Source organism: Argopecten irradians, chromosome 5 (genome assembly GCF_041381155.1).
Source record: "Argopecten irradians isolate NY chromosome 5, Ai_NY, whole genome shotgun sequence".
In the NCBI taxonomy this organism is placed as follows: Eukaryota; Metazoa; Mollusca; class Bivalvia; order Pectinida; family Pectinidae; genus Argopecten; species Argopecten irradians.
Window position 1 is genome coordinate 11,813,544 of NC_091138.1, and position 144,179 is coordinate 11,957,722.

General features: G+C 34.8%; 4 protein-coding genes across 24 annotated transcripts; 3 read left to right on the top strand and 1 right to left on the bottom strand.

The window, feature by feature from the left end:
• Positions 1 to 16,449: 16,449 nt before the first annotated feature.
• Positions 16,450 to 23,363, top strand: LOC138322869 (small ribosomal subunit protein uS4). The gene is made up of 5 exons (XM_069267019.1): positions 16,450 to 16,524; positions 18,719 to 18,946; positions 19,102 to 19,288; positions 22,913 to 23,016; positions 23,259 to 23,363. Exons 2-5 carry the CDS (start codon positions 18,730 to 18,732, stop codon positions 23,321 to 23,323), a joined length of 573 nt encoding a protein of 190 aa, XP_069123120.1. The 5' UTR covers positions 16,450 to 16,524; positions 18,719 to 18,729; the 3' UTR covers positions 23,324 to 23,363.
• Positions 23,364 to 24,020: 657 nt separating this feature from the next.
• On the bottom strand, positions 24,021 to 38,616 carry LOC138322867 (uncharacterized). Of its 2 annotated transcripts, none has more exons than XM_069267015.1 (11): positions 38,490 to 38,616; positions 33,015 to 33,131; positions 32,547 to 32,630; positions 31,974 to 32,103; positions 31,680 to 31,743; positions 30,756 to 30,839; positions 30,436 to 30,584; positions 27,085 to 27,234; positions 26,418 to 26,457; positions 26,052 to 26,239; positions 24,021 to 25,637 (listed from the first exon to the last, which is right to left on the bottom strand). In XM_069267015.1, the coding sequence occupies exons 2-11, from the start codon at positions 33,106 to 33,108 to the stop codon at positions 25,601 to 25,603; spliced, it is 1,020 nt and encodes a 339-aa protein (XP_069123116.1). In that variant the 5' UTR covers positions 33,109 to 33,131; positions 38,490 to 38,616; the 3' UTR covers positions 24,021 to 25,600. The 2 variants fall into 2 exon arrangements, with proteins under 2 accessions (XP_069123116.1, XP_069123115.1); XM_069267014.1 differs by having other exon boundaries at positions 32,547 to 32,633.
• Positions 38,617 to 38,801: 185 nt separating this feature from the next.
• On the top strand, positions 38,802 to 40,298 carry LOC138322868 (rRNA methyltransferase 2, mitochondrial-like). 2 transcript variants are annotated; one of them, XM_069267018.1, is made up of 2 exons: positions 38,802 to 39,211; positions 39,620 to 40,298. In XM_069267018.1, the coding sequence occupies exons 1-2, from the start codon at positions 38,869 to 38,871 to the stop codon at positions 40,081 to 40,083; spliced, it is 807 nt and encodes a 268-aa protein (XP_069123119.1). In that variant the 5' UTR covers positions 38,802 to 38,868; the 3' UTR covers positions 40,084 to 40,298. The 2 variants fall into 2 exon arrangements, with proteins under 2 accessions (XP_069123119.1, XP_069123117.1); XM_069267016.1 differs by having other exon boundaries at positions 38,806 to 39,211; positions 39,590 to 40,293.
• A 1,513-nt stretch (positions 40,299 to 41,811) lies between these two features.
• LOC138322870 (calcium-activated potassium channel slowpoke-like) lies at positions 41,812 to 115,316 on the top strand. Of its 19 annotated transcripts, XM_069267020.1 has the most exons (30): positions 41,812 to 43,060; positions 50,112 to 50,173; positions 57,879 to 57,975; positions 59,475 to 59,586; positions 79,877 to 80,028; positions 80,481 to 80,648; positions 81,251 to 81,342; positions 81,815 to 81,925; positions 82,841 to 82,946; positions 83,709 to 83,861; positions 84,165 to 84,320; positions 84,653 to 84,765; positions 85,150 to 85,308; positions 85,736 to 85,812; positions 86,678 to 86,713; positions 88,980 to 89,003; positions 91,083 to 91,121; positions 92,081 to 92,098; positions 93,539 to 93,674; positions 95,573 to 95,623; positions 98,712 to 98,744; positions 100,926 to 101,100; positions 101,342 to 101,566; positions 102,358 to 102,559; positions 102,719 to 102,817; positions 103,195 to 103,325; positions 103,566 to 103,760; positions 105,202 to 105,372; positions 108,610 to 108,676; positions 111,107 to 115,316. In XM_069267020.1, the coding sequence occupies exons 1-30, from the start codon at positions 42,734 to 42,736 to the stop codon at positions 111,184 to 111,186; spliced, it is 3,567 nt and encodes a 1,188-aa protein (XP_069123121.1). In that variant the 5' UTR covers positions 41,812 to 42,733; the 3' UTR covers positions 111,187 to 115,316. The 19 variants fall into 19 exon arrangements, with proteins under 19 accessions (XP_069123121.1, XP_069123130.1, XP_069123124.1 ...); XM_069267029.1 differs by lacking the exon at positions 108,610 to 108,676; XM_069267023.1 differs by lacking the exon at positions 98,712 to 98,744.
• Positions 115,317 to 144,179: the final 28,863 nt, after the last annotated feature.

The following is a 144,179-nucleotide window of genomic DNA, read 5'->3' on the forward strand; positions in this document are numbered from 1 at the left end:
GCTGTGATCTAGTTGTATACTTCCTTCTTGACCTTGATAGCCTATGATTAGATGACCCTGACATATGGCGGTGTTGTCTACTCGATGTCTTGGTACATCTTGGAGTACATCTTGACATAGGGTCATTACTTGAAGGCGATGACTGGTGATTAGAAGATGGGGGTACACACAGCAAGCTTTTCCTGTCTATATCTTCATATGATGAAGCTGAAGGTCTGTTTGGCGACTCGTCACACCTAGGTGTAGACCTGCGTACCTTGGGAATAGCACCAGCTTGTTTGGGATCAAATATAGGTACATCTGGATATCCCAAAGATATTTCCGGAGATTCTTTGGCTGGTAGTTCTGTCTTAATATGTGTCCAATATATATCCATTTCCTCAAAATCTGTGTTAAAAAAATCATTTTGGGCGTGTTCAGGTGTCCCTGTCACATCATTTGGTGACTCATGTAATGGATTTAACATGAACAGCCATTCTGGAGATGAATTCCCAAGTCCCTGTGCTGCAGTGTTTACATTCTTAGCCGATATGACGCCACTATTGCTACCATCCCAGGATGGTAGCTTTTATAATCGGTCCCTTTGCCTGTCATTTTGTTGGGATCACTTTGATTGGCTGGCCAAAACGATTTACGTGTGTTGATTGGTTACTTGTTGTTGAAGATTTCATGTGTGTAAAGGGGTACCAGTGGGGAAATTATTGCCAAAAAATTATCATTTGATAAACCCAGAGAAGTCCGAATGTTTTTTTTCTGGTTGTCGGACATTATTCTCAGAAATCACACAAGGCGGTGCTACACGTACTGAATAAAATATAAGTTCTCAATCGGATCCCCTCGGAGAAATTGACGGAAATTACTCCGAACAGATGTTGCGATTGTATATGTTACATTGTCGGGAGCGCGTGGAGCATCTATATATAGCCTAACTAGTACTGTTGGCTAGATGATCATGACCTATTTGTAAAAACTGTCCGAAACATTTCAATTTGTGCAACTGTATGCGCTTAAGTAAAGTACAGTTTGAACCGAAATGTTGTGCTTGTTTATATGCGTATATGTATTACACCAACTTGTCAAAGTACATAAAAATGTAACTTACATGTACATGTATATCAGTACAGTGTATATTAGACGGAAAACTAGTTACTTCAGCATTAGGAAAAGGACCACAACACCTTCTGATCAACTTTCTTAAAATAAACAAAACGTTCATTTTCATAACGCAGGTCGTATTATGGTTCCCGACGTCGTCATAATTACAACGCGTTAGTTGACAATTTCTGCGCCAGACGGCAAAACTTCAATTTCTTTGGTGTTGTAACCTCATCTTTGGACATATTATGTTATAATTGTTTTAAAGAAACTTTTTATTTTGTTTTTTGTTTTGGAAAGGTAGCCTAGTGGCCCTTTCATGAATATTATGAAGTTGATTATTTTTACATTGAATTCGAAAGCATTTAAATTATCATTCTTAAACAAGAGGCCGATGGGCCTTAACGGTCACCTGAGTTAGAATATATAATGAAACAAATAATGAAATAAATTAAAGACATATAAACACTATATGCTGGGCCTTGAAGTTGGTCAGTGATTTATAAATTTGACTTTTTAGACTATGAAGAGTATTTGCTTCCATCAACCTGTGAACTTAGAGGTATTTTTTGAAATTTTAATCATTTTGACCCTGTTTGGTCCTGCCCCTCTGGTCCCCCAGGGCGTCATCGAGGACGGATATGGATGTTAAACACCTATATCTTAGGCTAATAATTCTAATCAAGTTTGACTAATTTCCTACGAAAATTGGGCAAATAGTGTTCACAAATATGTTAAATGTGTTTTCCCTATATAAACTATAGTAAACTTGACCCCCTCCCCAGGGGGAAACGTGAGACCCCAGGGTCATATAATTCACAATTTTTGTAAAGGACCTTAAGACCTTTCTATTTATGAAAAGTATTTGATTCTACCATTTCCAGAATTTCAGAAGAAGAATTTTGAAGTTTTAGCCTAATTGACCCTTTTTTAGCCCCACCCCTCTGCCCCCAGGGGGTCAGCCAGGACCAATGTGTATATGATATTAAAATGCTATCTCAGGCTAATATTTCTAACCAAGTTTGACTTGGTTCCAATGAAAATTGAGCAAAACATGCTCATAAATGTGTTTTCCCTATATAAACTATAGTAAACTTGACCCCTTCCCCAGGGCGGAAACGTGAGACCCCAGGGTCATATAATTCACAATTTTTGTAAAGGACCTTAAGACCTTTCTATTTATGAAAAGTATTTGATTCTACCATTTCCAGAATTTCAGAAGAAGATTTTTGAAGTTTTAGCCTATTTGACCCCGCCCCTAAGGCCCCTGGGGGTCAGTCATAGAAAATTTGTTAATAGGATTAAATGGCCTTCTCATACTGATAATTCTGACAACATTTGACTCATTTCCTATTACAAATGACCAAATAATGCACAAAAATGTGTTTTCCTAATATAAACTATAGTAAACTTAACCCCCTCCCCAGGGGGAAACTGGAGACCCCAGGGTCATATAATTCACAATTTTTGTAAAGGACCTTAAGACCTTTCTATCTATGAAGAGTATTTGATTCTACCACATCTGTGAGTAGAGAAGAAGATTTTTGAAATTTTACTCAAGTTTACCCCTTTTGGCCCCTCCCACAGCCCCCTGGGGGGTGGGGACCATATAATTCACAATTTTGATTGGCCTTATGCCTTAGAAGGTTTGTGCAAAATTTCATTGAAATTGCTTCAGCAGTTTTGGAGAAGAAGTCGAAAATGTAAATTGTTTACGGACATACGACGCACGACGCACGACGACGGACAAAAGGCGATTAGAATAGGTCACTTGAGACTTCGTCTCAGGTGACCTAAAATGAATTGTCATAAGAACTATGGCAGCTAACTGTGAACAGAACAATGCGTCAAGCTTTTCTATAATCGCTTCCTAATAAATAATGCTGTATGGTAGCCTTCTTAGCTTTTTGGGAAGCTAATACTTGTGTTTCTTTATAAACAGAGTTGGTAATATAATCAGCATACAAATATAAAACCAAAAATATACTCCTTATCATGAAATAACACAGGAATACATGACTTCAGTAAATTCTGTCCAAAATGATACAAAATTGTCCCTGGTATTATGAAATAACACACAGGAACAGTATCATGAATCCGTGAAACCACGTGACTCGAGCAGAGATGACAAGTCGATAAAATCGCAAATGACACCTCAAAAAATATCAGGAAACTGCGCTAAAGCTGTTAAGATTTAAATTATTATCAATTTCTATCCAATACTTCTGACACTATTAAAGTATTTCTTGGTCTGTAAAATCAATGTTAAGTTACCAGCTACCTTGTGCTGGTTCAACTAGATGGAAGTCTATCACCATACCACCGGCATGTTGTCGTTGGACAAGCAAATGTACAGTTAGTTCAGTAAACATACGAAAAATAGGGGCGTAACCTCCAAATAATTGCAACAGAATTTGTTTTCTGCTTTTTGGGTTGGAAGATCTTAGTATTTTACCATGAAAAAGGTCGCAAAAATCATATGTTCGGAAAGTCGTTTTTTCAACACCCGAAAAATAGGGGGGGAAAAATCACACTTTTGACCACTTTTAAAGTACATTATCTGCTATTTTTGCAATACTAAACCTTAGATAAGTAAAAATAAGTTGAAATAATACAATGATTTCAGTCAATCCAAGAAATAAAGAAGGATGAAAACGGTTCAAAACCTTTGAATTTAGCTAGCAATACCATTTTTGTTCTTTTTAGATGCGAACGTCTATAAAATCTTACCCTGAACAATATCAGTTAATGTTTTATGTCTTAAAGGAATACTTTTTCTTTGATATTAAAACATAATCGATAATACATTAGCTAGAAAAAACTAAATATTAACCTGTCAAGTTGACTGATCGTACCATTTGAAGCGTTTTTATACTTAGATTTTTGGCAAAACTCCCATTTTGGTAGTTAATATTACGGAAAATAAAAAAGCAAATGCTTCCAAATATGTGATATACTTTTTTTGTATATTTTGTACTTGTTATTTTGATCATTTATTGTAAAAACGGTATACATATGCACCTCTTATTTAGTAGTTAAAACTTCCTATCGCGTTAATTTGGCTGAATATCAAAATATGTCTAAGTCCATAAATTTAAATTTGCAATACAAATATCTTAATTTTTCGAATATGCTTTATTCGTTTGTCATAAAATTTTGCCAGTAAATAAATCAGTTCTAACTGTGATGATTTTCAGTTGTAAAATTGAAATTGAACTTTTATTTTATTCCTTTATCTCATTGAAAATTATGTAACCCCAATCCGGTTCCATTATGGAAAAATGAAAAACTGACCTATTCAAATATTTGATCAAAAAGAAACTTCAATTTCACTTTATAAAGAACACTCCATTATGGTGGTAATATCTGCCAAAGGATTTTGCAATCTGATTAGTCACAAAATAGATATTCACATTTTTGATATTTCAACTTAAGGACTTTGCCAATTAGAGAAGTTTTATCAAATTGGCACTAAATGAGGATTTGATCGACCTCACGTCTTTTATTTTGGGGGATATCTTGATATAGTTGTCTCTTTTAGGTGAGTTTAGCCTACATAGAATCTGAAGTAATAACTATCTAAACACTTGAGACGGTACTTACTGAATAATTCTTGAATAAAAAAGACATATTATTCAATTTGGACTTCAAAATATCCTTGGAAAAGGCCAAAATACCAACTTTGAGCGACCATATTATCTCAGGTAGTGAAAGTAAAATGGTTTACTTTTAAAGCCTTTAATCAACAAGTTTTATTTAAAAAGATACCACCAAAATGAGTATCAATGGTATTGTTGATAATAACAATTTTTTATCTGAACAATCCAACAAAAGCATATTTGGCTGTTACAAGGACATAATCATGCAAGACATTCGAGACACTTTTTGTGAGTTGATCTGCTGTTCATCATCGAAGAATTGAGACACCCGCCTAATATTTTGCACTATTTTAAGGTATTCTGTCTGTCTTTCACTATTTCCAGCACCATCACAGGTCTATAAATGAATCCAACAATATGAAACACATAAATACATCTTTATGGACACACTATCTTTTATTTAATCGTATTTTGAAGTTGTAGGATGATCAGATAAAATTGTATAGTCATTTGCATTGTTTTGAAATATTATTTTCAAAATCATGTTCATGAATTTGTTTATCTACATGTTATGAAGACGTCTATGTTAAACATATTTGTAGTTACGAATAATGCCGATATTTGGTGTTTTACCGACCTGTACAGTTCTATGTCTTCTGAACTATACACCTGTATTTTTTGTACACCATGCCTGTATTTACCTAAGTAACGCAGGAAATGTATTTAACCTGTACACCATGCCTGTAACGTCGCAAAAGTGTGATTTTTGGAAAGACTATCCAGTCTATATATTTCTACATTTCGACACAAACAAAATCATTCGTCTATGACTGATTCTTTTTTTAAAGTAGACGAAGTAGGGAGAATTTATTCGAGAGAGATAGAAACACGTGTTACCAGTATGGCGGCCACATGAAAAAGGAGGAAAGGAGGTCTCAACGTGCTTGTCCTAAATTCTTACGCGATGATTTAATATTTTTTACTTGATCTATTCGATTGCAGATGTTTTGAAAATTTGGCAATGAAATATTTTCTGAATTCAAGGTAACTTATTTTAACCAAGATACAAATTAACAATGCAAACTTAGTCTCGTGTAAGGCACTATTTTTTTGTCCGCCACAGCGGAGAAGGGAGGCTACTCATACTTTTTTTTCCGAATGACCGAAAGAATATATGGCAGAATATTGTGCAATACCTCCTGTTCGATAGGAGTTACTTCCCTTCCGTTGATTTAAAAAAGGTGCATGCAGATGGAATATGAATGTTAAATGAAGGATTTATTTATGAGTGAGACTTACTTATAAATCTTTGTTTAAATAAATCAATATCTAAAAAGTTATTAACTGCTGTACAAAAAAAACCACTTTATATAATCCCCTAGGGTCTACAAAGGATTTATAAGCGAGACGTATTTTTCATTCTTACGAATCAATTTATAAGAGCTAAAATTAAACATGTTATTCACCATCAAAAGTTACTAACAATTAAATGTTGTAAAACACATTTCCGTTTTTCCTTATTGCATTTTATGTAATTGTGAAAATAAAACAATAACTCATATTCTGCTCTAGTGCAGAGAAGTACAAACCTTTTAATGTAAACTTTATTTTATTCATTCATTATCAGTCATACAATACAAAAAGGATTCAGAAACAAGTGTTAACACTTATGTTAATCCGTCTCCGTTTTAGACCCATCAGTTCTGCACGGTAATTAAGTGGGAGAATGAATATGAAAGTTAGGTATTAGGAAATGAAGAGATGAAAAGGGGAAGAGAAAAAGATAGATTGCCAATGTCATTGTTCACTATAAATAAATACAACTGTGAAACGATAACTACAGAAATGAATCATGGAATCAATCGAATCTCTTGGAGCTGATAATGAAGTGTTGGACACATGTAAAGATCAAAGAATTTTCGTCAATGGTTAAATCATTGTTGCCAAAAAGTAATAGTTCTGTTATAGTAGGATGATTTAGGACAGCAAAGGAACGATTACGAAGATCGGAAAAAAGTCTACAATGTAATAAAAATTTTCGTTATTTTCATCAACTTGACAGTAGTAGCAAAGCGGACTGTTTATTAGATTCCTACGGAACAAATAACACTTAAGTGAACTGCACTCCATCCTCAGACTCGCATGATGAATATGACCCAATCTAATGCTAATGATAAAGATAAGATAATATCCCAATATAGCAGAATTACGTTGGTCCGACGTCATTTTCAGTCGCATAGGTCGCAGTCGGATTTCTTCCGTTTCGTCGACGTTGGACAAACGTTGACGTTTTCTCTTGAAGATAAAAGTAAATTCACGACGTTTAGCCAACGTTGGTTCAACCAACTTTAATTGTTAAAACGGTCAGATTCAATTATTCAACACTGAGTAACGTTCTGAGAACGGTGAGCCAACGTAATGAATTATAACCGTTAAAACCAACAATTTTTTGACGGGCTACTGATATTAAAGAAGCTCCACCGCTGACAAATGGGTATTTTTTTTTCACTTTTAAAAACAGGAGCAGACGATTATGTATATTTCTTCGGTTACAAAAGTACTTAAATTTACACCATTAACCGCCATATGAAAAGTTTGAGTCTTCAAATTTAACCTTCAAGTTTGAAAATATAAAAAATAATTAATTGCAGTACCGAAAAAAAAAAATCCGTGGTACTATATCATATGGAATGAAGAACTGATTGCCTCATTGTTATAGTTAACATATGTATATACACGATTAAACAACCAATTATTGTTCAAATGATGAATATCATTTATTATCTGTTGGCGGTGGAGCATCTTTAACTTTTATGAAAATCCCTAATGTTTTAGGGACCTTCTAAATCTGTAACTTTCCTTAATTAAATATCTCCAACACATACATATATTCTAGTATATACTTCACAGATACCCCAAAACATTCACAAAGTGTTATCGGATCCTCATGGAAGGGGGCCAGTTTAACGCCACAGTACAGCAAGCGCGGTTATCCGTTATCAATGGTTTTAGAGTGGGTGCGGCCACAGCAACATTTAAATTTCCTGCCGACAGAACAAGACTGCGGGCGACACAGTGCTCATCTGCGACGATCGTGAGTAATTTTGCATGTTGATTTTAGCAGTTTTAATCACTATATCCTTATAATAATTACACTTAATTGTACAGATATGTTTTAGGAATGTAATGTGATAAATAAATTTGGTGATGTTTAAAGATAGATGTTTTATAACCACCTGCTTTACCTGGGTGAGTTTATCAACGTACAATGTGTAACAAAGTCTATGTATTATGCATACCGTAGTATACTCAGTTTAAAATGCTGACTTTTTATATATCGACAACATATGTTTATTTATATACAGAATTCCAAAATGGAGATGTCATTTATATTTACATGTACATGTAATTATGTGTTGCTATACATTTATGTTTTCCAGTTATATATTTACCGTTATTTGGTCATGTGTCTACGATTTGATTATTATTTGGCTCTCGAAATGTTGCATACAACTGTTGTATACAGAAATGACACTTTCCTAAGTTCTAATTATTATAATTATATTGTACTTTTTTATTTTATTTTTTTTTTTCATTTACAGCGGCAGAAACGGATGACAGAAACATTTCTGTGGGACGAGACAGTGACTCGGAGTACAGCAGTGAATGATTGTGGTGATGTATTAAAAGCAGTGAAACTTATTTCGTGGTAAATCAGGTCTATACATATCTGATTAACGTTGGAAAGCCACCGAAAGAAGTTAGCAACGTTATAACGTCGGGATCTGACGTCTGGACAACGTAAATCAGCTGGACAAAAATACGTCGGTGCAATGTCATCATCCGACGTTGGGCCCACCTAGTGTCATGCATTGGGCCAACGTCAGTCCGACGTGTTGGTGCTAGCTGGGATAGAGGGACTTGGAATTTTTGTGCGTTTAAATGAGTTTTAAGTTTTGTTACTGAGGGACTGATTTTGATTTCATCAGAAAGTGCATTCCAAAGATTTGTTACAGACGGAAGAAAGGATTTCATGAAAAGGCTTGTGCGACAGGAAGGTGGACGGAAGTTATTACCTAATCTAGTAATATGATCATGAATATTATTGTTGCGCTGAGGAAGTATTCCTTGAAGATACTGTGGAAGGAAACTATGGACTTTGCTCTAGGAGAAGTCAGCCTGTCTCGATATATAGTTTTACCCTGCTAGTAAGATTAGTTCCACCAGTAACTATCCGTGCATATCTGATTGAGTTTTGGTAAGGTTGTCCCAAATTATGTCGACATATTCAAAAATTGGACGAATCAGGGAAAAATACAGAGATTGAAGGGATGCACGATCTAAAGTGAACTAAAATTTACGTAACACGTTTAGTTTGAGTGAAATTTTAGATTTGAGGAAATTGATGTGAACTGTCCACCTACCATTTCCCGAAAAAAATAAACCAAGATGTTTATGTGAGGTAACAGCAGTAAGTAAGGTATTATTCATAGTTAATGGGGGATAAGCCGGGATATTATTCTTTTTAGATATTGATAAGGTTTCAGTTTTTGCCGGATTGAATTTAACCAATCACTTAGTTGACCATTCATGAATTTTTCTTCGATCGTGATTAAGAATATCTGCAGTATTTCCAACCGTATCAACAATGACGTATAATGAGGTATCGTCTGCAAATAACTTTATATTAGCTCTTATGTCTTCCACAATATCATTTATGAATACCAAAAACAAAAGTGGGCCGAGAATTGAACCCTGGGGTACTCCGGCTTTTACATTTGACCAATTAGAAAACTTGCCATTAATTACTACTCTTTGTTTGCGATGAAGAAGATAATACAAACATTTTAAATTATTTCGCAGCTCTACTTGATACTTTATTTCCTTTCTGTTTCAATAAACAAACTTGTGGGAAAATGGAACTCTGTGCCATCAGAAATAGCAGCAAAAAACAACATTTTCTACTATAAAATTTTCTATCTGTAGTATCAAATATTAATTATGCCACGTACCCCATCCTACGCACACCCTCAACCTTGCACACGTCTTCACCCTTCATTAAGTAAAGAAGTTACTGGTAGAAGTAGAAAAAAAATACATAAAATATTTCTTCCATGTACACAGTGTATGAACGGAAGTGTATAGTATTTTTTAAATTTCGTAGTTGTCTTGGTCACGCTAGAACCCCGCGGCGATCTACATGCCAAGCCACGCAACCGTATTAGTTCTCAGGTAACTTTCTGGGCACGACTTCGCCAATTTTCGTTATGGGTTCGTTGGAATGGCCACGCGTGTGATTTAGGGAGTTGCCGCTGGCGGTAATCGCCAACCTTTGTCCATCATCCGTAAACAGGAGGTTAAAAGAGAAATTAGATACATTGGATTAAATATCCCTCTTGCTAAATAACATTTTTGTGATATATCGATTTTCATTTTTTTATATTATTATATATATATATATATACAATTAACCAGGCAATTCACGCTAAAAATATGTATATAACCAGAAATATACTTCCATAAATGCACACGATACAATATAACACGTAACTCAATATTTTTTTTGCCAATTTTATTCATTCTATACGTTTTTGTTGTAAGCTTCGGTTATGAACGGCGTTATGGATGGAAATTTGAACTACCAGTGACTAATGAAATGTTGCGGGTTGACCAGCATTAACATTCGAGACACTTTTTGTGAGTTGATCTGCTGTTCATCATCGAAGAATTGAGACACCCGCCTAATATTTTGCACTATTTTAAGGTATTCTGTCTGTCTTTCACTATTTCAAGCACCATCACAGGTCTCTAAATGAATCCAACAATATAAAACACATAAATACATCTTTATGGACACAATATCTTTTATTTAATCGTATTTTGAAGTTGTAGGATGATCAGTTAAAATTGTATAGTCATTTGCATTGTTTTGAAATATTATTTTCAAAATCATGTTCATGAATTTGAACATTTTAACAGTGCATAATTAATGGTTACTGAAACATCTGGCTGCGCCCTTTAAGGCCTTGCCTTCAATCATATTACAGGATCCAAATACGTGTCTGGCACAGTACCCTTCCAAAACGTCAGGGATACTGAGAAACTGTCACTACTTTACTAAGTAGATGAAACTGTCTTCGACTGAAAGCCTGGAGATAACGTCTACCATGCATGCTAGCCTACATGGAGAGCGCGTTCGGATAGAACGCGGGGGTTGACAACTACCCGACACGGACTCACGCGACAGGCAAGGTGTCTCTGGTGAAAACAACCCTGTGAAATTAGGCCCTAATCACTGCAGTATAAACACTCTCATCATAGACCGTTTATATAGAGTATATTCAGATTTTTGTGTTATATCTCCATAACATAGAAAATCTTTAAAAATGTACAAAAACAAGGATACACAAACATTTTTCGAGATTGACAGAATCGACATCAATTTTCTAAAGATAATAGAGCTCTACAATTGTACAGGGAGACACGTGCGAGCGCGGTAAGCTAGATAATAACAACAGTCCAGCCTTCAAATCAGCATAAAGCAGTACATTTATTGTTGCACTATTTACATAAGTCTTAGTTTTAATGCCTTTTTATATCTGTCGCGATATCAAGTTAAATATTTATAATAATAGATGTAGGTCATTTATGGATATTTTAATTGTGATATGTGGGCCTATACATCACAGTGTATGAACGGAAGTGTATAGTATAATCATTAGTTGCTTTTTGTATCGTCACTTGTGAGTATCGAACCGGGAATGTAAACAGGCATGGTGTACAGGTCGGTAAAACACCAAATATCGGCATTATTCGTAACTACAAATATGTTTAACATAGACGTCTTCATAACATGTAGATAAACAAATTCATGAACATGATTTTGAAAATAATATTTCAAAACAATGCAAATGACTATACAATTTTAACTGATCATCCTACAACTTCAAAATACGATTAAATAAAAGATATTGTGTCCATAAAGATGTATTTATGTGTTTTATATTGTTGGATTCATTTAGAGACCTGTGATGGTGCTGGAAATAGTGAAAGACAGACAGAATACCTTAAAATAGTGCAAAATATTAGGCGGGTGTCTCAATTCTTCGATGATGAACAGCAGATCAACTCACAAAAAGTGTCTCGAATGTTAATGCTGGTCAACCCGCAACATTTCATTAGTCACTGGTAGTTCAAATTTCCATCCATAACGCCGTTCATAACCGAAGCTTACAACAAAAACGTATAGAATGAATAAAATTGGCAAAAATTATTGCGTTACGTGTTATATTGTATCGTGTGCATTTATGGAAGTATATTTCTGGTTATATACATATTTTTAGCGTGAATTGCCTGGTTAATTGTACATATATATATATATATAATATAAAAAAATGAAAATCGATATATCACAAAAATGTTATTTAGCAAGAGGGATATTTAATCCAATGTATCTAATTTCTCTTTTAACCTCCTGTTTACGGATGATGGACAAAGGTTGGCGATTACCGCCAGCGGCAACTCCCTAAATCACACGCGTGGCCATTCCAACGAACCCATAACGAAAATTGGCGAAGTCGTGCCCAGAAAGTTACCCGAGAACTAATACGGTTGCGTGGCTTGGCATGAAGATCGCCGCGGGGTTCTAGCGTGACCAAGACAACTACGAAATTTAAAAAATACTATACACTTCCGTTCATACACTGTGTACATGGAAGAAATATTTTATGTATTTTTCTACTTCTACCAGTAACTTCTTTACTTAATGAAGGGTGAAGACGTGTGCAAGGTTGACGGTGTGCGTAGGATGGGGTACGTGGCATAATTAATATTTGATACTACAGATAGAAAATTTTGTAGTAGAAAATGTTGTTTTTTGCTGCAATTTCTGATGGCACAGAGTTCCATTTTCCCACAAGTTTGTTTATTGAAACAGAAAGGAAATAAAGTATCAAGTAGAGCTGCGAAATAATTTAAAATGTTTGTATTATCTTCTTCATCGCAAACAAAGAGTAGTAATTAATGGCAAGTTTTCTAATTGGTCAAATGTAAAAGCCGGAGTACCCCAGGGTTCAATTCTCGGCCCACTTTTGTTTTTGGTATTCATAAATGATATTGTGGAAGACATAAGAGCTAATATAAAGTTATTTGCAGACGATACCTCATTATACGTCATTGTTGATACGGTTGGAAATACTGCAGATATTCTTAATCACGATCGAAGAAAAATTCATGAATGGTCAACTAAGTGATTGGTTAAATTCAATCCGGCAAAAACTGAAACCTTATCAATATCTAAAAAGAATAATATCCCGGCTTATCCCCCATTAACTATGAATAATACCTTACTTACTGCTGTTACCTCACATAAACATCTTGGTTTATTTTTTTCGGGAAATGGTAGGTGGACAGTTCACATCAATTTCCTCAAATCTAAAATTTCACTCAAACTAAACGTGTTACGTAAATTTTAGTTCACTTTAGATCGTGCATCCCTTCAATCTCTGTATTTTTCCCTGATTCGTCCAATTTTTGAATATGTCGACATAATTTGGGACAACCTTACCAAAACTCAATCAGATATGCACGGATAGTTACTGGTGGAACTAATCTTACTAGCAGGGTAAAACTATATATCGAGACAGGCTGACTTCTCCTAGAGCAAAGTCCATAGTTTCCTTCCACAGTATCTTCAAGGAATACTTCCTCAGCGCAACAATAATATTCATGATCATATTACTAGATTAGGTAATAACTTCCGTCCACCTTCCTGTCGCACAAGCCTTTTCATGAAATCCTTTCTTCCGTCTGTAATAAATCTTTGGAATGCACTTTCTGATGAAATCAAAATCAGTCCCTCAGTAACAAAACTTAAAACTCATTTAAACGCACAAAAATTCCAAGTCCCTCTATCCCAGCTAGCACCAACACGTCGGACTGACGTTGGCCCAATGCATGACACTAGGTGGGCCCAACGTCGGATGATGACATTGCACCAACTTCTTTCGGCGGCTTTCCAACGTTAATCAGATATGTATAGACCTGATTTACCACGAAATAAGTTTCACTGCTTTTAATATATCACCACAATCATTCACTGCTGTACTCCGAGTCACTGTCTCGTCCCACAGAAATGTTTCTGTCATCCGTTTCTGCCGCTGTAAATGAAAAAAAAAATAATAAAAATAAAAGTACAATATAATTATAATAATTAGAACTTAGGAAAGTGTCATTTCTGTATACAACAGTTGTATGCAACATTTCGAGAGCCAAATAATAATCAAATCGTAGACACATGACCAAATAACGGTAAATATATAACTGGAAAACATAAATGTATAGCAACACATAATTACATGTACATGTAAATATAAATGACATCTCCATTTTGGAATTCTGTATATGAATAAACATATGTTGTCGATATAAAAAGTCAGCATTTTAAACTGAGTATACTACGGTATGCATAATACATAGACTTTGTTACACATTGTACGTTGATAAACTCACCCAGGTAAAGCAGGTGGTTATAAAACATCTATCTTTAAACATCACCAAATTTATTTATCACATTACATTCCTAAAACATATCTGTACAATTAAGTGTAATTATTATAAGGATATAGTGATTAAAACTGCTAAAATCAACATGCAAAAGTACTCACGATCGTCGAAGATGAGCACTGTGTCGCCCGCAGTCTTGTTCTGTCGGCAGGAAATTTAAATGTTGCTGTGGCCGCACCCACTCTAAACCATTGATAACGGATAACCGCGCTTGCTGTACTGTGGCGTTAAACTGGCCCCCTTCCATGAGGATCCGATTATACTAGTATATATGTATGTGTTGGAGATATTTAATTAAGGAAAGTTACAGATTTAGAAGGTCTCTAAAACATTAGGGATTTTCAGAAAAGTTAAAGATGCTCCACCGCCGACAGAGCATAAATGATATTCATCTTTTGAACAATAATTGGTGTTTTATCGTGTATATACATATGTATATGTCTAATTAACACAAAAAAATAATACAAAATAATTTATTTTGCCTTTGGTGCATGAGCAATCAGTACTTCATTCCATATGATATAGTACCACGGATTTTTTTCGGTATGCAATTAATTATTTTTTATATTTTCAACTTGAAGTAAAATTAGAAGCTCAAACTTTTCAATGGCGGTAATGGTGTAAATTAAGTAACTTTTGTAACCGAAGAAATATACTTAATCGTCTGCTCCTGTTTTTAAAAGTGAAAAAAATACCAATTTGTCAGCGGTGGAGCATCTTTAATATCGTAGCCCGTAAAAAATTGTGTTTTAACGGTTATACTTCAAACGTTGCTCCACCGTCTCAGCAACGTTACTAGTGTTGAATAATTTGAAACTGACGTTAACAATTAAAAGTGGTTGAACCAACGTTGGCTAAACGTCGTGAATTTACTTTATCTTCAAGAGAAAACGTCAACGTTTGTCCAACGTCGACGAAACGGAAGAAATCCGACTGCGACCTATGCGACTGAAAATGACGTCGGACCAACGTAATTCTGCTATATTGGGATATTATCTTATCTTTATCATTAGCATTAGATTGGGTCATATTCATCATGCGAGTCTGAGGATGGAGTGCAGTTCACTTAAGTGTTATTTGTTCCGTAGGAATCTAATAAACAGTCCGCTTTGCTACTACTGTCAAGTTGATGAAAATAACGAAAATTTTTATTACATTGTAGACTTTTTTCCGATCTTCGTAATCGTTCCTTTGCTGTCCTAAATCATCCTACTATAACAGAACTATTACTTTTTGGCAACAATGATTTAACCATTGACGAAAATTCTTTGATCTTTACATGTGTCCAACACTTCATTATCAGCTCCAAGAGATTCGATTGATTCCATGATTCATTTCTGTAGTTATCGTTTCACAGTTGTATTTATTTATAGTGAACAATGACATTGGCAATCTATCTTTTTCTCTTCCCCTTTTCATCTCTTCATTTCCTAATACCTAACTTTCATATTCATTCTCCCACTTAATTACCGTGCAGAACTGATGGGTCTAAAACGGAGACGGATTAACATAAGTGTTAACACTTGTTTCTGAATCCTTTTTGTATTGTATGACTGATAATGAATGAATAAAATAAAGTTTACATTAAAAGGTTTGTACTTCTCTGCACTAGAGCAGAATATGAGTTATTGTTTTATTTTCACAATTACATAAAATGCAATAAGGAAAAACGGAAATGTGTTTTACAACATTTAATTGTTAGTAACTTTTGATGGTGAATAACATGTTTAATTTTAGCTCTTATAAATTGATTCGTAAGAATGAAAAATACGTCTCGCTTATAAATCCTTTGTAGACGGATTATATAGTGGTTTTTTTGTGTTAATATATTTTAGATATTGATTTATTTAAACAAAGATTTATAAGTAAGTCTCACTCATAAATAAATCCTTCATTTAACATTCATATTCCATCTGCATGCACCTTTTTTAAATCAACGGAAGGGAAGTAACTCCTATCGAACAGGAGGTATTGCACAATATTCTGCCAATATTCTTTCGGTCTTCGGAATAAAAAGTATGAGTAGCCTCCCTTCTCCGCTGTGGCGGACAAAAAATAGTGCCTTACACGAGACTAAGTTTGCATTGTTAATTTGTATCTGGTTAAAATAAGTACATACCTTGAATTCAGAAAATATTTCATTGCCAAATTTTCAAAACATCTGCAATCGAATAGATCAAGTAAAAAATATTAAATCATCGCGTAAGAATTTAGGACAAGCACGTTGAGACCTCCTTTCCTCCTTTTTCATGTGGCCGCCATACTGGTAACACGTGTTTCTATCTCTCTCGAATAAATTCTCCCTACTTCGTCTACTTTAAAAAAAGAATCAGTCATAGACGAATGATTTTGTTTGTGTCGAAATGTAGAAATATATAGACTGGATAGTCTTTCCAAAAATCACACTTTTGCGACGTTAATTCCTAGTTTGAATCTCCAGTTGCTACCGATCGCGATTTCATATCCTAAAGGCAATTAAATACATTTCCTGCGTTATAATTATAAACCTAAATACATGGGCTTTGTCTACTTTAATTGAACTCTGTAATTTTCAACGTATGAAATATGTTTATTGTTGAAATGACCGTGATTTTAAATTTTAAGGTTCATGTAATGGCTTTAAACAGTGATATTTTGCAAGCCTAAAACGCATTACTGTGCTGCAATTGAACAGAACTAATTTCATTAATTGTTGGTATATACCCTGGCTAACTGTCAGTCTTACTGTTGATATGTAATTTGTGGAGCTGCGTGTAAAATACAGTAAAATATGAGAAAAATGTATAGTTCTGGAGAAGACATAGAACTCGTGTGAATTGCATTGATGGAACCAAATAATCATGCCATCGTGTTCAGTTGTGAATATGCCAGGTACTCCAACAGTTTGTTTGGCAAAATCGGACCAGCATATAGCGCAGGAGCCTAGTGTAGAAAATGCAAATGGCTGCTATAAATGGCGGATCGAAAATATCGCATATAAGAAGCCATCTCAAATGATACAAATGTTTTTATATACACCAAAAGGTACTCTGAACATAACAAGAAGACTCTTCACGAAAAAAATAGTTCAAACAATCTGTTTGGGGCGAAAAATGCAAATTTCCGGAAAGAGCCTCAAAGTCCACATTTTAACTATTTTTTTCGTAAATATTCTTCTTGTCATGTTCAGAGTACCTTATAGTGTATATAAGAGCACTTGTATCAATTAAAATGTCTTTTTATATGCTATATTTGTGATCCGCCATTTAAAGCAGCCATTTGCATTTACAACAATAGGCTCCTGCGCTATTCCCTGGTCCGATTTTGCCAAACAAACTGTTGGAGTACCTGGCATAGTCACTACTGAACACGATAGCATGTTTATTTGGTTCCATCAATGCAATTCACACGAGTTCTATGTCTTCTCCAGAAATATACATTTTTCTCTTATTTTACTGAAATTTACAAGCAGCTTCACAAATTGCTTATCAACAGTAAGACTGACAGTTAGCCAGGGTATATACCAACAATTTATGAAATTAGTTCTGTTCAATTGCAGCACAGTAATGCGTTTTAGGCTTGCAAAATATCACTGGTTAAAGCCATTACATGAACCTTAATGAAACGGCATGGTGCCATCTGTTTGTGTAGTTTATGCTTCCTCCAATGCCTAGTTAAAGAACCGTTGACGGGCAACGTAAAGGTTGAGATCGATGGTTGATTGGTTTCACTTTGATTATGCAGGTCGGATTTTTAAGTCGTAAATAAACTCTTAATGACATCAAATAAAATTCATAAAATATCTGAGCACGAAGCTCAAAGTTCTAGCGTAAAGTTCCGTTTGCAGCCATACAACTACGAATGACTTGCTTACGAAATTAAGAAAGATAATGATATTTGTATAACCAAAGATCAGGATTTATCAGCGAGTTTCGAGATATAATAAAATACTTTTTGTAACCACATGATCTTTACCTTCTGTCAATAATATGTAGCATAAATATATAAAACAAATATCCCCATATACAGCTCCTGTGGTGTAACAAATTGCAGTATTTTATTTCAATTTAATCGCTGCCTCTGCCAGGGGTCAAACTCGGAACCGCTGGATTACTAGTTTGACATCTACTGATCATGAAGCTAAACAGGAATCCTCTCTTATCAAGAATTATATTTTGGTATTTATATTACTACTGAAAATTAAAGTATATAGATATCACTATTAACTACAGTAACCAGGGCCTATTCTCTAGCCTGAAAAAACATGACATGGAATACCTTTTCGAATTGCCAGAATTGGGATTTGTTATATTTCAAAAGTGAAATATTGAGATATTGGTATGCATGCTAAACTTTTTTCAATTATGAAAAAAAAACATGGCTTTGTTTATACCCCAAAATTCACTACAGAATAGACCCCGATAACAAATAAAAACATGGCAAAAGGACTCCATGTTTGAAATTGACTTTAAATTTTTCAGATTAGGCAATCATGCCACGTGTGCCAATTGTAACGAGTAAGACCTACACCACTCCCCGACGTCCCTTTGAGAAGGAACGTTTGGACCAGGAGTTGAAACTTATTGGTGAATATGGTCTCCGAAACAAACGTGAAGTATGGCGAGTAAAGTACACCTTGACCAAAATCAGGAAAGCTGCCCGAGAACTGCTTACCCTTGACGAGAAGGATACCAAACGACTCTTCGAAGGTATGAAATGTTTTGAAATGAAAAGACGTTTGGACTCTTTTGAAATTCAAGCTAGAACTGATCGTGATAGATTTTCAGGGGTGAACGAGTCCACTTATCATTTTGAGACTAAAATTTTAAATTACAGAATTTTCGTACAAATTTCTTTTTACCAGGTAACGCCCTTCTGAGAAGATTGGTTCGTATTGGTGTGTTGGACGAAACCAAAATGAAGCTCGATTATGTGCTGGGTCTTCGTCTTGAAGACTTCTTGGAGCGTCGTCTACAAACACAGGTGTTCAAGCTCGGACTTGCCAAGAGCATCCATCATGCCCGTGTGTTGATCAGGCAAAGACACATCAGGTATTGTTAAATATTTAAGAGTATGATGTACAATAACTTTAGTTATATCAAACAGGAATTGTGAGAACCACCAACTTTTGTATAATACACAAACTAGCCTATCATAGCCCAGTTGAAGTAAGGATTTGTTACTTAAAATAGCCTAAATCACTGAAATCTCAGCTTTTGCTATACTTTTCATAAAATTGCATTAATAGATGCCAAGATTAAGTACACAGGGCTCGACAATTACTTTTAACCTTGTCCGTACCAGTATAAATCTGTCAGACTAGTACATCATGATACACACTTGCCGGCTCGGACAAGTGATTTTTAGTTGGAACTTAATTCTCATAAATGCCAAAAAATATTTAAAACGCCTCTCTTGCAGAAATCAATAGTTGTTCATGCCATTTTTCTTATAAAATGTGACTTCAAAAAGATCGATTTAACTCAAATGGTACCTGGAGGTACGTTACTGGTACTTTAAATGAAAGCCAGATGTGTTCCGATCAAGAAAATCTGGATCACTGTTGCGTTTGTATGTAAGGGTCGCTCAATTGTAAGCGCTGAAATGACATACTGTTTATAATGGAGAATGAGTTTTAACAAAATATGGCTTCAGCTTCGAAGGGAAAAGAAAAATACCTGATATATCTGATAAGAAAGCACTACAGCATTTACTTTTGTAACTTTAGTTATAAGTCACAACTGAAGTTCAATAATCAATGAACAAAACATAAAAATAAAGGTAACTGACACATTTTATTTCAATAGTAAGTAACATGACATTATGTAAACATTTTTTTCTCTGCAAGTTAGTGGTTAAAGTTTGGACAAGTGGATTTAGTTGTCGGACAAGTGGATTTTTAGCCCACCATCATCAGATGGTGGGCTATTCAAATCGCCTTTCGTCCGTGGTCCGTCGTCCGTCCGTCCGTCCGTCCGTCCGTCCGTTAACAATTCTTGTTACCGCTATTTCTCTAAAAGTACTGAAGGGATCTTTCTCAAATTTCATATGTAGGTTCCCCTAGGACCCTAGTTGTGCATATTGTATTTTGGGACTGATTGGTCAACAAGATGGCCGCCAGGCAGCCATCTTGGATTTTGATAGTTAAAGTTTGTTACCGCTATTTCTCAGAAAGTACTGAAGGGATCTTTCTCAAATTTCATATGTAGGTTCCCCTAGGACCCTAGTTGTGCATATTGCATTTTGGGACTGATCGGTCAACAAGATGGCCGACCAGCCGCCATCTTGGATTTTGATAGTTAAAGTTTGTTACGGCTAATTCTCAGAAAGTACTGAAGGGATCTTTCTCAAATTTCATATGTAGGTTCCCCTAGGACCCTAGTTGTGCATATTGTATTTTGGGACTGATCGGTCAACAAGATGGCCGCCAGGCAGCCATCTTGGATTTTGATAGTTAAAGTTTGTTACCGCTATTTCTCATAAAGTATTGAAGTGATCTTTCTCAAATTTCATATGTAGGTTCCCGTAGGACCCTAGTTGTGCATATTGCATTTTGGGACTGATCGGTCAACAAGATGGCCGACCAGCCGCCATCTTGGATTTTGATAGTTAAAGTTTGTTACCGCTAATTCTCAGAAAGTACTGAAGGGATCTTTCTCAAATTTCATATGTAGGTTCCCCTAGGACCCCAGTTGTGCATATTGCATTTTGGGACTGATCGGTCAACAAGATGGCCGACCGGTGGCCATCTTGGATTTTGATAGTTTAAGTTTGTTACCGCTATTTCTCAGAAAGTATTGAAGGGACTGTTCTCAAATTTCATATGTAGGTTCCCCTAGGACCCTAGTAGTGCATATTGCATTTTGGGACTGATCAGTCAACAAGATGGCCGCCAGGTAGCCATCTTGGATTTTGATAGTTAAAGTTTGTTACCGCTATTTCTCAGAAAGCACTGAAGGGATCTTTCTCAAATTTCATATGTAGGTTTCCCTAGGACCCCAGTTGTGCATATTGCATTTTGGGACTGATCAGTCAACAAGATGGCCGCCAGGTAGCCATCTTGGATTTTGATAGTTAAAGTTTGTTACCGCTATTTCTCAGAAAGCACTGAAGGGATCTTTCTCAAATTTCATATGTAGGTTCCCCTAGGACCCCAGTTGTGCATATTGCATTTTGGGACTGATCGGTCAACAAAATGGCCAACCGGTAGCCATCTTGGATTTTGATAGTTAAAGTTTGTTACCGCTATTTCTCAGAAAGTATTGAAGGGATTGTTCTCAAATATCATTTGTAGGTTCCTCTAGGACCCTAGTTCTGCCTATTGCATTTTGCGACCACCATCTTGGATTTTGATAGTTTAAAGTTTGAAAAGCAGAAAAAAAGAAGTGTAAGTTTGAAAAGTAGAGAAAAGATCCCTCTTTCATTTGTCAGACATAGATTAATCTTTGGTGGGCGCCAAGATCCCTCTGGGATCTCTTGTAAAATTACTTGCCCGAATGGACAAGTGTGAAAAAGTGATATTGTGGAGCCCTGGTACAATTTACCGAAATCTGTGCAGTAGAAGTGTTTGTTACTTGGAAAGTTCAAACTGTGAAAAAGTGATATTGTGGAGCCCTGGTACAATTTACCGAAATCTGTGCAGTAGAAGTGTTTGTTACTTGGAAAGTTCAAACTATGCAACTTTTCTCAAAGTATTAAATCTATTTTCAATACTTTCTTACAAATTAAATGCGATTTGTGAAAATGTTTAGGGAAAGTTCATTTTAAAGCATTTTTATCAATTTTTAGCAACAAATCCATACTCCAATTAGGATATAAGGTAAATACTCTAGTTTGCCTATAATACGCAAATTAGTGTTTTCCATTACCTACTAAAGGCCAAGTCAGGTAAAATTGATACTTAAAAAAGATCTTTTTATGTGGTAGTATTACTTAAATGTGTTGTCTCATTAAAATATTGGACTTATTTAAACTTTAGCTGCCACATAAGTTGATTTAGGAAGTGACCTTCTTCCACTCCGATAGGCCACTGATGCACACCGTTGCTTCATGTCTTTCGTGATCAGCTGGCAGTGACCTTGATCTCGACGACAGAAGGCCACTTCCACATTTACTGTGGTACGTCTTCTCGAGAGGTTGAATTCTAATATTCTGACAGACCAATGAGGTTTTTTCCTTATGTCTGTTATAGTACCTATCGAGTATATATTTGAAGAGGTATGCTGATTTTCTACAATAGTAAATAAATCAGGTCATGTTTATTTTATCAAATTTCTATTCCTGTGAACATTTCAAAATTATTTTGATGCCAAATTTATACAACTAATGTAATATTGTATCAATAGAACATTTATGAGCAGTTATTTCAGAATTTGTAATTTGTTTACATGCAAAATTTTGTGTTCTTCATGATGTCTATTAGAACATAAATTCATGAATTAAAAATTGTGGTTAAGCCATTCAAAAAAATATTTGTTTCCGATAACCCGACCGACCCTATAAAATCGGTGCCTACTCAAAAACTTTTTATAAAGTCAACTTCAGTTTTTCACTGCAGGAAACTGGTATGAAGAGGGGAAAAAAATCCCTACCTACAGACCCTTCATTTTTAAAGGGTGTTACTGGAAACAAGAATATCTTTTTATTTGGCTTTATGCTCGTATTTCTGTTTGTAGAGTAAGGAAACAAGTAGTAAACATCCCATCCTACATGGTCCGCTTGGACTCCCAGAAGCACATTGACTTCTCCCTTAGGTCACCATATGGAGGTGGACGCCCAGGTAAGAAACGGTCCAATACTTGTTAACTTTGATTTACTACATTTACATTTAGAATTTTGTGGGAAATTCATTGTATAATTTATTTCTTATAAATCTGGCAACTGTTTCTAAAAAAAAATTAAAATACTGTTATTGGTATAAATTGGTAGGTTCTTAAATATATACGAATTGAAATCTTCTGGTTGTTGTGTTAAGGACAGGTTACAAGATTATATGTGTAACTCTGATCCATTGTTTTGTAGGACGTGTAAAGAGGAAGAACATGAAGAAGGGCAGTGGTGGAGGAGGAGACGAAGATGAGGATTAACTCTAGATTTTCTTCTCTAATAAACCCATCAATAGCTTGATCTTTTTATTGTCTTTTCAATCATTTCGTCAAGGATTTTCATGGTGCGATAGTGTCCATCGTCTATATCCTTTGGTTCATTTTTGGGTAAACATGAGGATAGAACAACACACATAGGGGTTATGTTCTGGTGGTCTTTACTCTCCATGTTCTTCACTTCCAATGTATATTTTAAGCACTCTGCAAATTCCACTGAAATCAAGACTACATCTGACATGTGTACTGTAGAGTTTGGGGTAACATCGCCTCGGGACTCTTATGTGATTCTTGAGGCAATGGTTGATGGATATCTGAAGTATTGTCAGAAAGTTACTCCAGATGTAGTGTTGTTCAATCTATGAAATTGGGGAAATGCAAGGAATGTTTGATGACAGGATAGCTGCTTCACTTTCTAAAACCTACAATACTGAAACCATTTCAATAATAGATAAGATTAATGATATTCGCACAAGCGTTCAAAGTGTGCGACCTTGCTGGGCATTAAAGCCAACTGCATGTTAAATTTTGCAAGTATGATGCCAAATTGAGAAGAATTTAGTTTGCAGTGGTAAATATCTATGTAAAGTCATTTGTTGTCTATGGTAGGGAATATTTAATAAGTAGCATGCTAGGAGTTACTTTGGAATAAATTATAAAGGAGTTGTAAGAATAACTGACATTTATTCATATTTCATCAGATTTTAATCAATCTTCACTATAACAAGCACACATAGTTGTAATGCTAATACAGTAAAACCCCTATAACTCGAACAGCAGGGGACCAGGTCAATAGTTCGAGGAATACGGGGTATTCGACTCATCCGAGGTTGGTCACAATCGACAGTCGAAATGTCCGGTCTCGAACTATGAAAAATAATGCACGGCAATGACATTTTAAATTAATTACCCTATCATTCAGCATTTTGGAATTTGGAGAAGGCCTTAAATCAAATGTCATTCACAGCAGAGTGAGCGATCGTCATCTAGGTCAATGTACAATCCATATTGGTCAACAAGGAGTGTATAATTTAAAACATTTACAAAAAACATACTCACAATAAAGTTATGAACCAGCATATTTACGGACATGAAAAAACGTTGGGTTACATGCACGTGTTACAAAATGTACTTTGCATATATCGTTTACATCTTGCGATGAATAACATTGTTGTTAGCCTGTTGAATGAAACCAACAAAGAAATTTAAAAAAATAAACTTTAATGGTTAGGCGGACGTCGGCAATATCTTCCGCCTCTTTTGTCATTTCACAATGCGTACTTTCTAATAACACGGATCAACAACTTCCGTATTTTCGCATTTACACTGAAGATTATTACAAGAAAAATATCAATAACTTCATGCCTTTTCTGAAATATTCAAACAACGACATGCGATCGTGTAGGTAGGTAATAATGACACCGTTAATCCCTTAACTTGACACGCCAACTGTATAAACACAAAATTGTGAGCAACTATCCATGTCAGTCAGCGCAGTCAGGTGTGACATAGGAAAAAAAATACCTCGAGGGCCGAACACCTGTTCGACAAATGCATGGGTAAATACTATGTATTTGATGAAACGGGGACATATTGCTGTTCGAGGAATAATGGGTATTCGACGAATAGCTGTTCGGGCTATCCAGGGTTTTGTTACATAGATTATATAGTGAGACGGTCGGGACCGTATGACCAGTTCGACGAATAGGGGGTATTCGAGGAATCCGGGTTCGAGTTAAAGGGGTTTTACTGTAATCATTTTTAAAAAGCGAACATCAAACTTTTAATGTAAACATATAGTAACACTATTACATTTAATAGAGAAATTGCAATAAGTAAAATGCACTCGGATTGACATCAACTTTATGGGTACCGTCCTTTTTCGACCCAATAAGCACCCAGGGCGTTTAAAAAAGAAAAATGAAAAGGTGCTAATAAGGCGAAATTATTGCAAATCTTGGTAGTTTTGGTCTTTATTTATGTGTGGACAATTGAAATCGAGGTCTCAAAAAGGGGGAGGGGCGCTTATTGGGTCGAATACGGTAATTTTTGTTCCTTTTAATCGACATGTCCAGCAATATTGTTCATTGTGTTGAAATTCCAATATATAAGCTCCAATGGAATAATCCGTTGTCAGTAGCCGATATTTGAGGTAAAATGTTATTGAAATTTGTAAAATAATCACAAGGTGATTAAGTAAAATTTTTATACCAAATTCTAAAAAAAGTAATATCACAGGGCTTTCCTATTGGCTTCAGTATGTCAGCAAGGCAGCGGTCTTATATCTGGCGAAACAAACCTGAAATAGAATGAAATAATTAGCACATTGACATTGTGTGCAACTATCACTATTGACATTTAAGACGCTCTCTCCTCGTTACCATAGGCTTTTGATTTTATAGTTACATAGACATGCATCTCTATGTGTATTAAACTGGGCCATATAGAGGTGAATGTATGTTTTTTTTAACTATAAAATAGAAAACCTGTGTTAGTCTTTGGATAAGCAGCATCAAATAACTATTATGGGAGGGTGGGGGGTCTTCTACAACCCTTACACAGTGTGCAAGGCATAACTCGGACCAGTGTGTTATTTGGCTTGCAACAAATGGCTATAGTTTAGGTTGGAGGGCAATTTATATAATGCACAAATCAGATCTGACATTAAAGCCATACATACAAATACATGTAGGCCTATTTGTAATACACTTACGATTGTCTTGCCTCGGAACAAAATAACCTGTCCTTTGAGTAAAACTGTGAGGGAAGATTCCTGTCGAGAAGGTAAGTATGCGACGATATAAAGTTTTCAAAGTGTTGATCTTCATCACTTCTTTGTATGGCATCTGTTACCACAGATATATAAAATCTGGTGATGGTTTCATGGTACCCAAATTTAACCTGCAACATCAGAATACCATGACAAACATTTGTTGAACACATTTGCACCAGTAAATATTTATAGACTTCCATATGATTTCATAAATGTTTGTTAACTCTTATAAAAATGTTGTGCCTGTTTATTTGATTTGAAACGTATTGAGATACAGATGAAACATAATTCATGTTTAAAACTTACCTTGTCCTTATTTTGTTCGTTAAAATTCTTGATACCTTCTCTGAAACAAATAACAAGTTTTTACCATATAACTATAGATGTATGATCTACGCAAACTTCATATTAATGCATTGTAACATATGGCCTAAGGGAGATAATCTAATGATAATCAGGCTTCAAATGATTCAAAAACTTCCATGATAAAGCATACTTGCTGTATCTAAATTCAAATCATTACTTGCTGTATCTAAATTCAAAGCATTACTTGCTGTATCTAAATTCAAAGCATTACTTGCTGTATCTTAATTCAGACTTAAAAATTAAGATAATAAATTTTAACACTTTTCGTTTAAAAGAAACATTTTTGACATATATTTGTATTAAAAGCACAATTCTAAAAGTTGTAAAAATATTTCTTTAAATCAGGTGATTTTTTACAAACTTTTTTAGTCTCTTTACAAAATACAATTTGTTTAAAGAAAACCATTTACAACATTCAACAAATGCAACATAGAGTTAAACTTTTTACAACAGAACTTTGATAAATTTGTTAATGCTTTGATATTTGAAAAGTTCATTAGCTGTGAAAATTTTAAAATATTACATTTGTATTTTTATTTAATATCCATATATTATTATTTCAAACTTAAATATTAATCTTGATTAAGTGCATGATTTCTATCCTTACATTATATGAGGGGTGGCTCCATCTTTTCCTAATTCAGTGATGTAATTCCACGCCATTCTAAGATGTGCCTCATGGGTCCAGTCCTCGTATGGTAATGTAGCATCCTCAAACGCCTTTAGAAATATCTCGTCTCCAACAGATCTAAACGATCTAAAGGCAAAGATACATAAAATGAGTTATGGCACTTGAGAATAATCACCATTATGACAACGTTTCCGATATGTTTCACCACTGTGACTTTGACAATGGATGGGTATAAACTTTGAAGTGCTTCATCCAGTATGTCACAGGCCCAATATCGCACTATAGGCTTTTCACTAAATTCTAATAAATAAGATGATTGAAGATTTTTACAGTAAAACCCTTCATCGTAGGAGGCTACCGGCCCTGACAATATCTGGCCCCGATTTCTCGAAACAAACTTAAGTCCAAAACCGACTTAAGTCTAAAGTTTTCATATAAGTTACTTAAGGAGAAAAACTTAAGTTTTGACTAAGTCTGCACTTTCGTTTCGAGAAATCAGAGCCTCTTAGTTATTGACCCTTATGAACTGGATAGAATGTCAAAGACAAGCATATGAACAAACATAGTAGCCCTTAATCCAAACTTGCTTCAGGCCCAATATGCGGTCCCTATAAGCATCTTAGTTATCAATAAGTAGTCATTTTTACATCGCCGTTACAATAAGCGTACATGTGACGGCCAGTCTAGTAGGTGGTTCGCTTGATTGGTAGCTAGTCAGGTTGCATGGTAGCTAGTCAGTTTGCAAACGACATTCAATAAGCTGTGTAAGCACGGCTCTCATTGGCTGTTGCTTCAATGTAGGGGCGGAGCTAAAACAGTTGGAAATGTCTGTCGTCGATTAGCTTCATAACGTAAAAAGGTTACACAAATATATTTAATTACCTCATGTTTAGACTCTGAATCAGTGCTAATCAGTGAAGTACATATGGAAAGAGCTACTGTTGTCGGGGAAAAGTCAGTCAAAAATTGTACGGAAAAGAAATCACCTGCTTCTGACTAATTATAACTTTACCACAAGGTGTGTGAAACCAAATCGGGTACAATGTACAACCGACCATAATATATTCCGATAAAACACGGCTTTGACACATACCTGGATGTTAGTAGGGGATGGTATTCCAGCTGTAGGCGTAGATTTTTTTTTAACTTTGTCACCAGTATTTAATTAGAGAGATGCATTTGAATCTAGTGTCGACAATTTCTTGGCTAAAATCAACCTCCATTTTGTAAACTACCGCCGCGCATGCGCAAACGTCCGAGAACATTACCTCGAATATGAATCAAATTAAATTATAAATATTTAGGCAATGCATTCAAACTCAAAGTCTACAACTAGAATAACATCCCCTACTACATGTAACATCCAGGTATGTATCAAAACCGTGTTGGATCGGAATATATTCTGATAAGACATAATCTATTGTCAGCCGTACCTGATTTGTTTTTCCACACCAAACGGACCTTGCAGCGGAAAAGTCAGTCAGAAGGTACAACAGTAGCTAACGTTAGATTCGGCGGTGACATTACATGTAACATTAGAATGGATACAATAGATCTAAACCCAACACATTAATAAACACAACAAGAGGCCCAGAGGGCCTGTATCGCTCACCTGGTTTTTTGTTAGTAATTATCACAAGACTCTGACAATAAGAAAAATAAGCAAAATTGACTCCAAAAGTTTAATTTTGAATCACAACCATACAATGATGCTATTGATACCATACAAATATGCTATTTAATACATAGGTTCAGAGACAAAGTAATTTATATGAAAGTAGTAGCCTAATTGACCTTTTTGACCTCGCATCTATTGCCGTCTAAGGCCCCGGGGCCTTGTACAATTTCAAATCCCAACCCTATAAGGATGCTACCATTGCATTATAAGTGCTCTTCCATTCTTAGTTGCAGAGAAGAAGTCGTTTATATGGAAATAGCTAAATTAACCCCTTTTGACCCCACCCTTCAGGCCCCAGGGGGGTCAGCCCCATCATTTGCAAAATTTTGAATCCAAACCCTATAAGGATGAAACCATTGCATTATGAGCGTAATCCCATGTTAAGTTGCAGAGAAAAAGTTATTTATATGGATATTGGCCACTTTTGACCCCACCCCTCAGGCCCCAGGGGTCAGCACAATTTTGAATCCCCACACTATAAGGATGCTACCATTGTATTATGGGTGCTATACCATGCTTAATTTCAGAGAAGAAGTCGTTTATATGGAAATAGCCAAATTGGCCCCTTTTGACCCCGCCCCTCAGGCCCCCGGGGGGTCAGCCCCATCATTTGCACAATTTGGAATCCCCACCCTATAAGGATGCTACCATTGCATTATGGGTGCTATACCACGCTTAGTTGCAGAGAAGAAGTCATTTATATGGAAAAAGCCAAATTGACCCCTTTTGACCCCGCCCCTAAGCACCCTGGGAGGGGGGGTCAGCCCTATCATTTGTACAATTTTGAATCCTCACCCTATAAGGATGCTACCATTGCATTATGGGTGCTATACCATGCTTAGTTTCAGAGAAAGAAGTCGTTTATATGGAAATAGCTAAATTGGCCCCTTTTGACCCTGCCCCTCAGGCCCCCGGGAGGAAAGCCCCATCATTTGTACAATTTTGAATCCCCACCCTATAAGGATGCTACCATTGCATTATGGGTGCTATCCCATGCTTGGTTTCATAGAAGAAGTCGTTTATATGGAAATAGCCAAATTGACCCCTTTTGACCCCGCCCCTCAGGACCCCGGGGGATCAGCCCCATCATTTGTACAATTTTCAGTTAGTAACCCATAAGGATGCTACCAGTCAAATTTTGTTGCAATCCGACCAGCGGTTATGGAGAAGAAGTCGATTGTTGACTGACGCCGGACGCCGGATGCTGCGGTATCCCATAAGCTCACCTCGGTCCTTTGGACCAGGTGAGCTAATGAAAAGTTTTATCCATTGGAACGTTGGTAGATACAATACGTTACGCTACAGTATGACTACTCCCAGGAGTAAACAGGAACACTTGTTGTAACGGCGCTGCAATATTTCATCATATTTGACCCCTGCCCTGTACATTGCATGAAGGCCATGGTCACATATTTCAACAAACTGCGTAGCCCTTTGACCCAGCATGCTATAAGCAGAATTAATATCAGGTCTAGATTTCAAGGCATTCCTGTTATGGAGAAGGAGTCATTTGAATGAAAACTTTATAAACAACAGATGACGAAAGGTGGATGGCTGGCAATTACAGATGGAGCATGATGACTAAAGGACGTCTGTAGGATCAGATGACCTAAAAGTTGTATATTTATTCTATAACATTTATGCCATACCTGATAAAGTAAAGGAGTGGGTCAGGTGTGTTATGGTTTAGTACAGCACTACATACATCTCCAAACCACACATGATGGTCCCCAACTGTATGGACAGACTTAGCCGTACACTCTAATACCGCTGAACATCCGGATATCAGGGGTAGGCCCTGTAACAGACAAGTGAGTAGTCAACAGTATTTATTAAAAGCAGCCCTCACAAAAGATTATGGCTGATCAGCACATGGCATGCCTTGTGCTAACAAGCCAAAATCTCTCACTCAGTACAGGTATTACTATATTTGACAGACATGTTTAAGAAATTAATTTACAAATCTTACCTGCTCCCCTATCTGGTGGGGTACACTGGTGAACTGACATGTATTGTCATTGACTGGCTCAGAAAAGTGTACACCATACTTCACCTGAACAGACAGATAATACATAATTAACATGTTGACAGACTTATGGTAACAATGGAGGCAACTCTGTAATATGCAATGATGAAATACAATTTCATGCAATAGATAAAAGAAGTAACTGTTTCTGTTTTGTAGCTACATGTATTTTCTTTTACTAATTATTGCTTGACATGTGTTTCATTTGTAGTAATTGCATACCCGTATATGGAAATTCAACTTAAAAGGTGACTTATACTGTAATTTCTTTCATACCTACACGTGTAATACTGGCTGGTCCAGGGCAATACACTCATGTCGCCTGAGGCTGTATTGCATGGCTACCCATGCAATAAAGCCTTGTGACGTCACGGCGTCAACAAAATATCTATTTCCTCGGTAAAATTCTAACATTTTTTTCCCACAAATATGACTGGTTTTACTATAAGAGTTGCAAACAACGGAATTTATGTTGAAAATATCATGTTATTTTTCATGTATGGAAAATTGACTTCTAGTCGTGGATTTCTTCGAATTTATTTCAAAATGGCGGGATATTATAGTTGTAAAATTGCAATAAAACGTCAAGGTATGAAAGAAAAATACTCTTCCACAAGTGGATATGAAGGATACGGATATTCTACCCTCGGGATCACAGAATGCTGAAAAACCCTTGGCAAGCCTCGGGTTTTACTACATTTTGTGACCCTCGGGTAGAATATCCCTATCCTTCATATCCATATATGAAAGAGTCTTATATTATCTATCCTGTTACAGATCGAAGCTTTGTAATGAATAAAGTAGGTAAATTTTATCTACTTGCTACTTTGGTAATATATTGTATATAAAAAATATTTCTGTACTTACCTGGTCTTTGGCAAGAACATGGACAGCAAAATGTTGAGTTCTCAATAAGAGGTCGTGCATTCGACTATAAAAGGCATATATATATATATACATGTATGAACCAGTATTTCAAGGAAAAGTGTGATATAATTCTGAACATCTTTTTTTCATTTATAATTAACTAATTAAATCTGAATCATTTTTTTATAATTATTAAACAAATAAATAACTTTTGTTTGTGGTTAATTAATTTCCCAGTACAGTTCTTCAAAGGTCAACAAGACTAATTGTACTTTGTGGATTTAGTTAATTTACCTTGGTTGTTTTAAACAAATGGATACAACAGCTGGGTCGAATGATACACTGTTAAATGATGTACACGTTACCCCTCTCTTCAGCCATCTATTGTTCAGAATATCAAATTCAGAAGTTGTTACGATCACAACTGCAAAAAAGAAAGAATTACATGTATACCTCAATATCAAAACAGCATAATAAATCTGTAGATACATGTTCATTTTAAAAAAGAGTTAATAAAAGTCTATTTGGATGCATTGTTTTCTAATTTAGGGAAGAAGATTTGTTTCTTTATGAGAATCCAGGCTATATTATTTACTAAGAATATATAAACAAGCACTTACATGTACACATGTAATTATACACGAGTATATAAATATATGTAAATTTATGTTCCTGAAAAGCTGTCAAATTATATTAAGACATGGTAAAAATACAAGAGGAAGGTCACTGAGTTTTACTTTTTGTACATTTTTGTATATATAATTCTTGCTCCTTTAGTATTTTTGTACATTAAATGAAAAATAGAATCATGTATGTTTTACAATTCATCTCTTCCCTGTAAAAGTTTATTTAGATTCTTTTTTTCACCTGGTTGTGGTACTTTTCTCATGACATTTTTGTAAACTTCTCCAATATTTTGTGACTCTGCTGATGTGGGCAAAGCTTCATTGACTACTGAAAATGAAAATAAAGAGAAATAATTATAATGTATTTAAATTATCAAAATATTTTTCATTAATTGATGATAGAATCAATTTTAAAGACATTGTGAAATAATATATGAAACATACATGTTATATGCAAATAACTGTATCAATTGATAAAGTGTCCAATAAAATTGTTACACAGCCAATATCAGGTTTCTGAATCTAAAACCATTGTTATCACATTACTTGAATGGTTCTTAAATGTCTATTTTAGGAATCTGAAACACTTTGGTAACAAAAAATTATGCAAAATGTTCATGTATGTTATCAGAATTTGGTATATATATATATAGTACATGTATTATATCAAATATTTCAAGGAAAAGTGATATTTTATAGTAATTCTTACGTGTTGAAAGTAATTTGCGAACGCATTGTGCTGTACGCATGCAGCAGAATTGTGGCAATTTCCCAGGTATCCTAAGGACATTTCCAAGATTCATTTCACTGTATCAACAGTATACATCTGAAATAAAATATCATTAAACACATAAACTTATATCATCAATAGAAAGTTGTCACAGTACAAAATGTACACGTTGTAAGTATTAGTATAATATCTACATCACAAACTAGTTCCCATTTTTCTGTGATCCAGCTTTTTCCATTCTGTTGTCTACTGTTTGTTCTATTGTTGTCCTCAATTTGTACCTTTATTATACTACCACCCTTTTATATGTTGGTAGATCTGGCCCCGATTTCTCAAAACTTACCAGTAAGTGCAGACTTAAGTTTTTCTCCTTATGTAACTTATATGAAAAATTTTGACTTAAAGGATTTGTGCAGCCAAAATTTTTTTTTGATAATACGTCAGGATATTGCTTTGGATGAATGAAAAATTAAGTCCCACCCAACGAATCGCCTAGCTTTTAGCGCTCTCGGTTGGTTTTGGTCGTAATTTACGGGTAGTGTCGACTACGGTTCAGAGATAATGAGCTAGGTGGTCACGTGGTCTTGTGATGTCAGAGTAGTCCGCAGCTACACATGATTGAAGGTGAAAAATGAAGGTGACAATAAAAAACCTAGAGCATAGATGTAAAGGGTTTCCATAATTCAAATCACAATCCAATTAACGGATGTCCTAACATGATTGACAGTAAGACAATAGCAAATACCCAAAGCAAATACCCGATATAGTCCACCGAATAGCAAATTGCCCGCGGCCAGGTAATTACAGGTGAGTTCGATGAATGGCGTTGTGTACAGGTAAACAACATCCTGGTCAAGGTATTACATAACCATCAAACCAAAGGCATGGCTAATTATATATCTATAATATCGGTGTATCTACTCGTATATCGATTAAAAATTGAAAGCGACCGCACGGTCTGAAAAAAATAGTTTGTTTTGCTTAATATCTCAATTATTTGATCTTTTATAATATCAAAAGTAAATTCTTTCTACCACATGTTGAAACGTTTTACGGTATTGCAACAAATGTATCTCGATTTATTCGGTTAGCAACACACAACACAATGTTTGTAATGATCAATCATCAGTGTGTACGTATGTCAAGCATCATATCCTTGATGCTTTAATCAAGGATTTTTTAAATTGTTACGTAAAATTTCATTTAACAGTCACAAACTTTGCAATTCACAATGTATCAAAGATACAGACTACAGGAAAATATTATCTAATTAAAGCTTATTCGTTTGCTGAACTCCTTGACAAAAAATCAGAAACTTTTATTTCTGTGTGGATTTTCTTTCATAATTACACGAAGATACCTGCTATTAGAGCATAAATTAGAGTCTTGAAACGTCGAATTTCACTCTTTTAGTTATTTATATTCGAGCCAAAGTTATTGTACGATTAACTTCACTCAAAAGTGATCATAAAAAATCTTTGATCGGCTTTTCCTGTGACCGTCGATGCAAGTGATAGCACATCAGTTATAGTACAGCTATAAGCCACGGACTATCATGACGTCACATAGAGCTAGAAAATATGCATAATCGGGTGGTCAGAAAATTTGACCTCGATATCGGCGGTTTACAGGTTATTCCTGTCGTGCGCGGCACGGAGAGGTTTCTACACGGTCTAATAAAGCCATTTCCAGCATAAACTGAAATTATCATTTTTGACTGCACAAATCTATTCCTTTAAAGGATTTGTGCAGTCAAAAATGATAATTTCAGTTTATGCTGGAAATGGCTTTATTAGACCGTGTAGAAACCTCTCCGTACCGCGCGCGACCGGAATAACCCATAAACCGTCGATATCGGGGTCAAATTTTCTGACCACCCGATTATGCATATTTGCTAGCTCTAAAGTGTGTGACGTCACAATAGTCCGTGGCTTATAGCTGTACTATAACTGATGTGCTATCACTTATATCGACGGTCACAGGAAAAGCCGATCAACGATTTTTTATGATGACTTTTGAGTGAAGTTAATCGTACAATAACTTTGGCTCGAATGTAAATAACTAAAAGAGTGAAATTCGATGTTTCAAATACTCTAATTTATGCTCTAATAGCAGGTATCTTCGTGTAATTATGAAAGAAAATCTGCACAGAAATAATAGTTTCGATTTTTTTTTGTGTCGAGGAATTCAGCAACGAATAACTGAATAAGCTTTAATTAGATAATATTTTCCTGTAGTCTGTATCTTTGATACACTGTGAATTGCAAAGTTTGTGACTGTAAAATGAAATTTTATGTAACAAGTAAAGAAATCCTTGATTAAAGCATCGAGGATATGATGCTTGACATACGTACACACTGATGATTGATCATTACAAACATTGTGATGTGTGTTTCTAACCGATACATTTATTACGATACCGTAATATGTTTCAACATGTGGTAGAAAGAATTTATTTTTGATATTATAAAAGATCAAAATATTGAAATATTAAGCAAACCAAACTATTTTTTTTAAGACAGTACGGTCGCGTTCAATTTTTAATCGATATACGAATAGATACACCGATATAGATATATAATTAGCCATGTCTTTGGTTTGATGGTTATGTAATACCAGGACCAGGATGTTATTTACCTGTACACAACGCCATTCATCGAACTCACCTGTAATTACCTGGCCGCGGGCAATTTACTATTCGGTGGACTTTATCAGGTATTTGCTTTTGTCTTTCTGTCAATCAGGTTAAGACATCCGTTAATTGGATTGTGATTTGAATTATGGAAACCCTGTACATCTATGCTCTAGGTTTTTTATTATCACCTTCATTTTTAAAATGAAGATGTAAAAGCAAATGGAAATAAAATATACCTGATCATACCTAGGAATATATATTACATACATACATATATATATGTCGTACACAGGTAAAACAATAATGGAAGTTGACTTATTCAGAAACAAAATGGTTCTAAGAACTATTTCAACTAAAGGTTTAACCTTAAAAATTATTCCAGTCTAGTACTGTAATTACGGAATCGTGGCATATAGCAATCTTCCGTAATTTCTAAGGTATTAGTAAAAATTCTAAGGCTGTATTTTCACCGTTTCGGATCTAACTGTACATGTATAGTCATACAAAAAGGGTTACAACATTACCACAGTAAATATACTTATTTAAATATCACTTAGTATATTTTTAAAAAGGTACAAGATATTATCTGATATTATATCTATTTATAATGCCTGTATGCAAGTAATTTCAATTTCCATTTGAACACTTTATGTTGTTACTTATTTGGATTATACGATAAATTATCATATATCAAACTATTAAATCTCGGTATGATATAAAAAACGGTCGACAATGAATATACTATTTTAAGGATTTAGTATAATTTTGAAATAATGAATTTAAATCTACACTTAAACTGTAATTTAGGAATATATATCATAAATATCATTGATGTATTTCTGCTTTTTAGTAAACGTTATGGATAAAGTTTCAAAGGCAACAATATAGATATAGATATTATTTTCGGTATAAGTTTGATACCGGTACTTTTACTCCAATATCACATAACTGATATCTGTCCACATTTCATTTTTACTCAAAAACTGTGCCGTGTTTGCATCGTTATAGCAGAAGTTTGAAATAAAAACACGGATTCTAGATATATTCATGCTAAATTTTACTCGTAAAAAGATAGTGTTACATTATACTATTTTTTATTATACAGAAATTTATATCATATGTTATCTAAATCTCAGTCCAGACTGATCCGAACATCATTTTGATATTGCTATTAAATTGGACTGATTATCTAATCTAAAGTTAGATATATGCTTGTTTGAATTTTTGAAATGGTGTAAATGGAATGTTTTGAAACTGAAAATATCTACATCATAAAGCTAGAATAACCATTTACTCGAAAAACTCAAATTGTAGATCTAACGTATACGTATATATGCTGTATACATGTATAGTACTAGGCTTACCTTGTGTAGCCGCGGACTACTCTGACATCACAAGACCACGTGACCACCTAACTCATTGTCTCTGAACCGTAGTCGACACTACCCGTAAATCACGACCAAAACCGACCGATAGCGCTAAAAGCTAGTCGATTCGTTGGGTGGGACTTAATTTTTCATTCATCCAAAGCAATATCCTGACGTATTATCAAAAAAAATTTTGGCTGCACAAATCCTTTAAGTCAGTTTTTGACTTAGTTTGATTCGAGAAATCGGGGCCTGGCCTTCGGCTGCCACTTGCCGAAGGGATAATTGCGCTCCACTGCTAAATATTTGTCTATTTTCATTGTCCCATATAACTCATAATAACTGTTTGTATCATATTATGTAATCATGTTCGTTCTATGTCTTGATAAAGGGGCAGACCGCCTGGAAAATTTGACATATTTTTGTCCACATGATTTGATTTACTTCTTTGTCCCATATTAGTTAGTGCAGAACCATATATCCATGTACATGTAGATATGTTTCTGGTTAGTGTATAAATATAATTTATACTGTGTATATATATGTATATCTGTGATCGAACTTGCGTTTTGATATTTGTGTTGTACGTGTGTTTTTAGATCACCTAGCCCAAAAAGCCAGTGAGCTGTGCCCGTCGTCTGTACTTGTACCGTTGTACGTCAACATTTTATCTAAATCCCAACTAATCATACAGTAGCCCGAGATACTCTGGCCCTGACACCAGACTTAAGACATTATGACAGAATAAACAGATAGATATCTGGTTTAGGGCCAGAGCGCAGTGCTATATCAAAACGTGGAATAAGCTGACACCGTTTGGTATTGGGCCAGGTCATCTCTGATTCAGACTGACGACCGAGAAGCACCTGCACTAACCTTAGTCTATTCAACAAATGAATATCATATCTACCCAAATATAGCAATCCGTCAAGATTAAAGGGATGATTTGCATACTACAAGATAATGGCGACGACGAAGAGGGAAATTTAAAGTTGCGGAAAAGAAACTACTGTGTTGACACGGTTGAACGTGCATGCGTGATGAAATGGATGGATATGAGTAGGTAAATTATTCATTTGTTGAAAAGACCAAGGTAAGTGGCGATTCTCGGTGGTAATATTTTGTAAGTAGCTCAATCGGAGATGACCTGGCCCGATACCAAACGTTGTCGGCTTATTTCACGTTTTGATATAGCACTGGGGCCGTAGCACTGCGCTCTGGTCCTAAACCAGTCATCTATCTGTCATCATGTCCAAGTCTGGTGTCAGGGCCAGAGTATCTCGGGCTCTCTATCATCTTATACAGTTACAGTAGGCTAAATAACACGTTATCCTTGGGATAGGCAGATAGGGGACAGTTTGTTATAAATCTTGGCTCTGAAGATGTGCTATACATGTACCTGTTGCTTCTTGTTTTGTTATCTTGTATACGTAAAAGAAACTGCAGACTTACATGTGTGTATGAGTTCAAAATTCGGATAAACTTGATTGTGAACATCTGACCATGGTAGCGCAACCTTGCAACATCTCTACGGGATTTCCTCATGCGTTATAAAATTAGATACAGAGTTTTTAGCTTTAGTTTCGTATCTGGTAGTTTCGGATTTGAAGTATTACACGTACTTCTTCTATCAACGTGGAATTGAAATTAAGACAACCATCAAAACTAGTTGAAATGTTTATTTATACAATTAAGCAATTACAATGAAAAAAAAATAAAAGAAAAAGTCATACAGAGATTTGTCTCTAAAAATACCTGCCCGGAGAAATCCCTTTAATGACGTCATCTCTTATGTGTAAGGGATTCCCCGGAATGTCCATAGCAAAAGAAAATGTCTGTCACTCTTGTAAACTGTAGACTAAGAGGTGATGTTTGTCAACACGTTGAACAGATCTGCAAATATTTTACAACATCACAGACTAATAACAAAGTCCATGTGAAAAAGCTGAAGGGCAAAAGTACTGGATCACAAAAATGGCTGACAAAACAACTCAAAGACCCGTACGTGAAGCGTGCGAAATTGGAAAACTGGAGATGTCGGAGCGCCTTCAAATTACTGGAAATTGACGAAAAACACAAACTCTTAAAACCTGGGAACATTGTTATAGATTGCGGAGCTGCGCCCGGATCGTGGTGCCAAGTCGCCGCCAAGAAAGTGAACGCAACACAAAGTGGTATGTAGTCGGCATGACAAGTTTTACGAGTTACTTCCCTTATATTTACGTTTAGATTGAGTAGTCCGCATGGACAACTTGTCACATGCTAAAGCTTCTGAAAATAACCATTTTAGTCTCCCAGTTTCTTGTGTCTTGCGCCCACTTTAGTTCATATACAGATGAGGGAGTCTAGATACATAGACGCACAGTGATCCATTTAGAATTTCTCAATACAAATGTATTAATTTACTTCCATGACCGATTGGCGAAGTTTTGTAGAGTATGGCACTTGGATTGGCTTGATTAATATTAAAACATTATTATTTCAATGTTTACATTGTAGATAGTGCAACGTTTTCATGTCGTATTTAATATTCTGATTGTTCCGTTTCTCAGATCTTAATCGACCTGTCGGGACTGTTATAGGTGTGGATCTGCTCCAGATTGATCCACTTGATGGAGTTACACTCCTCTCAGGATCCGACTTCACACACAAAGACGTCCAAAAGTCCATACTCCATTGTCTGGGAGGACAAAAGGTGCACGTGGTTTTAAGTGACATGGCGCCAAAATCTTCAGAGGCGAGACATTTAGATCACGAATTGAGTGTGGAGCTCTGTGCCTCGGTTCTGAGATTTTCTGTCGGAGTCCTTCGACATGGTGGACATTTATTGTGTAAACTATGGATGGGACCAGAACAGTACAAACTACATGTAGCACTTGACCGGATGTTTTCCAGCGTTAAAGTTGTCAAACCGCCCGCTAGTCGTATGGGCTCTTCAGAGATGTATTTCTTAGCTAAGGATTTTAAAGGTGTGCCTTCTGACAAATTGAGGTCAACTAGTAAATCACCGACGGAAATGCCTAGTAATGAAGGAGGAGGAGGTTAAAGTTCTTTTTATTTTCTGAAATTATTTCCATATGCATGTAGTTAGCATGTATTCACCTGTCAGCGATGTATAATTCTTCTGTTTCTGCCGTCAAAAACATTAATGTGTCCTCATTCCTGTCGTTGAATATAAAAATTAGATATAGAATTTCAGTTTTATGTCTTAGTTTTCATTAATAAAAAGAGAATTTAAAAAGAACCAGTAGTTGGCATTTTTCGAAATACACTCGTATTACTATACAACAACTATGGCCAAGTTAAACACCGTTTGATACATACATATCAGTATAATGCTACTACATGTACGTAGTTGGCCCTGCTGTTGGGTAAAGTTATTGAGCTAAAAGTCTTGTGTATTGATTTAACATAGTAAGTAACTATTTGGCAAACTTTTGGATATCTAGACTTTGGAATTTAGTTGTAATCCATTAAAACAAACCATCGATCTACGAATCATGTCAAAGGGAGGTAATTTATTCACGACTGCTGTACTAATTTACACGTATACCTTTTGGTGTGTACTAAATGTCATGTACGGACAGGTTATCTTGACCGACAGACGGGCGAACTGTGTCCAGTACGGTGACAAGCTAGCTAGGGTCACTAAATATTTACGACTGTAAATTTAAAGGGGCTACTGTCCTCTTATGTCATATACATATATGTATCTAAAATCTTTGTTTTCTGATGGATATCTTTCTGTAAATTGCTTTTCTTTTTTTACACCTTAAAGATGATCCACCGCTAGCAAATGCATTTTTTCTCTCTATCAAAAAAGGAGAAGACGAATTAGTATTTTCTTTAGTTACAAAAGTTACTTACTTTATACTTTTACCACCATTGAAAAGTTTGAGCCTCTTATTTTAATTTAAGTTACAACGTTAAAGATAATTTATTTCATCTCAAAAACATTCCACGCCACTATGTCCTATATGGAACTAAGTACTTATTGCGCATGCCCCAAAAGCAAAATACAGTTGTATATTGTTTTATATGTATTTTTGTGTTAATTAGACACATATAAACACATCAGTTATTGTTCAATTGATGAGTATCGTTTATGCTCTGTCGGCAGTGGAGCATCTTAAGCGAAGTTGATCTTAATTATGAAACAAAAGAACTAAAGAAATTCTTCACAAACGAATGAGAAAATGAAACCCAGAAATAATGTATGGCTCTACTATATTTATAGGAGTTTTCATCACATTAAAACAGCGATGTTATACATACACTGTATTGTGTAGTGATCACTGATACACATTTTCATTTTCGGTACCAGCATTTTTTTTTGCCTGGTACTGATATTTCCGCGTTCGACACTCGCCGTTCAGTGATGACAGTTGCTCTGTGATTTTTGAGAGTCAGGTAAATTACATAATATGTAATATATAGCACGTGCTGCAGTATTTCAATGCACGCATACATTTGTACATAAATATACCGGTCTAATGCAAATGTACATGTACTTCACTAATATGAATGGTTTAGATGTAGAGGAAATGCAAACAGAAATGTATATTCATAGTACGTCTCTGTTTAAACATGATTACACTGTACGGGTATAATTGACCAATAATAAACATCTACCGGTACCGTAATATAAAGAAGACTAGCACGTTTATTACACGAACAACTGGATCGTAATTACCTCAGTGAGGCCAGACCGAGTCTTAGAGACGACTGGTGTATATAAATAGAAACAACAAGCAGCTGTACATATATATGTGTTCTAACTTCGCCGTAAGCATTATTACTGGGGGTATATATATGTGTGTATGTGTAATGCTGTACCTATAGGATCGGAAGGGACACCTACACACACTATCTACCTATATATATACCGTGCTGATGTTTACATGTACGTGTGTACATGTACATTTCCTGGGGAGGACTGATTCTGTTATTTGAATATGATGGATAGACCACTGTCATAGTCGACCTGTGGAAACAGAGATTTATTTCTATATTTGTATTAGATCTGATATGTTGGAGATTCTGCGACTTTCCAGGAGTAAATGAAGAGTGAGACGATCGTTTGTTGTTGGAGCTAACAGACTGGTATAGGGCAGGTCTCACGTGCGCGCGCGGATCGAATTCTGGTATCGATCTTTGGCCTCCCCGGTGTCACACTATACCCTAGCGCACGTTGTTGTCAGCACTCGACATCAATATTCATGAAAATCGCTTTTCAGTTACGGAAAAGGGTGATTGGTGTAGAAGTGAACAATACCGACAGTAACTACAGTCGCTGTTAGGTGTATAGTGATGGTGTGTTCTGTAGCCCATAGACCGGTGCTACTTTCAACACCGGTTTTAATTGTTCTTGGATGTCGAGGAATAAGCAACTAAGTCTACCCAACCAACCAAGGCTACACCAGCTATTTACATATAAATAGGCTTTTTCATCAGATGACAAAGGTACGTCGGATGTGTATGTTGCTGTAAACCACAGCAACGACATTCGGAGCCTGACACTACCTTCTGTCAAGATGCTGGTACCTTACACATAGGTTCGAGTTATATCAGTGAACAATTCCATCACAACAGAAATACACTGCTCGTGGAATATTGTGTTTTAGATACATACTTTTTCAATTTTCAACATGTAATAAGTTTTTGTGCATGAATGTCATTTGGATTAAATCTTGACCATGAGTGCGAATAACACCACTGTATCCATTGTTCAATGTTCGGACGAGAGGCGCTGGTATACCTTCCTGGCCTCCAGTCTCATCACCTTCGGGTTTGGACTGTACATTATCCTCTGTTATAGAATCCTGTTGCTCTTTTTCTGTCGGAGACGGAAACATGGCGGTGTGGCCAAAGTTTCCCACCAGAGTGGACCTGTCCCCATCCCCGGGGGAAAGAACGTGCCGGGTTTTATGAAAAGCGCCGATCCTGAAATTGGATGGATGACTGAGGCGAAGGATTGGGCGGGAGAGTTGATCTCTGGGCAGACGACAACAGGAAGAATATTGGTAGGTGTGATACCCAGGGCATTTTTTTTAAATTTCTGATGACCTTGCCCCACAAGATTGATTATACCAGAGGTGGAAACAGTTTGGTATCAATTGCAATAGTCGTGCAAATTTAATTCAGAATTAAGTTGGTAAAGGATATTGTCAGTCTAATGAAAACTGCCTACATTTGGATATAGAACTATTTACATTCGAACAAATAATTAAACGAAAAACTTTATATAATTGATGTGTATTAGAACAAGCTTTCCTGACATTTTTAATAATGATCACTTTGCACAGTGATTTTGAAATACTGGTAGTTAAGATGACAGATCTTTACCAACTACATGTAGATTTGATGAATACTGTTACTACGACATGCGTTTCTATGTGTTTTCTGTCATATTTGGTGTCTCCACCAACATGCTATACACGGTGCATTAATGAAAGAAAGACACTACACGGTTCAGACAGGTATCTACACACAGGTAGTTTATTATATACACACCAACGAAAACAAACAAACAAACAAGAAAAAATTTAAAATGCTGTTTAGTGTGACTTGACAGGAGTCCAACATTAAATATTGTAAAGCAGGTTATACACCAAAGATTCACTTGAATTATAACATTTGTCGCTATTTTAAGTTTGCCAAAAATGGTAATTACACGATATTTCCTTCGTGTGAAAATATATATTTTTTTATTTTGAAAATAATAATATAACAATGTTCAAGTGGTGACATAATACGAAGATTGGCATTTGAAGCGACACAAAAGGCTGACACAAGGTAAAATTCACATTGAAATGACAAGAGTAGTATGACAACCAGGACATTACGACAAGGTTTTTAACCAGGGTATTACGGACGGGTTTTACTGTATAGGGACAAACCAGGGACATCATGACAAGGTTTTACTGTAAAGGGACAAACCAGGGACATTAGGACAAGGTTTTACTGTAAAGGGACAAACCAGGGACATTAGGACAAGGTTTTAGTGTAATAAAGGGACAAAACAAACCAGGGACATTATGACAAGGTTTTACTGTAAAGGGACAAACCAGGGACATTATGACAAGGTTTTACTGTAAAGGGACAAACCAGGGACATAAGAACAAGGTTTTACTGTAAAGTAACAAACCAGGGACATTAGGACAAGGTTTTAGTGTATAAAGGGACAAACCAGGGACATAAGAACAAGGTTTTACTGTAAAGTAACAAACCAGGGTCATTAGGACAAGGTTTTAGTGTATAAAGGGACAAACCAGGGACATAAGAACAAGGTTTTACTGTAAAGTAACAAACCAGGGACATTAGGACAAGGTCTTACTGTAAAGGAACAAAGCAGGGACATAAGGACAAGGTTTTACTGTAAAAGGGACAAACCAGGGACATAAGAACAAGGTTTTACTGTAAAGTAACAAACCAGGGACATTAGGACAAGGTCTTACTGTAAAGGAACAAACCAGGGACATAAGGACAAGGTTTTACTGTAAAGGAACAAACCAGGGACATTAGGACAAGGTTTTACTGTAAAGGGACAAACCAGGGACATAAGGACAAGGTTTTACTGTAAAGTAACAAACCAGGGACATTAGGACAAGGTTTTACTGTAAAGGGACAAACCAGGGACATTATGACAAGGTTTTACTGTAAAGGAACAAACCAGGGACATTAGGACAAGGTTTTAGTGTATAAAGGGACCAACCAGGGACATTATGACAAGGTTTTACTGTATAAAGGGACCAACCAGGGACATTAGGACAAGGTTTTGATGCATAAAGGGACCAACCAGGGACATTATGACAAGGTTTTACTGTAAAGGAACAAACCAGGGACATTAGGACAAGGTTTTAGTGAATAAAGGGACCAACCAGGGACATTAGGACAAGGTTTTACTGTAAAGGGACAAACCAGGGACATTAGGACAAGGTTTTACTGTAAAGGAACAAACCAGGGACATTAGGACAAGGTTTTACTGTAAAGGGACAAACCAGGGACATTATGACAAGGTTTTACTGTAAAGGGACAAACCAGGGACATTATGACAAGGTTTTACTGTAAAGGAACAAACCAGGGATATTAGGACAAGGTTTTACTGTAAAGGAACCAACCAGGGACATTAGGACAAGGTTTTACTGTAAAGGGACCAACCAGGGACATTAGGACAATGTTTTACTGTAAAGGGACCAACCAGGGACATTATGACAAGGTTTTACTGTAAAGGGACAAAGCAGGGACATAAGGACAAGTCTTTCCGTAAAGGGACAAAGCAGGGACATAAGGACAAGGTTTTACTGTAAAGGGACAAACCAGGACATACTGACAAGGTTTTAGTGTATAAAGGGACAAACAAAAAGTGTTGATTTTATATTACGAAAAAAAAAGGTTATATATATTAGCTTTAACTATCATCATTTGGTTCGAGCGTATGGTATACTCATGTTCATTTAACCTCCTAGCCGTAAAACTATTACCTTGTGCAGAGTCGCCTATTTTCAGATATTTTCTTTCATTTTGTGACGTATACACTTGGTTAAATTGAATATAAGATGACTTTCCCTGCGAGCTTTATGACCGCCACTTACTGTGATTACAATATTACGTAAGCCACATCCTACACTGTAGATATTCACTTGTTTATCTCTATCATGTAGCGCGCGCAATTAATAAATCATCTCTCGAATTACAGAAAACGTAGGAGGAAATGCAGACAGGGATTATTTTTTGAATATCTTGAATCCTTACGATCTGATTTTATAATATCAATCAGTGGAGGTTTTAAAGGACACTTAGGTAACTAATGTCAGGCGTCACACTCTCCGATATATTGAGGTGTAGTTGACAGTTTGACGAGCCCTAAGTCCATACTAAGTATGTGTGTCTGGGTGTTAAATATCTATGTTATTGTATATTAAGGTTTTGTTGCATTGTAAACATTACATGCACCTTTTCTGATGAACCGTAAGGTTTAAAGAAATGAAATAATCAAACAGAATGAAGTCGGAAACTTCTAAAGGCAATTGTTTGCTAGATACAACAGGATCAGGGTTATATTGAGAGTATGTGTTAGTATAAGGCTTACATACCTCATTCACAAACTCCAGGTTCTTCTATTTGACATAGACTTAATTTTGTACATTACACGACAGTGATTATCTTCTGAAATATAAGACTGACATACTTTCCATTTATAAAGTATATGGTACCCTTTTATTGTGACATTGACACAAAGGCTCCTTGAACAACATACCCTACCGTCTTAAAATAAACACAATGTTATATGAAAAGTTTAAATACCACAACCTTATCATCGGTACGTAACGAACTAAAGTGCTTAGTGAGGTGATTGTATGGCGTTATGAACCCGATTAATTAACCCAAAGTTCAGTAGATTGAGTAGGTGTAGGCTAGAACTATACTGTCGTTAATTTGAATACTTAATATCAAAACATTAAAAACGTAGATACATTAGGCAGACGTGTTTAACAAAATGTCTGATGATAGAAAGGAAGATTTCGATATAGGGAGAAATTCACCAGCCAAATCTAGAGGAAATTCTTCCTGGGCACATGCATGGCTGAGACATAGAAAGCCTGCTTGAAAAACAGATGTTAATTCAAATCCGTATTGAAATATCGTAAAAGAGATTTTCATACCAGTCAGTTTAATTGCAATTCCCCATAGGAGGTGGAGTATTAGACGTAATTAGAACTAAGTGATTTTCTTAGAAAGGTAGCTAGTCGTCAAAACAAAAACAAAATGATTGAAAGCGCGAAGTAATTTATTACCATGAATTGCTCAAGGTGATTGGAAATTGTTTTTAAATTATGCATCATTTGATTACCAGCCGCAATGCTGATAAGTATCGTATAAAGGACATGCTGTTGATACCATAGTTTTGAATTAAGAAATTAGACGATTATCTGACATCGTTGCTACTTATCTTGCAAGTATACAATTCTTTCTAATATTAAGTCTGACTTCTTGTTGTTTTGGTACATAGAACAGGATTTGCTTCTTTTAGAATTTTTGAGGTTGTGTAAGTGTATTATTCCATTATGATATAAAGAATGTGTTAGACTCATTTAAAGAATGTGTTAGACTCAATCTTGTCGCTGACAATTTAACCCGATTTCCTTTGCCAACGGTCATCGTATTTACATTGTTATGTACAGATTTGAAACATGTTTAACAGAACTATACGGTTATTGCTTGTTGACGCCTATAAACCTCATTACGACATTGTTCGCCGAAGACATCGCCCCTTTACCTGACATTGTTTGCCCTGGAATCCATCATGTCTGGGAAACTCTCTGCCACCACGATGTTATGGCCTCGGCAATGTACAACTCTTGTTTAGTTTGGGACTCCATTCATTGTTAAGTATTATCCGATGAAATGATCAGGTTAAGAAGTTGCTGTTTAAAGTCTCGCGATTCTGTTAATGTTAACGTGTTTGGCAAATCTAGTGGAGGACGTCTTCTATTATACAAATATGTGGCATGTTTATGTACATTTATTTTTATCTAATAATTCTTTAAAATCTGTATTTTGAGAACGTTAGCATAGTAGCTCAACGGGGAGGGTTTAGGAGAGCAATTACTACAAATAATGGGCTTCATTCATTGATTTCTGTAAATAATGTATATCCTGTAGATATATTTATTCCTAAAAAAATTAACAAATATTTTCACCCAAAATATATATAATTGAACTATTTTAGATAAAACCACTTATTATTAACACTGAAAACAAATAATGATGCATAATGGTATTTTGTGATGTAATTTGTATGTTGCAATGACTTATTGTGAGGTTCCACGATAGTCTATTATAATGTTTAAGACAAGTTATCATTCTTAAACGAATATTTTAGCATGGACTCTGTAAAACCTATTTGTATGTTTTTCTTGTAATATTTTATATATGATTATCTTCAAGGTTATTTTCTTTCTCTATTACGTTTTAGTTTTCATCTTGTATTTATACTAAATTGGTAATCAGATTCGAATAATATCCTAAACATTTTATATATTTAATTTGTATACTGGATAACCATTAATGTTGAATTGATGCAGCATACTCCCAAATAACTTGCATTTTAATTATGCTGTTGTAGAGAAAAATGGTCTATCATGTAGAAATTGGTTTCGTATGGCGTTTTTTCTGTCTCTTAGATAGTTGATAATGACTGTATTGATAAATGAAAGACACTGCACTTTTATACGTAAAATTCATGCATCATTTCTTGCAAACTATAATGTATGTGCGTGAAAGGATGGTATATGATTATATTCCTTTGTCCACATACAAGCAGTATAAAAGGCATTGTTATTGTTTTGTTAACACCGAAATCCTATTTATCGACCGGATTCATCGAATGAACAGTTAAACATTTTTACCTAATAAAGCAGGCGCCACGATTTAAGGCATATGAACAATACACGTGTCGTGTTTATCATAGATTAAGTGCATCTTGTGTAACTTCTTACGACCAGATTATAGAACAAGACATGCGATGAATCATAGCACATCAACAAAACCTTGTCTGAAATTAATGTATCTATGTATATGTATGTAGATATCAATTGATTTCCATTGCTGAGTAAGTCAATAACCTACTATGACAGGCTTATCTAAGAGTTGATATGTCTATCATTAAAGAAACTGAATGAAACGAAATCATGAAATTTATTTTTGGATTAGTTACGTCTCTAAAATATTTGGAACATGAGCAAGTCTTCTTAGCATTCCATGCACGGCGTATACTGTATTGATTTGATTCATGTAATGTTATATGTAGACGCTTTTGATAGGTCTGGGTCAGCACAAGACCATTCTAGGGTCAGTCTGGGGTCAATCTGTGTCCAGACTCAGCAGTAATCACTTTGCAAGTTTGTACGGGCAGTCTGAAATATCTCATTGCTACATTTCTCTTTGACATCAGGGGTTTGTATTTAGAACGAATTACTAATGGTTCCTGTAGCTGCTGTATAGTTGAGTTTATATATGTCATAAGGTTAAACAAATGATTCGGTATACTTTAATTGTTTGTATTCCTAGTGTGAGGTCACTGTCATTTTGTTATAACTCATTTATAAAGTCAAAGATAACTCGGCTTTTTAGAGTTAAAGTAGTACGAGCGAACCAAACTTCCCGCAATGGTTATAACGTGTTGGATTAACATCATGTGATAACTATTGTCTTGAGGTGTGGAAATGCCATGAAGTCAAAACATTCAATAAATACCGCAATTCCACAACAAAAAGTGTTGTGTAATAGCGGCTATATATTGTCTGCTTTCAAACTATTTAAAATTAATTAAGGATGTTTCATTCCTGGGATATGAATCATCATTTAAGTATCAAATTGTATTACAAAATAAGTTATGGAGTACAGTCAGACGCTGGCTTATTTCCATTGTATTGCCTTTAAGGAAGATGGCGACAAAAGATCAGAAGACACACATTTTTATATTGTACATTTGAATATGGGAAGGGAACTATTACAAACTCTTTGCTAGAATCACATCTGTTTTATCTGTACACCAAATAGTTAGAACCAATTAATACCATCAATGGATGACTTGTTTCGCTCTTCTTGGTTTCGACAGTGATTTCTACAGTAAATAAAGTTAATAAAGATGGAGAAGAACCAATGTTAACAGCAACATTTAAAGCAATGGAGGCACATAAACCCATGTCATGATTCAATCAGTTCCTTTTTAGGTGATTGGATCATTTTAAACGAACTTAAAGAAATGCTTCAAATAGAAACGAAGGCAATTTCAATTATCGGGACATTATTAAATTATCCTGGAACGTTATCCCACAGCAAAGTTCTTTTTACGGTATTGATTGGCCTCTTTGAGTCAGTCCACAGTAAATTTCATTTAGGCATATTCGGCTTGTTCATATTCACGAGGTCACAAAATAAACTCTTCAAGGAAAACAAGTTTTTAACTTCTTATTTATCAGTTTAGACGTAGAATAAGAGTATTAGTATTGTGTTTTCTGATTCCATAACTTGTATTGTAGAGTAATATTTCTATGTTTTCTGTTGTAGGTCGGTCTGGTGTTTATGCTGAGTATAGCCTCACTGATAATCTACTTCATTGATGCATCCGAGTAAGTAGGCTTTTTCTCTACAATATCGAGGGTTTTCTTTAGTTGTATTAACAAGGGAATAGAAATGAAAACAAATCCTACAGCTGTCTTCAAATGTATGTGTCAATTCTTCATTTAAATCGTTATAGGTAAATGCGAGATCAACATCCGTGCATGTAAATCTGTTTTTAACTGTCACTTGTTACTGTTGACAATGACAGTAAGACACAGTACGGACATAATTGTGAGTACCTCTGTCTCCCAAAACACTCCAGGAACGCAACATATATGGCATACAGAGAAATTGGTTGCAAAATATTTCAGTTGTTGAAAGAACGTTAAACAATTTTAAACCGTTTTGATATGTTTATTATCATTCATATTATTTTTCCATTCAGTTTACGATATTCAGATATGAAAAAGATAAACCGAAAGTTTATTTCGCAAGACATTCTCATTTCTTATAGCTACAGATTCGTTATGGAGTTCCGCTTTGGCTATTTTACCATTTGATGCAGGTTTGGATTGTTATTTTATACATAGCTTTTAAGATAGCCATTATCACCAACCATATCAAGCTTAATGCATCAACAATGCTAAATTATATTATATATATATATATATATCAAATTTAAAAAGAACTATTTCAAATACTTTCTGTTTTTGAAAAAAATGCTCAGATTTATATTGTTATTGTTTCCAATTTATGACCCGTATTTTTTAAATGTAAAACATGTGTCCTACAAAATGAAGCAAAAGTATGATTTTAGACTACATTTCCATCCAACGAAAATTTACTTTAATTTATTTCGTATGCCTTCACCGACTGCAGAAAAATAAGCCCTAGATTTGAAATATTATGAACAATATTAAAGAATTTTATTTTCAGACTTCCCTTGATATTTATTTAAATATCCTGTTCATAAATCAGATGGAATTTTAATGTCTCGTATGGGTTAAGATTTGCTAACAGATAAGTGGAACACTACCTCATTGTGGCCATCACAAAACTTTGCTTTTTATGACAATTTCCTTAACACTTTTTTATTAAAAAACGAAAAGTGAACGAAAATGTAGTTACTTTTTGGAATTTGATTTAACACTATTGCAAACGTTAACACAGGAATAGTGACGTGCATAGTTTATCTGATATTTTGATAACAAAAGGTACATTTACGTTGAAAGATTAATCATATCATACATTACGTTTAACTAGAAATGCAATAAATGAAAACAGTTATAATGAAAACAGTTATGAAGATCTAATTCATAAATGCTTGGTATAGTACAGTTTTCTGTTATAATGATTATATCTATAGACTTATTCGTTACATAGTGCACATCCGTTACACAATATATAACTTTAAAATTGTACATAAAAAGTGTTAGATTTCCTTTTCGATATCAGTCTATCTGCGCATTCACAATATATTTTTTCTTTGAGAAAGAGAATGTTACGCTTACTTTCCCGCTTTAATCACAAAAAGAGTAAAATTATATACCAGTATTTGATCAGATCTCTTGTTATTAAAACTCAGAGACACTGCTTCCTCTTATTTACAATCTATATTTCTTTAGATATTTTAAGGAATTGGAAATGTCAAGAGTGATGAAATTTTTATCCTTAATTCTGATACCTTTATTATTGCTTAATTAACGAGCCAAGTTATATATATTAAGGGATTCAGTTCTCTTTCTGCTACAATTACTCCATTTACGGAAACATGAGACAGTTAATTAAAAGTTCAGTCTACGTCATATTTGAGGTCACCCAATGAATAGTTAAGGATAGACAGCTATCTGCTGCATTGCCAACTTTATATAAACCTATACATGTCAAATGTGTTCTATCATTATATCTTTGGCATATTTTACTATTTCAACGCTTTTCTGATTACACAGTGTGTGAGTGTAAGGCATCCTATCAACCTTGTTAAGACATAGTCCTATGTCCTTAAAGTAATAACTGCCGGCCCTATAGTAATGTACGGAACTTACTCTTCCAGGATGTATGTTCATTGAGACTTTGGCTTTCGTCTGCATGTCTGCAATTCGTATGTGAATATGTATAAAGTGTAATTGATATACCGGGAATTCCCGACAATTTGTCAGTAAGCCTCATTGAGAGCAAATGTGTATTTAGACAGGCGGGATTGAACAATTGTCTCAGCCACCTGACGCCCGACAACTAATCAGAACTTAATTAAATATGCAGCTATATGCTTTGCCTTTGGCAAGAAAACTAGTAAAAATTAAGGGAGTAAGAGTGTTTATATTGAAAATCCATGGTAGATGCACTCATTCGCTTTAGCCTGCACCGTAAACATCTAATTAGAAAATGGGACACTTCTATATAGAATATTGCGGCGAATGATATTGGTTTTCCTCGCGTTTCCTTGCTATACTATATATTTCACTGAAATATTTTAAGAGCGTTAGTATGGATTCAGTAGTTAAGAATGGTGCATTGTTTAATGTACTAGATAAGATGACATGGAACACTCGTTTGTGTTTGAGGAAATTGCACAAAATATCGTTAATAAATGATGACTTTCCTTACTGTCGGTCTGACAGGGAATGGATATATCTATATGTACATTTTACATTCGATACGGTTGATAACTTGGAAGCAGGAGATATATTTTCAGACGACTCAGTGATGACAGGTGATATAAATTTCTTATGTGATGTTGCTATTTTGTGTGCGTGTTGTTAGCCGTTCGGAAAAGAATTGGATTTTAACGCTCTGATGAACTATATTGCTGTTAGTGAAGAGGTATCCAAGTGACATTTGATAAGGTTTCACCCTAAGTGGTCGTTATATTTAGTCATTGTTTAAATATACTGGATTCAGGCTGTCCGTTTGTTAGTCTGTTGACACGGCGATCGAATGACTTATCCTCTTAAACTACTGGAGGGTTTTAACGAAACAGGGTGGCAAAAATCCGTGTGCGTAATCTAGTAATGAATAAGATACCTCTACTCCTTTTATAGTTATGTCCTTTTGTTACAAGGGTTGGGGGTATACGTAACGCGACAGTTCTAGGAATACTAATTACCACAAAATTATCATAAGAAATGAATGGTACTCTTGGAATATTTTATATTTTTTATATTTTCACGTGGTAAATAATTTCTATTGGGCAAAGAGAAATATCATACAATGCATTTTATTGTGCCTCCCCATTCTTGTAAGTCTACATAGTATAATGTAGTTTCTCATTGTCTCATGTATACCTGTATTATATGTTTAGGACATACTATAATAATGAACCTAAGACATATTTTATACTTGAATGAATATTGAAGATTCGTTGAGTGTCTTCCACTTATGTGGAAACCAAGATAAATCCTCTGGACAATTTCCAAACTGCCCATTCAGTCACGTTCTTCATCTTCTTCTAACTATGAGTTACTCCCTAAGATAACACGTTTGGAATTATTATGGTGTTAAAAAACACATGCATATGTCAATTGGGAGGATTTTCTTGTGATACCCTATAAAGCTGCATGTAAGAAACACTAGTGGGCAACATAATGTAAGTTTCGGCTTCCAACAGAATCGAACTTATATCTATTTTCACTTTTATGTTGCTGTGAAATAATTTCAAATTAATAAGTGGCTTATTAAGTTTCGTTACAAAAAGGGTTCATAATTATCCAAGCTAAAACAATAAATGTTAAAAACATAAAAACAACATGTAATGAATATAACAGATAGGATACACATATAATAGCCTAACAATCTTTGAATTGAAAGGATCTCCTCTGAAAGTGGTGTTTCTGATTGCCCACATTTAACAACTGTTTGCGTAATCATTGAGCGTCCTGTCATTGCCCTCGGCAGGAAGCTGGTGTTTCACACGAGTTGCTACGCGTCCCTAGTAATGAAGAGAGTATGGATGTGATGGTGTTTGATTACTTTGATGTATTCGCCGATAACTCAATTCCTGTACATTAGTTACCTTTATAACTGAGGTTTTCATGCGATCAGGGGAATAGTCTACAAAACAAACATAAAGATATGCTTTCCCATAGATTGTTTTACGTTTTCAGAATGTTTTATCTCTTGACATATATGAGCAATTAAAATATATTTGGAAAATGAAGGCATGCAATCTGAAATTTTGTCTTATGAAATAACGAAAGACTATTTTGAAAATGCCAGAAACCCATGACGTCATGGTGACGTTACCCCTTTTTAAGATATTGATATGTTAAAAGATGTATAACGTTCAAGGTGAATGGAGTCTCTAGTATTTGGAGATAAAGGGATATCTGATGAAAGGGACCATGGTATCACAGCCATCAAATGTTTTTTTTATATAAATTGTATAAAATTTGGAGTGTTTAGGTACTAGGAAAACTGACTGCGACTACAATTACACATCTCTTTAATTGCTTTCCATTTCGCAATCATTACTATTCACGTGATTGCATTAATCTGATATTTGTATTTATTTTTTTTCAGGCAGAAATGCCATTTTAACATAATACATATCCAAATAGTTGTCGTCAACAGAGAAAAGTTATACAAATAATCAATGTTAGTACCGACAGTTGAATATTAATCAGGATGGGGATCTATCAAATCAATATAGCTGTCTCTCTCTCTTTTTTGGCATATTGTACACCTCTTTACCATCCTCAGATATTGAAACATTGAATTACGTTATCAAAAATCAGCTAAAAGGTCTTGAATTTCCAATCCAATCTATTGATGAAAATCCGAAATGGACTTTTTTAGCTGTATTTTCTGTCTTGAGAATGTCCGAGTGTCCGATATTTTGAAGAAATAAAAAAAAACAAAAAACAGAAATGGAGACGGCTACACATTTTTGTATATTGATTGGTATTATATTATATATGTCCCTGTCCATTGTGATTGATGCTGAGTTGTCAGTACTGTACGCACATCAGGGTAAAAGCTGTCGTGTAATGAAGGTGTCACAGCCGGTCTACTGTACATTACGTTTCCCACACAACGGCCTTCATTTGTCCTTATTGACTACCAATTTAAACACAAGCAATATTGATTGTGGCGGTCGATTTTAACAACACATATATACAGGCAATATCGAGCCTCCGTAAGCTTGTTTTGACTGCCCAATTAAGCATTGCACATAGTTTATAATGTACTTTTACAATTACAAATGAGATGATTTGGTGAATGTTGGGATTATTCATAGCAATTGAGGTGGATTGTTTAATATAGGGAAAACAAATGTCTGCATTTTTATCATGTACTACCTATTAAACTTTTATGTGACAGGTATTGTGTTTCCTTTGTGTATCAGATGTAATCTGCTTTGTTTGAATAGTACTATATCAAATCTTTTATTATCATTGCAACATTTTATTACAGTCTCAGTAACTCAAAAAGGCGTGTCACTAAATCGAAGATAATGAAAAGGTTTTCTCAGTGAAATTCTTATACTAGATCATGTTCCCCTATGAATCAGTCTTGTTGCAAACAAAATATCAAGCCAAAATTTAGTGATGTTTTTGAATATTCTAGAGACAAGTGACCAGTCTATAACTCAAGAAAAACAGGAAAATTTCCTTGAAATGTGGTACACGTAATTGCATGCTGTAAAGAACTATAATGGAATAGATGTATGTTATATAACTCTTAGTCTGTTGGTACTTGGTACTCCATTGATAGTGATATGTGGCACGGACTCTCACCATTCCCTATGCAGATGTCATGCTTGGCGATGACACCAGTATGTAGACACATCCAGATTAACATGTTCACCTCGGTACACCTATATTCCCTGTGTTGTAATAGGTTCCAGCTTAACACACTGATACAAGTCTAAGTGTAGTAACGACCGGGAGGTATCAATACTGTCAGATAGGTTTATATACCCATTACACCAAAGAGCATCACATGGTACTGGCATCTACATGGCCCGATTGTTGTTGACAGGCGTGGGGGATTTGGTAGGGTCTCGACCCAGTGCGACGAGTACATTCTCTCTGATGGCGCGGGGTCCTGACGCCGTAGGCTCGCAGTACAAATGCTTTTCCATACACCCGTGTCTATTTATTATTGATAGTGACGTATCACTCTGATATGTTACAACGAATTGAGTCTCTTTGGACTGTGGTGGTAAGGCGTAAGAAACATCATTATGAGATTGATTTGACGAACTAATGATCAAGCCTCCTCCGCTCATGTTGATGTCCATTTAGAAATTAAATACATCCTATGAAAATGATAATACTGATATCCACTTAAAATGGCAATTTGAAAATTATTGTAAATGTTATCTCTTCTGGATTATCACGTGATAATCTCATGTATTCCTTTCAAAACCCGGATGCGTATTTATAGCGACTCCCTTTTTTGGTGGCTTATGCTTTGAAATGTAATAAAATATCGTTTTGTAACCGGGAGTAACAATGTATTTTAAAATTGTTATCTAAAGTGAGTGAAAAAAATCTAGTTTTTTGGATAGATCACAAAAAGATGTTTAAGATTTTTAATTTCGCTTGGATTCACCTGAACGAAGATACGCGTCTGTGACGAGGGCTGAATTCTTGATAATGTCTCTAATTTGCTTTTTTATCTTAAACTTTGATTTTATGTATTATGTGGGTGTCATGCTGCGTACTTTTGACGCTGCATGTGTCATTAACCTTTTAATTATGGTTCAGCTGTAGTTTGATAGTGATTCCTTGATCTTCTGGCATGGAATCAGACAAATAGTCCATGCACTGACTCTCAAAAGGCGCCTTTTGAAAGTTGACCATCATGAAATAACAAAATAGGACATTACAATAATAATTTCCTTTCCTGAGTTAAAATTTGAATATCATTAATATATATTAGGATTTTGCGTTCGTGAGTATTTTTATCTACATCTGTATTACCTTGGCCAATATTTGATGTCACAGAGGCTTACTATTTATGCATGTGCTTACATTAGCGAACACTTAACTGAGGTTTCTTGGAGTCAAAGACAATGATTTCAGACCATAATTAAAGGATGATTTGTTATATTTGCCTTGTATAATTGCTTCTAAATTTGATTCTTGGATTGGCAAGTGTGATTAGACAACTTTCGCCTTATTTCCGCGGCTAATATCATTTCTTTCGAAATAAATGAGGCCTCACAACATTATGACGTCATTGTTTTGACCTATTAAGACCCAAAACCACCGTTGCAATGTAAATAAATAAGACCAATAAAGTTTTTGGACAACTTTTTTTAAATAAGATATCAGAAACTGTAGCCAATGTTAAGCTGGCAGGCAAGCTAAGGACGCAATCGTTGTATAATTGATGGCAGTTGGTATATCATGTTCAGCTGCTATCTGGTCTAAATGATGTCAGCTTGACCAGTCAGTACGGATTATGCGTATTTGCCGTCAGTAACACCTCATCTAATTTCTAAGATATTTCGCTCGCATTACCCCAAACACACCACCTCTTGGTAGTTGCCAGGTACTGACTGTTTGTAGGTGGTTTTCTCCCGAATACTCCGGCGTCCCTTTTCCTAAAACCTGACACGTTCTTAAACGATCCTAGATGTAAATCAAAGCAAAGTTTAACATATTGCAACCCCAGAGCTACATGTCATTCCACATGGATTGAATGTAGCACATTAATTCCTCATGTTATTAATTGGTGATGGTTCATATTAATCTTCAATTAATATATTTTGAACCTTTTTTTCGCTAATGACTTGATTAATTAACTATTTCCTTTTATTTCTAGGCAAGACGTTGAGACATGTGAACCCTGGGCTAAAAGTCCCCGACAACAAGTGGATTTGGCCTTCAATGTGTTCTTTCTGATCTACTTCTTCATACGGGTAAGTACTTTCTTCATACAGGTATATATGTTTTTTCTTACAGGAACTGTATATCAACACATTTTCGTGTGCGATTAGATTTTACATATTGAAGACATCGCTAAAATAAATGGAGAGGCACAGATACAGTAGTATCTTTTAAATCGTGAGGCATAGATTCAGTAGTATCTTATAAATCGTGAGGCATAGATTCAGTAGTATCTTATAAATCGTGAGGCATATATACAGTAGTATTTTATAAATCGAGAGGCATAGATACAGTAGTATCTTATAAATCGTGAAATCGGGAGGAATAGATAGAGTAGTAACTTATAAATCGAGAGGCATAAATACAGTAGTTTCTTGTAAAACGTAAAATCATATCGCCGAGAAAAAGTGAGACATGAAAACGTGAAATTAAGACGCCCCGAAAATAAGTTGGCTTACAGTGTATGCATTGTCTTCATACGGGTGTGTGTTTTCCTTCATACAGGTATGTATTAAAACAAAATGTCTGTAATCAACCTTTGTAGCAATACTGGACATATCTACATAAGTATAATTGTATTAAGGAATTACGATTTGATAAATCTCGGGTCAACACAAGGTCTGTACTCGTGATAACATGTTATGTTTACATATCAAACAGGAGATTAATATACACAACTCAGTACTTATAACGATTATATATATATAATGAGGCCCATCCTAAAACGCAAGTTACGTATTATCCTGTATTTATGTGTACGCTAAGGTCAAGGTCTTTATTAGTATTGATATAGTAGGGTCATTGTCACGCAATGAAGAAACCATGAGGTGTTCACTCTCTTCGGAAGAAACACGAAACTTTTTTTTTTCCAAAAATCCGATATCATAGTATTGTATATATCAATATGTAGATGTAATAAAGTAAATTCAGATCGTTTATAGCATGGATTTATATAAAATTTAAAGAGAAATGTAATGTCCTAGATGTATGTATTGGTAATTGTATGTATATCTTCATTGTTTAATTGAATAAAATATCATTTAATCTAAGCTAACGAAATACCGTAACCGTATAGCTGTAAATTTTCTTGGGGTGATATTTTTGTCGTGAGAATGCATGCGAAATTAAAAAAAGGGGGTACGCACCGACTTGATTTCAAACAACTTTAATACTTTTTATGGTCAGTTATATATGATTCAACTATTTCTCAATATTTCACGGATCTTATTTTCGCGATCAATGCCATGTCCTGCGAAATCCTGAAAATATCACGTTAATATGTGAGAAGTAGAATACGTGGAAGACCTCGTAAAGAAATCTGAACAATATTAATTAAGAATGAATAGCAAGGAATAGTGTAATAGTAAATTCTTTACAAGTCAAACTGTACCTGAAGCTATTTTTTTATTTCAATTTCAACTAATTTTTATTTCAATAAATTAGAAAAGGATTGGACAACGGGCAATGCGTATATAAAAATTTTCAATTGTGTGATGCCTCTGTGATTATGCTGAATGTTGTTTTCCTTTAGTTTGTAGCTGCCAATGACAAACTCTGGTTCTGGCTGGAACTGTTCTCATTTGTGGATTACTTCACTATCCCTCCATCCTTTGTGGCCATTTACCTGGATCGAAGTTGGCTTGGTAAGTCACACATAACCTTATTATGCACGGTATCAGTTAGATGGAAGTTTTACCTTAACCGCAGATATCTCGTCTCAAAAACCATATTTTTACGAAAGTTATATCTGTAATAGTATCTGGTTTGATAGTTTCTCCTTTGTCTAGTTATTTCAATATACATGTATATGTATTTTAGACATTTCCATAGTAATGACATCATTTCTAGTAACATTATGGTATAGAAGATTCAATATGTACGTTTTGAGCGCACATGGTATTTGTTGTAATGTGATCTATCAATAATGGTTTTTTTTTTTAAATCTATAAACCTAAACTGTAAAATGTTACACATGAAGGGTAATAAATTCGTTACTGTCAATCACTTTCTTTTCGCGTATACACTATTTCGTGTTTTCGTAATATACATGATTCTTAATGACAGTCGTGCATTAATGGTATTGTTTTATACACTTATTCGCAAAACATTTAAATTCGCGTTGGAACTCTCGCGAAATAACTAAAAAATGTATCTCGATAAATTAATGAAAATAGTTTACACTAATTAGATATTGTATTTTCAAGGAAGGATGACCGCATAGATACGATCGGGTATATACAATATAATGAGAGGAATAGATGATTAGGTGATTAATTTCTACGTTATCCGATACATAGATTTAAACTGAGACATATCACCCGCCCACATACGTTGTAATACCACATAATTTACATATTATTTCTATAATTACAAAAGTCTACATAATGTAATAGTTAATGTATGTAACAATAATTTAGGTATCACATAAACCATTGGTTGAAACATTATCTCTATTTCTCGAATGCCAATGATATACATGTATATAAAATCGAATGGATAATTTGTGTTACATATACACGCCAGCATGTAACCAGCTGCTTCAGATGATACCTGTATATATTAGTATATAACGTGAAGCAAGTGCTCTCCGTCCTGTAATCGCTGGTAGGTGTTTATAAAATTGTGTATATCAAAACATATGTAAACATCTGTTTGTATATGATAGCAGTTGATGTAGAATGCTGATGACGAAATATTTTCACACTTGAAGTTAACGGGGTTTATACCAATCTGTATGCGGCTTCCTCACACGTTGGACATTATCAGTTGCCACCTTCTCCCATACAACCCTGACACTTTTCACCCAATCTTCCTAATACATGTTTAGTTTACCATCCGATTTTTCTTTGCCACTTACGTGTTGCCAACTTGGCCTTTGCAGTAACACCCACTCCATTTCCATCTACAATGAATCTGTCATTGTACCTATATGTATGCAGTATATATAGGTGCGACGTTTGCCATTCCCTGTATTCTCTGCTAACTACGCCCATTTTTGTCGATGTGAAGAGTAAGACGTTTGTAATAAAGGCGTGCTGGAGTTTCTGTTAAAATCAAAGAGCTTACACGAATGGCATTTGGTGCCTTTATCCGAACTTTGTTATGGTGGTTTTTAATTTTGTTATAGTTCTCACCTCTCACTATATTTATCTCTTTTAATTCTGCTACCTTGACATAATTTCATTGGTCTCTTGGAAAACCTAATTGATCTTATAATGTTGATATGGCATTCATCAATGAGATCGCCAAATCAAAGATTCCTCTAATTATTATCTTATCAATACCAATATATCTTCCCTATGTATTCGATAAAATGCGGAAGCAATTACAATATAAGGCGGCTGACTTTCCCATCTACAGCTGCGTGCTGATTGAGGTTAGAAAAATCCCAGCTTACACCTCTCATACTACTACACGGTAAGTAGGCACTCGTGGTGTAATAGGCGCTAGTCTGACATATGATGTCAATTATAATATTACGTGAAGATTCAATAGAAAAGTACACAAAGACAAACTTGTTACGTATAACAAGGCATATTAATACAAAAAAGTTACGTTCGTATAAAAATAAAATGTAGAACGTTCATTCGACGGCTTCTCATCAACTACAATTAACTACACATTTCTACACATGTAAAATATACTTGATGTATTCAAGAACAAAGTGCAAAATATAAATAGACATATTTTGCTAACGTTATGGTTACTTGTATATTTAATATAATATATAGGATACCCTGTACATATAGATAGAAAATGCTTGAAATGCGTATTGTGCGTTTTTCTATCAACATTGCACTTGTTAATAAGTGTTATGGAAGCTGATTAGATATTTTAGTGCCGACGGTGTGTTTGCGACTTTTGCTAAAAGGTTGAAATAAGAATGAATATAATTGGAAACTAGGCTTATATGATTAAATACGACCTGTTCAGAGGGTGAGAGCGCATAAGTGTTACCATCGGAATATCTTTGTCACCCTCGATAATGTCGCAATTTCTAATAAATTAAGTTAGCTCCATTTCGAAGGTATCAAGTCATGAAACTATTTTCAAATGTCAAAATATACTTTACAATGGTCTATTGTACACTATGGCATCTTTTCACGCAAGATTGAATCAGGTTTACTCGAAAAGACGAATACGGATGGCGCATTCGCGTCCTGTTAACCTCGTTTGGTAAACGAAGACAGATCAGATTGTACCAAAATAGTAATATTTCTTTTTTACAACAAATACGGTTAACTGATGTTATGTTTCTATAACTGCAAATTTAACGACTTTGTGATGATACATTTTTTTCTGGGTTGTATAACTCCCGTGTCTATCTCTGGTTGATACAGAAATGGTTCAGTGAACCTTATGTGACCTAATAATGAGATGATAACAAACATTATATCATGTTTCAGTTCTTTGTGTCGATAAACCTATACATTTGCTGTTATAGATAATGAAACTACTACCACAAACAATGCTCAATCACCCGAACTATTCACAGTAACTAAATGTTGCAGTAGGTCGACGTTGGTAACTAACTAGCTTCGCCTGATACCATGAACCAACACACAATTGAATGAGGTCAATCATGAACAATCGATGAATTATTAAGGGTGAAAATGAGCTCTCCCAGTGGATCTGTCTCCTAACGTCTGGGGAAACGAGAGAAGAGTAGATTTAGTTATTTTAGATCTTAATTAGGGCAGATTTGTTCTATTTGATCTCAAGATTAAAATCGATAACATCAAGGTTATTAAAGTCTTTAAGCCAGTATTATTACAATCTACGGAAATTTCGAACAATTCACAAGAGGATTTCAGACATCCTACAACTGACTATGAACTGACTAAGAAAAGTTGCAGATTTTCTAAACAAAAATATTTTCATATTCATCGCTTTTCTATCCCGTCTGTGACGATTACAGTAGTAAGACGTAGAACGAACGTTTATTACCATATGCTGTTCTTTTCCATGCCCTCCAGTTTAAGTTTCTACCCGGCGTTCTATTGCCTATATCCACATCAGTATAATGCAGATAGATATTTCTTCAAATGACATCCACTTTTCTGTATTCTTTAAATCTACAGCTGTCTTCACCATCTATAAGATATGATTGTTAGAGTATGTCATTAAAAAAGGAAAACTATATATTACATTAATGATTTGTACAACGGACTATTATGGTGATACTTTCGATATATATTTGTAGAGATTTAAACAAGTGGTGACACCAATTGTGATATATTTTTGTTGTTATGAAGTGTCCTAACTGTATTAACATTTATCAATCGTCAATCAATTTTGATAATATATAACAAATAAATGTACGTAAATTAATTTTGTAAAGCTGTCTAAATCACAATGTTCATCATTGGCCTCCACAGTTGGTGTTTTTTGAACACGGAAACTCTTTCCATTATATTCGATAATCACGCAAAATTACATGCAACCAGTTTATAGAACTCAAAAAGGGAAATATATCTTTCAGTAGTATGTTCGGTTTTTGATTGATACAAGATGAAAAGCTCGCGTTCAAAATGTGATTAAGTACTCTACATAATGCTGATCATAATCTCCATGTTTCTGGGTATAGAATCAGATAAGTCGCACTGTACTTCTGTCAGTTTCCAGTAAGTGATTCCCCTGATTTTGATAGACAATACCATACAAATCCAGTTCAATCTGGGGCAGATGTGCCTTATTTTATAGGCATTTCACTTCAGAGAAGTCCATTGTTTCTAGTACTTAATATTCTCTTTTGAGAATTGCTGATTTGCCGAATTTGACAGAAATTCTTGTTGGCGTTCAGATTAATTAGCTTCTAGCTATATCCCTAATCGCTTTACATGGAGTAATGGTATGGATCGATACACTGACTGTGGTTAACAATGTTAGAGGCCTGTAATGGTCACTGGTACAGACTCTTCGATGGTTAGTATATATGGTTAGCAATAAGCAAGCAGTAACCGTATGACCTTTCCTAAGTTTCGGCATATAAACACTGAATGATCATATAAATCTCACAGAGTGTCTATAGAGACTCTAGCTTTTGGCAATTATTAGGCATTCAATATATTCATACGCATATTTGATCGTTTTCAAAGAAAAAATGTAGATTTCAAGGTGTTATTATTGTAACAGTTGTAGATTGATGCCATGAACAATCTACAGAACATTTACCTTCTTGAAAAAAGATTTTCAACAGCAGACAACAGTGTGAGACAGTTGCTAGGATACACGCATGCATTAAGCATGAATATTGTTCGTTCTCGTTTTTTTCAAGCATATCTTTTTACCTGGTAAGAGATCAATATATTGATACATTCCTTTATGGTAACAGAGCAATGCAAAACATTGTATTCATGAAATATTCAGTCGTATTTTAAAGCTGGTTGTTAGTTTTTCATGTTCTTTTTCCATTTTCAGTCACGTATATTGTTACAATGGTTGACTCTAAGAACAAATACAAATCTGTAGGGCTGACATGTTTTCCTGGTTACTATTAACGACAAATGGATTAGGTGATGTGTATGATGTAATACAATACATGATTTATTTAAACATGAAGCTGCGTATCAAAACAATAAACATGTATAGAGACATAAATTATGGGATCGGATACTAAAACTAAATGTTATCTTTGTGTCATTAAGATGTCTGGTCTTACATAGGGGATTAATTGATCGTGCTTGGCTTGTTTGTAAAATATGTGATGTAATATATATATGATATTACAATTTCATATGAATTAAGCACAAACTGAGGATACATTTCATGACTTAACTACAAAACACTACATTTTCAAAAAATTCCATCGTAAAAATCCGGCGAATGCCGACATACCGACATTTTGTCACGACGTCTTCGACTCCTGATGTCACGTCACTCTTTTACTAACGTCATGACGTCACAATGGATTTCCAGTCAATGTTTATACTAGACAAATGACATGCATATTACTACAACCTCACATATTATGTACTTAATACATTGTAATATGTATACATTTTAAAAGTCGAGCTAGGCAGCTGTACATGTGGGATGATAGTGCGTTCTATCGTTACCATAGTGTTTTTGTTATGACATACTTACATGTAGGTACCTGTTACATGCTTTATTAAAGTCGAGCTAGGCAGCTGTACATGTGGGATGACAATGCGTTCTATCGTTACCATAGTGTTTTTGTTATGACACACTTACGTGTAGGTACCTGTTACATGCTTTATTAAAGTCGAGCTAGGCAGCTGTACATGTGGGATGACAATGCGTTCTATCGTTACCATAGTGTTTTTGTTATGAGATACTTACATGTAGGTTCCTGTTACATGCTTTATTGTCAATAGGTTTAGAAAAATCTTAACTACAGTTAACTAACCATTAACTACAGTTAACTAACCATTAACTACAGTTAACTAACCATTAATTATTTCGAATTATGTTAATGGAAACTGCTTCTCATTTTCCGAAAAAAAAACTAATACACGCGTTTAAATTCATTTTTTATTTTCAATAGATTGGAATATCCTACCGTAACTTTGACGACAAAGGCTTAAATGAATTAGTAATCTTTTATATCTTGAAATGTTAACCAGTAGCATTGGTAACACCTGTTTAAACTATTAGATACCTTTAATTGATAGGAATGTTAACCGGTAACCTTGACCACGGTGTACTTAGAACGAAACCATTTCTTTGTGTATAACATAAACAATATAATGGTTTGGTTTAATAAAGTTATGGTTTCTTCATTTACTATCTATGAATAGCTGTATTTTTGGAGCCGACTTTGGTTTTCGTAGCTTGGTAATTAATCTGCAACACTGCAACACTTATCATATTTTGTTTCCTTGTTGATATTTAACTTTCATTTTGTTGTCAATGAATACACACACAAAATGGAAACTGGCCTTTATATAATACGTGAATGAAAAATGGTTGAAATGGATGATCAAGGTTTTTTTCAAAGACATATAATTTTGTTAGACGAATTGATATAATCTATTGTCAATGGCTTAAAGATGAGAGGAAGTGGATATAACCAGATCTATATTGATGGGATTTGTTTTAAGAACAGAACAAATATGATAACAGTATAATAACAGTTGATCATCTGACAAATCTATATTTTGTGAAAGCATTGGCGTGTTGCCTTGAACGCGTTTTTATTTTGTTTGAGGTTGTTGGAAATTATGTCAATATGAAAATGCATTGAAGAGTAGTATTTCCTGACAGCGTTTAAATGTTCTTTGATTTTTGTTTTGTCAAATAGGAACATTGTCGTTATATGAGGATTTCGTTTGACAGGAACAAATTGTGAAACAGTTGATGTATTGATCATAGCCCTAGACCAGTTTGTAATAGGTGTATATTAATGTATGTAGTAGTTTACGAATTATTTGTGACTTTATTAATTCACAAACCAATATTCGCTGAACGTAGCGCTTTCAAACCTTCTGTTTTTATTGCTCACTTTCTATATGTGTGTCACTACCAATATCATAGCAGTGGATGCTATATAAGTTTTGTGTTATGTTGTCATAGCGACAAGTAACGGTCCGTATCAATCAATATCATATCAAGATTAATACACATTAAAATTGAATAGTAAAATATTATATTATATTATATTTATATAGTATTATATTTATTTGCACAGTAACCTCCAACTTCAAGTGCTAATCTGTATTTTTCAAATTTAAGTTAATTCAGCAAAGTATGTAAAATTTTGATGCACCGGCTTAATACAGTCGACCAGCATTCATGTCACACGATTGTTTAATTTTTCATCTATCTGCCAGTTTGTCTTAAACAGAGATATGATTCATATACACATTGTACATACACTCCGGGGAAAACATGACAACCAAACATCTACTAACCTGATCCGGATGTCCCAGAGGGATGCCAGTATACATTGTTTGAGTATAGATTCAGGTCGGCTGAGTTTAATTCACCTTTCAGCTATAATCAATTATTCATGGCGATCATTGCTTATCCAATGATAAAACAATACTGTTATGAGGTATCACCAGTTATAACTAAATCCCGCATCCGTCTAGTTAACGATTGTTGATATGGTGATGTATTTTTTTTTTATATTCCGCATATTCTTTTTATCAAAATGTTCGAACAAAATGAGAGTTGTGAAAAAATGAATGACTTGTTTTAAAGATTCACAAAATGTTTAGATATAGTGATTTATCTTGTTAATTATCACAATAGTTCAAAGAAAATTCATTGACCATCAGTATTTATTTTCATTTGGTTAAAATCAATCGTTTAGTCATTGTTGTGAATACAATATAGAATGTATATCACAATAAACGATACACAGAACCATACTTCAGAAGACGGTGTAAAAACGTCTATTAGCTATTTCTGGTAGCTCTTACAACCACTTCCATCCCCGTTCTAAAAATCAATATATGTAATGGTATGCATAAAAACTTAGATTTCAAAACTAATACACGATTGATACAAATGATTAATACGGCAACATCAAGATCAAGATTTGATCATTGATGTTATTGTGGAGGTTGCAACATCTTAATGAGAGCAAAACAGGACATATAAGATAAACGTTACAATACAATAAGTCAGTGTGTTTTATGGAATATTGACGGTATCTTACGGCGATTGTAACAATGTATATGATTAAACTGTGAGTGGCTACTGTTAAACAGATTCCAGAGACACCAGCACGTGCTGATGGTGTTAACCATTTGACATGCATTAGTGTGTAGAAATGTGAGTGGTAGCTGTAGACTAAGACTGATGTGAGTGGTATCCTCCCTAGCTATGGACTTAGACTGATCCTATGATTAACCACATACCCTTGTTACTTCGTATAACAATCAGTGACAGAGCACAAAGTTAATTAATAACACAATTGGTGATATGACCTTGAATTCCTCTTATCTTCTCCATTTATCTCTGCTGCATTGTCTTGAAGCTATTAATAATATAAGCTATTATTCAGTTGCCTTGTCTACACATTTTGTTTTACTTTGTTCCGTCGTTATTTTCGCCTTATATCTGTGAATAGTTTTGTACCCTTTACATTCATTTTGTTGAAGTTTTGATCTTTCTCTGAATATAATTGCGATTCCTGTGGATCGGTCCGACGCCATTCGATAAAATGATTGGCTTCTGTTGTTATTGTTATGACTCTGTGAAGCATACAGCCCTTTGACAATATTCAAAATCGTTTTGTTGAAACTGAGATAATGTGTTGACACTCAAAGACTATTGGTGACATTTCTTTTTCTTTCAGAGTCTATATTCAGTCTTGAATTGATATCTTGCTTATTTGTTACACTTCTAAATCCCATTGCGTTATTGTACTTTAAAGATTGAGTTTTGATGCCTCCTCTGTCATTTTAACATTTCTTTTTCTTCCACATTTGATGATATCCATTCATTGTTTGATTTATAAAAGGGGAGGGGTCACAGTGGCCGAGTTGTTAAGATATCCCGACAAACTAACACAAGTACTATGGGTCGCGTATTCGAATCCCAATGTTAGGCAGTTGCTTAACACTTATTGTTTTTCGCCGGGTACTCCGGCATTTTTCCCACCATCTTAAAGCATGGTTCGTCTTTAAATAACCTTTACTGATGATAAGGAGTTTAGCTGATAAAACCAAGCCAAATTTATATAAAAATTATATAAAAAATACATTTCCATCGACCTTCTTCAACAGTGACGCTGAGCACATATTGTTCGGACTTGGATCGTAACCCAAGTAAAGAGCTGCGAATCGAACGATGCCATGACGTCACTAGAGTAATAGAATCAGCGCATTCATAAATACCTTATAACCTAATATCTTAAAGAGCCTGCAAAGTCCAAGATGCTCTGATCGAGCTGAAATACGTGATGACGTATCATTAGCTCATTTGTTTACAAAAGCTTAGCTAACTTAATAAATCACCTGTGAAATAAAGTGACTAGACTATAAATTAGTTGTAGGCGGATGTTTTTACAGTACAGAAGAAGTGTTGGAGCCAGTCCCAACGAATGTCGACCAAATTTCCTAACACTAATACCTACATCTTTGGTATTAATCGATAGCAGTTTATGTAGATTGAATGCTCAGAAGCTGGTGTTATACTAACACACGCTACCCAAAGAAATTAATTGATTTTAGGATTTGCAATTATTTGAAGTGTCAAATGGATTACTTAACTGACACGCCTGCAGTCGTGTTGGCACATAAATTTATAGAACTATGCTTGGTTATAGTTGTAGTGTTATATATTAGTCCGATCAATATGTATCTATGTTAATAGTTGCTATTTAATATTATGATATTGTCAGATGTATTAATTTGAGAGAGATCCATCTTTAACTCTTCTGATGAAACTATAATCATTACTATCGGCGACTTAAATGTCAACGAAATATGTTGAAATGAAATGAAACTAGAATTTAGCTATGGGAATGATTAAAATATGTTTTAAATAATTAGGAATTAAGTGACATTGGTGCCACTATCTTATACGAAATATAAAGCATATCAGGTTTGTGAATAACCATGGTTTTTGTATTTAGTCCTTTCCGAATTCTATATTTGCCTTCATTTTAATGCGTTTTAAATGCGCATTATCAATTGTTTTCCAAAATTATCATGTTCATATATTTGGTAATGACTCGAAAGATGTTAAACTATTTCAGCCGTTTGAATGGTTCTGTAGAACGCGATGTGTATGATCCGATATTTATACATATTTTAAGAATTCATTTGAATATAAGAAGTGTCTTTCCGTAGCTGTGGATGAGTTGACTCTGATAATCAGGACATCAGCTAGAATAGCGTCTTGCCAATTGTATGGCTGCTTAATGGAATGGTATCGATCGCTTACCACTTTAAGGGTTTAAACATTATATCTTTGCTCCCCCATGGCGGTTTCGAATGTTTAGCTTCTATACCTACATTGTCCTTTTGGTCCTTCATGCCGTGTTCAAAGTGTTTGCATTTAAATGTGTAACACTGCATTGAATCTCCCGTGGTTGTATTGTCTTTTTGTGTTGATCAGATGTCTGGTGTATTACAAATGAATATTAAATTGGATATTGGTATACAATGTACATTGGTATCAGTATCCTGGAAACAACCAATCTTCTGATCAACATGGCTCACATGACTGCATCAGCCCATTCCCAAGAATCTCACATAGAGTATATTTTCGTTTCATATCCGGAAAACCTACTTTGACATTCATTTTAGGATTATATTCCACAACCTCATTTTCTCTTTTTCTTTTCTTTATCACCAATGCCATTAATCCTGATTTGTTTGATTCTAGTTTACAGTATTACTCTGTCGGGTGTGATTTATTCCATTCGTTGTCGTAAGATGTCACAGAAGCAGACAGACCACCGTGTATGTGCTCTGATATTGATATGGTAGTGGTTTTAGAAACATTTGCAGATTTTAGATTCCAAAACTCAAAAAGATCACTTGATATATAGAGATGAAAAGACGGTACTTCAACATAATCTGAAATGAAATTTCATTCTTGATCACTAACGGTATCGCTAAAGATTTTTTAAAGCCATGATGTGGCATTCTATGTTCCATATTTATTGCATTTTTCATTTATCAAAGCAAAAAGTCTGTTCCTTCTGGATATACTTATCGTAACATGATCAAATTACAAACGAATTTATCTTCGGCGGAAACGAAAATTTCTCACACATTTTAAATTGCTATAAAGATCCTTTTGGTGCATATCTATATCTGTGTTTTTTTCTTTATTTAAACCAAAAGTACAAAGCATGCATTGAGATTATTTTCTTTGAAAATAGTATTTATGGGACGGAACTGTTATTTTGTAATTCTATGTATCAAAACGATCTGTAGTAGCCCTTCCCCTCATTTATATTAACGAATTTTAATGATTTAAAATCGTTGAAAAATTGGTTTGACTTGATGGAGCTCTTTGTGACTTAGGGCTTTGAATTTACAAATTACACGAAACATTTCCTGAATCATATCTGAAGAGTAACTCCCAATGACATATAGTAGTTTTGCATTGATATAGAGATGCATTATCTACATTAGAATGCAAGGCATTTCGTAAGAACTGAAAAACTACCAGAAATGCAAAATATATGAAAACTACATCAACCATCGACACTGAAACATTTTTTACACCACCATAATTAATCAATGTTTTTTTTTTTTCTTTAATTTTTAGGTCATCTGACCCGAAGGGTCAGGATGACCTATTGTCATCATGCACCGTCCGTCGTCGTGCGCCGTGCGCCGTGCGCCGTCCGCCGTCCGCCGTGCGCCGTCCGCCGTGCGCCGTGCGCCGTGCGTAAACTTTTTATTCAAACGACTTCTTCTCAAGAACCAGAAGGCCCAGGGTACTCATATTTGGCGTGTAGGTTGCTGGGATGGAGGGCTACCAAGTTTGTTCAAATGAATGACCTTGACCTTCATTCAAGGTCACAGGGGTCAAAAAGGCTAAAATTTTTAAACAACTTCTTCTCAAGAACCAGAAGGCCCAGAGTACTGATATTTGCCCTGTAGGATGCTGGGATGAAGGGCTACCAAGTTTGTTCGAATAAATGACCTTGACCTTCATTCAAGGTCACGAGGGTCAAATAGGCTAAAATCCTTTAAATAACTTCTTGTGAATAACTAAGAGGCCTTGAGACCTGATATTAGGCCTGTGGCATGCTGGGATGAAGGGCTACCAAGTTTGTTCAAATAAATGACATTGACCTTCATTCAAGGTCACGAGGGTCAAATAGGCTAAAATCTTTAAACAACTTCTTGTGAATAACTAAGAGGCCTAGAGACCTGATATTAGGCCTGTGGCATGCTGGAATGAAGGGCTACGAAGTTTGTTCAAATAAATGACCTTGACCTTCATTCAAGGTCACGAGGGTCAAAAAGGCTAAAATCTTTAAACAACTTCTTCTCAAGAACCAGAAGGCCCAGGGTACTGATATTTGCCCTGTAGGATGCTGGGATGAAGGGCTACCAAGTTTGTTCAAATAAATGACCTTGACCTTCATTCAAGGTCACGAGGGTCAAATAGGCTAAAATCTTTAAACGACTTCTTCTCAAGAACCAGAAGGCCCAGGGTACTCATATTGGGACTGTGACATGCTTGGATGAAGGGCTACCAAGTTTGTTCGAATAAATGACCTTGACCTTCATTCAAGGTCACAGGGGTCAAATAGGCTAAAATCCTTTAAATAACTTTTTGTGAATAACTAAGAGGCCTATAGACCTGATATTAGGCCTGTGGGATGAAGGGCTACCAAGTTTGTTCAAATAAATGACATTGACCTTCATTCAAGGTCTCGAGGGTCAAATAGGCTAAAATCTTTAAACAACTTCTTGTGAATAACTAAGAGGCCTAGAGACCTGATATTAGGCCTGTGGCATGCTGGAATGAAGGGCTACCAAGTTTGTTCAAATAAATTACATTGACCTTCATTCAAGGTCACGAGGGTCAAATAGGCTAAAATCTTTAAACAACTTCTTCTCAATAACTAAGAGGCCCAGGGTACTGATATTTGCCCTGTAGGATGCTGGAATGAAGGGCTACCAAGTTTGTTCAAATAAATTACATTGACCTTCATTCAAGGTCACGAGGGTCAAATAGGCTAAAATCTTTAAACAACTTCTTCTCAAGAACCAGAAGGCCCAGGGTACTGATATTTGCCCTGTAGGATGCTGGGATGAAGGGCTACCAAGTTTGTTCAAATAAATGACCTTGACCTTCATTCAAGGTCACGAGGGTCAAAAAGGCTAAAATCTTTAAACAACTTCTTCTCAAGAACCAGAAGGCCCAGGGTACTGATATTTGCCCTGTAGGATGCTGGGATGAAGGGCTACCAAGTTTGTTCAAATAAATGACCTTGACCTTCATTCAAGGTCACGAGGGTCAAATAGGCTAAAATCTTTAAACGACTTCTTCTCAAGAACCAGAAGGCCCAGGGTACTCATATTGGGACTGTGACATGCTTGGATGAAGGGCTACCAAGTTTGTTCGAATAAATGACCTTGACCTTCATTCAAGGTCACAGGGGTCAAATAGGCTAAAATCCTTTAAATAACTTTTTGTGAATAACTAAGAGGCCTATAGACCTGATATTAGGCCTGTGGGATGAAGGGCTACCAAGTTTGTTCAAATAAATGACATTGACCTTCATTCAAGGTCACGAGGGTCAAATAGGCTAAAATCTTTAAACAACTTCTTGTGAATAACTAAGAGGCCTAGAGACCTGATATTAGGCCTGTGGCATGCTGGAATGAAGGGCTACCAAGTTTGTTCAAATAAATTACATTGACCTTCATTCAAGGTCACGAGGGTCAAATAGGCTAAAATCTTTAAACAACTTCTTTCTCAAGAACCAGAAGGCCTAGGGTACTGATATTAGGCCTGTAGCATGCTGGGATGAAGGGCTACCAAGTTTGTCCAAATAAATGACCTTGACCTTCATTCAAGGTCACGAGGGTCAAAAAGGCTAAAATCTTTAAAAACTTCTTTTCAAGAACCAGAAGCCCAGGGTACTGATATTTGCCCTGTCGGATGCTGGGATGAAGGGCTACCAAGTTTGTTCAAATAAATGACCTTGACCTTCATTCAAGGTCACGAGGGTCAAATAGGCTAAAATCTTTAAACGACTTCTTCTCAAGAACCAGAAGGCCCAGGGTACTGATATTGGGACTGTGACATGCTTGGATGAGGGCTATTAAGTTTGTTCAAATGAATGACCTAACCTTCATTCAAGGTCACGGGGGTCAAAAAGGCTAAATTTTTAAACGACTTCTTCTCAAGAACCAGAAGGCCCAGGGTACTGATATTTGGCCTGTAGGATGCTGGATGAAGGGCTACCAAGTTAGTTCAAATAAATGACCTTGACCTTCATTCAAGGTCACAGGGTTCAAATAGGCTAAAATCATTTAAACAAATTCTTGTGAATAACTATGAGCCTAGAGACCTGATATTAGGCCTGTGGCACTGATGACATATAGTAGTTTTGCATTGATATAGAGATGCATTATCTACATTAGAATGCAAGGCATTTCGTAAGAACTGAAAAACTACCAGAAATGCAAAATATATGAAAACTACATCAACCATCGACACTGAAACATTTTTTACACCACCATAATTAATCAATGTTTTTTTTTTCTTTACTTTTTATCATTAGCTTTTGCCGCAGTATAATTCAAGTCATGCTTATGCTTTTGTTTTTCTTCTCCATGGCTGCAAATGGATGATGATATTAGATCGGAATTAGATATGTCACGTGACTCCTCGGTAGATCAATTTCACTCCCCGGGGACCCAATGAAACAAAAAGCTGATATAGATGAGCCACACATTAATTTACTTTTGGAACTAAACAATGGTTTAATGTACAGCGTACAGACTATTAAATACAAACATAACCACTCGAAAATGCAGAATTTGACTGTACATTCTGTTTATTGCAATGAACATTTTTGCTGCATGTGTGCAAACCAGTTGACACTTTCTAAGTGTTTGTAGGTTACATCACAATCGACTCTTCCTACTGAAGTGTTTATTTTATTTGGTTAAGTTAAACGGCCTAACTATTTTCTTTAAAGATGCAGGCTGACGTAAACTTAATAAACATTACAGTAATAAAAGTGATAGAAACGTATATTGATATGATGGTCTCAAAGTAATTATAAAGTAATATGCAATTAAATTATGATTAATTAAAATGAAATAACCATGTAACAAATGTCTTCTAAACTCTTCCCAACAATTAAGAACAAATTAGAATGCATTTCGATTAAACAGTTGATATATAAATTTTATGTTTGAATTTATGTCTATCATAAACGGAAAAACGTACAGTTACAATGTAAATGTCTTGCTAGCCCGGTCTATGACAGCCTAAGTTCCGCTTACGTATTGTTTATTTCAGGACAATAATATAGTTGGATTTAAACTTGTGTATTTGCCAGCATGTGCAATCTATTGACTATCGACTTTCACAGAAAATTGACAAGGAATGCTCAGTGATATATTGGTAGAGAATCATTGAATGATGTCAGACAGAAAGATTACACAATCTGAGCTGTTCAAACAGTTCCGACATCCATCCCTATTCAACCCAGTCTCTCCGCCATACACACACTCCTAGAATCAATTGATTGGGTTTGTCATATCGAATTGGCAACAATTGTTACATCAAACATCACAGCATAAACAAAAGACTCGCCGTGATTGCCTTGCCACTAGTTTAGAAATACAGCTATTGCTCAGAGATGATTTGACCAGACTTAATGGCTATTGAGTATTCTACTCGCCATAGACTTTCCCTGGAGATGTAGGGTACGTTGTTTGCTGTATCTAATGCCCTCCCGACTGACCTCCTATGGTAAATAAGTAAGCTACCTGCCCGAGTCTGTAAATGACCAATATTAGCCTGATTGCCACAGGGGACAGCTCTATTGATTTCCTTAAGCTTGTCCCTAGTAAATGTTATGTTCTTTTAGTCTACATATAAAAAATGATAATGCATTGTAAGTTTTGTATAGCGTGAGATTAAACCCTGACTCTATGCCTAGAATGAAAAGTAATTTAGCTAAGAAATGTTTTTTTTATTTTATTTGCTATCTTGAGATAATTTTTGTTATGTTTTCCAATTAAGAAAAATACCATATTAGTGTTAGTTCTATCTTTCTATTTATGTCGGTTCATATTAAAAGTTTTTAAGTGAGACATAACTTGTGGATAGTTTAGAATATGTGTTAAACCTTTACAGTACACATGTAATTCATAAAGGTATAATAAACACGATTATAATGGCCATAATCTCCCGAAGACTATGCTTATTTTCGGATATGATTTCCTGGGCCAGATTTCCTCGTTGACAGGTTATTTAAAATTTTCAAAGGTTTAGGCTAGTGGCAGCAAACGGTTTAACCTTTAAATGTTGAGATTAAAACGTAGGTTTTTACTTAATGCAGATCTAGCTTTATTTTTTGCTCGCAACGCAAAACCTTTTCTGTAGTTATAAGATCAGAAAAACCTTATCCATTTACAATTTCTTAGAACCTTGCATCGATGGCATTTTAATGTCAAATACTAAGACATTATAGACTTTCAATTGCCTTAACATAAGTTACCATTTAAAAGAAAAACAATTTACCCATACCTAAATTAATGATTTGCTTATATTCCATCAATTGAACGCGGAGAAAGTAAATGCAAGATCCGATTTAATGATAATAAAAAATGCTGTATTTAGGTAATTAATTTCAACCGAAGTAATATTTTCATGGACATAGTGTCTTTCCCTGCATTATTCCATGTTTGATGCAGAGTTCATCATTTGTACGTACAACTAGAGTATCAAACGCCATCCTTCAATAAGGCTTTAGACTATGTCAAAGGCAAATGGTTACCGAACGACAATAATGGGTCTGAACATGACGGCTAGAAAACTCATGCAAAAATGTAGAGTAAGAACGAGGGCACATGTATACATCTGATTGTTTTATTTATTAGCATGTAAGAAAGCATGGGTATCATCCCATGGCCGATTGCTACATTGGACTTTGTCCAGTATTCAGGTATACATTGAACTTGAACTCAGTATACGTGTACAGAATCAATAGTTAATGGAGGTACCAGGTATTCTGATCAGACCATTATGGTACAAATTACAAAACACTCAATGCTGATAACATACAGCTTAGCAATCCTAGAATGATCTTGTATGTGACATGTTTATTGGATTAAGATGAAGGTAAACATTGCATGTTTTATTATAGACACACACTGCCATGCTCACAGCACCGAAAGGTACTGTGAATCCAGTAATAAAAGCAGTATGTGTTCCCTATCGTTGGTGCTTTGAGTACTACCGTGTATATACCCATGGTAAAGGTTTTCCCTTTCCCTTATCCCCCAACTTCTACCACTCTTCATTACAACAGCCCTACTACTTCCTCTTTTATTGCTTGTTATGTTCACCCTCCTCACTCATACTCTGAGTCCTCTTTTTTCTTGTCTGTACCTATCTATCTCACCACCTACTTGTATCTTCTTGTTACCCATTTGTATGTTATTTTTTAGCCTCATCGTTTGTTGTTTCCTCAAAGCATGTTTTGTTCCTGTTTTATCTCATATTTTTGTCCTCTCCCCCTTCTCTTGCGATTGTTTACTCAACATATACTCTTGTTTATTCCACTCAAACTCCTGACCATTACACTTATTCTCTTACTTAATTTTATTACATGACATCAGTTGATTTCGCCCTTGTAATATTTCGGCATATCACACCAGTCTTATATAACCTGGAGCGCTGTAAAATTAGAAAAAATCTCAGACTCGTTTCATAAACATAAGAAATAATACATTAAATAAGGAACAAACTGGATTGGGCAAATGTTAAATTAAGCTAAAAAAAGACATATTTCTCACATTCATCAAACAGCGGACATCAATATTTTCCTAGTGAACTTATTGCACTACATACATTGACCACCTATCCGACCGACCATGTAATGTGCCACTTCCGACCTTTGATTGAGAGGTAAACAATATTATTGACCTTTAGCTTGCGTACATACAATTATTGATCCTAAGTGTGGATGGATACAGTGCATCATATGTTCTCACATCTACATAAGAATTGGTGTCATTATGTCGAAATTATTGGTTCTATAACCCTTTAATTAACACTCGCCAGGCTAATCGTAGTTCCAGCGCATGCATTATGCTCCAAATCATTCTAAATGTGCATTATTATTATACAGCTTAATCTTTATTGTGACAAATTTTAGACCAGACCAGTAGAATTTCATTAAAGAAAAAGCCTGTGATATAAATGTGCGGTTTTTTTCTCTAGATGTTTTCTATGGAACTTCCATTTCCTCCATTTGATAGGTTTAATTGTCAGTTAATAGTTTCTCGTGGTGTTGTAGTGTTGAACGGCTGACAAATCTGTATCATTGCTGATAAATGTATTGATATATCGATTAATTTGTTATCTCTGTCTGCATGACATGACATGAACCTGTAACGTAGGTATTTATAAGGAAATGTCATACAGTTCAATAAGCCAATAGTTACTGTTAATTCACAGGATAGAACTCCTGTATATCAGCCAGTATCAGTACTGAAAAGCACTAAAGAATACATTCTGTATACTTTAATATTTATAGTGCATATATACACAGTTTATTATCTTCACGGATCACTGATGATTTTCGTACTTTTTCCTCTCTGGGAATGGTGACCATGATATTTATTATTTATATCCCATGTATTTTATATTCGCTTTATTTTCGTGGAAGTAAACCGTTTATGTATTTTGCCTTGGTTGGTAGCCGTCAGGGCCATGTAATGGGACCAGCATTCTGTAGTGTGCAGAAACATCACTGTTAAGCCGCATTCCTGGTAGTATTGTTGTCTTGTTGGCCCGACCAGGTGCTACAACAGCTCCCGCATGTTATAGTTATATAGGAATGTCTGACTGATAGGTGTTTCAGAATAAAGGTTCATGATATAAGGCAGGAGAGAAACGGTGAATGAGTGGGATTTTATTGGGGCCGTCGGAAAGATAGGCGAAAGGAAAGTAATGAAATCAATTTGAAGGGAAACTTTTGACAGCACTCACGTAAAAAGTTACACGTGGTTACTTTGAAAATGTAATAAATTGATTTCGTGAAGATAGGCGAGAGAACTAACCAAACTAAAAAAGGAAACAAAAACAACATTCACGAATAATTGTTATGTCTGTTAGTTTGTAAATATTACAATTACATATTCAAAGAAAAACGACTGAATATATATTAAAGGCAGATAATTGTTCATTGCTGAAGAATTAGAAATTATAGAAAAATGATAGGGTTAATTCTGACGATAAATAATCAATTTGTTCTTTATGGAAATAATTGTCTGATCGCGGAAATATATTCATATTCCACATGCCACCAACAAAAGAATCTTATTCTGTATTTGAATGGGGGAAATGATGTCTGAATAATTGCTGGATAAAATATAAGTGACAAATTAATTGGGTGAATGGTCTTCTCTGTTTATTTATCTGTACATCAGGATGTTTATAACCTTAGAAAGCGAACCTACATGAGTTAAAATTGCATCGTTTTGATATTGTGTTACTATTTGTATTAAAATTTTAAACAAAACCTGAGCATAAAACATTTTCGTAAACAAATTAACTTATATACATGTAGCCATATATAACCAAAACGTTTTATTTGGGCAATATCATATTTACATAATCGGTAATTGTATCTGATGTTTGTGACCTCATTTCACAGTAATGTCAGATGTACATGAACCAAGCAAAGGACACTGTATTTGTACAACCCTTATAATATATGATAATGACAGATGGTTATAATTTGTAAAACGAATTACAGAGAATATGGATAGTTTTGTGTAAGCAGGTCTTTCTTTTGGTTTGCACAGATTGACTATTTACAATGATCATATTGTAGAATGTGGTTGTTAACAGCTCAGTACTAAGTCAGATCATTTATTTTACATCAGTATTATTTCATCTGATTTCTTTAACCTGACTAGATTAAGTTTCTTGTTCCATATCCAAGTTTGTCTCCCTTCCTATCAAATCATTTTTGGACACGAACTGACAACAATGTCGGTTTGTCACCTACTACGACTACGGTCTTCCTCTCTCACCTTCTGATATACACCTCATAAAGATGAACTGTATTCTATTCCATTCTTTCTATTCACAATGTGTCGAAGTCGTTATACATGAACCATTAAACAATATGCTATTATGAAACATATGTGTGGTCTGTCATTAGGTCTAATCTGACCTCACGTTGTCCTTTATATCGTTCCCCTACACACTAGTGAGACAAATATACATAATTTACCAAACCATTAGAGTTAATCATTCCTTGTATTGACCCTTTTGACTTTCTTGCAGGACTGCGATTCCTGAGAGCGTTGCGGTTGATGTCAATACCCGATATCCTGACCTACCTCAATATACTGACCACCAGTACAAGGATACGACTGTCACAACTTGTCGCCTTCTTCATCAGTGTCTGGCTGGCTTCTGCTGGATTCCTACACCTGGTGGGTGTTATACAATCGTGTTAATAAAGAATCAAATAAGGAACATAAAATGATGCAATAACAAAATATTAGATAGTGCCACTAATATCATGTTAATTATCTTCAAAGAATATTGTTACAAAAACACCCTTAATGCACTGTATCTGTAGTTTACTACACTATAATTATTCAACTTTATCATATGCCTGTTCTTACTCTTTGAAGTACGATGTGATGTTTCTTAGTACGAACATGAAAACAACAATTTATAACTTAAAAAAATGTTTTGGCCAGATTCGTTGCCTTTTTCTTGGCGCATTTTATTGTAGAGTCACAAGTATAAGGCCTTAAAATTACTAATTACTGGCATCTCTTAGTGTACGTTTACGGTTCAATGTTTGTACGTCTATTCTTCCATCAATGTAGCTTGTGTTTGATATATGGCTTCACGTATTTTCTATGTTTTTATACAGATTGAGAATTCTGGCGACCCACCGGACTTTTCTAACCCACAGAAACTCACGTACTGGGAATGTCTGTACTTCTTACTGGTAACGATGTCGACTGTAGGCTATGGCGATATATACGCCACTACCACACTCGGCAGGATATTCATCGTCCTCTACATCATGATCAGCATTGTAAGCCAGCAACTTTTTTTACTCTTTATCACTCGTTTGTATGTCCTCGCCATACAATGGAGGAGCGTATATAGTGCTACCCATGTCTATCCTGTCCTGTCCTGTACCATGCAGCATCCCTCCCCGATATGATAACCGGGATGTAGGCCCTACTCACAATAAAGTGTCGGTCTCTCTATCCATAGAAACGAAAAATAATGTTCGGACAAATCAATCCATGGAAACATAATGGAGAAACATTTTATTGCCATGGTTTGAAATAAAGTGTAACAAGAGTACAAATGAGCCATTGATTTATAGATCTAATTTTATTGTTATCAGTACCTGCTTAGAAAATATTATGGGTTGTGATTTTAGAATATCTATAGAAAATTGTATAGTAGACTAGAAACAACTCTTCATTTAACATGCCTTTACCATTTATCCAGCAATTGAATATCTATCAGTCTTGGAAGCGATCACGCAGTATATTTAGAGATGCATGAAGACGAAACAGAAACAGAAGTATTATTATGGCATATATTCGCTATACGCCGAGATACATTTAGCGCGGGAATGATGACAGTTAACTCGTGTTTCTAATTGATTTACCTGTATTGTAGGGTATGTTTGCCAGTTTCATTCCGGAAATTGCCGAGATAATCAGTCAACAACAGAAGTACGGTGGAGCTTACAAAAAAGAACGAGGAAAAAAGTGAGTGGTGTTTATGTTGTTGTTTATCAAGGTAACCAAACGTAAGACAGAACTTATATGTTCCCTACACATGATCTGTCACTCAATATTTCTGTGATTTACAAAACAGAAGTAGGATATCACATAGTAAATTGTTATGCCAGGCAAATCGATACGATTATGGCTTAAATTTTTACTTGGCACTTGAACTACCTTCTCCCCTGGTTTATTCGAAGTATCGCTTTAATTTCAATCAAATTGTTCATTATTTATGCACGTTACCTAACCACCTAAAATTTGACCACGATCCTGCTCACTTACTTTGAGTTAGCCAGGTTTAACTGTAGTGTAGGCTTTTTGATATCTACTAAAATAGTCCATCCTTTGGTCGTTCGAATGTCTTTAAACGTTGTCAGAAGTCATATTAGGTTGTATTTATATTCCTATTGTCAAAAAATATATAAAACTATAACATGAAATGTTTTGATTTCAGGCACATAGTGGTTTGCGGTCACATTACGTTTGACTCTGTGTCGAATTTTCTCCAAGATTTCCTACACAAAGACCGAGAAGATGTGGATGTCGAGATTGTGTTTATCCACAAGTAAGCTGCTTGTTTGAATTATCTTTTTTATTTTGGCCGTTTTCAGTCTAGAAGCAGTACTAATGGGATCCCTCATTGGTAAATTAGTAATGGCAATGCACTGACATATTATACTACGGACATGATGAAACATACTAGTGGAAACAGCACAAAAAATGCGAACCAGACGGGTATCAAAGTACACGACAAAGTGAAACTATATAGGTACCAAGGACAGCTCAGGGAGTAGCATATTACATGTATGATATCAAACAAACCAGAATGTCGTATCATTATATATTAGTTTGTCAATTTACAGCATCTATCGAATCATAACTTTAAACATGACACTTGATGTATATTATGGATACTCGGTCTATTGCTATTAATATTTTATGGAATAATTCTTTATTTCACCTCTCACATAGTTCACTAGTGTAGACTAGTGGGGTTGGCAAGGATTCAATGACAAGAGTGATAGTGGTTTTACTAGCTTCATGCCTATTTTGGTTAAAATGATATACTAATTGAATTAAAAATAATACCAATAGTAGGAAAAATAAGCTGGATAAGCATTGAAAGAATGGGTTATCAAATTTATAATACGCCTAAAGGGAGCGACACGAATATCTGCTGATCTGCAGATGATTTTTTTATACTTTACAGTATTTCACATACACAATTTCCTTGTGGAAAAATAAATTATGAAACACATTTTTGTTGTAAGGAAATCTTCACTTTCAGTGTTCAACCTTCAAAACTACTAAGAAATATTTATATAAAAACAGTAAATGTCATCACTGCCAACAAGAAAAGAAAACCACAGTCGTAAATCCAGCTTTTTTTCTGCCTATAGATATCGCATTTTGGTTGTGTCTGGTAGTTACTGATGTTGTTTGGCTGATGTATGTTGTAATAGATGGCTTTTGGTTGTAGGGGCCTGCCCGATCTGGAGTTGGAGGGATTATTTAAGCGCCACTTCACACAGGTGGAGTTCTTCCAGGGGTCCGTTATGGATGCTAATGACCTCGACAGAGTGAAGGTCAGAATCCGCCGGACGTGTTAATGCACGTCACATAAATATATAGTTATGATGATGAATTGTCTCGCAAAATGTCTGCCTCAACATCTCCTGACAAGAGCTCTAGGGAACTAACTTAATTCATTTTCATTCTATTTTGTCGACACATCGTAGGCGGCTACAAATAAATATTGGTTTAGGTGTATTCATGTATACTCTCTTAATCAATACATAAGACGAATGACCATTGTATCAGTATCAACAAGTTAGATATGGCAAATTCTTCAAGGATTGTGACTCTGACAAATAAACAAAACATACGTACAGACGTTATATTTGAACACGGAAGTACATCTAAAATGATGTCCATTAATCCATGATGATGCCGACCACATTATAAAGAATATATGTGAAAGAAAACAGTATCTTCATGTTTAAATCTTAAAATAGATCTAGTCTGCTGACTAGATAGAACAAACGATTTACGACTTCATAGGGAGTTGTATCGATAGACCTTGTGGTATTGATTTACTTAAGCACTTACCCAGTGCCCGACCCTTTTGTATCTTTGACTTACATATTTAGAACAACCTGCTTTGGTCATTTAATTTTAATTGCTTGCACTATAAATCACTCTTTTCTATAACACAAGTTCAAAAATGAAATGTACTCCTATACGATGATAGGACATCACAATGCAGCAGAGATGTGTATGGCTATATGAATCTCGATTTTCCCTGTGATTTTTGATGAAAAAATTACAAAGTTGTATATGTTGTGTAGGTGGTTTCTGCTGATGCATGTCTAGTACTAGCCAACAAGTACTGTCAGGATCCAGACCAGGAAGACGCCGCCAATATAATGCGTGTCATCTCCATCAAAAACTTCCACGCAGAAATAAAAGTCATTGTACAGCTCATGCAATACCATAATAAGGTAAAAAAAACAATAACATAACATGGATAAATGTCTGTTTTACAAAACGTGCCCATTTGGACACTTTACACAGACAGAATTATAATTCCGAAGATTTTATTACAGAGAATCTTTATTTCTTTTCCGAAACGTGAATCATTTACCTAAATTTCCTCCTATCTCAAATTTTTCAATGATTTCGTTTTTGAATTATTTTCGTAACTAACCTGCTGATCTGCCGTTTGACTTCAAACTAAGGTTCCGGTCTTGTCTAACTTGCACAATTTTGAGAATTGATTAACGATAGTGACTTATTTACTCTAGGCATATTTATTGAACATTCCAAGCTGGGATTGGAAACGAGGAGACGATGCTGTATGTATTGCAGAACTGAAGCTCGGATTTATTGCACAAAGCTGTCTGGCTCCAGGCTTCTCCACCTTGATGGCAAACCTCTTCACAATGAGGTCATACAAAACGGTAAGTTTGTTGAAATAGCTGACAACGCAGTTATCTACCGACATCCTCCTTGGTATAGGTTGGGTGTATTATTTCTATAGCACCTGTTGGCAGTATTAAGAGGTAGAGAAGGTCATAGCTAATACTTCTGTTATGATTTAGAGCATTTCATGATATTTGATATTTCCCACGGTCTGCTCTATATTTAAATTATGATTGTTATATGTATTATTAAAAAAAGTTTTATATTGATAATTGTGATGTGTTGAACGTTTACTTATATATGTATTGGCGTCGTTTCAAACCCTTGCTATATGGAAATGACAACACATTAAACACGAATTATCTTTTAGTCTCCGGACATGGCGAAATGGCAAAACGATTACATGCGTGGAACGGCTATGGAAATGTATACAGAATATTTGTCTGGTTCCTTTAATGGCATGACCTTTCCTGAGGCTGCAGAGTAAGTCCTCTCTGACATGTGGAAACAAATTATGAAATATAAAGTATAAAATAGATATAGATACTTCTAGTGTTTATATACCATTTGGCTTTAATGATCATCAACGGTTATGAAAATCCCATTGGTAAATTGCTTAACATTGAAATGAATTAGAATTATTGAATACCTGATAATTGTCTTCATATAGTTTTCGACATAACGGTTATTTTAATGTATATTTTCCAACTTCTATAGGGATACGTAAACTATACGACTTTTATATTCCAATTTTCGAAATAATCTTTATTATTTTACAAAATCAACAGCCATTTCATTTAGATACGTTTAACTGTATTTTATTGTCTTATACTATAACATTTTTGGGGGGATTTGTTCTGTCCACAGACTGTGTTTCTCTAAACTGAAACTACTGCTGCTCGCAATAGAAGTAAGACAGGAGGATGGGAAGGAGAGTACTCTAGCCATTAATCCGGGACAGAAAATAAAGATTGAGAACGCAACACAAGGCTTCTTCATCGCAGAATCTGCCGAGGAAGTCAAAAGGTAAAGAAATAAATGGTTGCCTAAATGATTAGAAGTTTCTTTTGAAAAAGACCCAATCGTACCTGGAATGACAATTGTTGACAATAAACACCTTTTTTATTTTTATATTAGACACATAATTATGTATATTGTTATTGTTTCATTTAGACAAAAAGGTACAAAAACGATTCACTTCAAAAATGTCGTTTGTACGGATATAGTGAATCAAACTTAAAATGTTTATCCAAGGTACATGTCAGCGCAAATGTTTTAAATCATCGTATGTGTTTAAATAACGGTACATCAACTAACTTTGAGACAGATGTTTTCTCTTAGACGCCCCGTAATAACCCTAGGAATGGCACGAAGAAGATGTTATGATTTTGTTTTATTAGACGAATTCAGTTTTCGATTTTGCAAACAATGTAAAATGTTCTTTCTTTCACAGAGCTTTCTACTTCTGTAAAACATGCCACAGCACGACAACTGATGTAAGAGCTATCAAAAAGTGTCGCTGCAAACCATGTAAGTTGTCTCTTACGTTAGATTGCATATATCGGCTAGTCCTAGTATCAAGAACTAAAATTTGTAAATAGTATCTAGTAACGCAAGCATTGCTAAATCGGGATGTAGCAGTGTTTAAACTAGCAGAATAAAGAGTCCATGTAACGTTTATACAGGAGTAGTTTTAGGCTTTTCCTGATTTGCGATGGTAGGGTAGTACCCTATATTGTCGTGTAGAGCCAGACTTTAAGGTCATTAGTACAACCCTTAACATTACCTGGTTTTGTAATACCCTATCTACTGATCTTTGACTCAGAGTGACCTCACATCGTTGCTGACTGTTTAATGGCATGTAGTTTACTAACAGTGGATATTAATTATGTCTTAATTCCAAACAAATAATTAAAAATGATCCCCTTCATTCAGTTGAAGATTGGATTTGCAAGAGTCTTAGACTAGATTACTTAAAAAACTGAAATGAAGCTCTCTTTCCAATCATGTCCAGATCTTAATGGTCAAATAATATTACCGATCTTTTGTTGATATGATCATGCGCTAACAGGTGTGGTATGATACAGTTTTATCTTGTCCCAAGTATTGAACGAGCTGATTATTAACAAAGTCGCATGCCTGTGCTAAACAGATATCATTACTGTGCTTCGCTGTTCATTGAAAGGCTTCCATCTTAATCTTCATATAAATTCATTTCAATTGTCATTTCAGTGTAATTCAATATATATATATGGAAGCAAAAATCTCAAAATTAGATTTTGTTTTAGAAATGGGAATGGTTAAAGCAATACTGCATTTGTTGTGAATGTATTTTGCTGTCACGCCTTTGTGCCAACACGTGAAGTTATAATATGCTATATTTTGTTTTTATCAGTGGCAATGTTTAAAAAAGGAGCTACGGCTGTCATAGGTACTTTTATCGTTCTATTTGTATATCATATAACCCTGTAGAGAACAGTCACGTGCACCCTAACAAACCTACAAGTCACATTTGGCCATCACAGTGCTACACGTAGTCAGTGTTTACGTCGATTATCTTATACATCATGATCTAATATACGTTAATCGTGATATTTTTGCAAATTGTATTTATTTATGATCCAGAATGATTCTTATTACTTAACAAAATATATGAAAATGGCAAATTTTCATAAACAGACTATGATAATATTTACATTCTAAAACCAATCTGGCTAACATCTTCTTTTAATGATTCTAATTCATTTAGAAAAAAAAAGTTTAAATATGGAAAAGTTAACATTTATCAAATGGTTATATTTTTTAATTTCAAAACTGGCTAAATGTGACTCTTCAATTTACTCAGAATTTGTTCATTTGTATATATATTTTCTATATTAATGTATGTATATTGTAATACAACTGTTGCTCAATATGTCGATATGTGTAAAATTATTGTATGTTGTCTCATTGTTGTAACACTATTGATATTAGTTGTTTAGTACGGGTGTTGAGCTCAGAAGAACACGCATTCAAAGAATTTTGATCGTTATTGTTATCCTGTAGTTCAATTATTGAATTAACAAATTCCGGTTATGACACATTTTCGATTTACTGTAAATACTAATAAGTATGGTTTTATATGTTGATTAAAAATGTAAAGTATCTTTACGAAAAAAATCTTTTTGTATAAAAGTTGCTTTACAAATGACTACCGCCTTCCGCTTTACTAATAATGAATTGCATGTAAATATCATATGGTGGCATACGTGTTACCAAGGGAATAACAGTAGTTTATCGACAAAATTATGTTTCCACGTCTACTAATTTAAAAGCTTAGTAATATATTACTAATAAAGCAGCAAAAAAAAAAAATACAAAAAAAAGCAGTTTTAAAATGTCATGATAATGTAATTAAGTTGTTTTCTTTTATACATCGTTTCATAATTCCAACAGTATATGTTTCGTGCATGCGTTGTTATTGCACGTCATGAGCATGTGATCATGAAAACATTTCAAAGATTTGAAACACAGAAACACATTCTGTAGAAATTAAAAACCTCGAGATGACTAAACTACATTGTATATGGGCATTGTAAATCAATATTAGATATTTTAAATTTCAATGAGATATAAGTCTCCTCAAAGGAAAGATATAAAATCATTCTAAATAGATGATTGTTTTCCATTTAAATGTTCTTTCCTATTGGTCCAAATAACGAACTAAGACAGTGTGTTGCTGTAGAAAATAACCTAAACAGCCTTGAGCAATGCGATAAGTGTTCGCCACACAATAATACGTAAATATGTTTTTGAAATAAAATTTTGAACGCTCAAGTATAAAATGCAAACAATAATTTGAATACCATTGATCATTGATTGTTTTCAACAAAACAATTATTACAAACAATCAATAATAAGGTGGGTTAATATAAAGCGTAATTTTACATATAGAGAATATCAATAGGGAATAGTATGAGTCAAGGTGGGCAAAATAGACGCTTTTGGAATACAATATCGGTCATAGTAGATCTGAATTTTAATTTGGTATTAAAACGATACACATTTGTTATGCTTTTGTTGTTATGCTGATCGAAGTTTTGTAAATGAGAATAAGAGGCGGTGGAAGTGAGATGAATGAAGCAAAACCTTAGTTATTGGGTATAATAAATGGCCGGTGTGAAATAACACTATACAACCGACACATATCTTAGGCTTAAATTGACCGTTTACGGAAAAACTTTTAAAATATCAAAGAATTATTTAATGAGTTTTGCTTTCTTCCTCATGTAAAACAACATTTGCATGTATCACTAAGGTCTCTCTCTCTTCGTAACCAGGAAAAGAACATTTGCGTACAGGAAAATAATATAGAAATTTCAGCATATAATTGTTTTCATGTGCATGTATTTTGTATATTGTTTTGTATATATATTTAAACATGTTGCTGTTTTGTCCTTCTTGACCGTCGTATTTATCTATATCCTATATATCTATTTTCCTAGTTGATATCCTACCTTACTTACAAATTAACTCACCAACTTAAATCACTTAAATGAGGTAAGGTCTGGCCATCACGCAATTAATACACGTCCAGTAACAATGAACTGCAATATGTTTTATATTCATGCACATGTGTTGATGATATTAACCAGTTAGTATAGACTTATACACATTAAAATGGTGATTTAAACATCAAATTATTCCATGTTTCGTAGGTTATAGTATCACCACATTAATTGGTAAGACTTGTTTGACCAAAGCGTATGATGAATACGGCATGCTATTTGTTCTGCGAGCGTTTTTCTTGGAGAGCACGTCACGGTCGGATCTTATTTCTGACGTTATAAATAGTTCCGAATGATGCCTTACATTATTATGGTGAAATAGCTTAATTTCGGAAAGCCTCTATAAAGGCCATGTACAAAGCAAACAAAAGATAACTATTTGATAATTCAATTCCGCTCCAAATCATACCACCATAAAAATGTAACTTAGTATCATTTACATGTTGCCGTTGAATTGGTTTAATAACCAGGAAAAAGTCATTGTTGATTATGAAGATCTCTTACTCAAAATTGAACTTATCATTAATGTCCTCATGTCTTTGAAGATATCATTTGACTTCTACGTTTAAGAAAATTTCATTAAAGTGGTTTTGTTTTTCTACAGTAAAGCGATTATTAAACAAGGAATCTGGAGGTACTAACAATCCATGCTGCCAAACAGCATACTGGCAGCACGTTATCAGTATAATTATATAATGTAGTTATGCTGATACCGTGCAGCATGATAATATATATGCTTTGTTACATTGGCGACCGTTATCAGCCACTGGAACTGAACACAGAATCATGTTTGATTCAAACGCTTTAAATGCTCAAATTACTTTGATAATATAATCATATTATTTTGTAAATCTATGGAATGCGATATATTAACCCATGAATACAGTTAAGCGTGATTCTGTGCTTCAGGATACCACATATCACCTTGGAGATGAGTTGCTATGGAATATCTATATGTGTCTGTTCGGTTTGTACCAGTATCACAATTTCACAATAACATTCCCTTTAGCTGATATCCCGGTCATCATTGCCTAGGATGTCACACTCTAACATAGACATATATATATATTTACTATTTGAAGTGTCACAGCTAAAGGTTATGTTTAGGGATTGACATACCAAGATTTCACTGAATGAATACTAACACATATCAATATCACAATCACTTCAATTCAGTTGACTTTTATTGACACAATTACTATAGGTTGATAGAAAACCACGTATATGTTACTTTACTGGAACTCTCTGAAAAGAATTCACAATGCATGCATGCTACTAATTAAGTTAAGTAGACGAATGATAACATATTCATTATTGTGTAGGCTACAGTGTTATGTTAAAAGTATTTATTCACATCATAGTTTTACTATATATTTCATACATTTCGACAAATCATTTTTATCAATAACCATCAACTCATTCTTATTTTTCTTCCTTAAATTTTATCTTTGCAGAGTCCAATGAGAACGTTTGTTTAATTTTTCGTAACAAGATATTTCATTCAACATTTCTTTGTACATTGTAGAATTATGAAATAAGCATAAAGACCATCACGACGTCAAAATATATGTTGTATTGTTTGTTATTGTCTATTTCACGAAAACAAAACAAAAAATCTTCAAAAGATGGTTGGCAAAAGAGTATGTAAATATTTATAACCTATTGCATTTTCAAGAACATTAGGTGAAACACAAAATCATAAAAGGAAATTGAAAATTTGTCGAAATGCATGAAATATATACATGCGGTATGACATGACAGCATATTTTTATCATGGTACTTTGTATATTTATTTTGTATCATAATAACTATGGATTCAAGAAATGCTTGAATAATTAATAACTTGACCATATTTGTTTGAAAGTTACAATCCCCATGGATGATGTGATATACGTTTCAAAAATTAGAATACACAGTCATAACTAGTAATTTGAAAATCTTACATGTAACCGATAGATGGCTTCATAAAAAAACCTACGATATGGATTCAATTACCATATTTTATTTACATATACATCAGTTTATAACTTTTTAAATCATAATATTAATTCAAGTGCTTCTCTTCAGACTATGATTTTTTTTATATCAACCCTATTTGTATATCTTTAAATATGAATTTTTCAAATGCAGTTAATACAATATAATCAGATTCACATGAAAGAAAAGGATGATATAGTCTTTCCTAGGTAATAATACTTATATACCTTATCTTATATTTGAAATTGCTGAGAATTTTCGTTACGGTATTTCCAGCGGCAAGTGCAGTGATAGAAAACACGAGTGTGATGGAAGGTATATTTATATAGAGTGCTGTAGCTGGCCGCTATATTATATGAAATGCTGTATATAGAACCATTGAGTTCAGTTATATATCACATGCTTCACAGTTATAGACACACATGGACAATGCAATGAAATTAGGAAATTGTACAGATGATTGAAGTAGTGAATCGGCTGTAGTGTTATTACGTTTGTGATAAGTAATGCCTTCTGATACTTACTCACGCATGTCTGTAGTTTGTTTATGTTAAACAGTTTTAGAGTGATGCAAAGCGGCATGCACTACGCTAATATAATTTAAAATCCAAATACCCGGTAAGACTAATACTTTTTTAAATAATGATTTTCGAATCATATCCATAAACGTTATAAAGATCAACTTATTTCATGTGGTATTTTTTACCCACAATGAGACCTAATTCATTAAAATGACAGTATGTTTAATATAGCAATTTAAGTAAATTTAAAAAAAACAGGACTAACAAAACATTAAATACGTTTTATATCATATTATATTACGTACTAACCAAGCATTCATCAAGGAATCTCATTTTGTTCTATTTTCGACCTAAATATCAAACCAGAAACCAAAAGCATGGTAGAGGCTGAAGAAAAACTTTGTTCAAAACGCTTAATGCTGAAGTCATATACGCTGTACAACGTAAGCAGATGCATGGTGTGTCGTGAAGGTTGAATATTATTAGTGTTATATTCCATTTATCATATTCTAAAAACGGTAAGACTAATTACATAATAATGAGCATATGTATTGTGTTAAAATTATTAAAGTGGCGGTTACCGACGGCATTTCGTCATACATTGGATACATAAGGCAAATTGAAGATTTTTTTTCCAAATTATTCAAATGTTAATTGATTTAAGTATATAACCCAAAACAAATGCATTTGGAATATTTCCGTATATTTTTCTGATTTTTCATGGTTAATAACAAGATGTATGACTTTAAACAGGTACACCAGAACTAAAGCGTAAGTACATAGATATGCCAGTTTTATGGATTTGCATTTGATAGTAGTGCGCCGGCTAAAGAAATTGCAGCATCTTTTCGGGTTGGAATAATATCATGTATCTTATTAACTAAAAAATAACAAAAGACATTCTTGTATTGTATTATCCAAATCATTTTTGCGCACAATACAATTATTCATCATTTTTGTCACGCAAACACTTTTTGTTCTTGAAACCAAATCAAATGTAGAAACTAAATCATATTGAACTTCCGAAGTGTTTTCTTGCCATATTTATTACGCTATGCATACTAATTTGTGGATAATGAAATATTTTTTATCTTAAAAATGTAACAATACGGTATAGATGAAAATTATCATGAAATACATATACATGTGTACGTGTGAAATGCATGATTGCAATTAAGAACACCGAATGAATATTCTAAGTGGAATGCTAGTATGCTTTGAGGCGATGTTTCGTAGAAACCAAATATGTCAAATGTATCTGAACTGATTGTTGTTATGCTAGTTTATCTCCTCTTGGAAACAGTAATCTATTATTACAGTTTGTCGCTTTTAATCTAACGTCAATTTATGCAAAACAATCTCAATACTTGTTTTGTTTCCAAGAGAAGACAACTCTGCACAACGACAATATTTAGAATGTTTGGTTTTCTGAATATCATTTATGCCGCCGGCGTATAGCTGGACTAACCTATGTTCATCAATGCAGTTTATAATTGTACACATAGCAGACGACAGACATATATAACATGCTTCGTAAAAAGAAAACTTGTCGACGAAAGACATGGTAAAGGTTATCCACCATATTATCGTAATTGTTTTCAGATATTATGCTATCGTAATTCGAAGGTTGGCATAAATTGATTCCTTTGTTGCAGCACTGAATAACGACAAAATGTATTTCATTCTTTTCATAATATTTATAACTGTAATGTGTATGGGCAAATGAATGACGAACTTTAAATTTCATTTATTGAACTGTTTATGCGATGATTCACATGGTGCAACTCCTATTGATAAATTATCGTAAATATATACCATGAATATATTTGTTGTCTTGTAGGAAAGTATAATAGCAACTTAATGCTAATGCTTGGTGCTGTTGATGGCTTTTTATATTCACTTATAATGATAATGTTCAAAATGCACATTGACGGTGTTATTCATTGTGTGAAATATAAAACGTCGTCTTGGTAACACTACAAACACTTTGATACAAATTTATTCTTCATTGGTCAGAATTCTAGTAGTTATCAACGGACTGAAATATGTCTGAATCAAATGCAATTGCATCTTAACGCTTACACTCATTCTTTTCATATTTGAAGAAAAATATCGACATTCAAGTTTTCATTGACTTGATAATGTGTTTATTGAATGAAAAATCAAACGTTATGTTGAAACGATGCTCATTTTACCATTTCTTGTAAACAGCCGCTAATCCAATGCTTACTCAGAAGGAACGTAAAATGTCTGGAAGTGCATTAAAGAACAAACTGGGAGAAGGAGGGGGAGCAGCAGCCGGAGGCACAGCAGATAAAGGCGGCGGTATCGCTGGTGTAGCTGCAGGGTAGGTTTATATACATTGTTACACCCCTCTTTATCCCTCACCCCTCTATAAATAATAATCAACCTTCTCTGAGAGTCAATGTAATGAAGGATTTTCAAATCGGATAACAATGTATGAATCTTCTCAAGATAATTTCAAAGTAGTCTCCCTTGTCCATTGACACTAACGACTGAATTAATATTTCACGTCTCACTCTAATATGGCTATCAATTGACTATAACATATGATATGTTATATATATATATACATTGATTTGTATGAATCATCTTACTTTCAGTTAAAACATGATCATTTCACTGTAATAAGAAACGACGTGGGTAAAGTACAGTTTACCGTCGAGTAGTCCGACCATCCGGTAATAATGACGTCATCATTTGACGTGATTTTTTAACGTCATAACCACCGAAAGGTGCGACTAATCGACAATAAATTGTACTTTAACTACGTCGTTTTGGGATCTTGGAACCCCCGTTTTTAGTAATAAAAAAGTAAAAACAATCTTTATTTACATCAACGATTACGAATGGAAATAAGTCTATAACGCTTATTAATTCGAGACACTGTATGATTCATGGCGCTAAGACGTTTTCAGAACTCTGGAAGTTAAAACTTTGAACTTTATAAACATTTTCATGGAACATATCATCTAAACCAATTTATGCGTTACAACGGATGATTTAGGTATTGTTTAAACATGTTTTGCGAGGAGTATTTGCATCGTTATTTATCAAGTAAAAGACATATACTGATTCCTCTGACACTTATATGACAATAATAGTAAAACTCTGTTTTTCCGATCGATATTATTTTCGGCTGCTTAGATGCAATTTTATTTCAATAATAAAGGAAATGCACGTAAATAATAATTTTTATATGGCGCCAATCGTTGAATATTGATACGATACAATCATGGCCTGCGGTGGAGGGATATATCAAGAAATATATATCACTGGTTAGGAATATTTTCTTCTTTAGTCACAACATAGCCTATAAAACTTAATAAGGTGTGCGAAATCACGTACCCTTACTCTACGATTTATAGCTATATATCTTTAATTCAATGCATAATCTCTTGGAAATGACTTAATTGATTTTGTTTGAAATGTTGTTGAAGATTTCCTTGATTTATTTTCCGAAATAAAAGTTTATTCATAATTAGCATGATTTTATGGAATTAATTATACACACTTGTCTTCTTAAATCCGCGCTTTCATTCTTCATTTACCCATGATCACTCACACCAGCGATTCAATACCAGTTCTATAAGAAAATGCAGTTGTATAGTCGTACAGTGTTATGTCATCTATGAAGGTATTATTTAACGTCATATAAGATAAGGGAGATAACTCGTTTCACGAACTCGGTCTTTGTGAGGATTATAACATGTTTTATCCAAGTGGATGGTGTTGTGGCCTAGGGAACACGGTGTATTTGTAACTCATTTAACAGCACGTTACGTATGGATTAATTGTCGCATAAGAAGAATTTAATTCGTCCTTGGAATTTGATTCTGTTGCCGACACCGGAATGGAAGTTAATGTACATGCATAACGTTTCATAGGTTTTCCTGAAATATACATCTTTTTCGAAACAAAACATACAAATGGGTTTTATTCAAGAAAATAATTCTAGAAACGTTCACATGTCAGATTCCAAGGACGACTGCATTTTTAGTTTCTAGATTATCTAACAAAATAAGACGATTGCATACAATTGTTGATCCTTATTTTGAACAAGCCATTACTGGTAATGCCATCAGTAGTACTCGTACTTGTGTGACGGAGACTTACATCACAGTATGTTAAAGCATTGTTTTAACTGTTGCGTTGATATCTTCAGTATGAAGATGACAGCAGGAAAGAAAATGTTATGAAATTGTTTTCATTCTCCCTTTCTAGAGGAGAGAAGCTATCCAAAAACGCCTCCATGAAAGGCCCAAGACTTGCTATGTAAACTCTCTTCTTTTCTCTGCATGACTGTCAGTTACAGTTTGTGTTCAAATTAAAACCGAATACAAATCTTGTATGGGATTTACTACTCTTTTCTAATCATTCAGAAACATTAAGTATATCTGAAATGTACAAGGTTTTGAATGATAATTGTTAAAATAAGTCATTCATTAAACGTTGAAAGTTACATTCACATATAAAGTTGAAGTAAGTGTATTGGCTATACGTATTTCATCGTGACACTCTAATGGTGTTTTTAAACAAAACACCTGTTTATTACCATTTTGTTCGAGTATAAATTATTTCACTTTTGCTGGAGTGTAAGTCCTATACCACCTCATCAAGTTACAATGATTTCAAAAATGGCAAAACCTCCGCGCATTATGAGTGTTTGTATTTTGATGCTTGGAAATGTGTTGTTACTTAACCCATTTGTCAAATTCTCAAGGAAATAGCTTGATGTTTTATTTTGGTTCAATCAATTATATGGCAGATACAGATTTTATTTACACACTGCCACATTTAATATATAGGTACGGGTATATTTCTGATGGAATTTCACAAGCAGTAGGAAATACTAGAATACAATGCAAAAATGTATATGTATTACTCGTGGAACAGTAGGGGTTACAATATGGAGATAAGAGTACACATCATTTCGCGAATACTTGACATTATTGAGTGAATAATAGACATTATTGAGTGAATAATAGACATTATTGAGTGAATAATAGACATTATTGAGTGAATAATATACATCATTGAGTGAATACTAGACATTATTGAGTGAATAATATACATAATTGAGTGAATAATAGATATTATTGAGTGAATAATATACATTATTGAGTGAATAATAGACGTTATTGGGTGACTAATAGACATTATTGAGTGAATATAAAGTGAATACTATACATCACTTCGCGAATTCTAGACGTTATTGAGTGAAAACTAGACGTTATTGAGTGAAAACTAGTCGTTATTGAGTGAATACTAGACATTATTTAGTGAATATCGACGTTATGGTCTTGTAATGAAATAGTACTAACGAATGGCATGTACTTGAACATACATATATAAAGTGTGTGTTTGTATTTGACGTGTAAGTTATATTGCATACTTTAATTTGCATTCAGAAACGTTGTTTTGGATTCAGATTTTCTGATAGTAGTAGAGTTGATAGTTAATGATTTGCCCAGTATTTGATAGGAATAATATTCAGATTAAATATGTTGTTATGCTGAAGATTTTATTCAACCCTAGTATTTAGAAAGTGTAAAAAGCTATCAAAGAAAAAATGTTTATTATTATTTTACCATTGTTCATTATTCAAATATATATATTAGCTGTTGTTTGTAACTACTTTAAAATGTGTTATAGGGGAGACAACCTCCGCGAAACAACGTTGTTGTTGTATTGATCAAATCAGTTTTATTGTCACAAATTCCAACACATTTCAGACTTCTGCAATGAACTATGAATTTAAATAATTCATAAACAGGAATTATACGCTGCTTTTTTAGCTGTATTGTAAGCATTTGAGTATGTTTCGATTACTATTTGATGATTGGTAACCTTTGTGTATAATGGTTGGAGAATATATCTTTGGTTATTAGATGGCATGAATATTATGTGGTTTTAATGGTAAAAAGAACGCTAGATGTTGTTTTGATGAAAACAAGATGAATGTTTTAAGTTGCCCAATATATAGATGCAATTATCAGATCAATTCCGATGAAATCACATTTTTAAGGAGTAATACCAATTATGGTGTTGTGTTTTAGAACGGAAAAGGGAAAAAAGAAACGGAAAAAGACCGTCTTAAATGGGTATTGAAATACATACTTTCGGGTGCATTCTTTTAACATATTTCACTTCCTTATAACACACTACCTACCAAAATGACCGCCACTGTGAACAGATACTTTCTCTTCCACGTGTGTTTGTTACCAAGGATATAACAATAATTAAGTTCTTATTTATAGTATAAGTTGACTGACGAGATCAGTTCATATTCAAGTCAATTAGCGAATATCAAATTTCAATGCAGTTTTGGTGGGTAGTTGTAGATACGTTTTACTATGTAGCTAGCGGTGATGGAAGCATAATGGAGACGATTGCGAGTCAAAACTTCAAAAAAGTAATTTAGGTTCAACACAATCGACAAAAGAAACATTATTACTTTATGTTGAAAAGAATTAAAAATGATTTTGAATGAACGGACCATTTGTCTAGTCATGAAGTTTGATATGACGTAAGCAGCTACAGAGTGTGTGGTATAGTCTGTTATTTTTGTGATGTATATACGTTACTGTACGCATAACTACATAAGTATATCATTAGTATAGATTAACATAGCATGGTATAAGCATGACATACGATATATATCTATGAGAGACCTATTATAAATCAATGAAAACAAATTAACAAGATGGTAAAGAATCTTTCAGCCACTGTGTATATATGATTAATTATCTATATATTTGATATTTATACTTGTATTATACGTATTTTATTGTTAACTCAAATTATAAAACAGGGAAACATTAGACTTATCATAATATCATGAATTACTGGTGAGTTTTAAATAACGAGAGAAAAGGCATTACTATCTTGAAAGCAACCGTAATTTTTAAGATTAAATTCATTGGGTTTAGAATCAATTATTAAAGAATTGATTTGAAATGTTTGATGAAACTGGATGGTTATACACATTATATACAATTATGAAAGTGATTATATTAATTGTATAGACCAATGCCTTCACTCTAAGCTGGAATGGTATCAAATAGTTTTTTCTAGAAATTTCAGAAATTATGAATTAAATAATCAAATATCAGTTTATGACTGTCATTATGGAATTATTTACAAAATCAGTTTTAATTGATCTATTTATCTATTGATTAAATATTATTTTTCAAGGCGAATAGTAATTTGTTACGTGTGTGTACCACTATTCATAACTAACCGGGAACTAGTGTTTTCTTCCGTTCTATGTTTAATTTGCAGTTTAATGATGGTGAACGAGCTTTACTTGTTTTCTCTAATTGACTAATATTGACCATTCCTTTGTATATTGTACTCACAGGGCTTTAGCTACACTCTGGTCGAAGACAAAAGAGTAAGATATCTTCGCCCTTTGTCCAGTTTTGCTGGACGATTGACATGATTTTCACATGCACCATATAATAATACTTTCTGCTAGTTCTGGCGCGTCTGCTCAAAGCCAGTGAGGAATCATTTCATATATTTCACTGTATCAGATTCAATCCATTATCACCAATACAAACCATGATGTCTTCGCTACAATTTGTCGCTTCAATACATATATTAACCAATATCTCAAATAACATATAAATGTATGTTTTCAAGTTGCAAAAAAAATATTATTTTTGTTTCATTTTTGGACGCCTGCTATGGTTGGTGATAAATATTGAATCTGAGACGCCATACCTTTTCTTGTACCCAACCCAAACATCAAATGAAAAGTCACTTTATGTGACAAATTCAATCATTATTTTCATATCGCCAACATTATCATCGATTTTCTGCGTAAATTGCATCATCTTTTTATCATTTGAATATGCGATGAATGTAGAAATGAAATGAAAATTTGGAATACTATTACAAACCGGTTATTTGACTTTTTACATTTCTATGTTATAATTTTAATTACACATGTCAAATTTCGCCATCTAACACTATCGGGTACAAGATTCCATTAAATCTCTTTTCTGAGTACCATCTGGGTCTATGCATGCAGATCATTTCTGATGTTTAACCCTTATCGTCACGTTTCATTATCTTGTGGATGTTAAGAAGGAAATAAACATTTACTTATCTTTTTTTTCGTGCACATATTGCTACATGTATAAAACGGAACCCTTTAATGAATTATATATTTTTTACTTTACAGTAAGGAATTCCTTGCGTTGTAGTATTTTCCGTGCCGGCATTGTTTTAATTGACAAACGAAGAATATTAATTGTTATTACAAAATGATAGGGATGTATCCCATTTATTGTTTTATCATATTTTACTTTTATTAATGAAAATATTTGTTTATTATTTATTTTTGAAAGTTGTCATGCAGCTTTATTAAGTTATTCATATGTATTTTAGTTATTCGTAAATTCAATATCATCAAGTGTAGATAGAAGTGTATGTTTGAGAAGTACATACAATCAATATCGATATGTATGATGCAGTATTTGCTACGGTTAGAGAGTTCCGTCCAGGGGATCATGCAGACAAATCAACTTTGTTTATTTCGGCTAAATACAAATGATCATATGGAAACAAAAATTGATGTGAATATAATACAATTCAGTGGTACTTTAATAATTTTCCAATAAAATACCACATGGACTTTTGTTAAGGATACATAAAACTCTTTTTGTCCATGATTTAAATATATACCAACTCTCGACGCTTGCAAATGTGTAGGAAACTGGGAGCAAGCTGTCAAGCAACTTTGACATTTCAATGACTTTCTGTCAAACTCAGGCAAACATCTCCATCGACCGCGTGAGATCAAACTCTTTCATGTCTCAAGAATTTGAATGTGATTTACAGGTTTTATTAATTGATTGATTGGTTTGTTTTACGGTTAATGTATGTAGTTGAATTTTGTTTTCATTTTACCATGAATGAGATAAATTATTCCTTATTGCACTATTAGATCATACGTAATATCACATTAGCTGTATGCATGCAGTTTTTAAGTGTATACAGTAGAAAAATTACCTTTTTCTTGCATGACTTTTCGATATCACGTTTAGATTTTTTTCTACAGTTTCATAGTCTGATGTTAAAAAAATATATTTAGTAGCACAAACTATTTGTCTCTATCACAATTAAGTTTTCAAAATTAATAGATTTCATCAAAGTAAATGAATTATTTCTCAGTGAAATATATTTGATTTGTTTCGTTTTAAACACTATTATTAAAGCACTTTGTTAATTATAGATATTTTGTTATAATTTACTTCACCTTATGATTAATATACACAACGTGTAAATATTAACCACAGAAACCTACTGTAATGGTATTAGCATTATTACCACAAATGTATAATTATGGTAAATGTCTTCCTATAGTCACCCTAATACAAACCTACATTCACTACGTTTGAAATAATTTAATTTCTACGTTTATCAAAACATTCATTTTATGTACTTTCTAATTAATAGTTTAATGACAATTCTCTCCGAAATTAAAAGGCATTTACCATAATGGTCATTTCCATTCGATACAAGCAATTGTCACTTGACCTGTATAACGGACTGTTTCTGCCACCAGGCCCCAAAGTCCCAGTAAAGCCACACTTCCACCCCTGGAAAGTGGTGGTGGTGGCAACAAAGACAAAGAGCCGGTTTGGCCGAAGGATGCTGGTCCCAGCGAGGAGCCACGAAAGTTTGACTCGACAGGAATGTTTCATTGGTGTCAGGCTCGACCCCTAGAGGACGCCTTGATGGTATGTAACATTCTGATAACTCGTATGTAAAATTGTGTAGTTCATTTTATATACATTTATGTTGTTTCGGCTTTATGAATAAGGCTATTAATTAAACTTAATTGTGCGGTGAATCAGAGAAAATAATTGAATTAATCAAATCGTGACATGAATAGATATTTTACTGTATCATGGGATAGTGATTTATGTCAACGCCTCCATTTTTCATTTTGCTCCGTTTAAACCTGCATTATTCCTATAGGACCGGGACAAGGCCTCTGTAACAGTTCTGTGTAATCACGTGGTCGTCTGTCTGTTCGCTGATGCCAACTCTCCACTGATTGGCATGAGGAACCTTGTAATGCCCCTCAGGGCCAGTAACTTCCATTATGCAGAGCTAAAGCACGTTGTGATAGTAGGTAACCTAGACTACCTAAGGAGGGAGTGGAAAACTCTACAGAACTTCCCAAAGCTCACTGTGCTGCCGGTAAGCTACACTATTTCCTGCCAACGTTTACTTTTGGCACTTTTTGTCTTTTATGAATTTTACATCAATATCAATAAAATACCACAATTTGTGTTTGATAGTTCTTTATCTTAAGACTTTTACATGCAGGTGTATATTATTGGTATAATCGTGACATATACCAAATCTTCATCAAACATGAATATTAGTGAAAGCTGAAGTGGTGTATTATCATATTTTATGTTCAATAAATAATTTCATTATCAGTTATCCCATCGTTAATAGGACGGTTTGATTTCGTTTAAATGTCGTGGGTGGTTTTTTTCCCGTTTATATACTTTTTCACGCAAATTGCGAATTTTAAACACCAACGAAATTATAATTCTTCGATGTACCTATATTTGTAAGAATAATGCTTCAAGGAATTCTAGGATTCTAGGACTCGCAAAATTTAACCACCGCGAATACGCTCCATATAGAAAATCGTGAAATATTGACCCTGCGAATTTAAAGCACTATAAAATATTTGTGAATAGACGCATTGTGATAATGTTTTAGTGCAGTTACGTTATGTGCATTTTTCTAATTGTATTTTCTCTGCTATAGCAAAGAAACATTCAATTCACAGAATAGCATAGAAAAATATGGATTATTTTCAAATTAATATTTGAATACCTGAATGATATGTTTACTATAGTTCAACGATGTTCTTAAATAAATCTCAATTTGATTTTCCTGAAATTATCCAAACGTTTTGCGTTTTGTTTCCGTGCCGAGTATAATACACATATATGTACGTTATATGTTGACAGGGGTCACCTCTAAATCGTGCCAACCTGCGGGCAGTAAATGTAAACCTCTGTGATATGTGTGTAATTGTCTCTGCCAAGGACAAAAACCTCGACGACCCTCACCTAGTGGACAAAGAGTCTATACTCTGTTCACTGAACATCAAGGCCATGACATTTGACGATAGTATAGGACTATTGCAGGCCTCCGCTCAACCTGGCGCAGGTAAGGTTATAGGTCATGGCCAATCAGTATACCTATATTTTAGACATTCTTGAAGCTCAAAATCGATAGATTCCATTTAATAACTTGAATTGAAGGATTTACAGATTTTAGAAAAAAGAAGGATAACCATTGTGTATAAAGTTTTTGTGTACGTTGCAGGGTTCCTTCCTCCTGGTTTCTCCCCTATGGGCAGTCCGGCTAAGATGGCCAGGAGAGGGTCTGTATGTGGTTCCAACGTACCACTCATCACTGAACTGGGTAGGTCGGGATTTCTCATAACATGAACGAAACCGCGGTATAAAGGCTAACTGTATCCAGACATAAGCATTATCTTTTTATAGTGTATATGTATATTGTTTAGGTAATGCCTATGTTTTCGTTGTAGATGTTATGAATATATGACACAAACCTGTAGGTGACACAAGATATCGTAATCCAAATCGATATGCGATACATACACATGCTATTTTGTAACTTAATGAGGAAATGGGTGTTTATTATGAAACATATTTTGCTCTCGCGAGGATGTCCATCATATGATTAGTTGTTACAAGCGTATGATTGACTTAAGATGACATTACAGAGTAAATGTGACCTTGTCCACATGATGATAATGGTTAAATCCACCTTTCCAGCAAACGACTCTAACGTGCAGTTCCTGGATCAGGACGATGAAGATGACCCAGACACCGAACTTTACATGACACAACCATTCGCTTGTGGCACGGCGTTCGCTGTCAGTGTGTTGGACTCGCTCATGAGTACGGTAAGTTTAATAAGATACTATCAAACATATAATGGTTTATCTTACTTAATTAATATGTTAGAATTTAGTATAAGTGCAAGTATTTCGGATATAAACTTAATTATTTTATCCTCTCATACATCTGGTGTTAATTTACAATTAATATTAGTCAAAACCAGAATTAAAATAGTTTTTTTTTTCAAAACAAACTGCTACATTTGAATTGTGTTATTTATTCAATGTTATTATGTTCTTTTGCAGAGTTACTTCAATGATAACGCCTTGACGCTGATCCGGACGTTAATCACAGGTGGCGCTACGCCCGAACTGGAGCAGATTCTAGCGGAGGGTGCGGGAATGAGGGGAGGCTACTGTACACCCAATGTCCTCTCTAACCGGGATAGGTGTCGGGTAGCTCAGGTTTCCCTGTTTGACGGACCTTTAGCGGCATATGGGGTTAGTTAATTTCATTTTCACGATCTTTAGCCCACCATCAGTAGATGGTGGGCTATTCAAATTGCCTTTTGTCCGTGGCCCGTCCGTCCGTCCGTCCGTCCGTCCGTCCGTCCGTGAACAATCTTGTTATCGCTATTTCTCAGAAAATGCTCAAAGGATCTTTCTAAAATTTCATATGTAGGTTCCCCTGGGGCCTTAGTTGTGCATATTGCATTTTGGGACCATTCGTTTGAAAAGATGGCCGCCAGGCAGTCATCTTGGATTTTGATATTCAAAGTTTGTTGTCGCTACTTCTCAAAAACTATTGAAGGGATCTTTCTCAAATTTCATATGTAGGTTTCCCTAGGGCTCTTGTTATGCATATTGCATTTTGGGACCAATCGGTCAACAGGATAGCCACGAGGTAAGCCATCTTGCATTTTTAATAGTTCAAAATTTGTTATCGCGATTTCTCAGAAAGTACTTAAGGGGTCTCTCTCAAATTTCATATGTAGGTTCCCCTAGGGCCTTAGTTATGCATATTGCATTTTGGGACCAATCGGTCAACAAGATGCCAACCAGGCAACCATCTTGGATTTTGATAGTTTGTTATCGCTATTTCTCAAAAAATACTACAGGGAATATTCTCTTTCATATGTAGGTTCCCCTAGGGCGCTAGTTGTGCATATTGCATTTTGGGACTGATCGGTCAACAAGATGGCCGACATGCCGCCATCTTGGATTTTGACAACTGAAGTTTGTTACCGCTATTTCTCAGAGGTAATGAAGTAATCTGTCTCAAATTTCATGTGCATGTTTCCCTAGGGACCTAGTCGTGCATATTGCATTTTGGGACTGATCGGTCAACAAGATGTCCGACATGAAGCCATCTTGGATTTTGATTATTGAAGTTTGTTAGTGTTATATTCTCTCAGAAAGTACTGAAAGGATCTTTCTCAAGTTTCATATGTTGTAATATGTAGAAAAAAATTGAAAAGCAGAGAAAAGATTCTCTTTCCATTGTCAGATTGTAGATCATTCTTGGTAGGTGCCAAGATCCCTCTAGGACCTCTTGTAATGTAGAAACCTTCATTAGATATTCACATTAAAAAACAGCTGTGTACAATGTACGTAGCATGTAGTTTGTTAATTATTAAAGTTTTACACATGATCAATCGTCTATCCTGTATTGTTTCTCTATTTACGCATTCTTCAATATCATAAAGATTTCCTACTTATATCTAAGTAATACGTCATATTTAATGTATCACATTTGTAAATGCGTATTATAATTGACCAATTAAAAATATGAATGATACAGCTGTTCATAAACAAGACATGCATACAAAAGATGTGTTTTGTTACAAATGAGCGTTTACAAAATTAAAAATTATCAAAACATAAAAAACTTTTATTATATTTACATACATTCTTTAACCGCTGTGGTTTTGTTTTCTCCTAGGATGAGGGTCAGTACGGGGACCTATTCGTGAATGCGTTGCGTAATCATGGGATACTTTGTATAGGTTTATACCGATTCCGCGATACCAGTGATAACAACTCTAGCCCCTCTTCTAAGCGATATGTGATCACAAACCCAGCAGAAGACTTCCCTCTCCTCCCGACAGATCAGGTAAACTAGATCTAAATGATGTAGTGTGGTTTTGTAACATAGTTATCTAATATCATTTCATATTAAATTGTCACTTTTATTTCTACATTACATCTACATATTGTGTTTCTTTTTTAACCATTTCATCTTTTGCACATATTGGAGCTATTGCGGTTTTTTAATGTTACATTTTTTCTATGTTCCATTTTCTCATTATTGTATCATATAAAAATGCTTCATACAGGATTTTCTCTCATTGACCTGTTACAATCACTATATGCTGTATATCTTTATATTGTATTTCTTCTATTTCGTTTTGACAATGTAAACTTATTACCCAATTTTAATTGATATCGTTTAGAGTTTCCACTTATGATAAAAAGTTCTTGTTATCTGGTGAATCTCACATCACTTACTATGTGATATTTATCCTATTCATTTCACGGTATTTCACAATCACTGTTCACAATTAATAGATATAACGATACGTTGCCAACATCTTCCTGTTTTATTAGACGGAATGAATTGATATGTGTGTAGCAATGTAAAAATCCATATTGTTATACCCCTATAAAATAGTTTCTATATAAACTCTATAGACAAAAATGATGCCAATAAATGAACTGTTCCGTCGAGCGGTCCAAAGAATTGTTTAAATCGACTGTTAAAATATGCTATTAGACCGGAGTGACGTCACACCTACAGTTGGTAGAAGACAAAAGGTTACACCCTTGTGCACACGGAGTGCACTACGTTTAGACAACAGGTAGACACGGAGTGCACTACGTTTAGACTACAGGTAGACATGGAGTGCACTACGTTTAGACTACAGGTAGACACGGAGTGCACAAGATTTAGACTACGGGTAGACACGGAGTGCACAAGATTTAGACTACAGGTGGACACGGAGTGCACTACGTGTGAACACGGTGTCCACTACAGGTTGACATGGTGTCCGGGTACATTCAGACCTAGACAGACAAGGTACAATTCGTGACTTCAATGCGACGTCTAACCTCCTATCGTTTGGTAAACAAACATAATGGCGGAGGGTAGCACTGGATTTTCGGAAGCAACAGAGAATGACATTCAGAAGATTTTGAATGACCGTAACAGCCAAAAACACGAAAAACGTTACCAGAAGTAATTACTGTTTAAAAAATTATTTTGAGTCAATTGGGTATAACAAAGCAGTTATCGACCGGGTTTTCGGGCAACAGATGATTTGTTGGATCCTCGCACAATCTATTGCCCTCAACCCAAGTCAACAACTGTATAATGTTTCAGTTATAATTAAGGGTATCTGTGTCACCAATTTTTCTGAAATAATGACTTCGGCAACAATGTGGACACTTAAACAACGGACACTTGATAAGAAAAAACATTATTTTCCTACCGTAATTTCTTAGTTTTGTTTAACCTTTTACCTTTTTTGAATCCGTAAAATAGCGTAATTTAGAATCGTACATAATACGCCATGAAAGAATCAAATACAAACTGTAATTTGCACATTTTGAGTATATCATGGATTGATTTGTCGCTATAAGTTGACAACAATATTTTTGTGCTAATTGTACGTTTAAGCAATACACGTTCACACATACATGTATTATTCACCGTCATATATCGGCTGTCTGTATTCACAACAAATATACATATGAGGGTTTTTTAACATCAATAACTTCCACAAAATGGCTGTAAAGGTAAAAGAAAAACATACATGTATTTTTGGTGATGAGTTTTTTTTTATCATTATACATGTATCATACAAGTCATCGGATGGTCACTTTATGAACATGTATTTAATGCGTGTGTAACAAACCAAAACGATTAGAATTAAACTTGGCATCAATCATATCATCATTTAAATTAGAAGTTCAGTGACACACAGAAACGGGATTCCCTCATGTACTTTTTATGTCGCCAGCAACGCAAGGGCGACACATATGTATCACTATGTCAGCGTCGGCGTCCGGGAAAAGGTTTCCGTGTGATAACTTTAGTATTTATTGTCTGATTTCATACAGATTTAATGTACTGCTTTTCATTAATGAGATCTCAGATGAGTTCGATACTGGTCGAAATCCGACAATATTTGCAAGAGTTCCGGGACTTTAAACTCGTCAAAACAGACAATATCTTGGTTTACGTGCGATAATTTTAATATTTTTATCCGATTTTAACCAGTTTTTGCACATTGCTTTATATCAATGATATTTAGGCTGATATATTTGCATTGCTACTGATCAAAATCCGTCAATATTTGCAAGAGTTACGCGACTTTATAACTTTCCCTAATTATTAAAAATATTTTTAACTGTAAATAACCATTTTTGTGATGTTGTAAACTGCTGTGCAGGCGACACACCCACTTCCGTGGAATTCTTGTTCTACCATTGCATAACATCACGTGACTATCCATATTATAACACAAAGGAGTTTAACGCATGTAGACGGGGTGACAGCTGTGACGTAGTGCATGCAAACAAAGACAATAGTGCATGGGTTTCACCCGATCTGGCAAACTTAACGTTCGGCCCGCAATAAACAAAACAGACACTAAAAAACAACTTTTTTGAAATGCTGTTGTCTAAAAAACAGTTCATTTACATTTATTTTAATCATCATTTAATTTCATCCAAGTCAAATTTGTTTCCCAAATTTTCAAAACTTTGAGCTAACAAATATGCTCTGAAACCCAGCGCAAAATGACTAACCGCATTCAAATCTTCCAAACCAGATAACAGGTACAGTTAACTAAAATGTGTTATGAATTTAGACGTTTTTTATTTTTACCATTACCATACAACATTGTTAGAAGCTATTCTGAGTTTGAAATAGAACATCTTCAGCATTAACATTGTTTTCTAGTTTACCAAAATTGCCTGGTAATAATTGATGGAGGTACTCTAACTCACAGTACACTTTCTTATTAAATATTTGTATATCTATATAAATATATTGTGTCACCTTTATGTCATAGGTAATTTGGTGTTTACATTTGCGAGGGAAGTGACCTTTGACTTGAGTTTTCAGCATGAAAATGTTCAAATTTGCAAGGAAAATGTTATTTCCTGATTTTACTGTAGTTGGTATTGAAAAGAACGTTAAGGTTATGTCTTTTTCAAAGTAAACTGCCTATTTGGGTCAGTATAATACATCGAATTTTTCACAAGTCACTCCTATATATCTGTAATTGCCGAATGTCCTCGACTCTCTAACTTTACAATTTGTTATGTTTTTCATTCTACTATTTAGGTATTTTGTCTTGTGCCATGCAATCTATCACAAAGTTCCAATACCTCTTCAAGTCGGAATGAGAAAAGTAAGCCGATGATGTATATACATGTACCATAAACAGTACAATATTGCTTTGGCTGTGTTCCTTGCTTTAATCATTGTATTGGTGTCATCAAATGGCTTTCTAGCATGCAATGTGAATTTAGATAAATGCATGCACAGGAATAACTCATTGTGTTTACCTTTCAGAAATACAACACTTAAATAATCGAATGACCATCAAGTAGTAGCATGTGTATATCAAATAATGTCAGTATCAAAGTCTTAAATTACTATGATTTAACGTAAAATCTATGTTCGTACCATCGATTTAGTTGTAATTCTCATAGGTTATATTTATTACAACAACAGAAAGTAATGTTTTATATGCCAAAGATTAATTTTTTAAGGAGTCTTCTGAATGGAATAATCCATAATTTCATTGAATGTAGATATATATGTATCGATCAAAGATCACAATTACAAGATATGCATGCCAGAAAAAGATTCAATATCCATTCACTAAAAGTGGTTCACATCGGGATCGCCATAGTAACAGAAATATATAGAATTCAATACATTTTATAAAAGTTATTGGTCAATATTCTCTCTTTGTATGTTGTTTAGCCATTACAATATACACGATTTTAAGATAAGCCATGGTGATGCAATAATATACTGACCTGTCATCGTCCGATAGTTTTGTCTAGTTTTATGACATCTCACACCATTGTTTGTGAGGCTATGTCTAATCTACTAACATTAAGTCTGGCTACACAGGATCTATTTATTTCTATATTGGGTTACATATAGTCTTGCTACATTTCCCCACTACACTTTTTAAAACTAGCTTTTTTACATATATCTATATCTAGTCTAGGTTTTGGTTTAGTTACAATTGTATATATGTTAACTTTGTATGATTACATGTAATGTGTAGCTAAACCTGTTATCTTTACAGATATTTTAGATTGATATATTCTAGCTCCCGTAATCCAATATCATTTAGTCTAGCTAAACATTAGTACATCAAATCTCGTAGCCTATAGTACTAGTATATATACACGAATCATATCGAGTCTTGTCTTATATAACCCATGCATGGTACATGGTATGATATAGTGTAACTGTAATTACATAAGCGACAGTAGACGGTAAGTATGGCCCGGTTGGATGGATTGGTATCTCGAATTCAATCGCCTACCCAGTGTTATTGTGTACATCAACCTAAAGTTTGTTCCGGTTTGTGTTTATATCGTAGTAATCTTTCGTTCACGGTTTAATATGAGAATACAACAAGTGATTTTAACAAGTAGGGGTGGTACTTTAGAACTAATGTTTGTCCATTTGAATTACTGCCTTGTCCTATATTTACCATTTGAAGTAATTCGTATCCAACAGACTTACGTTTGATTGGATCCCATGTCATCTGGAAAATCCTGTTGATATTACTTCTTTGACCTCCATTTGAAGTTATAAATACTTAAGAAATTAAGAAATATATACATTTAAGCCAGTTCCAAGCGTAACACTGATTTAATGCAATATGACAATTTAAAGTCAGCAAATGGCTGTGCTTATTATGTTTTTATTGACATTACTTATGGCAATATGCATTCACACCTCTTCATAAGCTGAAGTACAGCATTTTCTTTAGCCAATACATGTATTCATAATCATAATATAATGTATAATTATATTATTGCCGTTATTTGTTAACTAAATAATTCTGCTTCTGTTGCTGCTGTTGGGAATCACCTTCCGGGTGTGCTATAGTCATATTCGATTGCTTGAAATAGGGAATAACAAATAAAGATATACTTGTAAGTCTAACAGAACAAAATTATTAACCAAATAGCGCAGGTTTCTACCCCAGTTACGTCCTCCTATATATATTTCTCTGTCTCGCTGGTTCTTTTCACACATTCTTCTCTAAATACCCAGAATTATTCAGGATTTTAAACAAATGAGGGATGTTTAGATGATTAGAGAATTGTATTATGTCGATGTCATGTTTATGTTTGTCTATCCTGACCTTGTCGTGACGTCGATAAATTACACTGAGCTATCCTGTCAATGCATGTCGTTGTCATAGTAATCGCTGTGAGCAACACGAGACCATGGTTGATGTGTTCTGTTGCATGCTGGGTAGCTGTCTTAGTAAACACTTTGGCAATTGTATGCGGGAGATAAATAGTCGCGTTATATGATCAAAGATGTATTGATTGAGAAGATAATCATTATAAATACGTTTAACCAACTTGTGGCTGTCTTTGAAAGAATTGTTTAATTAACCATCATTGTTGGATTCATTTTAGTCATTTTGTAACAAGTAACAAATTCAGGTCAATAAATAATTTATCCTGTTGGGTTTTTTTTGCGCAAAGTTCATTTGAAAACAAACTGGCGTCAGACGTGATTAAATTTTACAATTTTGTAATTGTTTCCTCATATTTTTTCTCTGGTTTCATTTCAGGCATTCTGCCTAATGCCTTTCAATCAATCAGTTCCCGGAAAAACACCAAGGCCGACATCAAACAAGAACCGTGTACATAGCAATGAAGTGGAACAGATTCAGTAACTCACCAGTACCATTCAGATGTACCTGGATAAGTAGCAGTGCAGAGGAAGTCTCGCACACACAGCGATCTTCAGGGGCAAACATACATATGGTATGGGCAATGCTAACACGTAGGAATGCTGGCTTTTCTTCGAACAGTATGATATTTGGGTGATTCCCATTCAACTAAATGACATCAATGATTATACTTAAACTACTTTAGATTCGAAAAAAAAAAGACAAATACGGACGTATTAATGTGAACGTGTAATGTTGTAGATCTTGTGAGGTATTTTGGAGCTGTGTAAACCATTGGTCAGCTGTTCTATGGTGAAAGTTTAGCATTTTGAAAATGAACCAAAGAGAAGATCGTTCAACCCATCGAATCTATAATTGAATGTAATACTCAGTCGCAACGTGTTGGCTTCATGTGTTTTGGTGATCATGAATTAATAATGCTTATACCTTTTCTATCACGACGTGCAATAAGTGATATCTTTTATTGTTAGAAGTGACACAGTGCTTTGTTACGTTCCTATAATGTTGGTAAATGTGCGAGTCTCGGATTAATACTATCCTATTGTTTTCGTTCATTCTGTGGCGATTTTCTGAAACACACAACATTTATGTTGCGTTTTTGCAAAACAAGAAATATTGTTGACTTGATGCATATTGTTGTTATTTATTCAAGTTATGATGAAAAAATGTGTCTAGCTTTTAGAATTAAATATAAGATTATCCTACAAGAGTTCGATATGGATATGTTCTGTATATGTCATTGACCAAATGAACGTACTTTTTTATCAAACAAATTGTAAAGTCACACAATAACCATTCCTCATATGCATGTTCATCCAAGCATGATTTTCTTCGGTTTTAATTTTTCGGATTTATGTGCTCAAAATCCGAAAAAAGAAAAATGTACAATTTAAAATTTGCTTATTTTTTTATAAAATGAAATTGTGTAACATAGTAGTTTCTCTAAATTGTCATTATTTGAAAAATCTTTCCCTGATATATTACTAAAAAATGAGTTTGATTTTTTCAATGAAACTGGTAAAATAGATGTTTATTTTAAAATGCGGAGAGCGAAATCTTGTTTATAACAACAGTATTATAATTACTTATTTACAAAGTACAGAAAAGATGGAGTTTTATTTTACAATTTTAAAGTATTTACATTTTTAAGGCTTTATTTCTTCAAATAGCTATTTTTGTCATTGTGTTCTCCTATAGAATATTGAGCGATAGACTTTCAACAAAAGATTAGAGGTCAAGTTTTAATGTATTTTTTTCTAATATCATTTATGTTGTGTTCAGGCTTAAAACTATTTGTATACCAAGAGTATTATTTATAGATGATAATTAATAATGATCAATGTTGTCGTTTAAAAAATGGCATGCATCAAGCAGTAAAAAAATGTATCAGGGTTGATACAAAATATATTTTAGGATAAAAAATATAATAATTTTGTATTTGAATCGATTATATTTTATTCGCATGTGTTTGACAAAAAGGCTAATATTTAGATAGTGACTCGATCTTGTAGTTTAACTTATACGGAAATAGTATATAATTCAATTATGGTTTTTATGATAATATTAAACCATTTGTACTGATACTAGCAACAAGTTTGTTGATGGTAATGTACATTATCTCGAGACTCCATTGTGTAAACGTACGCTTGCTTTATGGTCTCAAAGGCTCACTTGTCATTCCTTATATGTTGACGATCGTTTTTGTACATTTTTATTGACATTGAAGCTCATGCGATATGTTGTTCCATTTGAAGTATCCAATAGTTTAACATTGTTTCAAATATTCTTTAGCATTTGTTATAGACAGCGAATTTTATTCGTTTTTTATTGTAGACTTTGTGATAGTCAAAGAAACTACCTATTGTATATTATATAATTGAAAGTTTTCTGTATGTCAGCCTACCTAGTTGTGCCACTGAGCGCCAAGTAACGAGGTGATACGTGTTTCTGTTTATCAGCCTAGCTAGTTGTGCCACTGAGTGCCAAGTAACGAGGTGATGCGTGTTTCTGTTTATCAGACTAGCTAGTGGTTATACGTGTTTCTGTATATCAGACTAGCTAGTGGTGATACGTGCGTGTTTCTGTATATCAGCCTAGCTAGTTGTGCCACTGAGCGCCAAGTAACGAGGTGATACGTGTTTCTTTCTGGTTAAGACATCACTCAAAACACGGTACCTTAGACAACTGTATTGTGATCATGTCTGTGATATTTTTGCCCCAATGTTTACATTTATTTTTCTAAAATAAAATGTTATGATAAATAATAGGTCATGATGTAAGGTTTTTGTACAAAGTTGTTGACTTTCTGTTTTCCTTAATGATCAATATTTATAAAACGACCTGCATATTTCTCCCGCTTATCACAAATGAAAGTTTCACTGATTACATAGTGAGGAGACATTGCTTTCTGTCAGGTATCCTATGTACTCAGTATTGTTGTCGTATATGTGATGCCGTCATTAGTCCCTCTTTATTGGACAATGCCAGATGCCTTGTTTCACTTTTTTTCTCCGAAAAACTTCTATGTTTTTTAAACAAATCAAGTAAATATATTTCTTTGAAGGAGACATGTTGCATAGTTTTGAAGTAAGTATTCATCGAGGTGATTTTTTCTAAGTGTGAGAAATATTGCCGTCTTGTATATGACTCTGTGTTCCATCAGTATCTATTTACGTTTCCTCAGTGTATCTGAGTGAATTACTGTAAACAGATTTCTCTAGTGTATACTTGTTTATCTTATTTTGTTCACAATATTTTCACACCTTTATTCTCTTTTTTTACATGTGCGTTATACTTATTATTAGAAGTTTATTGTAATAAAGGTTCTGAGTAAACAAGTTTTAGTGCATGGAATACATGTATAATTATTCCAAGGGCGATTTTCACCATAATTCATTAATAAGATATATACTGCCGACTTATCCCCGACCCAGTAAAAATAAATGTGCATTTATCTTTATATACAAAGTTGTGTTGCACACTAGTTTAAATGTACATAATGAATATTATATTCACATAAGAGAATCCTGCATCAGATTGTATTTTTTTCACTTGTTCAACTGAGTCAGTTTAGCTATCGTAGGATTCGGATCATAAGCTACTAATGGAAACCATTTCAGATCATCGTTGACAACAGTTAATTCCTTAGGGAGCGTTAGACTGAACCTGCTGCCCCAATGCATAATACTTACCGACTCTCTTCTTCCTACTCTATTGGTTTCTGCTCTAGCTAAGGGCTCGGCATTAGGAGAGTAGGGCGACTGGTTTGACAGTATGTCTCTCTGTGACTTGAGTATATTCTCCGGACCTCCCAGTTTGCTTGGCAAACGAATTTTCCTTCGCCAAATAACGAGGAAAATCCCACATTAAAATGTTATCTCTTTGATGCTTTTCAGTGTACAATGTACGTGGTAAGCGGTTTGTCTTAATTTTTATTACAAAGTTATATCCTCCAGCAGATTGTCGGTCCTGGTTCCTTATGGTTGCGAAAACATCCCATATATTAAAAACAATATTTTTTCATTTACTTTAGTACACTTTTGCTTTCTGTGTGCCCATTATATATAGGGGTCATCAATGTATTTACAAATGTACGTGCGGGACAATCGGCATTTATTTATCTGGGAATGTGAATATATTGACAAAGGTTTTCTATCAGGTTTTTTTTTATTTGTAAACGTCATTCAGTTCTTTCAATTTGAGATATTTTTCAATGGACTAAATGTACCAATAGTATATTGCATATACAACCATCAACGTTTAGGAAAAACAAATTCTCGTCCGGTCCAGTCTGATAAAGGTACAACTTTTGATTCGTTAGTTTGAGCGTTATTAAATACTTTAAGTTTCGCGTATCATCTATAGTTACGTTGCTTGCATTATAACTCCATAAAGGATATACATTTGTATACTTTAATCTGTATCCTGAATTTGCCATCCATGTGATGGCAAGGGAATTATTATTTCATACAACGGGGGCAGACCTAACATTAATCATTAATTAATGTATTTTCAATATTTGCAATCCACGAGCTATGTGTAACCTTTGTATTTCTGATCAAAATAAAATGATACTTTTATACTTATACATGTACGTGTTTGTTATACTTATATTGGCGGATCTATTGGACCTTTAATTAATTTAATGTGCTGGTTTATAATAGACAACTGCAGTTTATGTGTTATGTAAATTTGAACATATTGAGCCTTTTGTCAAATACAGGAATTGAATTCAAGAACATTCTTTCAAATAAGTTAAAACAACATTGGTACAGAGGCGAAACATGACGTGGAAACATAATAGAAAAAACATATTGATTGATTGATTAAATGGGTATTCGATAATGTTTATTTCCCAATAATTTGAGTGCAGAGCGTGACCCGATTCGGAGCGTATGGATACATGTAAACATTGGCGGACTTCATGTGACATTCCACAAAATCACGTGTCAATGTCTACGAATAAAACATGTACGTGACAATCGGAGACATACAATAAAACATATTTAATTTTTGAATGTGTTATTGCTATTTGACATGAATAGTATAACTGAAATATAAGAACTATTTTTGTGAATTCATAGATATAAAAAGCGGATGAAGCTGTCAGTCAACGGCAATTTACTGAATACTCCATCGGGTTTATCATCTCATAAAATAATAAGCAAGGTAAAGGTTAATTCTTAAATAAATCATATTAATACAGGACAATAAGGCGAGATAAGGATTCAGATGCTAAAACGAAACACCTGAACTTTCTTCATTTTACAAACAAATACTTAGTGGTGCTAGATATAAGATACAAATATATACCTAACTGTGTATGTATATATATATAAACAGCTTTTAAACTTTGGTGATCAAGATAATTGTAGCAAGCAAATATGCACATATATATAGCAAAAGAAAAATCAAACTCGCTCATATACCCGCGGCGATCGCATATCTACAGAACGTGAACAGAAATATGATATTCGCAAACGAAATGTAAAAATGCAATTTCATTTTAAAAATGAATCAAGTAATTCATACTTTCACCTTCAATAAGTGGAAGCACCACGGCTTATTTAATGATGAATATTTCGCGAATTCGCGCTCAATTTTCGATGTCAGTTGAGAACACACTCTTTTGCATTTTTCCTCTGTTATTATCAAATTTTCTTTATAACTTTTCTATTTGTAAATACCTTGAAGTGAATAGAGTGTAAATTGAGTATATACACGTACTTATAAATGTTACGGATTAACAATCATATAATACAACAAATAAAATATGTTTGCAGACAATGGCAATTTTTTAGTAACTACGTAAGTTGGAGTCCACTTTCACTTCAACCTTAAACGGCAACTGTTTTACGTCCAGCGTGTCACTACCCAAATAGGTACACATTTTGTAGATAATTGCTAAAATTTACTAACGTGTAATTGAATCTAGATTTTTCCTCTTAACATTCAAAAAATTGATGCCTTTAGTTTTCATTTCATGATTTGATTTGAAGCATCCCCGACCCAGCCGTGTGTTTCAGCAGGTTCGAATACCCAACATGGTACACTTTCAAAATTTGATTTGATTAATAAATTTCTAGACATGATAAACTGTTTTAATTCATTTAAAGAAACACTTTGTAGTTTATTGATTATAGTCACAATCTGTCAAAAATATCCTTTTAAGCAATTGTTTTCATTGTTTTGAAATACATGGTGTTTTTAGGGTTGTCGCATGACATCGTTTCCTCGAATTTTTCACAATTTATTATTTTCATCTTGAGCTTATAAACAACAGGAAAGAATATAACAAAGGAAAATGTCGAAGTTAATTACTATTTAGCACCTCAAGTTTTGTTCAGGGCAATTTCGTCAGTTTAGATTGTAAACTAAACATTCTGCGTCATATATATCAAAAGTGTAGCATTCTGGATAGTATACTTATTTGGGAAGCGTCACCTTAATTAATTAAAACTTACCAAAAATTGCATCTACGTTTTATCTATAATTTATATCCCATGTTAAATTTCACACGATACATGGGATTTCGTGGATTTCCGAGTCTTATTTGACATATTACAACGCGAAATAAGAGTTGTTCCCCATTAAACACTATTACTGTTTTTTTTTTAAATATATAGGAAGACGTAAAAGGATGCCGATGATGATACATGTATTTTATGAAATAAATTGGCCCAATTTCTCCCAAATAACTTTACATTTCGATTTCTCGTCCGAACAATCTATGATATGGATTTGGACTCTCGTTATCTTTGCGGAGTAACAGATGAACAACGATGTATACTCAGCAGTCTATCATTTGAAGAGAAATAATATTTTATGTCCCTTTGCAATTCTCTCAAACTACAATTCAACTTATTATTATGTTTGAAACATTAAGTGTTGTTTTTGTTCAGGTGTTTTGGGGGTGGGGGAGGAGGGGGCCCCATTTATTCAAACTAATTTTCTTGATAATTACATTTGGATAAATTGATAACTGTGCTCTTGAAAATTCAAAGATGTACCGAGACTAATGAATAATAAAGGTAAAATTCCTTATTGTTGTTCAAATTGCTGCATACGAATGCATACTGCCCTGTAGGATACGCTGGATAAAGACATCTAAGATAGTGGTACAGGCACGTGTGTACTAAAACAAAGGTAATGAGAATTATTCTTATATACATAAAATATTATTATAACACATTATTATTGTCTTTGCTTTTATTGTTACCGTTATTGACATTATGTGAATAGAAATTACATTTAATAAAATTGGCTTTTCCTATGTTAATGCAAAATTAAACCCTAACTATTTCTGATAAAGCATTTATCTCAAATCAAATTTGATGCGGCTTTAGAAATGATATGAAATATATGGTTTGATTTTTTGTATGATGGAGTATGTAAAATTCAAAGTAAAGGGAATGGTTACAATAAGTCATTGCTTAAGTCTAACATCCTTGTTTTGGGAGACTGTTGTATTTTGATCCTGTATCACCCTATCAGAGAGTAACGTTTTTTTATACTGCTACCTCACCGAAGCATTCTGCCAAAGATTTCGAACAGCACACCCCACTAGTTGCAGTATACTTACAACGTCGGACAAAGCGCTCGCCCAAGTCCCTGTATGAGGAGATCTAAGCAGGAGCAGGAGCTACATCGTCACCCTCACTACATGTTACATGTAAGACGGTATAAAACGAGACATTTTGGTTAAAAGAGGTCTGGAAAAAGACAAAAGATATTATATCCCAAATAACCATTTAAGCATTGCAAGTCTTTCAACTGGCATTCATAGCCTAAATGAATGCCAACTGGACTGCAGTGAAAGTTAAAATATTATGGTTTGTGCCCTTTTATGCCCAAAATCTGTCAAATTTTTAAACTCGTTTTTTAGTGTTTAAACTGTTGAATTTTAAATACGGAGCACATCTCTGATTAGTAAGGTATGGTGGTAGTTGATCACTTGAACTGCAGGAGTTATGATAACAATCCTAAATATTCCGAAATTATGAAAGTGGGATTTGGGATTTTTTTTCTAGAAACAATAGAAAGCATCATTGAACAAAATCCCTTAATGTATTTACATTTTCTAATGATAACCATTACAACTAAAGCTGCCAAACTTGAAAACTGTTTTTACATTTGAGTTAGGAATGTATTTAGTATTTAAAATACAACGACGTTCTTAAATTTCTTAATGCTTCATTTAAAAAATGACGATTTTTTGATGAACCATAAGTACATAGTTCTTTAGTCACCGTTCGGTCATTGTCTCGGGGAAGCAGGTATATCTACAACAATAAAATGAAGTGTTGTGTACACTGTATTGACTGATGAGATGACATTATGTTCATATATTGTCATTGGTGCTGTTAATACTTTAATTGTAACGGTGACAAATAGTATTTTTCACTATCAAAAACAGGAACAGAGGTTTTAGTATTTTTCTTCAGTTACAAAAGTTACTTACTTTACACCATTACCACCATTGAAAAGTTTGAGCTTCTAATTTTACTTCAAGTTAAAAATTTGAAAAATAATTTATTTCATCCCGAAAAAAATCCGTGGCACTATATCCTATATGGAATAAAGTACTGTTTGCGCATGCACCAAAGGCGAAATAAATCATTTTATATTATTTTTTTGTGTTAATTAGACATACACATACATGATTAAACACCACAAATTGTTCAAATGATGAATATCATTTATGCTCTGTCGGCGGTGGAACATCTTTTAATAGCTAGTGACGCCGTTTTTGAACAAGTTTACTTGAACCAGGAAGAAATTATGATGAGATGCATAAAAAAGGGAAAAAGTGAAATTTATTGTTTAGATAATCAAAATTAATACAACTAAATACCATAACTACGTCAATTAGTGCTGCTTCGGTCCAAATACGAGAGGATGAATGTACTTTATTAGAATACGTTTACGTCAATATATATTATTATTGCTGTAAAATTCAATCTGTCAAGTTTAGCTGTATGGCATTGCAGTACAATAACTGTCGATTTAACGATGACAGATTAATGTTAATATTGCCAATAGGAACCTTTGTTAGTATAACAGCTTAAGGTTGGAACTGCTGAATGAATCCCGACGTTTTTATTATGGTTTATTATTTTTTAAACATTGGCATTCCCTATAAGGGCAAGTTAATTACAATAACATGTTGACTGGCACAATGGCTTAAATTTTGTTTAACTTCCTCTTTGTGAATAAGTCATATTAAAACCCAACATTATTATTACTCCTTACATAGAAAAAGGTCGTTTTTCATTGGTCTGCACAAACACCAATGAAAATATAAATAATTATGACCGTTTATGTGTATATTATCCCGTATCAATAAACCCGTGACTTAATTTCATTCGGAGAAGTGACCCTGCAGGTAGGGTGTTATAATTGTACCTGCTACCCCTATTGTATATTCATTAAGTGCGACTAAATTTAGTATCCAACTTTTCTCTTCATACTGAATTTCTACTCTCTAACGTCTCTTTTCACACCGCCTCACATTCAGTTGCGTGTACACCCCTTCCCCTGGCCGAGACACACCATTATCTGTAAAAATGGTAGTTTCTGCTGCTGATTGGCGCTCAGCATAACGGGGGTTGGACGACTGGTTCGCCCATTGTCAGTATAATGTGACATATGGAGTATGCTGCTTTGTGTCTTCGGCTGCATGCGTCAGTGATATAGCACTATAAAAATTACAAGTGTCATTATTAAAGAAGACACAACACGTACATACCGCAGTCTTCCACAACACACACCTCGCACTTCACACAAAACATACACGGGAGGCCTTCCTTAAATGAACCTGACTGTTAAAGGTATATACGTACCATTTTAGTTGTTTTTGAAATCACAAACATTAACAAGAAAATTACCAGGTTTTTTCTACACAAAATGAAGCCAGGTAAAATGTTACTGGGACTAACTGTGAATGTTCGAATTTTTTTTTTTTTAAAGTCAAAAATAATTTTTGTCCTTTTCGGCCCCAAATCTTGTTATTTAGTGATTAAATTGTTGAATTTTAAATATGGAGCACATCCCTGAATAGTAAGGTATGGTGGTAGTTGATCATTGTAACTGCAGCAGCTAGGGTAGCCATCCTAAACATTCCAAAATTATAAAGTGGGATTCGGAATATTTTTTCCTTAAATACAAACCGAAAACATACGAATACGTTCATGAATACCCCAGATTTCCGGAAAATATCATGTGACCCGAACGATAGAGGCATACGATATACGAAACGTTTCGGTAATGTCGTGACCCGATTGAATTCGCACGGGAAACATGTTACCGGCTGTAAAAATATGTAAACCTATACACAGGGACCTGACACGAATTTCAAACAGACAGTATATATATATGTGTGTGTATTATAGTATCAATGAATTCTCTTAAAGTTAAGCAATGCGAAAAAATTTTCAATAATATATTTTTGTGGAAATTACAATAAGCATGCGTGAAACAATATTAATCGGCATCATATAGAGATCCCCAACGGATAAAAAGAATAATTTAAACAATGACAACTTGCACAACCTGATTAAGGAGGCGGCCGGTCAAAAATATTAAGACTGGAAATTACAAAAAGAAGAATACTTGTCATCGCAGGAACATATGTTTATAGACTGTGTATAAGATTTATTTCTTAGTCAACACGTTACTGAAACAACAAGATGGAGAGGTAGTGATAACCCACACATTTTGGATCTGTTATTAACAATGAAGAAAATATGGTAACTGATTTGAGGTACAGAAGCCCGCTTGGAAAATGTGACCACTGTGTGTTACGGTTTGAATTTATAAGCAATACTAAACCAACACAAGAAACTAAAAAGAGGAAATGTTACGATAAGGCAAATTTTATAAGAGCCAATGAGGAACTGTCACATATTGATTGAACCGCATATCTGTCTAATACATATGTTAATACAAAATGGTTTTTAATACGAAATATTTTAAAGGACATTGAAGACAAATATGTACCAACTAAACATTTTAAATCAGGAAAAATGAAGCAACCATATTATTCCGTTGGATACCGAAACTAAAGAGAAAATAAAACTAGGAGTAATGATCGACAGCAGTCTCGAATTAGAAAACAATATATTTGAAAAAATAAAAAGAGCAAATATGATGATGGCAACAATAAGAAGAGCATTTATAAATTTGGACAAAGAAACCTTTCTATTATAAATAAATCATTAGTGAGAACTCATCTTGATTTCATATGTGCTATCTGGTTTCCGTACAAAGAGTACAAAAAAGGACAACAAAGCTGGTCGCTGAAACTTTTACAGTTACCTACATTAGCGTTCAGAAGACAGCGAGGAGATGTGATAAGAGATTTACAAAATAACCAACGGAATGTACGATAGTGAAGTTACGGAGTTTTGAAGATGTGTAAAGATGTTTCATCACGGTCCGGAATAGAGGAAATTCTTTAAAAATCGATCTATTTTATGATTTTAAGGCTAATTGAATACCTGAGGTGATATTACAATCAATAACTGTATTCATAAGTATGTACAGAATTTGAGTCTGGTGTAGAGGATATGTTATCCTGTACCAGAAATCTGTCATTAAATGTCTTCGAGGGCGAAGACTTCGAGAAAGGAGGGAGGAGTGTAGCGGGATTGGTCTGGGTTGATCATCGGTGACCAGGTAGCTCAGTCGGTGGAGCACTCGGCTAGTGGTCGGAGGGTTCCGGGTTCGAATCTCGGTCTGGCCGCTACATTTTCTCCTTTTGCTACACTCGTATTAAAAAATGTCTGTTTTCCTCTACTGTACAGTTCATACCCTTGATACTATCATACATTTGATATATTATAATACATACAGTGTAGGAAATTCACAATGCAATACGCTGGGGAAAACGACGGACCACTCAACGTCAGAATCAACAATCAACGCTGGTCTATCAAACAGAACAAAACTGACACGCCGATTGCCAGAAAATTCAACTTACCCAGCCATAGTTGGAAATACATGCAGGTGACACAAACCAAGCAATCTGATTAAAATACAGACCCTTATAACCACTCCGTTCAATAGAGGATCTGACAACATCCCATAAGGAGTCATGTTCGGATGACCTTTTACCACGTGTACTTCAGATCAAATATATTTTCTGCACATTGCTACGTAAATTTATAACGTCATTTCGTCCTAATACACATATACATTTTGCTTTGTTGTGCACTATGGGCGAGATAACCACATACACGAAAATAATTCGGACAGCTTTTTCAAAATATTACGTCCCCAGTCAAGATTCTGGCAGTGTCGATTTGATTGGTCATTTCCAAAGGTCATCTTGGCATTACACCAAATTCACCAAATTGGATGTTGTCAGATCCTGTTATCTAACGTTGTGATAATGATGATCTGTATTTTGATCAGATTGTTATCTTTCCTAATGCCTCCTTTTGCAACGCCTCACTTTTGGCCGAGAGTTGAGTGTTTGCCCCTGTGAGGAAGGCTCTGGGTTTCTGTCCCCTGGCCGAGACAAACCAAAGTCTATAAAAGAGGTAGTTTCTGCTTCTGCCTAGCTCTCAGCATAGAGGGAGTGGTACGACTGGTTCGCCCGTTGTCAGTATAATGTGACCGGGTGGGGTGTGTTGCTTGGTGTTTTGGGCGGCATGCTCCAGTGATATAGCACTATAAAAAGGGCAAAGTTCCACTATACAAGAAGACCCAACACGAACATACCGCAGCCCTCAAAACACGCACCTCGCACTTCAAACATGCGATACAGAGCATACATGGGAGGCCGTCCTTCATGACCCTGGCTGTTAATAGGACGTTAAAATAATCAAACAACCTTTTTGTTTTTTATCCTTTGCATAGGCTGCCCAGCAAAAGGCGATTAAATTTAGGATTTTGCTCCTTTGCGCACACACACAGGGGAGAAAGGCGACTAAATTTGTATCCTATACATATGAGCACTTCATATAAATTTCGCAACACATTTGACGTCACATGTGGCACGCTTTCGAGTCAAGGCTATTAGTGAAGCGTTCTGCCGAACATCATGGCTACATTTTGGTAGTTCCGGCCTTCGGTTGCCTCATGTCGAATGGTTAATTGCGCTCCATTGTGCTGTTAAATATTTGTCTACTTTCATTGTCCCGTTTTACTGTTCGTATCATATTTTATCGCACCTCGGACAGAAATGTGTCCAAATGATTGGCGGAGAGCCGTCATGTTGTGACCCCTTAACACTTATTAGTTATATAGTCAGTTACTGACCCCCTATAAAGGCATAGAGGGTCAGTAAGATTTATAGGGGGCGAGGGCGTAGCCCGAGCCTCCTATACTTCTTACTTACCCTCTATGCCTTTATAGGGGGTCAGTAACTGACTATATAACGAATTTATCGCATCGAGGACCATTTATTTGTTTTATTAATTCTTTGTTTCCTATTTGTTTGGTCAAGAATCTGAAATCAAACTTAAATCAAACTGGCACGAATGATAACAAACAATCGCCACTTTTGAAATAATTGGCCTATGCTAAATATTTATCAATGTATTTCTTTCAAGAATTTTCAAATATACTGTATAAGGAACCTACAGAATAATAATGAATATTTCATAAATCAACAATAATTTCGACATTTCTATGTGCACAGTAGGCCTACCTCAATACGACACCAGACCGTCTGTATATTGAAAGCATCACAAACAAGAGTGACACAAACATCCATCTAACATTTTAAGCACAATCTCCTTGATCATCTGTGCATTCTCGCTGAGATAATCACTTAAAAGTTATGCCGATAAATTGATTGTATAGTGAAGATTGATCTGTAGGTACGAACACCTCCATTTGTTTATAATCACAGTCTAGAACACACTTGAATTGTTACGTTTGACTTTCGCCGCGTCATCAACTTTCAAACTGGCGTAGGGGAAGCAACTCGTATTTAAAAAAATGCATTTCATTAATTAAATTTGAAGTATTAAAACGATTAAATTTATTTTTACACAAAAATTAACAAGTAATATATAGTTTTACGGTAATGAAGTGGTATATTTAGTTGAAGAGAATGTGTTTAAATTTTGAAGCGAGGGCGAGAGCCGCCATATTGCACCATAATAAAATTTACTGACCCCCTATAAAGTGATAGGGAGTCACCACGTGACGGCTCTCCGCCAATCATTTGGGGACATTTCTGTCCGAGGTGCGATAATATGGGGTCAGTAAATATCGTTATGATACAATATGGCGGCTGTTGCTCTCGCTTCAAAATTTAAACTTATTCTCTTCAACTAAACATACCATTTTGTTACCGGAAAATACGTATTTCTTGTTAATTTTTTTGTAAAATTAACTTAAATTGTTTTTATACTTCAAATTAATTGAAATGCATTTGTTAAATACGAGTTGTTCCCCTACGCCAGTAGAATTTCACCTGCAGGTAGGGTGTTATAATTGTACCTGCTGCCCCTATTGCATGATCGTCAAAACGACTAAATTAAGGATCTTATCTTTTCTCTTCTTCCTAACTGACTTTATCTTTCCTAATGCCTCCCTAGGCACCGCCTCACTTTTGGCCTTGAGTTGAGCGTTCGCCCCTGTGAGGAAGGCTCTGGGTTCTGTCCCCTTGCCGAGACACACCGAAGTCTATATAATTGGTAGTTTGTGCTCCTGATTCAGCATACAGGGAGTGGGACGACTGGTTCGCCCGTTGTCAGTATTATGTAACACGGTGGGGTGGGGTGCTTGGTGTCTTCGGCGGCATGCTTCAGTGATATAGCATTATAAAAAGGGCAATAATTCCACTATACAAGAAGACACAATATGAATATACCACAGTCTCCCAAAACACGCACACACCTCACACAACATACACGCAACACACCGCATCGCATACATGGGAGGCCGTCCTTACATGACCATGGCTGTTAATAGGACGTTAATTAAATAAACAAACAAAAGTGAAAGTCAAACGTAAAAAGTCAAGCCTTTTCTAGATGTGATTATAAACAAATGCAGGGGTTCGTACCTAAAGATCAACCCTCGCTCTACAATCAATTTATCGACATAACTTTTAACTAATTATCTCAGCGAGAATACAGAGATGATCTAGGAGATTTCGCTTTAAATATTGGATGGTTATTTGTGTCACTTTTGTGTCTGATACTTTCAATATACAGCCAGTCTGGTGTCGTATTGAGGTAGACCTAACTAATGTCGAAATTAATGTTTATTTATGAATTATTCAGAACGCATTATGCAGGTTCAATATACAGTATATTTGCGAAGAAATACACAAATAGATATGTAGGCATGGGCCACTTATGAATTCTTTAAAAAAGAAAAAGAAAAAAAAAACTGCCGATTGTTTGTATCCTTTGCCAGCATGATTTCAAGTTTGATTTCAGATTCCTGACAAAGCAAAAAGGAAGCAAAGTCCTAATGATACAAACCAGTGGTCCTCGATGCGATAAATTCGTTATAAAGACAGTTACAGACCCACTATAAAGGCATAGATGGTCGGTTAAAAGTATAGGAGGCTCGGGCTACGCCCTCGCCCCCTATTAATTTTACTGACCCTCTATGCCTTTATAGGTGGTCAGTAACTTCTATCTAACTAAGAATGTAATCATGTTCGTTTTGGGTGTGTTGATAAAGGGGCAGATCGCCTCGAAAATTTTACATTTTTAGGTCACCTGACACAAGTCTCAAGTGACCTAATTTACCTGCCCTGCAGGTAGGGCGTTATAATTGTACCTGCTGCCCCTATTGCATGATCGTAAAAGGCGACTAAATTTAGGATCTTATCTTTTCTCTTCTTCCTAACTGACTTTATCTTTCCTAATGCCTCCCTTGGCACCGCCTCACTTCTGGCCTTGAGTTGAGCTTTCGCCCCTGTGACGAAGGCTCTGGGTTCTGTCCCCTTGCCGAGACACACCAAAGTCTATAAAAGTAGTGGTTTCTGCTCTTGCTTGGCGCTCAGCATACCGGGAATGGGCAACAGTTCCACTATACAGTTTTGGAGAAGTCGAAAATGTAAATTGTTTAAGGACATATGACGGACAAAAGACGACTAAAATAGGTCTTTGTTTGATTATCTATACGTCCAGGGTCATGTAAGGACGGCCTCCCATGTATGCAGTGTGTAGCGTGTGTGAAGTGCGAGGTGCGTCTTTTGGGAGACTGCGGTATGTTCGTGTTGTGTCTTTTTTGTATAGTGGAACTGTTGCCCTTTTTATAGTGCTATATCATTGAAGCTAGCCGCCGAAGACACCACAATCCAGCCGGGAACATTATACTGACAACACGGTTGGAATTACTTCTTTGTTATATTACATATACACGTTTATATGTTTGTGATTAAAAACAATACTGAAAAGACATATATAAACATTGGGCCTTTAATAGGACGTAAGTATAATAAAACAAAACAAACCTTTGACGATCTAGGGAAGGGTGTCGGATGTGGAAAAGATCTTTAATATGTATCGTGCTATCTTCCCTACCTATCTGTAAATCAAACCTTTGACGATCTAGGGAAGGGTGTCGGATGTGGGAACGATCTTTAATATTTATCGTGCTATCTACCCTACCTATCTGTAAATTAAACCTTTGACGATCTAGGGAAGGGTGTCGGATGTGGAAAAGATCTTTAATATGTATCGTGCTATCTTCCCTACCTATCTGTAAATCAAACCTTTGACGATCTAGGGAAGGGTGTCGGATGTGGAAACGATCTTTAATATGTATCGTGCTATCTTCCCTACCTATCTGTAAATCAAACCTTTGACGATCTAGGGAAGGGTGTCGGATGTGGAAACGATCTTTAATATGTATCGTGCTATCTTCCCTACCTATCTGTAAATCAAACCTTTGACGATCTAGGGAAGGGTGTCGGATGTGGAAACGATCTTTAATATGTATCGTGCTATCTTCCCTACCTATCTGTAAATCAAACCTTTGACGATCTAGGGAAGGGTGTCGGATGTGGAAAAGATCTTTAATATTTATCATGCTATCTACCCTACCTATCTGTACTGTACCTATCCTTACTTTAGCGTTTTACTGTGAATCATTCTTAAAAAATATGTTTAAATGCGCACCGCGTATTATAACCCAGATTAAAATCATAATGGTAATATCATACAAAAACAAATATAAATGCTTATACAAGATCAAAGAGAACTTTTTGAATAAAAAAAATCTCGTTTGCATCAAAAGACTATACACAAGGAGTGAAAAGTGTATGATTGACAAAAGTTAAATGTCAACAGATTCCGGGCGGTGTGTGCCTGTGGGGGCCATCAACTGTTGTATTATCCCTGGTAACCTTTAATGTTACCAATTCTGTAACACACTTTCCATAATATGCTAAATAAGGATACGATTATCTCAATCTCGGGAGATCTAACACATCAAACTGTCAAACAAATTCACTCTAATACATCAGGATGATCATTGATTCTAATATTAAACCCATATCGCTTTTTTTCTGGAATCCTTGGCCTAGGGTCGAGAAAGCGTACATTTTCAAATGTTATTGCGCCCGAAGGACGTGTTTCCTTCACCTCTGCTATAGTTACGTGTCACAAATAAGCATTCTGTAAGTACATAATTAATGGTTAATCTGTTCTAAATATGGACATCATGACAATTTCATCAGAGTGCCAGATTGAAGGCATATATTATCCCATTTTTCGTTAAGTTAAAATCTAAACTGTAGTAATTTGGAAAGCTTAGGTTATAGGAGGGAAAAAACCATTTTGTACGCCTTGGTGACTATTATTACTTTCACCGTTAACTTTAGAATGTACGTAAAATTACTGACAATGAAAACCTGCAATACCACTTTAGTGCGTAGGTGAAGTGGCATGTAAGAGTTGGCAAGTCAAAAGAAGATTTGAACCGTGTGATCACATTTTCCTACTCAAATGTCATTTTATCCGCCATATTGATCAGCTCTTATAATTATAAATTTTTATTTGCTTTCATACTAAATCCATCTCTCTGATTGGCAGATTCTTTTTCTTCATGTTCTATGAAGAAAAAATCCGAGATTGGCTCGAAAATCCGATGTAATCATGACGTCACAATAGAGATGTCGACGCTGCGTATTGATTTAGAAAAAGAAAATTATTCATTGGAAAATCAATGGAATTACGTTTAGCGTATTTTGTGTTATCCAGTAGTCGGGAAAAATAATAATAACCATTGTTTGCAAACATTATGAATCATTGTAGCGGATACTCGCAAAAGTTTGCAAACAAAATATATTTCATACCCCGATGAAGTGTAAAAATAATAGCATCAATGCTTAAATGAATGGATGTGCATAATAACCATTTTGATTGCTTTTTAAGCAGCATTAATGTTATCGTTTTTCATTTGTATATCATCCTATAGTTACTTCCCTATGACAATCTCAAACAAGCTTGATGCCGAAACGAAATTAGTTCCAAGTGTCAAAAATCGTTTTCACAGCACTGAGATAAATAAGTTGAGCTATTCAATTTATATCATGAAATTGTAAGGTATCATCAAGAGAATCAGATTGAGAAACAAAGTACACTAGAGCGCAACAATTCAGTAATAAAAGATGGTCGTGGCGTGCGTGGTTGACGAATTACTTATGTTTGCCCATTACATGACCCCGTGTGAACATTGACTGGGGGAAGACAAGCTTCATTATTGTGTCATAGAGAAAATTGAGATATTTTTTGTTGTTATGTTACTGTAAGTATTAACCTTCATTATATAGATATGTTGATAAGTTTAAAATCTGCATTATGATCATATTTTTGTGAAATGACCGCCATTTAGTATTCATATGGCAAAGTTATAACCTTCCTGAGACAATGATGTCATTAATAAGCTTGAGGAGATATATTTCATATCAAAATATACGATATATTGTCAAGTCGTTTAACTGTGACAACATCTGTTAATTACATCCGGGTTTAACTATTGGACAATGATCATTTTTTTATATAACAACCTAGTATTTGAAGAGCAGTTGGAGTCCAAACCTTCCAACGAGACAGTCCATCCAATAAGACTGTTACAGTTTCAATTATTGGAATATAAAACGTGAACTGTGAATGGTATTCTAATTGTGGACTTTTATATGTTGGATCACCACCTACGGACAACTAATTCAGTGTCTACGTTGGATTACCAATTTGAGTGAACTTTCATTTTGCTTATAGATAATATGAAAACTAAATACAATAAAGCAGCAAATGCAAACTGAGTTTTTCGTTTTGTGTCCCGCTAATTAAACTCATTATCAACGGTCCGAAAAGAGCTGACAACAAAACGTGGTGAGGAGGTAATACAACAATTCACACAAGTTTTATTTACAAGTTTATTTACATTACATACATTGTACGTAAGTCACAATCAACATAACACATGGTTGTATCCTTAGCTAATATCCAACTAGTCCTAAACAGTACAGGAGACAGCCCCTAACTCCCCTTCAAACTCTCAAACTCAGACCTAAACCTAAAATTTGGGACTTTTGATATTTTGATAGATAATCCCCGGCTACCTATCTACCAAGAGAGTGGACCTTAATGTCATAAAGATCTATACACTGTACCTGACCAGGGGGAGGGGGCGTTTAGATACAGAAAGCTCGGGCTGTACTTGGATACAGTTTCGGTTTCAGACCTAAAACTTATTTATCAATCCCAGCCCCAGAGAGCACTGCCAGCCTAGAAACCTTTATCTGCTGTGTACCTAAATGTAACCGTCCCACAACACACACCGTTCCCTTATTGGACACTAAAGATATAAGAAGTTAGTTCTACAAAATATACGCTAATTACTACCAATGATGAATATTAATTCGCCATGGATTTTTGAACTGATTATAAGAAAATAGTTAAGGAATCTAGTCATAAAGAGCAAAAATGAAATCTGATATGTTTCTGTTTACCTTGATTATGAGGTACATTGTTTAACACCTGCGGTAAAGGACCAGTGACGGATGATATTTTTCAATACTTGGCATTGGATTAGTGATCCCTGGCCTCAGAATAAAAAGAGGCGAGAACCCATAGTTTACCCTCATGGACACTGTACTAAACAGTTTAGGGTCAGGTGAACTTTTGACTTATGATCAGAAAGGGCGATTACTACATCTAATTACCTTATACGTAGAATTGTATGTTATCAAAGCATCTGTAGCCTGGAAATCGGAGCGTCAACCTCCCACGACTTTTTGAGAATGATTTAAGAGACAATTCGATTTTTTATTCTTACCATTCCCAACAAAAATATTATACAGAATTTTTTTTCAGTTTTATTCTGAAATATTTATTTTAGCGGTCAATACTAACGAGCTCTTGCTGTCAGCGTTTGTAGTGCCTGTTTTAATGTTTTGTGATTAAACACTAAACAAACAGTTCGTATTTGCGGGTCCAAACAAAAAATTGAAAACGTAATGTCACTTGAAAACTAAAATGACAAAAATGACCTTTGACAGATAGACTTTTACAGACAAAAACAAGCTGACGTAAAAACAAGGGCAATTACTCTCCCTAAATCGATGTGTTTACTCGTATTTTAGCTATATCAGGGAGATTTATATCTAAATAATTGACCAAATTACGACCAATCAAAATGCCAGATTCGCTAGTACGGTAATTAGCGGTAAAACAAAAATCAGTAATCTTTCTCCGATATTATAACCGCAGGTGACAGACGCCGGGCGATAACAGGCGCACACGCTGATCTGTGTATTTGTCCCCAATGGCTCTTTGTGTTGGCAGACAGATAAAATCCGAACCGAGGCTAGCAATGGCAGTCACTTATGCTCCGCTGATTCCGACGATGCATCGGCTTGATAAATATTGGTGAATGACAAAAACACAACAGCATCCATTCATGTTAAGGAAAATTACGTACTCAAAATTTAACGGTTTATTGTGGTACATTATTCCATAATAGACAGCTAGAAATCGGGACAAGATCTAAGGTTTTTAACTTTAATATAATTTAAGGAAATGGGGGCGGAGATAAGAAATCCAAAAACATATCGAACGGATGGCGAAGCGGCTTTGGAATAACAATAATGTCGAACATGGCCAAATTATGGTACATCTTTATACAAGTACATGGACTGGTAGTAAGTCACTGATCGGGCTGATTTCTACCTCACGACATGACCATTGTATTTAATCCTTGGGCATGCTTCAGATGGTTAGAGAATGTATGATCTCAGTCTCTAAATGGTGCAAATGTATGTTCCACATGGAAATGCCAAAGACTAGACTAGTAACAACAGGGCGAACAATGAATCAAATGCTGTTTCTTTTTTTGTGTGTAAAAATGTCGCGAAAGGACAAATGCCGAAACTTATATTTTTCTTCTTAACTATGAGTTGTACCGCCATTAGACTAATAGTATTATTGTAGTCATATTGGTTGAGAATTTTATGCGAACAGACGATATCGTAGAAGTCAACATCGAAATAATTGGTATCGCATAACGGGGATAATATAGCTTATCACTGCACTTCAAAAGGATCTTCCGTGCTTCTTTAGGGTTTCCCTTTACTACAAACGATTCCAATCTGAGAACGATAATTAGTAATTAGTATAATTAGTAATAATAGTAGTAAAGGCTCCTGGCTGACAGCAAGGAAAGCTAACCCACAAAAATATAAATGTTAGTAGCATTTTATTGCCCTATTCCAGTGTTACTTAACATTTTAAATTATCCTACAGGAAAAGTTGGAACAAGTAAATATTTACGATGAAAGTGTTTGCAAAGAGTAATCCAAATATACTAAATTAAAGATAAGTTTGGTTAAACAGAATTAAAAATTGAAGGAGCCGTAGTATAAACATAATCCAGCAAGTTTTAGGTCACCTGAGACGAAGTCTCAAGTGACCTATTCTTATCGTCTTTTGTCCGTCGTCGTCCGTCGTGCGTCGTATGTCCGTAAACAATTTACATTTTCAACTTCTTCTCCAAAACTGCTGAAGCAATTTCAATGAAATTTTGCACAAACCTTCTAAGGCATAAGGCCAATCAAAATTGTGAATTATATGGTCCCCACCCCCCAGGGGGCTGTGGGAGGGGCCAAAAGAGGTAAAATTTCAAAAATCTTCTTCACTACTCACAGATGTTGTAGAATCAAATACTCTTCATAGATAGAAAGGTCTTAAGGTCCTTAACAAAAATTGTGAATTATATGACCCTGGGGTCTCTAGTTTTCCCCTGGGGAGGGGGTTAAGTTTACAATAGTTTATATAGGGAAAACACATTTTTGAGCATTATTTGGTCATTTGTAATAGAAAATGAGTCAAATGTTGTCAGAATTGTCAGTATGAGATGGCCATTAAATCCTATTAACAAATTTTCTATGACTGACCCCCAGGGTCCTTAGGGGTGGGGTCAAAAGGGGTTAAATAGGCTAAAACCTCAAAAATCTTCTTGTGAAATTCTGGAAATGGTAGAATCAAATTCTTTGCATAGATAGAAAAGTTTCCCCCTGGGGAGGAGGTTAAGTTTACTATAGTTTATATAGGGAAAACACATTTATGAGCATTATTTGGTCATTTGTAATAGGAAATGAGTCAAATGTTGTCAGAATTGTCAGTATGAGATGGCCATTAAATCCTATTAACAAATTTTCTATGACTGACCCCCAGGGGCCTTAGGGGTGGGGTCAAACGGGGTTAAATAGGCTAAAACTTCAAAAATCTTCTTTTGAAATTCTGGAAATGGTAGAATCAAATTCTTTCCATAGATAGAAAGGTCTTAAAGTCCTTTACAAAAATTGTGAATTATAAGACCCTGGGGTCTCTAAGTTTCCCCCTGGGGAGGGGGTTAAGTTTACTGTAGTTTATATAGGGAAAACACATTTATGAGCATTTTTTGCCCAATTTTCATTGGAAACGAGTCAAACTTGGTTAGAATTATTAGCCTGAGATAGCATTTTAACATCATATCCATATTGGTCCAGGCCGGCCCCCTTGGGGCAGAGGGGCGGGGCCAAAAAGTGTCAAATAGGCTAAAACTTCAAAAATATTCTTCTAAAATTCTGTAAATAATAGAATCAAATAATTATAGATAGAAAGGTCTTAAGGTGTTTTATAAAAATTGTGAATTATATGACCCTGGGGTCTCAAGTTTCCCCTTCGGGAGGGGATCAAGTTTACTATAGTTTATATAGGAAAAACACATTAATGAGCATTTTTGATCAATTTTCATTGGAAATGAGTCAAACTTGGTTAGAGTTATTAGCCTAAGATATAGCGTTTTAACATCCATATCAGTCTTCGATGACCCCCTGGGGGACCAGAGGGGCAGGACTAAACAGGGTCAAAATGATGAAAATTTAAAAAAATACTTCTAAGTTCAAAGGTTTGATGGAAGCAAATACTCTTCATAGTCTAAAAATTCAAATTATAAATCACTGACCAACTTCAAGGCCCAGCATATAGTGTTTATATGTCTTTAATTTGGTTCATTATTTGTTTCATTATATATTCTAACTCAGGTGACCGTTAAGGCCCATGGGCCTCTTGTTTGTGTTATGAAAACACGGGTCAAATCACTTTTCAATGGACCAAGGGTCCCAATGCATTGTCTAAATCCTAGTTGCATTTGTTAAAAAAACCAATAGTATGATTAGCTTCCATTCTGTGTTTTTTCTATCTTTTATTGTTTGGAACAGACTTCACTTTCACAACCAACATTATAGACTTAAAACGAGCATCTAGGTCGACTAGAATCGTGTGGAGGACAAATTTATCATCTATTTCTCGCAATTATGTATGATAGTTGTTCATTTCTTCCATATATTTTTGGACATATGGTGCAAAATAATAAGGTAAAATACAAAACTTCACTAGATTTTGTTATGTTTTGTTTGGACCTAAAAGTGATATTGATCTAACACCGAGACATCAGTTAAATCATCCTTAAATATAACACATAAAATTAGGAAATTACCATATACAATTACAGTTTTTTCTTCGTGATTTCTAATATGAAAGCCGAAACATGCTCAAATGCGTGTAGCAATAGGATAAGCCCCTCCAATTTCCTTTCATTTCAGATATTTGAAGAAGACACAACACGAACATACCGCAGTCTCCCAAAACACGCACCTCACACTTCACACACGCTACACACTGTATACATGGAAGGCCGTCCTTACATGACCCTGGCTGTTAATAGGACGTTAAAATAATCAAACAATCAAACAAAAAATCAGACATTTGATCAATTGTATACGATGCTATTTAAAATAAAATGTACCCCTCAATATCCTCCTTTATCTCTCTTGTGATAAACTGCACTATGCTCATGGCAAATGAAAATGTTTTATATCATTAAGATATATGTTGCTTGGTGTCTTCGGCGGCATGCTTCAGTGATATAGCACTATAAAAAGGGCAACAGTTCCACTATACAAGAAGATACAACATGAACATACCGCAGTCCCACTCACCTCGCACAACATACACGCAACACACCGCATACATGGGAGGCCGTCCTTACATGACCATAGCTGTTAATAGGACGTTAATAAATCAAACAAACAAACAAAATTAAGATATATGATTATCCGGTACATACACCTTTATGTCCTACATCGACAAATGCTGACTGGTTCAACACAAACAGGTCAATAGTACAGTAAACACAACTGTAAGGACATAGTGTGTGACTGTGTTACGGAATACAAACAGTACAGAACTTGATGTTACCATCCCCAAGGTCATTATTAAGGAAGAACTCCTCTGAGAATTCAAAATTTTATTGTATTAAACTTTTTTTCTCGTATAGATTATTGGAAATAGAAGTTCATACCATGAAAGAAAATGGAAAAAACACATGTCCATGTGCTAGTTTTTCAGCTATTGTAACTAATAGATACCTAGTTGACAAATATGGATTTAATGAGACCTTTGCCGCTTTGACTGCACACAACAGATATGAAAGCCATAATTTCCTAATGAGGTGTTTGATATGTAAAGATGTTTGTAGAATTTATTTTCCAGTAGTCTTCTTTAAAATTATACAAGTTTTTTATTAATTTGACTAATATTTGTTCTCAGAATAACAACGTATGCTACCTTTGAGCTACAAAATGCACCATTTTCAGCCATTTTGCCAAATTTAACCCTTTATAGAAAAAGTTCTGGTATTAAACTTTTGGTAATATTTTGCATATCAATAAGAAAATGATTGTTCTTCCTAAATCAGTCAGAAAAATTGGGGTCCGTGCGCTGACTTTTTTGCTTCATTTGAATACTTGTGATTTTTCAGTATTTTAGAGTAAAAAATAATAGTGCTGAAATTACCATTAAATGTAAAAAATAAAGTGACAAAAGTATATCATTTCACACGTTAATGCCCAATATTATAATTACCAAGAACCTAGTAAAGGTTTGCTGCAAATATAAACTCGATACAGCTAAAATTGCTGCAGTGATAATTTAAAGATACTCCACCGCTGACAAATGGTATTTTATCACTTTAAAAACAGGAGCAGACGATTTAGTATTTTTCTTCAGTTGCAAAAGCTACTTACTTTACACCATTACCACCATCGAAAAGTTTGAGCTTCTAATTTTACTTCAAGTTAGAAATATGAAAAATAAATAATTGCATCCCGAAAAAATTCCGTGGCACTATATCCTATATGGAATGAAGTACTAATTGTGAATGCACCAAAAGCAAAATAAATTATTTTATATTATTTTTTTGGTGTTAATTAGACATACATATACACGATAAAACACCAATTATTGTTTAAATGATGAATATTATTTATGCACTGTCGGCGGTGGAGCATCTTTAAGTAAAAACTATTTCAGTACAAAATGGGCAATTTCTTAAAATCCCCGTATTAAAAAAACTGAAACCTCAGAAGAAAACATCCTTAAAACAAAGCTAAAGATCTGCAAACATGATCACCGAAATTTTAATATCTAACTGTACATAATACAATAAATACAAAAAAAAGATAAAATCACACTTGAGAAAGTACAGAGGCGTGCAACCAAACTCATCAAAAATATTCGAAACAAATCTTACTCAGAACGGCTACTAGATTAAGGACTGCCATTCCTAGAATACAGACGCCTCCGAATTGACATGGTGGAAGTACACTAAAGTCTGAACGACATAGACAAATGTGATAAAAATAAATTACTTCCCCGAAGTCATACTCAAACAAGTGGTCACAGTAAAAAGCTTGTGAAGGGACGTTCCAGACTTAACAATAGGAAAAATAGTTTCTCACAAAGGGTAGTAAACCAATGGAACTCTCGATCTGAAAATGTCATATAATCAGAAACTTTAAAGCAGTTTAAGTCAAGACTAAACAGCCATTGGAAAAGCAGGCAAGAGAAGTTCAACCCTACCTGCTATGAGAACACACAACCGCCAATCAATATGAACAATATTCAAATGGGTCAGAGATACCTACGGTATATTTATAGACCTCAACGACATGTAAGGTAACAGGTAATACAAAATGTACTGTATTTCAAGTAAATGAATAAAATACACAAACAGTGTGTAGGCCATCTCGTATATATGTGTACTTACATTGCAGATAAAAATTTATACTAATTAACAATGACTAATTAACAATGTAAACTGCAAATTTAATACATTAATACCGTCAACAGCATTGTCCATTATGTTTTGTTATTTGTAAAACAGCAGGCGCGAAATTGACAACTATATTTGGGGATACTTCTAATTGGTTGTTTCATGTTTCGTGCTGTCAATGTCTGCAAACGATTATGCCATTTCTGTAGATGACAAAATAGTAAGCACGTTGGATTAGTCCACGCTGTTTATGGAACACTTGCATTACTTCAGGGGAAATGGTATTTTAGTGGCTGGCCACTTACTCCCACAACTTATCGCCACAATGACGTCACGTTGTCCATCCTCTTCCTACCACGAGTGGATCTGTGCGATTTTGAAAACCTTAGTTAGAAACGTTTTTGTGTGGTTAATTAACCTCATTTTATTTCTAGTCGTACTGAAAGCGCTGTTTTCATAATGTTACAGAGACTACAATGCTTGCCTCTTTGATTTGTTATGTCTGAAACTCAACTGTATAATTGAAAAACTACTATAATTGCCGTTATCAATTGATAAATAATTCCGCAATAAACACTGTTCATAACTTTGAGTAAATATATTTCCTGGTCACCATCAATTAATAGAGGACATTACTTGTTTCTTGATGAATAACTTTTATATTTCATCAAGTGGGGTGAAAATATCAAACTTTCCACCTCACGAGATGTAATGTGGAACTGTAAATGTTATATTCTCTCGGATGAAAAATACCACATATATTTTACCATAAAACATTATGGTCAAGTGGCCTAAATTCGTCAGGGACCTGTTTTTGTTGTTTTTACAATTTTGCTTATATGTCATGAACTATCGCGTAATTCATAAAGAGTGTCGTCTGCTAAAGCACATTTGATCTAGGAAGATTTGCCTTGCTTAAAAGGGAGTTTTGCTATAACCAAGTGATTTTATAAAAACGACGTAGCAATATACCCAAACACGAAGGTATTTTCTGAAGTCCATTTCAAATGAAACTTTAAAATTCTATCGTCAGCGTTTCACTGCCCAATGTGTCCATGTGCACTGATCAGCAGTATGTCAATAAAGTACCGGAAGTCACGTACGTGTCTAATCATGTGATTCATAGCTGTTACAAATTATTTTTGCGATTCAACTTACCCGAATTTTTTGATGCGGTACTGTTGAAAACATAACGTTATTCTATGTAAACAAAGGTGTTCGCCATTTTTCATGACCAATAGGTTTAAAGACTTAAAATCGATGTAAATACAAGAAATTTTCAACTTAAATACGATCTCACAAGTACCTGCTGCTCCTCATTTATTTGGAATGATCTCAATTTTCGTAATAAGGGAAACAGCCCCCCTGACGAAAACAGATCCTTATTGTGTCGGCCATCACCCAGCGACCGGTGGTTAGAAATAAAATCTTCCGTATCGCGATAGATAAATATTGACAGACATCTTGTTGTACAAATAAAGCAAAATATTATACATTTATGTTGTTAAAATTGATTAATTTTATTTTTACATGTAGCTAGTTTGTTGATATCCGAGGGGATTTGATTACCCTGACGAATATTGGTCCTTCAAGGGTATATTTTACCGCCTTCGAAAAATGTAAGGCATAATTATGTCTGTTTAGGGTTACCTGACCGACCTAATTTTTTACCCCCGACCCTAATTTTCCCCATTTTTCTACAAAAAAAAATGAAATAAAAGTAGGAATTTCGATCTCAGACTCCGGCTGAGGCCATCATTTTAGAGTGAAAGACACAAAAAAAAACCTCCCGACCTATCTATCCTATTTTTTTGCCAATGTAGCCCTAAACAGATATTTTTTTGTTAACCTACATGTAATTGTTACAAAGTCAGGTTTTGTGTCTGTCAATCTCCCTTATTCACACACATAATCATTGCTTCCTAGGTTACATATTCAACTGTACCCTACATAAAATAATAACATGTAAGATAACCTACTATGGACAATACATATAGTATAATTAAATATATACGCACTGCGTGGACTATAGTACGTCCGTCACACAGTTCGACCTTACTTGACCTCATCATTCTCTCAGACGCGTGCACTTTTAGTTTCGCTGACGTAATTGACATAGACAGTAATATTTATGATCATAAAGCGACAACGTTTGAATTGACTATTAGAACCAATTTTAGAACTTCATATGAAAGAAAAGTGAGATGTTATAATGAGGCAAATTATGACTTATTCAACACTAAATTAGACGATACGGACTGGGTAGACTTATTTTTAACTGCAAATGATCCAAATGACATGAGTGAAATTTTTACATCACGATATCTAGAGATAGCTGACGAATGTATACCGACTCGGACAGTTACAATTAGACCTAATGAAAAACCATGGTTTGACTCTATGAATTTTAGACCGGTATTCAAATTCTAATCCCCGTAATTTTCGAAAAAATAGTTCGTAAATTAATTAAAACATCAGATGGTTCTATTATTATATAGTTGGGGAGAAGTAGGTTCCCATTTACCCCTCTGGCAGTTTTTCGAAACATGGTTTTTTAGGACCGGTATAATGTCTAGTTTCATTTTATGCTTGTTGCCATTGACAATAATGTCCCATGGGGGTCATATGGCGGCCATCTTGGATTTCAGGTATCAAAAATGGCCAAAATGACCAATTCGCATATCTGCGCATAGATAGAGAACCAGACAACATTCAGAGACAAAGAAACTCATTTTTTATATGATTGAAACATGCTGAATACGATTACATCATAATAATGACGTTACGTCTTCTCATTTTTGTGAAATGACGGGAAAACAATGAAATTTTTAGCTTTTTTCCTTAAGAAATCGATAAATGTCATAATTTTTATCACAAGTAAAAAAATTGATGGACAAAACACCTTGTAACAGTCATTTCGAATTGCGCTTACCCTTTTGTAAACACATGTGTACTATAAAAATATCGCATGAGTGAGGTGGGAAAAAGAGAGGGACCCCCCCCCCCTTATACACACAAACAGAAAAGAAAACGCAGAAGAAAAAAAATGAAAAACTAAATCAATAAATTAAAACTCCAAATATTCTGTTAACACACATTGTAACGTTTATTCTGATTTGAACTGAATCTTGTCTAAACATATGTGCACTATAAAAGGATAGATTGATGGTTTTTAGCAGAAGAAGCGAGATGACCTCCAACCCCCTCCCCAATAATTTAAAAAATATATATATTCCCGGATCCAGTTAACATCCAAAGGCTATTTCACATGTTTTATCCATAATTAAGGCAGTTCCCAATAACCGTAATAATTTATTTCTTTTTAGTGAAAACAACTGGGTTCGAATTATTCTCCTTCAATTTTGGATATACCTCCCCATGAAAAAGGTGTACTATTGTGATTCCTGCTCGCATAAGTTAAAAACTACGAATACATATAATATCTGCTGAGGAGGAGCAGTCACAGACTGGGCCGCCACAACGGGATCCTAGGAAAACAGTCAATTAGAATGAGAGGACAGGGACCGTAGGTAAAAGTCATTGAAAGTAGTCTGACCATGCCAAAATGCAGCAGACATAATGTCCTGGAACCATGACCCATTATGGAGATCCAAAGAAGCTCCAAGGGCTCTAATCTCATGTGCAATCTCCTTGCATTTCGCCCCAGATTGATAATTAGACTGCTCATAAGCAATCCTGATCATCTAACATATCCATCTGGAGATGTACTGGGAGGAGAAATCCTGCTAACCCTGTTTAATGGACAAGAATAATACATCGCCCCCTTGTTTTATCAAGGGAAAACCTAAGCGTCCGACTGGGACAAAGCAGCCGATCATTCTCCTTCGACTCAATAGAGATTGTGAATCTTTACCAAAAAGGCAGGATCAGTGAGTAGGGTAACAGAGCTGGCCCAACGAAGCACGAAAAGTGAATAGATGGATATCACTCCTTCTACGGCCTGAGGCAAAAGCAAGCAGGAAGTCAAAAGTAAAAACCTTAATGGAGACCGACACCAAAGGCTCTTAAGGTGCCCATTTCAGTAACACAAGTGCTAGATTCCACTGTGAAGCTAACTGCCGTACCCTAGGCCTGTCCAGACTGAACCACCTTATCAAGGTAGACAAAGAGTTGGAAGACCCTAACTCTGGTCTACCATGAGAATACAGTACACTGGAAATAGCCATGCGATAGCCTGCAATAGTACTAGAGGCAAGTTTGCGTTCCCTAAACAAATAGAGAAGGGAATCCGCAATCAGCTGGGCAGAGGCTTTATCTTCCTGTAGATAAATGTTAGACGCCAGGTGAGGAAGACTTATTGATCGGGCGATGCGAGCTGACAAGTCTTAAGAAAAGCCTGACTGAGCGATGCCTCCTGAGATAGCTTCCACGCTCTTGAATGGATCTCCAGGGACCGAGGCTGGCGCAGGAGATTGGTTCTGAGTGGGAAAACCAGAGGAATATCCACCAAGAGAAACGACAAGAGCTACGGAAACCAGGATTGTCCCGGTCACAGGGGCGCTATCAGAAAGAGGGGAAAATGATGCTCCCGAAACTTCTATTAGAACCCTGCCCACCAGGTTGAATGGAGGGAATGCATAAGCATGTATCCCCTCCCAATCTAGAGATAGAGCGTCCACAGCCCAAGTCATTTGGTCTGGCACCGGAGAGACAAAAGTGGACAATTAGTGGCGAAGTGGCGAAAAGGTCCATATGAGGTATTTTCCACATCTAGCAAATGCCCTCGAAGATCGGGAGATTTAGCTGTCTTTCTGTCACAACCGGCTTGCGGCGCCTGGTAAGAGTATCCGCCAGAACATTCAACCTGTCTGGAAGATGCTTGACTAAGAGAGTCAACCGCATTTCCTGACAGAAGAGAAGAACACGAATAGCGAGGGCACATATGACGTGGGACTTTGCCCCTCACCCTTTCCTTCCAGATACGCGACAACTGTAGAGTTGTCTGTAGTCACACAAACCACCTTGGAATGTAGAATCTTCCGAAAAGCCTGCAGCGCCAACCGAACAGCCTTATCTCCAGCACGTTAATGTGCTCGGAGACCTGATCCCCAGACCACTCCCCGACTGGCAATGGCCGTCGAGGTAAGCCCCCAACCTGTCATTTGTCATCGCTCCAACGATTCCTAGACTTGGTGGAGTATGAGGGAATCGTCGAAATAGATGTGTACATTTATTTTCCTGGAGTGATGAAAACCTACGCCAACCTGCAGCAGTTTGATGAAAACCAAAGTAACAGTCGTGATACCGAAAGGATTTAGTTTTGTGGTAATGAGCTGTGCTATACCATCGTGTCTTCAGGACAAAAAAAAAAAAAAACAAGGATAGTAATTCGAACACAGTGGTACGTTTCGTTCTGGCACGAGCCGAAAATTTATGAAAAAATCTATGTTTCCAGTTGTTCACTAAAAGAGTGGATTATTACGGTTCTAACCACGTTCTAGTTGTAATTGAGGCCGGGATGGCTGATTGTTATGATGTCTCGACATATAACCACAATCCCTCCACCTCTGGGTAGGTTGTTCGAATCTACAGGGGCAGTTGCCAGGTATTGACTGCTGGCGGTGTTTTTTTTCTCCGGGAACTCCGCCTTTCCTCCACCAATAAACCTGGCACATTCTTAAATGACTATGGCTGTTAAAAATGTAATTGTAGATTGGAACTGCCTGAATCATATATCAGGAAATATGTAATTTATGTAATAATAATAATGAGATTTTTTTCTCTATGAGAAGTGTTGGGAGGGGGATGTCCACGATTCTTCTGCTAAAAAACATAAAATCCTTTTAAAATACACATATGTTTACACAAGCGTAAGTGCAATTCAAAATAAATGGTACAAGTTGTTTTGTCCATCAATTGTTTTACTTGTGATGTAATTTATAACATTTATCGATATGTTAGGGGAAATAAGCTGAAAATTTCATTGTTTTCCCGTCTTTCACAAAAATGAGAAGACGTAACGTCATTATTATGATTTAATCGTTTTCAGCATGTTCCAATCATATTTAATAATGTGTTTATTTGCCTCTGTGTGTTGTCTGGTTCGCTATCTATGCGCGTATATACGAATGTGTCATTTTGGCCATTTTTTGATAATATTTTTAGGGGGGGGGGTCCCTCTCTTTTTCCGACCTCATTGATGCGATCTATCTTTTTATAGTACATATATGTTTACCCAAGGGTTGGTTCAGTTCGAAATGACTGTTACAAGGTGATTTAACCATCAGTTTTTCACTTGTGATAAAAATTATGACATTTATCGATTTTTTTAGGGGAAAAAAGCTGAAAATTTCATTGTTTTCCCGTCATTTCAAAAAAATGAGAAGACGTAACATTACTGTTATGATTTAATCGTATTCAGCACGCTTCAATCATATCAAAATATGTGTTTATTTGCCCCTTAATGTTGTCTGGTTCTCTATCTATGCGCATATATGCGAATGTGTCATTTTGGCCATTTATTTTAATTGTTTAGGGGGGGGGGGTTCCCTCTCTTTTTCCGACCGCATTGATGCGATCTATCTTTTTATAGTACACAGATGTTTACACAAGGGTTGGTTCAATTCGAAATGACTGTTACAAGGTGATTTGTCCATCAATTTTTTTACTTGTGATAAAAACTGACATTTATCGATTTTTTAGGGAAAAAAAGCTGAAAATTTCATTGTTTTCCCGTCATTCCACAAAAATAAGAAGACGTTACGTCATTATTATGATTTAATCGTATTCAGCATGTTTCAATCATATCAAAAAATGTGTTTATTTGCCTCTGAATGTTGTCTGGTTCTCTATCTATGCGCATATATGCGAATGTGTCATTTTGGCCATTTTTGATACCTGAAATCCAAGATGG

What these genes read in the sequence shown, in the direction of transcription:
- LOC138322869 (XM_069267019.1), top strand. Translation starts at nt 18,730, where the DNA reads ATGCCACGTGTGCCAATTGTAACGAGTAAGACCTACACCACTCCCCGA. An exon ending in TACCAAACGACTCTTCGAAG is followed by an intron (nt 18,947 to 19,101) that starts GTATGAAATGTT and finishes TCTTTTTACCAG; the next exon opens with GTAACGCCCTTCTGAGAAGA. An exon ending in ATATGGAGGTGGACGCCCAG is followed by an intron (nt 23,017 to 23,258) that starts GTAAGAAACGGT and finishes ATTGTTTTGTAG; the next exon opens with GACGTGTAAAGAGGAAGAAC.
- LOC138322867 (XM_069267014.1), bottom strand. Translation starts at nt 33,108, where the DNA reads ATGAATCTTGGAAATGTCCTTAGGATACCTGGGAAATTGCCACAATTC. An exon ending in ATTTGTTTAAAACAACCAAG is followed by an intron (nt 31,744 to 31,973) that starts GTAAATTAACTA and finishes TGCCTTTTATAG; the next exon opens with TCGAATGCACGACCTCTTAT. An exon ending in GGAGCCACCCCTCATATAAT is followed by an intron (nt 26,458 to 27,084) that starts GTAAGGATAGAA and finishes TATTTGTTTCAG; the next exon opens with AGAAGGTATCAAGAATTTTA.
- LOC138322868 (XM_069267016.1), top strand. Translation starts at nt 38,869, where the DNA reads ATGTCTGTCACTCTTGTAAACTGTAGACTAAGAGGTGATGTTTGTCAA. An exon ending in AGTGAACGCAACACAAAGTG is followed by an intron (nt 39,212 to 39,589) that starts GTATGTAGTCGG and finishes TCCGTTTCTCAG; the next exon opens with ATCTTAATCGACCTGTCGGG.
- LOC138322870 (XM_069267020.1), top strand. Translation starts at nt 42,734, where the DNA reads ATGAGTGCGAATAACACCACTGTATCCATTGTTCAATGTTCGGACGAG. An exon ending in CGACAACAGGAAGAATATTG is followed by an intron (nt 43,061 to 50,111) that starts GTAGGTGTGATA and finishes TTTCTGTTGTAG; the next exon opens with GTCGGTCTGGTGTTTATGCT. An exon ending in CAAAGCTCACTGTGCTGCCG is followed by an intron (nt 101,567 to 102,357) that starts GTAAGCTACACT and finishes ATATGTTGACAG; the next exon opens with GGGTCACCTCTAAATCGTGC.